At 44.2% G+C, this 144,179-nt stretch overlaps 1 long non-coding RNA gene across 4 annotated transcripts; it reads left to right on the top strand.

Annotated features, from left to right (window-relative positions):
- Window positions 1-57,925: 57,925 nt before the first annotated feature.
- On the top strand, window positions 57,926-133,639 carry LOC144141366 (uncharacterized). Of its 4 annotated transcripts, XR_013316555.1 has the most exons (6): window positions 57,926-58,001; window positions 59,242-59,327; window positions 115,353-115,492; window positions 115,565-115,635; window positions 118,484-118,576; window positions 133,456-133,639. It is a non-coding gene; the product is annotated as an uncharacterized LOC144141366 (long non-coding RNA). The 4 variants fall into 4 exon arrangements; XR_013316553.1 differs by lacking the exons at window positions 57,926-58,001; window positions 59,242-59,327 and adding an exon at window positions 71,356-71,492; XR_013316554.1 differs by lacking the exons at window positions 57,926-58,001; window positions 59,242-59,327 and adding an exon at window positions 71,356-71,496.
- Window positions 133,640-144,179: the final 10,540 nt, after the last annotated feature.

The raw sequence follows: 144,179 nt of genomic DNA, 5'->3' as shown, positions 1-144,179 counted from the left end.
CATCGTGAATCCCCCCCCCCCCGGGCCAACGACCCCAAGCCGGCACTCTTGAAAATGTGAGAAGTTTGAGCAAGAGAAGGAGTACATAAATAGGACGGTAACTGAAAACATCCCCTTCCCAGAGGAGCGAAAGAGGGCTGCCTCTTTCCCCCTGGGTAGGTACGCCGACGCAGCTCGCCGGGGGGCGGAGCGGCGTGTGATGTCCACAGGGACCCAATTCAGCGAGTCTGACCTGGTCCCTCCACAGCCCCTCACTGGGTTGCCTCACGCAACCCAACCCGGCACCACGCCGCTTGCTGAGGCAGCAGCGGGTGTGGTGCAAACCACTTCGGTAGGGACTGGTGCCGCTCTCGCCTCTGCCGCCCCGTCCTCCAGTGTGTTGGAGGGTGGCGAGGGGATGGACACCGCCAGCCCCGCACCGGCTTCCAACGCCACCGCACAGCTCGTGCCACCTCTGTGCTCCGGACGCCCTCGGCGGTGGCGGCTTTAATGAAGGGCTCCCGAAAGGGGGCCAAGTCCGGGGGGCCAGGTCCGACGGGCACCCCTCGGACGTCTGATGACCAGATGGATGTCCACCCGTTCCTGCCTGCAACGTAGCGCAAGGAGCGGGCACCGACTTCCAAGCCTACACAAAGGCCTAAAAAGCCCAATCCCAGGGTAACAGCCACAAAAGACGACACATGAACAGATACACACACACACACACACACACACACACTCCAGTCTTTCTTCAATATAAATAATGAAAACCGACATCATTCAATGTAACTGTAGAGGTCTTATCAACAATCTAGATGATGTGTACGAGATACTTCATTCACATCAGCCAAGTCTCATGTGTCTTCAGAAAACACAGCTAAATAGTAAACGCACTAACTTCTTCAATAGCAAATTGGTATTTCGAAAAAACAGGCACTCTTGCACTTATTCTTCAGGTGGTGTGGCCATAGTAGCCCGAAAATTCTTAGCGTGCCGCACCATCAACCTAAACACCATGGTGAAAGCTGTAGCGATTCGAACAATTATTCTTGAAAGGGTACTAACGGTATGCTCCCTCTACATCCCTCCGATTATCAACTATCGAAAAGTGATGTTGAGGCTTTGATAGAATAGCTACCTGAACCGTAGTAATTCTTAGGCGACATCAATGAAACTAATTCAATCTGGGGATCTTCCCACACAGATTCCTGGGGTCGCCTGACTGAAAAATTTCTAAAATTATTGGGAGCATGCCTTTTTAACAAAAACCAAGCTACATATTATAACAAACAGCAAAACAGTTATTCACATTTTGGATTGGCTTTGGCTCTGTAGTTCTTTTCCCATTTTTTGAGTGGCATGTGGACACAAACTTATATAGCAGTGACCACTTCCCCACCAAATTGACTTACATTGTCAAGCTACAAACACTTGCCCCTCTCATAAAAGGTTCTGTGAGGAAAGAGCCAACTGGAGTACATTCACAGAAACATTTAAACTACACCACACATCCATAAAATACCTTCACGCAGAAGAGGCCACCGAACTGCTCACGGCGCACATTCTCTACGCCCACGACAAGTCTATTCCCCAGTCCTCCAGTGCCCCACGCAATCCAAGGAGGCCCTGTTGGAACGAGGACTGCACGCGAGCGCGAGTGGCCCAAAACAAGACTTGGGGTGTCCTTCGCCGGTTGCCCATGTCTGATAACCTTGTATCCTTCAAACGGGCAGAAGCACTCGTGAAGCGCGTGCGCCTTGATACTCAAAAAGAGAGACGGCATGCCTTCCTCACATTCATAAACTCCTACACAGACACAAGCAAAATATGGAAACGTTTATGTATAAACTCAACGGACAACAGACACACAGCCTGCCCCTGGTGACCACAACAGGGGAAACACTCAAACATCAGGCCAACACACTTGCACAACACTTCCCACATGCGTCCCGCTCTGTACACTACACAAACACGTTCATCAAATACAAAACATCTAGTGAAAAGAAGGCTTTGTGGATATTAATATTTCAAAGACCTTCTATGAGTGCCCCTTTCAACTTCATGAGCTGAAGCGGCCTCTCAGTACTTGGAAGCCTTCAGCTCCAGGTGGAGACAACATTACATACACCATCATACAACACTTACACGCAGACACACTCGAAACACTTTTGCACCTCTTCAACAAAATATTGCTTTGGGGGCACCTTCCAGGGTCTTGGAGAGAGGCCATCGTAGTGGCTTTTCTTAAAGAGAGAAAGGATCCGTCTACCCCTGCTAGTTATCGTCTCATCGCCCTAACAAGCTGCCTGTGCAAGCTGCTAGAGAATATGACCAAAAGAAGGCTGGTTTACTTTCTAGAGTACAATGGCCTTCTCGAGAGCTGCCAGGAAGCCTTCCAGGCGGGGCGATGCACAAATGATCAACTGGTTTCTCTACAGGCCTAAATTAAGGATACATTCATGCATAAGCAATACTGCACGAGAGTTTTTACATATTAAAAAGGCGAATGATATGGCATGGCGCTATGGCATTCCTAAAGAACTAAAATCTTTTGGTATCTCAGGTAATATGCTCAATACTCTTTCTAGTTACATGTCCTCACGAACATTCTATGTCAGAGTTATGTCAGCACTATCAAACGTTCACGTGCAGGAAAATGGTGTGCCTCAAGCTGGCGTTTTGAGCTGCACCTTGTTTATAGTAAAGGTGAACTCTCTACGAAAGGCACTGCCGCTAACCATCTCCTGCTTGATGTGTGTAGAGGACGTTCAAGTATCTTCCAAATTATGTAACATATTTATTTGTGAACGTCAGGTCCATCTTGGGGTAAACAAACTTTCTCGCTGGGCAGATGAAAATGGATTTAAACTTAATTCTTCTAAAAGTACCTGCGTTGTATTCTCAAAAAAGCGGGGCTTCCTGCCCGATCCCGATGTAAAACTCAAGGGTAATTCAATTGCAGTAAAAAATAACAGAAGTTTTTGGGTGTGGTGTTTGACGAGAAACTCACGTGCATACCCCACATAACACGCCTCAAACAGAATTGCCTAAAAAATGAATATTCTAAGAAGTGTTGTGTATGGGTCAGCCACAAAAAACAGCTCTTAAAATGCTAGACCCAGCTCTTCACTTGCTGCTTCGCCTGTCTTGTGGGGCTTTCCGTGCTAGTGCTGCCCACAGACTTTATGCAGAGTGCAACAAATGGTGCTTAGCGTACCAGCGAACATATGTTGACCTTCTATATGCCTCCAAAATCTCATCAGTGAATAACCATTCCTTTAAACCGGTTTTTAGTGATACATCCACAACTAAACTTGTTTAAACCGTCCTTCAACTTCTGCTCCTTTTTCGCAGAGACTGAGGGAGGAGGTGACTGTAATGAGGTCCCCTTCCTATATACATGTATATCATCTCACACTGATCTTTTAGCACCATGGCATCTCCAACCTTTGTCATGTGACTTGTCTTTCGTTCAGTACAATAGGAAGAGGACACCACGAACTGGGATTTTGCCGCATTTCCTGTATCTGCAGGACAAAAAGAGGGATAAAGAGTTTTTCAATGATGCATGTAAAAGGTTCAATGCAGTGCCTTGTGCTGCGCATGGACCCAATTTTAAAGCATGTAGAACCATGAATGTAAAGACAAGTATATTTACGGCAGAGGCGTACTGCATTTTTGTGATTATGAGTCACATAGTTGAACATCATATTTCTAAATCCATTATCTATACAGATTCGCTGAGCATCATCCGTGAATTATCATCTGGAAAGTCATCGAAAAACCGTGTCGTTATTCTTGTCCCGAAATCATTTGTGCTAGCGTATTCGTCAAACCTTGAGGTGACTATGTTGGATGCCAGGCAACTCCGGCATTGGCGGAAATGAACTGGCGGATGAAATGGCCGCCAGTGCTGCACTCCGAAACACAGTACACATAACAACAGTACATTACACAGACCTCAAGCCAAACATTAGACAACAACTCCGTAAACCATGGCAATCACATTAGACCGAACAGACAGATAACAAACTACACGTAATAAAACCTCACTTGGGACAATACACTAGCGACTCACACAACTGGCCCATTGAAGTTAACTTAGCTAGGTTACAAATAGGCCATGCACATGTAACGCACTCGCACCTACTCAAGGGATCTCCAAGGCCTCCGTGTAGCAGGTGTGGGAAGGGCCTATCAGTGATACACATCCTGATGGAATCCAAGGCACTCAACATTAAACGACGCAAACACTTCAGAGAACTCTACAGACAGCATATTCCATTACATCCCTTATACTTTTTAGGAGACGATGCCAAGTTTTCTGTTCTGCGCACCGTCAAGTTTCTTTCATAAGTTAAATTCTTGCAGCTAATCTAAGTCCACCCTTAGCTTTCCCCTAGTCCAATACACCAGCCACCTTAATGATCTTTTAATTACTCTGGGTCTTCATCCTGGCCCTTTACACCAGCCATGCTCATAGTGTTTATTTGATTTTATTCGTGTTCCCACTGACCAACTACTTTCTTAGAGCTCTTCTCCGTAGCTGGCCTTGCGCAATTAACCTTCAAACATCATCATCATGAAATATCTGGACACTTGAATGCTCGCTTTTCTACCCAATCGCAACGCACCCACTGCAGCCTGGATGGAATACGCGTCTTAGGGATAAGCTACAGAACGCCTCACCCACTGACCCTCCACAGCGGCATATTCTACAAAGGTCAAGATTGAACTCTTTAGTTTTCAAAATATTGTGAAGCGGGCAGATTACTGTTTAATTTTTTTTCATTTCTGGCAAACTACAACTGGGTATGTACAACGCAACAGAAACGGCGACTTTTGTTCTTCCCCTTAAGGCGTGATGAAGTCGCAGTGTTTTATAAAAAAGGGGGATATTCAGCCCTACTCTTTGGACCATTCTTTTCCGGCTGTGCGAAGACCATGCATTCTTCTGAGACACTCCACAACGGACAGTAAAAGTACTTACAAATTTTGTAATTCAGAATTCTGTTTGTGAGCATAGACAGAGACAGGTTACATTAGGTGTTTTCTTCTGATTGGCTGGTCAAGTGAAAATGGGTTATAATAAATTATGACGCGCAACCTTCTCTCTTTCCGATAACTCTTTTTATGAGATCTGGTACTTAGAGTTTAGGTGCTCCAAAGATCATCTGTGCCCTTTCTCTACGTATTTGAAGTGTTGCGTGCCTTCCGCGTGATTATTGATTTTATTACCATAGACCTCTCACTAAATTGTAGCTGAATATAGAGAGCTCATAGAGTGCACCTAGAAAGCGCATAAATGTAGGACAACGAAAAACAATTGGTAAGAGAACAGGGGTAAATCTTCCGGCTTCTCTAGTGAAGTAGTTGGTTCAAATCCTATTTTTTGGCACGTGTGAGTTTTAGTGTGGTGAACTTTGGTGACCTATACCGCGGCTTGGCATCACTGGCGTCGATATCCGCGTAACAAAGTTTGCAAATGAGGAGCGGAAGGCAGAAAGAACAGTGAGAACATTTACTAGCAAAAAGTGTGAAGCAAGGGCAGAATGCACTTCTCACTACCTCCCCCTCCCACTTTCGCCATGCGTCACCGCCAAGCTGAAATCTGCCTTTCACCATTTGCAAGACGCTCCTCCGCTCGTGGGTGCGATGACGCGCTGTGAGAAAAATGCAGCGTAGATTGCGCCGCTGTTTGTTTGCTGACAACGCGTTAACTTCTTTACGCGCAGCAAATACGCGCTTTGAGCGAAACGACTTGAGCTAGGGCTGCACAACAATTTCTCCCAAGGTTTTGTAGCAATCTTCGTTGCCTTTTTTACTTACTGTTTACAGAGGTGAGATTTTCTTTGGCCGAAGAAGAACTAAAACGTTTTTGGAGGGCCAGGCACTCAATGTTATGTCTGCAATAACCCAACTGTATTTCGATTGTTACATTATAACCTTAAAGCACTGCTAACGTACGAACTATTACCGATTCGTAATTCAAACAATTTAAGAACACCAATTTCCAATGTCTGGTTGTGCTGGTTGGGGCTGGTTCTTTTATGACTTTTTTAGATTTGGGTTGCGTAGCTAGGGTGTGCAAGTAAAAAATAGTTACAAACTCGTAAGTAATAGAATCTAGAATAGAATAGAATAGAATCTCGCTCAATCCTTGCATGACAACATTTTTTATGAGAAATCAATAAAGCATATTGCTTGGACGAAGTTGCATGCTTACTTTTGAAACCAGAAATAACTAACTAGGCGTCCTAACAAATATTGGTATTTGGCTGTTTTTCCAAGACTGAACAGAAAGTATAGAACATTTCATTAAAGGTAAGCTACTATTGCGAAATGTATAGTTTTTATACAAAATGCCCCGTTACCCCACTATTTACCGCTAAACCACTCAGGTCTGAAAAGAGAAGCGGTAAATTGAACAGCGTTCCCATATGCATTCGAGTACAAATGTTTCTTTTGAGACTAAATTGCTCTGTTGTTATAAAACGTGTAAATAAAGATTACATAAAATATGTTGTGCTATGCATGTGCATTGGGAACGTAATGCCGCAGAAGATGCTTGTACTACTGAAACTGTTGCGCCCAATTTGATAAAATATTCGGCTTTTTTGAAGCAAACGTAAAGGTAATTTGAAAGTTGCAACGGAAAAAGTACACTCGGGTAGTGTTCGCTTTACAAGTGTCAAATGGCCTTAAAAACGCACAGTTCACATGCAAAATAAACTTACCTCCCGCAGGCTTACAGAGGGAAATTCCGCTGTTGGCGGTTCCAATGGTCGCTTTCTACCTGTGCTTGTACAACTTGCATGTAAAAAACAAAGTATACAAATGCTAAATTTTGGAGTCATTATGAATCAAAGATTGATGTCAGCTATTATTACTATCAAAACAAAATCCCCAGCACTTTGATAATACGACGACAACGTCAAATGCAAAAAATGTGAAAATAAATAAATCTGCCTATAGCTAACAAAAACCTTCAGAAAAGGCGGCCTCTTGCTCTGAAGATTATTTCCAGTTCCTTTAAACTTATGTGCTAAATTTGAGAAAAATATAAAGGAAAAAAATTCTGGCTTCCCTCTCTCGGTATAAAGCTCTGAGCTTCAGTTTTTCTTCACGGACCCTAAAAGGTCTGAAAAAAAGGGGTAAATATCAATCGAGTCAATAATTGGTTCTGACGCACGGTATATTTATATGCATTTTTGAAAATGTTATGAAAGAAAGCTCGATGCGCAAATATTTTTTCATACCGGGTGAACTGCTGAGCGCGTTCATCGTAAAAATATCCAGAGCAACAAAGCTCGACATTAGTCTGTAAACATTTAAGGTTGCGGATAAAAAAAATATTCCATCCAGTATCGTTTTAAATTCCTCAACGGGCTGTATTTGGCATTTATTGCGGAGATATGCCAAATGGACCACATGAAAGGGCAAGAGGGGCTGCAAGAAAGTGGAAATGGTTATATAGATATTCAATTTCTTAAAAAAAAAGAAATAAGAAAAGTGGAATAAAAATTGATAGTGTGGTCCTGAATAGAGAATGTTGCTGCCTATAACTGAAGCGAACCACTAGAGATATACGACGCAATGAAAGATACCAACTTGTTTATCATCAGAAAAGGGCACCAAGCCATTGTTGGTCTGAGCACTTGCCGCGAGTTAGGCATTTTCACGGCAACCGTCGATGAGATAGGACGAAGCGGAGCAGTGACACACGAAACAATTTCCGCACCTTTTTCGAGGCACCGTTTGCGTACAAATAAAGTACAAAATGGTTCTTCGGCCAGAAGCTGTTCCAGTCGTGCAACTAGCGAGGAGAGTGCCACTGGCTTTGAAGGAACCACTATGAAACGAACTCGCCCGCATTCAAAAAGCAGCCATCATCCTAAAAGTAGAAGACCAAACTAACAGGGTGAGTCCACTTGTTGTTGTACGTAAAAAGAACGGTCGCTCAGCGTATGCATGAACCCACAGGAAGTGAACAAAAATTTATTGCGCGAGTTCTACCCTATGCCCATCTGCGAAGACATCGAAAGTGAGTTGTCAGAGGCCCATGTCGTTTCGTGTGTAGATGCAAGCACCAGATTGTATAAGCTACCACTTGATCAAGCTACATCGCACATCTGCGTGCTTGCAACACTGTTCGGGCGTCATCGCTTTTAAAGGTTACCATTCGGAATGGCATCGACCAGGGAAGTATTCAGAAAACGCTGTCCGAAATTTTTATCGGTTTGGTGTCGAAATCTTTGAAGGTACTTGAACTACGCGCGTACATCATGTTGGTGGTGGGTGCTGACAGAGCTCAACACGACAAACCTTTGTGGGCCGCTCTAGAAAGGGCACAGAAAGAAGGGCTGACCTTTAACCCAGAAACATGTGTCTTTGGTGTGATTGAAATAACGTTTCTGGGTGGCGTGATCAACACAGATCGTGTGCTTCCCAAACCAGACCTGATCAAAAGCATGCGAGCTATGCCCGCTTAGGAAGACAATATTGCAGTACGGATAATGATGGGAGTCATAAAATATTTCCGCAAGTGCATACCCCTATAGGCGACAACACAGATTAGTTGTGGAGCCTCGTCAAAAACGATATTGTTTTCGAGTGAATTGCAGCTCGCACGCGAGCGGGAAGTGGAATACGAGGCGTTAAAGTCTGCCCCGCTCCTGGCTTCATTTGACCAGAGAAAAAGGCAAACCTGACAGCGGACGCCTCTGCAATCGGCATAGGTGCGTCTTTATTGCAAAAGCACGGCAGTGACTGGGGCCAAATCATATATGCAACGCGGACGGTAACTGATAGCAAAACGCGACTTTCTTAAATCGAAAAAGAAACGTTTGGCATTGTCTTCAACCAGTTTACATACGGCCGCAGAATTCTTTTCGAGACCAGCAACCGGTGATTGCTGGCCATTACGAAATAAATATCGGCGAGGTGCCACAAGGCCACAGCGTTTCTTTGTGCTCTTGCTCAAGTTAGATGCTGATTTTCAGTTCGTTCCTGGCAAAGACCTGCTCCTGGCTGTGTTTCTCTAACGCGCGTCTGCCCACATTTTGGAACCGCCAAGAGCTGAAGACTTCGAAGTAGACGCAGTTCAGGTCGTCTCCGAAATAGTAAGCACACCAACAAAGCGACGTCTTCAAGTTGAAACAATGGCGGATCTTTATCTAAGTTTGGTGATGCAGCAGTATCGAATGTCGGCCTATTGAAGGGGAATGGCGCCCGTTTGTTGCTGAGCTATCTATTGTCGAAGAAAAATTTCCAAAAGGATGCTAAGTTGCCATACCTCTAACCATCTCTGATTTAAAAATTGCCAGTTAAGAGCGCGTGGATTAGTTTTCTCCCCTGGCCTTGGCGGCAGCATAGATTCGATTATTCGTTCATGCAACGAATGCCCCAAATATACGTATCAGCACAAGTCCGAATCACTTGTTCTTCGGCCAGAAACCAGTATGCCGTGGTGCAGAGCAGGCATCGATAAATTTTCTTTTGTTGGTGACGCATATTTAGAAGTTGCGGCGCACACTACAACTTTCCTGAGATGGAAAAGGTAGCTATCATGACAGCACGTGGGGTAGTAGAGAAAACGTCCTCTATCTTCGCACGCCATGGGATCCCTGCACAAGTATGCACAGACAATGGGGCTAAATTGGTGTCGAAATAATTTGAGACTTCGGAAAACGGTATGACTTTGAGCACATCACTTCAAGCCCGCTATTCCCTCGGTCCAAAATGTTAGCAGAAAAGAGGTGCAGGTAGTCAAGCACATCATAAAAAAGACTACTGAATCACGTGACCATTTTTGGCTAGGTCTGTGGTAGGTATCGGGTATCTGCATTAGGATGGCCACTCAGCCGCAGTATTACAGGGACAGGAACTGCGCACCAACGTCCCGGAACTCAGAGCTGAGCTCGGAAGCGCGATTGCAAAGCACGAGCAGCATTACAAGTGCAAGCCACTGCCACTACTGCAGCAAGGAGACACAGTGCGCATGGGGGACGACGATAGGTCACGCAAGGCGGGAGTACACCAGGAAGTTGCTCCTCGACCCCACATCATCAAGACTAGACTGAGGATGGACGGCTGCAGAGGCGGAACAGAGAGCACCTGCTTCGAACCCAGGAAGACTTCCACGCTATGCTTGATGACGGGAAAAGCCAGGGCGCCGAGGTTGACAAAGTGCAAGTCGTGAGCCAGGACGCTCAGGTACAAGGTTCTAATCAACGCTGTCTCGCCGTAGGGACCCTGCAAGCCAAGGAGCCTGGAGTGCCTGAGTTGCACAATCAAATGCAGGAAACGGCGGGAATATCTGGAACCACAACGGAAGTACGGCTGCCAAACGAGCCCCTTGTCTGGTTAACTTTATTCATCAAATATCGTTCCGTTCGTTTGGTATGTACGTTTAAATGCGTTACTCCGCATCCACAATATTCATATATGCTTGTCTGGGTAATTTCATCTATCAAATATTGTTCTTTTCGTCCACATCCACAATATCTATATATACTTGTCTGGTCGAGCCCCGCAGTTCAATCCGCCAGTTTAGTGAACCAAACAGGTTGCGATATGACGAAAGGTTCTGTCTAAACTTTTCACTTCAGTTGCGAATTTTTTTGTTTACTGCTTTGTTTTGGAGATATATCGTACTTAGTTGTCGCGGTCCGCAAGCTAATAATTAGCCACATTGACACACCCTCTCCCTTTCCTTGCTGCCCATTCGGCTATATAAGCAAGCCCAATAAAGCTGCGCGCATCAGCTTTAGCTCGGCCACTTCATGGGTCGTCTTACTCCCAACAACATATAATGCACGAAGGACAAATTGACCGGTGATCCTGCATTTTATGTAACGGTGTTTAGGGAAACAGGCACCCTCGCCAATACGTTTTTGTGGGTTGTAGAGAAGTAATATATTATTTCCAAACGAATGCTTGCGTTTTGCATGTTCGCACGACTGAATTAAAATACACTGTAAATAAGGATTCAAGAATGATACTGGTCAAATGATTAGAAACGTTATCCAGTTCTGTGCAACCTACTTTGCAAGAGCCAACTCCTTAGGAAAAGTAGGATGTGCATTTCGGTACTACCGAATTAAGTACTTCAGTACTTCAGTGCGCACCTGTCGCCTTCCTTCGACGCGCGCTCTTATCGCTTCGGCGGCGGCGTCCTCGCCTTCCTCCACCTGGTGCGGCACGCGTCCTGAGCGCTTCTCCGTTCACTCCTCGCCTATTGCTCCCCGCCTTCGGGCACTGCTCCAAGTTGGGCGCATGTAGAAAGGGGGCGTAGTTTGACCCCTAGCTCTCAAGGTCAAAACTGGTCACCCCGCTAAGACTGGCCGAGGTAGCGTACTGTAGCTTTAGATACAAAAGATCGCGGTTGGTAGCTTTAAACCCCGGTGGTAGTTTATTTCGCACATTTTACAAGTTTCAGTAGTTCAGTTGCTTGTGCTTTTTTTCTAAACAATGACAAAACAAACTCTTTATTTTGCTGGCGTCCTTGTGGGCAGTAACATGCAGAACAACATCAAGCACAGATGACTGATTCTTAAAAAAATTCAAAAATATGGTTTCTCTCTTCTCGCTTGACAACGACTGTACAGGTAGATTTGACATCAACCGCACTAGATATGTTTCCATTTGGGCAAGCACTTTGTAAAATATTTTTTTTTTCAGCACTTAAGCGTTTTGGTGTTTGTCTTCCCTTTAGTGCGCAGTCAGATACTTTGTACATGTTGCATAAATCAATGAGTTTATTATCAAGGTTGAACCAAGAGGCAGAAAATATTCATTGATTAAGAGGTGCCAAAGTCTACCTTCAAGCCAAAAGACACACTGCCTTCATAACTTGGCTTTCGTTGGACTGTGCGCCCCCTACATCTTTGTCTTTGCATACTCTTGGTTACGACTGTTTCTTAGCTGAATAGCTGGAAGTAAAATAGTAACCCTAAAGCCCGAGCCACTGGCACATAGGATCTGGCAAATTACTTTAGTGCGGGTCGATCTATCAACGATCAGCTCGTTGCATTAGAGTTGTATGTAAAAGATGCTCTCCTCCACAAACAATATTGTATCACAGTATTCATTCATCACGAAAAAGCGTACGATACCGCGTGGTGGTATGGCATCCTAAGCGACCTGAAGTCCTTCGGATTGTAGGGTAACATGCTAAACACACTTGCCAGCTACTTCTCTGAAAGAACGCTTCGTGTTAGGGTTCGAAGTGCACTCTCAAGGGTTCATGTGGTGGAAATTGGGGTGCCGCAAGGCGGAGTTTTGAGTTGCATTCTGTTTAGTGTGAAAATGAATTTATTCAGAAAGGCATTGCAACAATTACATTTCTGCTCAATTTAGGTAGACGACGTGCAAATATGCTTTAAGTCTTGTAACCTGTATATCTGCAAACGCGAAGTCCAGCTTGGTGTAAACAAGCTAGCTGTATGGGCACATAGCAACGGTTTTAATTTTATTCCTGTGAAGTTTACTTGTGCTTTGTTTTCGAAAAGACGTGGCCTTTGGCCGGATCCAGACATCAAACGCACTGAAGCCTCGATTCCAGTTAGAATTGAACACAAGTTTTAGGTGTAATCCTTAACTAGACGCTCACATTTATTACACATATAAAACAACCTAAACAGAAATGCCTAAAGGCAACGAATGTACTGAAGGTTCTCACACTCTACATATGTTGCTGACAAACAACTTCTTTTACGTGTTTTATTAGCCTCATAGGTTCACGATTGGACTATGGAAGTGTTGTTTATGGGTCAGCAAGTAAAACATCCCTCCAAAGGCTGGACCCAGTGCATCATCTGGCGCTACTGCTGGCATGAGTCGACTTCCACACTAGCCCGGTCGAAAGCCTTATGTGGAAAGTAATAAGAAAAACCTACCACGTCAGCAAGCCTATACAGATGTCTTTATGGCTATTAAAATGTCATCCATGCTTCACCATCTTTTTAAATCAGTTTTTATGAAACATCCATTACTGAACTCCTCCTAAATCGACCAGTGTTTTCTGCGCCATTCTCCTACACAGTTGGAGGGAAGCGCTAGAGCTTGTTGTCTCCTTTTTAAACACTATCCAAATTTCTGTAACAGACTTTAGAGCACCATGGCATCGTCGCCCTGTATCATGCGGCACATCTTTCACACATATAGATACAAACCGAGCTCCAACATGTGCAAATCTGCACCACTTCTTCTATTTGCAGCAGAAGTATCAGTGTTCTGAATTTTATACGGATGCCTCTAAAACTGCCACCTGTGTCCAGCGCCGGGCGTGGGAGAGACCCTTATGTCACTAGAACGCTGTATAGTGATATTAGAATCTTTACAGCAGAGGCTTGTGGTGTACTTCTTGTTTAATTATATACTTTAAAGCCACATCCCACAATTCATTATCTATACAGAATCTCTCACTGTTGTGCGGGCATTGTCAACAAAGTCTTGCAAAGATCACGTTGTAAATCTGATCGTCAAGGGTATTATCTCCGTGTATGTCCAGAAACTTGAACTGGTCCTTCGCTTGGTCAATGGCCACTCTGGTCCTCTGCTGGGTCCCTGGCCACTGCTGCTACTCTCTTGAATACACTAGACATGACCACATTACGCTACACCGACGTGAAGCCACACATTAGAAAACTTAGCAAAACATGGCAAACATGGCAAATATCTCTCGGCGCGAGTGCTTCTCGAACAGTCGAATTGCATCTACAACACTTTATATTATACAGGTTTATTCGAGGCTGGTGACGTTAGTTCGCGACACTCTCTCTATTAATGGAGATAACACGTGCGGTATTAAGAATAGAACATGCGTTTTACTGGGCTGACGGATAACACAGATAACACAGCCCAGCGCAGCCCGCCAGCAAAAACAAAACATAAACAAAAAATGAAAAACATGGTTCATGGGAATATTTCAAAAAACATATATTTCATTGACCAGAAACATTCTCTGCTGTTTGAAAATTATGAATATTAGTTAAACTTCTTATTGTCCAAAGCCTGCCACATAGTCTTATAGATATGTCAGTTGCACGCCACAAAATTGTAATGAACCTGAGAGGAAAACTTTCTTCGCTTACTATTGTTTATTTGCCTGACAAGCAATAGCGCCTTTTATTTATAAACTGTTTTAGTGTCTTTCTCTCTCTTTTAGGCAAAACAACAAAAACGCCCTTTTTCCAGCCCAGAAACCTTTTTGGTTGTGTGTCTATACCCCGAACTATGTCATACTTTCATTCCTCGCAGGAAACCTTTTCGTTTCGGTTTCATTTCATTTCATTTCAGGTTGGCTTGGCAGCTGTACCGCAATGCAGTATGCTTACCCGTTCATCCCAACCATGCAGGCGTTCCTTGTAGCCGTCGTTGGCATGCTGCTCAATCGACTGGCAGTCGCTTCCGTGGACCAGTCACCGAATTTCACCTTCCTGAAGAGAAATGCCAAAGCAGGCACTGGCACGCTCTCCTCCGTCCCACTCCGACGCTGTTGCCAGTGCCGTGGGTGGACTACTGTTCCCCCACTCCACACTAAACAGTCCCATCTAAGTCTACATCATTACTAGGAGACCTACATATCGCGGATGGCCACTGGCGGCCCTTTGTGGGCTTCCCAGCTGTACAGCAACGCAATGTGCTTACCCAGTCCTCCCAGCAATGCCGGTTAGTAAGCATAGCAGCCTTTACTAGAAAAATGAAGTATTAATTTTGTAGTGCAGCTGCCAAGCCCATAGTTCGTTGTCGCTATCATTGGCGGGTGTTTTTATGCTGGTCATTCTGGGCTACTGCTGTAATCGGGAGAATTTAGTACTGATCCTGGACTTTAAATGACAGAAGTCCTCACGGAACTTCAGAAAATTAGCGGTGGTCAAACCAAGCTGATATCTGAAGTAAAATTACTAAAGAAGCAGCTCATAACAACCGACCAAACATTGTCAGATCTAGGCAAGCGCATGAGTGAACCAGAACGTCACTACTAGAGACTTTTGCATTTGCGAGCTGACATCCCGAAAATTTAGGCAGACACCACCATAACCACCTACAATAATTATTGTCTGAACTAGAAAATAGGCTGGGTGACGCAGAAAACTATTCCAGCCGCAATACCCTTATCTTGTATATTCTCCCAGATCCTAACCCAAATGAAGGCCACTGTGAAACAGAACAAAATATCATAAATCACTGTCTTCAGCACCTGAAAAAAAAATAGCGCCGAATGAAATAAATCGCGCACATTGTCTCGCACGCCGTAAAAACGATCGCTGCCGCCCAATAAATGTCAGGTTCCCATTTTTCAAAACCAAAGAAAAAGTCCTGCAAATGCCCTTAAATAGAAAAGAACCAACTTCGGTATTAGCGAAAATGTTTTCCTCTCCGTTCATAATGCCCGCCGTCATATAGTTGCTTTTGCCCGGCAAAAGCACGCACATTTTAGGTAAATTTTAAAACTTGCGCATGGGCTCTAAACGCCAAGTGTTTGACCAGACATCGCAATAAGTATAAGCAACTGCAAAGAGATCAACGTGCCCAAAGAGTAAACGGCACCGCCCCCGAATTTAATGGCGAAATGTTCCGTCTTTTGCTTTTATCTTCACAAATATACGCAGCCTCATTCTTAAGAGTCGTCTAGTGTCTAATATTGTGGCGTCTTCCAACAGTTATACTTTGAGTACTTTCAGATCTCTCCGGTTCTCAGTTGTTCCACACCCACCGCAAAAGCGGCCCCCTCCGCAGTGTGCTATTCGCTCTTCCCCTGGAAATATCCTGTTGTATGGTGAATGTTAGGTCGGTTATTAAAATTTTATGGCTACTTTGCCGTGCCTCACCTCAGAGAGTAGTACTTGGAGTGTGTAATAGGCCCCCAAACACCAATCCAAGTTTCTCACGCGAACAAAACAATATGCTGACCACACTCACGTGCATCCACCATAACGGCCACATTTTAATTCTTAGTGACTACAATTTTCTTTAAATTATTCGGCATGACCCAACACTCTCGTCGGCATCGCATGTCGAAACAAAAAAAATTGACGGACACTTGCCTGAATTTCAACCTAACTCAACTTGTGCCCGAGCCCCCGCGCGTTGCAGGAGGTTGTTCTAACATCCTCGATTTAATAGTACCCCACTATCCTCACTGCTTGCCGTATATCTATTACCTACCCATTACTAGCGATCGCAGAGTAATGCACGAAGAAATTTAAATGCGGAGCATTTCTTAGGCTCACCTGGTCCTCCGTCGTTGATGGCGGCGCCGTCCACACACTCACTCCGCAGGTGCGCGTCTCTCCCCCGTACCCTCCTCGCTCTCAGCAACAGCTGCGGTGGTGCGGGGGAGCGCGTCTGCGCGCACATGCGCCGTAGCTATCCCGTACCCTCCTCGCTCTCACCAACAGCTGCGGCGGTGCGGGAGGAGCACGTCTGCGCGGGCATGTGCCGTAGCTACCCCGTGCTCTTCGTCGCTCTCAACAACAGCTGCGGCGGTGCGGCAGGGAGCGCGCGTGTGTGCGCGCATCCGCAGTAGTTACCCCGTGCGCGAACTTCACGAACTTCACTTTAACATATTACCCATGGTACAACATTATATTACATAGACAAGTCTGTTACCTAAGAACAAAGCCGCGTAAATTATATTAAATATATTTGGAGTGTTTTTCTTTTATTTTTTAACACTATGTACTTTCACACGTGTATTTTCAAATATGAAAGGCGTGTGCGACCAAGTGTTTCTGCAGAAAATTTTGTTGTCGCGCACATCTAATTAGAAACATGATTTTTATATTCAAAATACCCAGTAGCTAAGTAATTTTTGCGAGATGTTCGGCATACAACAATCTGTACAGAAAGGATGGTCAAGATGTCGAAATGCCGTGTGGGTAAAATTGCGCTAGATAGTGCTGGGGATAGGTAATACGGAAAACGCTTTTATAAATCCCTTGTCGCTGAAGGTTGCGTAGAAGCTGTTCTCATACTGAGGCCATTCTCTTTTTGTTCGAACGTGCAATCCGGTGGTCAAAGCAACGCTAAGCAGGTTTTATTGCGGGAACTTGGCATTCCTCCCACTGCTGCTGCAGCTGGCGCACCTTGAGAGTTTGACCCATAGGGGCCGCACTAACACAATGAATGTTATTTCCACCGTGGGCCCTTCTCAATTTGCTGTTCTACAAAAAATGCCAGGCAGTGGTGAATTTAAAATACGCAGGGTGTAAAATGTCTGTTACGCTTCACGGTTTAAACAATAGAAAACCTGCAAAGGGGTGCTGGGTTGGAGCAAGGCCACAGCCTAGAAAAACAAGCGTGCAAACGCCTTCCTAACCGGAACAGCTATACGTTGCGATCCGGTGTATGCAAAGCGGGCAAGAAAAATTGTGTGCCAGCTATTCCTAGTCAAGGCAATCATACCGATACTGCCTTCTCGCACTCGATGTCAATTGCCCTATTTTGCCAATCGCACTTCAGGCGACACATTAAGAATTCAGGAAAAAAATGTGGCTACGTCAACGTACTAGATATTTAACTTGGTAGCGTGCTCTTCGAAAGCTCGATTATTTCCCTCATTATTGGGGTGGTGCTTGCATACGTCCCTTTTCCACCCGACTGCAAGTGCAGTCACAGGTGCAGTGCCTGTACGGCCGACCGGAGTATGATGAATACAACTTGTTGAAGTGTACAAATTTTTCAAGCATAAGGTCTTTTTTTCATATTTCAACCATATATTCTCATTATTTATGGTAGCGTCATCCTTTTATGGGGCGAAACATTTAAAAGGTGTTATTTAGTGATTATACCATATCTTAAGTTTGGGCAAATGGCTTAAATTCTGACATGTCACTAAACCATACAAATGCGTGGAACGAGAAGGAAATAAAGCATTCACTGTGTATCTACAGAAATGTTCAATGCTCTTGGCAGTAATTGAGAAAATTTCATTAGCAGCTCCAGAGAAGACAATTCCAATAGGTAAAAGGCAAAAACAAAGCTGTTCATAAAACTAATTTTTAGCAAAGACAGCACTCAAGGTGCTGTGTTTGCTCAGAAATAAAAAAACAACAGAAATAGCATGTTCCCCTGCCTATTCTTGTATTTTTAAAGCCAATTTAAAACCACTCACCATATCAAGAGCCAGACGTCATTCAATTTACGCCATTAGCCAAAAGCCTGTAATCACTCAGTCCACACACAGGAAGGACAGGGTACCTGTAATCCAAAAAAAAAGGGTGCATGTTTTGAAGGTTGACGGAAATTTCTCGGCTTTAAAATTTCCTTGGGACATACAAACACTGGCTACGGAACTGAAATAGGCAAGAACAATAAAACAGCAATTATGTTTGACGCCACTGGTCAAAAGTAGAATAGCTAATTATGCCAAGACTCCAAATTCTGCTCCTGGCTGCTGTGGATGGAAAGAGTTGTCCGTTAGCAGTACAGTAGGGTATATCAATCGCGTGCAATAGCTTTTCAGCGTCCTCGTACAACTAGGCGAAAAATAAAATGAAGAAAGCTGAAACAAAACACTCCAGCTGTGGTTTACCATCATATTTTAGAATTTTGGCTATCTGCATTGTCATTCTTAAAAAGAATGATGTATGTTGTTGCATAACGGCGAACGTTAAAAATTATACCTGGTGTCTGCTATCTATTCAACATCCGTAGGTAAATAGTTTTCTTATACCTTTCGTGACTGCCTAAAGAATATCACTCGAAGATTCCAGGTGTGCCCATTCTTTCGGTGGGTGATTTCCTTTTCCCCAATAATAATTCATTACACATATTTCCTTCTTCTCACCCGTCTATGGTGAAGGAAACAATTTGTAGGTATGACGCAGCATGCTTCATCTTTTTCACATGATTTTCTTGGCGTAATCCCCCGGTATAAGATCACCATTACGCAGCTGGCAGGCCTCTATGAGCAGGACTTACGTTCAGCATTTTATTAATGCACGAAGTGCAATATTCCGAAAATGTTTCGAAGCCATGAGAGGTTACAACGAACCAACTCATCGGCGATGAAAAATAAACTGGGTTCATTTCTAAACTTATTACTGCAAATATCTTGAACAAATCAACATATAAAAAACCAGGATATTAAAATATAGCGCCAATTTTTGTCTGTTCATCAATTTTGTTTTTATCCTAATATCCCCTCCAACAATCGCCTTGGAAATCGGCTCGTTAACATGAAAAAATAAATTCATATCATTAGGCAGTCGTTAGGTGCTTCATGGCAGCCTGTATATAAAAAAAGGACATTGAAGATTTTTTGTTTGTTAAAGGCTGCAAGTTCAAGGTTATTTTCTACTGGTTTCTCTAACACGTTAAAAACAAATTCCTGACAGTGTGAATAAACCTGCAAACTCACAACTAGTTAGCGACTGTAATCAGTTGGGCGTAAAGTTTAACACCTTTCTAGTCTGCGTACCAAGAAACAATTTTCCTAGGTCACCCTCGCATTTCGGATAAGCACCATACTCAGAACTTCTACAATTTAATTATACCTGCATGAACAATATTATCTTTAAAATTACGAAAACTAACAAAAAAATTCAGATGCCAAAATTAAAACATTATTTCAGGGTCGACGAAATAACCTCCCCCTGAAAACCAAAAATAATTACCATTACTTGAGAGGTTGATATACTTGCAGTCATATGAGCAAGGCATACTTTCCGGACACTGAAAAACAGTTTTCGCAGTACGCAATCCCAGAGTAGCTTATAATTATTATAAGTACAGACATACATCACTTACTCGTAATTTTTTAAAACCCAGGAGTAATAGGCCTTGTATATTCTTTTCAGCATTCTCGTTTTCTTGAGTCCAAAATCTTTGCAGTTGCTCAGCGTGCGTTGGCAAAAAATTCTCTTAACGAAATCCATCTTGTTTGATTGGCCAACCAACTGCAGGAAAACTCAGTATTAGTACCTTAGTATTAGTGTTTGGATTTTGAAAACGCGTTTTTCAAAGCTAAGCGTTAACACTACTTCCCTCATACTAGGCCCCATTTACTGCTCCCTAATACAGGGCTCAATCAGTGCGTTCTTACGCAAGGTGAGCGATTTGTCATAGCCATTGATTGGACCTTACCCGCCTGCCGTGTTCTCGCGGGCGTGCTGCAAAAATGTATTGTTGAACTCTTGCTGTTTTCAGTTTAAAAATGACGTGCTTACTGGTAGTTATTTTGCAATTGTTCAATTTGAAGCTTAGTGTGTGATCTATTATAAAATTAGTAATAACTATGGTGTTGCAAAACTTTTAACTCATCCAAACACTTTACCATCTCGGAGTCAAACGTGGCACATAAAACAACCCATTACAATTGCAGTAATTTAAATGAACCATTGAAGTGAGCATTTGCGATAATTATTTCCTTCCTGTTCACCATTGCTTCCTATAATATCCTACCTATGTCGCGCCCTTCAGATCACTAATGACCATTCCGCGAACATTCAATTAAAAAATAAAACAGCCAAAATTATCCAAACAAAAAATACATCTGTTTAAATAGTTCCCTTGCTGACTATCAAACTGCTGAATTGTAAAATAAGTGCTTCAGGCCGTCAGTTTGCATCAGAAGCGGATAAAAGAGATCCCAGGAAAGTCATTTTCACTATTCCAACTGGATTTCAAAAAACTGGAATCATACCCTCTTTTAACAACTAATAGAGTTAATTTGCCACGGTCTAGGTCTGCATTGAATATTTTCTTCACGGGTTGGAGTCATACGTTCGTCTGCATTTTTCGGTTTTTTTCACTCCTGTCATGCTTCCCTTGTAGTTTCCTTTACGACGTGTGAAATACACAGTCATTCCATGTAACTATGTAAATTTTTGTGGTGGTGGTGTGAGTGCGAATTTGCGTGTATATTTAAAATGCTTTTGCAAAATAAATGGCCAAGATATTCTGCTGTACCACTTAGGGCGCATAATAAAGTATTACATTTCATGATTTCCTGTATCCCCGTCTTGTTTTTGCCTCTATACGTTATTTAAAGACCGTTTTTTTGTTTTGGCTTTGGATGTCTGCAAACATTGGAAAGCTACTTGCAGTATCTTATTAATTGCCAGCAAAACGCTTCAATAAAATGTGGGCTACAAATAATTTTTTTCTGTCGGACAGTGCTAATTTTCTTGACAACTCTGCACTAAATTTACACTTGTCCACGAAGTAATAGCAAACTTGACCTTCCTCACTAATTATTTTTGAATGTGTACATGCTTCTATATTTCATTCTCTATATTTATAGCCAATCTACAATATATTTTATCGATAAATAAAAAGTTTTTTCTTGACAACAAGCCACTGTAAGCCGAAGGTTGTCAGCGCAATCTTTAATGTAGAAACAATGCCTGCTTCAAGTCTAAAAACTAATTACCATATTAAGCAGCCCTGTTTTCACCTTGCGAGACTGTTTTGCAAAATAGACTCCGCTTCTACTTTCCAGTAGACTTCATAGTTACCAGACTTGCCTAATAACCGTCGATTCATTGCGAAAGTTGATGTAATCTTGCAAAATGTATACAAAAAAGTTGGCTGTAGCACGAAAAACATACTTGTGCGGTTTGGCATTCTACAACAAAATGGATCAGTGCTTGAAGAAGCGAAAGTTACCACATTGCACTGAACAACACAATAGCCTTGACTCCTATACAAATCAATAAAGAATAAACGTAAGGCTCCAGACTTCACCTTAGCTTGAAACCACAAAAAAAACAGTAAAAAAAAGAACAATTGCAAGTTTCGAAAATGTTCCAGGCATTTTTTTACTTGAGAAACACCGGCCGCCATTGTTGGAACACAGGAACGCCCACGTGTTAAGATTCCGGCACACACTAAACATCCCGAGGTAGTCAAAATTCAGAGCCTACCACAGCGGTCGGCTCATCACCACGGTTTAGCGTAGGCGCACAAACCCTGTAATCAATCAATCAATCAATCAATCAATCAATCAATCAATCAATCAATCAATCAATCAATCAACCAACCAATCAAACATTCTATCAATCAGTCAGATCACTTGACAAAAGTTCAAAACATTTCTTAGCCTCATTCATCAAGGACGAGTGCATGTTGTTTTTAGCGTTCAGAATTACACGATAGGAACAAATCTGTGAGTTTATAATTACTGCCGCTTACTTAGTATATTAATCACGCTTTTTTATATTTGATACAACGGGAACCAGTTATTTTTGTATAATAAGACAATATCAGCCATTGCAGAAGTATGCTAAATGTTCAGCACAGGTCAATATAGATTTGTGGAACAAAATATGCGTGAGCCGTGTTACTAAAAATAACATGTTGTAACAGGCGCACTCATGTGCGGTTTGCTATGTGAAAAACACGTTAAAATATTTATAATTACAAGAAAAAAATTATCGGAACTTTGATAAAATCTGCATGCCAATTGAACCTTCTCTTACAATGAACATGGGGCGGCGAAATAAATTTGGCGTGTGCCACTCTCATACGAATTGAGGTGTATATTGCGGATTGTATAGCCTAGTATTTACCAGGTTTTTATAAACATATATTTTGCCCATATAAAAACCTACGATGGTTCAATAAGTTGTACAGCATAAAGAAGCCCAAAAATTTGAGGGAATCTTAACCTTGTATAAAACTCCTTTCTGTACGATGTTGATCAGAGTGTTCACGATAGTCAGCGCAACGAGCGAATGCCTGCGAATAATTTGACCAGTAAAAAAGCAAACATAACCGAAGGATATAAATATTTTTGAAAACCAATCATCCCATTTGGAACGACAGCCAATGACGAAATTATAGGCAAAAATACGAAATACCTAATTAAAAAATTCACACAATCAGGGAATGTCAAAATTCGTGGATGTCCTGTTGTGATAAAATCCGTGTAAGTCCTGTTGTGAACACCCAGAATAAAGGTTATTGCCTGCGCAGTGTGCCAAGACTTTTAACAAAAAAGTCGATGACTAGAAAACTTTGAAAACAGCCCTTCTACCTTGCCAATTTCGCTCCAATTTCTCTTGAGAACCATGAGAGTTTTATGAAGCCGGGCAGAGAATTTACGGCGAAATATATCAGGTCGTACACAAACCATCCTGAGGATGGAGCGGCAGACATCCCTAGTGGAAACACAGACGAAACACCTGAGCGTAAGGATTGTGGTATTGATTGCACAAATAAGAACGCTTTTCATTTAAACGAAATCTAAAATGCCCGTAAAGAAGAAGATACGCTTTCCGGTGCGTTGTGTAAAACAGCCATATTTCAGGACGTTTTAATGCAATCCTACGAAAAATAGCACCGAATTCGCGCTGGAGACTACCACAATAAAGCAGACCCTTGACATGCCCTTGAAGCATTACGACCCTTAACCCAATGCTTTCACAGAAGCCCAGTCGTCGTCACTGCAATGGCAACATACAGCCAGCCGGAGGCTATCCGCGCCATCTTAAACAAAGAACTGCAAGAACTTTGGCCAAAAACAGCGCCACCCAACGTCACTTTATTCGCCATTATTTTGTTGGGAACTTCGGCAAGCACTGGAAACACCTCTGACGACGGAAGAATCCTATGACCTTCACGTCATGGCCGACACGAATGCTCTAAGTCGCGCGCGACCACATTTGCCAGGGGGCTCCGTACCATCGTTTTCTGTCACCGACCTGACCACCTGCGGAACAGTACGCTGCCCCAAGGGAGACCGCCATTCGTACAGCACCCAATTATCATCCGCTGGGCTACTGTTCTGCATATTCCTGCCACATCTACAGTCGCTGTACAAACAAAAGGTTCGGACTGCGATGCTTTCTTGTCGTAGCATAACGCCTGTTTCGTAAAAAAACATCTGAATTTTGTGGAATACCCACTGGTGACGACCCTACGTACGCAGTGGTTATACAGTTCGATGTCACGCAATTCATACAAGTACGTAAGTCAAGACAGCAACCCTGACTGTGCCCGTGAGATGTTTTCAAGCCTATAAGGAGGATTTGTAAAATGGAAGGCTCTTCAGGTAATTCACATTTCGACGCATACGCCCAAGAAGAAATGTACACAGACAGAAGTGAAGTAGGCTTGGGTGTTGATACTGCGACAAGAGCAGAGCGTATGCATAACATATTTGGTCCCTCATACCTCGGCTTAACGAAAGGAGAAAAATTATTTTCTACCTTAGAAAAAAGTAGCTCTGTCTAATAGATCTCAGTTCTAATTTTCTTTCAAAGTCCATTTTGGCCCTTTAGGAAGGCATCAGAGAAATATGCACTCAATTACCTTGGAAATCTGAAGAACATACCGGACCTCGTGGACCGACGGAGCTTCGGAATAAAGAATTCGTAATCAAGGTTTACAAACACACGAGAAAACATTGGGACGTGGGCAGAAAATCACGTGACTTAGTTGGTTGGCGTACCTTAGGGTTGTGAAGAAAACACCGTGTTCTGTTGGCATCTTGACGTGAAGGAACGTAACCACCCCCCTCAGTACCTGTCCCGAATAGCGTGTCATCATCGATAAACTAGAAGGACGCATTATCACTGTGCCAACGGTTTTTATGTGAAGAGGGCTGCTGCTCCATGCACAAGGGGTGCTAGTTTCGCAACTGTACACCAGTGTGACAAAAATGTACTTTCTTGTCATCAACGCGGGGCTTCACGAGTGACCATATACAAACCCTGCGGCCGTTTATTCTTGCCAGGCAAGATCAAGTCAAATTACTACAGTCTCCAGATACATCATACATAAGCTACTACGTCCGGTGGTATCCCTGAAGTGCCAAAAGTTCTAAAGGTTCTATCTAGTCCAATTCTCTACGTCACAAGCCAAGAGCAGATAAATTGCTCCTGCCACTGACTATATAATGACCTAAGCCGAGGCCACTGCTCTTCTAATGCAGGCGGCAGAAGTAGGATTAAAAAGTTTATTACCCATCCCTGACCGACGTGTCGGAATTGCTATGTACGAGGTTGTTCCAGATTGTTGCTCCCGCACGTCATTGTGATGTTGGTGGATCGCACTTACGTACATTTTTCGCATTAGGCCTTATTTCGCCAGCAGATAGACTTTTTATTGTTTGGACTACTGCTTTCTTTTAGCATCATGCAGATGCAGCCCTGAAGGGGTAGTGCCGTAAACCGCTTGGTCTGTTTTTGTATTTTTATTTTTACTAACGTCTTGCAGCACTTGGGTGTGTTATCTGTGTTTGAAGCAAATCGCGTTGTTATTTTTTCTCGTATGACGCAAAGGCTATAAAATTTGACAGGAACAGTATTTTGCCCCGCTCAAGTAAAACTAAAATGTTTTTTTAGATCCCCACTGTTATTTATAAATATGGATGGTCGCGGAGAGAACAATGTGTAAAAATACATTCTCGCCTGACGAACGCCTAACCAATTGATTCGCCGATGCTGCACTGTGCGAGTCGCTTTTTTTACGGTTTTGTAGCCGCTGGTGTTTATTGTTTGTTGCAGAGCGCAATTTCTTTATTTAAACCTTGTTTTCAGAGAAGGGTATTAATATGAATATATATAACGAATTAGGTTCATGACAAATTTTTCAAGATGTACCAAACTGTTTCTGTAGCAGGAGTGGTAATCCAGAATAATAAGTCAATTTTGACCACAATGTAAACCATTGTAGAAACAAAAATAAAACAATCAAGCTGGTAAATCGTGTGCCTCGTCGGCCCATTACATGAAGCAAAACGCCTATCGCTTACGTGAAACGTGCAACCTTCGCTTTTTACTATTTCAAATAACTTCTTCCTTCTGTACTTGAAACTCTACTCTTCCCATTATTTCTTTCACATAAGCATTAGACATCTACCGTGCATCTGGGTTTGTTGTTCGTTTCATTGTTTCATCCCATTGGAGAAATATTTCTTGAGCAAATATTTGCAAAGTTTTTTATGGCGCGTTTTGATATGTGCGAAACTTTGAACCAACAGGCAATCGCATCAGCGAAATGGCAGAAGAATTAGCCGTATTTTATCTTGACAAAAAACACTCAAGGTGGTGTTTTTCGAAAGTTTTAAATTTTTTTTACTGGTAACTGTCAAACCGAACGAGATAAAATTAGTGTTGCGATGACAGTTTTTCAAATGTTTTGTTTTTTGTTTGCAGGGAAAAATACTTATTCAGCCATTTGAAACTTGCAGAAATGTGTACTACAGCCAGTTACTGGAAAGCCGCAGCTTTTACTTTTCAAACCTTCACGTTGTTTTTTACCACAATGGGTGTTTTGAACTCCTTGTTGATCTACGTCACTGGCCTAAGCAGAGGGTGTTCTAAAACACGTGCCATTACACTGAACATATTTTAGCTCACTATCTACACGCTGATATACAAAATGAACACAATATGGTCTTTTTTTAGTTTGCGGTGTTTTCAAGTTACAAAGTACGAGGAGTAACTTTGAACACAGAAATTAGGATGCTAAACTGGGCCTTCTTTTGGAGGAATTGTAAAAATACAGATAGAATATAAAATTCCAACCACACTTTGAGCTAAGCACAATGACTGCTCTCTTGATTGGCATGTCCAAGAATGTCGGTTCCAAGAATGTATGACACGACAGCGACTTTTTTTGAGGGGTCAAGAATCTTAGAACTTCACTTAAAAACCAGCAAATAGAGCGACACTTTTCGGCAAATAAAGGCGTTGATAAAAACACAAAGACAATGAGAACACAGTCAAGTTTTTGTAAAGAAAACGATACAAAATGTTTGGCTTATCTGTAGAAAAAAAACGTCCTTCCACAAAGTTTTCAATATGTTTTTTTTATAGAGCACATTCGCAGAAAAACTGAAATTGACTGTAAAATATTGGTTGCAAGAAGTATACAGGGACCTACAAACTCGTATAATGTTATTATACGAATTGGGAAGATAGAAACACTGCCACTAAGAATGTTGTTAACGGTGATGTGTAAGATTTTCTTCTGTCACATCCTTCAGAAAACTATGATGTTAGCGGTTCTATAGTTATAAGGGATATACATATAGTTAGCTGTATTAATCAGACCTGAAATTTCTAGTTGCAACTACGAAAATAAAAAGTCAAGGTTTTTAAAGTGGGTGATTTCTTCATTACGTGTGACCAAAAACGTGCGGGCTAACTCGAAAAACACTGCAGTCTTTTCAGTTCTCCGAAAATCCTTGAAAACAAGGGGTTCAACAAACACACACATTCCCAGAGGCTGAGCTGAATACAGGTATTTTATGTATACTCAAAAGCTTCCCAGGGACATAAACGTCAAAATATCACGGATTTTGTTTTTATATTAGTTTCATTTGACCGATGAAAACCATCTCTCAACTGCAAAAAAAATTATGTATATTTTAGCCGCTTTTCGAAAAAAGCATCCATTGGAACATATATAAGTAAGCTCAACGCAAGGTGCAAATACACAATTAAACTGTATAATCTTCTTTTCACTATCCTTAGGTCTACCAATGAGACAGTGTGAGGCGTAATGTCTTGGTAAGGACATCTAAATGTATCCCGTTTTTTTAGCCGAAAATAGAGGAAAGAATAACTTTTGATTGTAACATAATGAAAATAATTATAGTCGGAGCCATCCCTCTCTTGAATTTAAGAGGGCGCAGCGCAGCAAGTTCTTTTCGTTCTATATTATTGCATTGTGAAACCTAGCTCTTATAAAGCCGATCATTATAAACCTCCTCAGAAAAGCTGTGACGTATAATTTGACAAAATCACGACCATGAAAAAGACATTTCGTTAAAAACGTCTCTCAGGACGGAACCACACGTTTAAGTTGCTTGGCGTATAAAGAACTGTGTCGCACGAATTATTCATGTATTTCCATCTCTTGGGGAAAAACAACCGCTAATAAACCTTGCCAAAAAAATTTTATGCCCCATGAGAAATTTTTAATATGTATTTATCAAAGTCGGTACGCTGGATTTATTAGGTGTACTGGTCTTTTTCGCTCATACCTTTAAATCATTTTATTTGCTATATTGAACATTGGAAAATAAAAGCATCAACACGTCAGTGTACAGTACTTCCTTCAGGAATAATAACGAAAATATAAAACACACGCTCCAACTATTCTAATAACAAAAACATATATTTCTGGAAATGTAATTCGTAATGTAGGCGTAAATATTATTAGGCACACAGCTTTTCTCATGCAGAAGTATTTTCGTATGGCTCCTGTATTTTGTTGGTGCCCTGCCGCCGGTAGGCTATCCTCCACGGTAGCTGGCAGTAGTACTGAAATAAAAAGAACGTCGTGCACGTAGTCTACCGCTCCGCTGCATTTTTGAAATATTGAGCTTCATGACCTGCTGTGTTCATAAGACAAATATTTGAAATTTTATCAGTTCATAATAATACAATAATGTAAATATATTCTAACACGCCTTGTGCCACATCGGCGCTCGAAGTCAACCTCAATTGTATTTATCAGCATTTTCTATTTAACCGATAAATTATGATCGGGTAATTAAAGTTTTCTCTTCTGAGTAACATGTGAACTGTCTTCTTGTGCAATAAGTGTTACCAGGTTATACTGAGTACCGGTTGCCTGAACATCACCTCCGTACGAAAGCCAGCTATTATACAGAATATAGCAGCAGGTTCATAGATGTCGCTAATGTCACTATCCAAATAATCAAAGTGCGCAAACTCTCCATGTCTGTACAACTGCTGAAACTTTTTTTTTCATTGTTAATTTCATTTCAATGTTTCTCATTCAGGCACGTCTATGTGGACATTCAGCTCAACTGTTTGCAGGAGAAGGTATTCATGATGCGTAGATTGTTCCGATTGGCAAACTCCACTAGTAAATCCCCCGTCTTATTTCTACAAATCAAAACATAGTAACCACCTGACCTGTCTCCAAGCCTTCTTCTTGCCTATTTTAGCATTGAATTGAAGTCTCCTATACCTAAGGTGTACTGTGCTTTTACTTTATCTATTGCCGATTCCACATCTTTATAAAAGCGTTCAAATAGCTGGTCGTCGTGAATTGATGTAGCCGCGTAGCCCTGTAGCAACCTGGATTTGTACCATTTATTGGGCGCAATTACAATGACGGCTATCCTTTTGTTAATGCTTTTATATTCGTCATTTCAGTACCCCTATTCAAAAACTAGCCAACATGTGAGACACTTTCTTCAACACAATCATAAGCGAAACTTCCTGTTCGCACCGGAGATCAGCTAGTAAACAGAAATGAGGCTGTTTATGGGGTTGGCCAACCCCTCCTGAAGCGGAGCCTGGCAACATTTTTGTTCCCGTTTCGGTCTTTATGCCACTCGGCAAGCTTAAAAGGTCTCTGCGTTTTTTTTTATTTTCCGCGTTCCCAAACGAACACAATTCGCAGCTATTCAATTATGTACCCAACGTGCTTCCTTGTGGCCTCCCATCAGTGTATCTGTTGCTCTCCATCCGAGCCCACCGTGGGCCCCACCATATCATTCAACATTTTCCAAATTGTCTGATGACTACAATCAAAATACTAAATTATTCACAATACAGTTTCGCAAGCAACGTGAGTATTTGAGGCGAAGAATCGTTGTAGGTCGGTAAATCCAAGGAGGACTCAAAAGGCTCTGTAGGCTCAGCAGAAAGAGCGAATGAAGCATTCTGAAAGGACAATAGTACAGCCTATCCCCAAAAAGTCGAAGAATTTCAGTAGCACCACTAAAGACTTTTTAATAGGACACTAACAGCCCGCTCTTAACCTTCGCACTCCGAGGGAGTAGATTTTTCTATTCGGTGAGTGGCGTGGATTGTGCGGGCCATATAAGGGTGCTAACCTGCTATGACCGGCAAAAGAAGCAGTCTTGGGCTTTGGAGGTACTGCAGGACACACCAAGAACACTTATATTACAGTGTGGAAACAAAATATTTTTACAATTCGCACAATTTTTATACATCTCCCTGGTTTGGGCATCTCACAAGAAAACATTTTTGCATAAAAAGTTTGCTTTTCTGAACATTTTCCTATTGAAGGTATTGTCGGAGTTATAGATTTGTTGAATTACGTCCCGTTAGTATCACCCCTACCCAGGTTTTTGCAATGAAAAGCCGCTCTGTCCCCGACTGCCCTTTCGCAGCTGTGACCATTTATTAAATTTTTATTTTTTTCCTTTATTTGGCCTAATGGCCACGAGGCATTTCATAGGGCGGGATAAACACTGCATGAAAAGCAAAGTTCTGAAACAGCGTCGGAAATGCGACAATAGAAAGGGCACCCAGACATCGCGCTGCGTGCTTCTATCGTAAACAAACTAAGAGAAATCAAGAAGAACAGGTGTACGAAGAAACTGCAGAATGCAACGCTCCCGAAAGAACGAACAAGCAAACAAAACAATCAGTAAACCACGGTCCTTAAAAATAAATGCAAGCACTACAAATATGCAACAGTTTATTATAATATTGTTCAAGTATCAAGTGTGTTTTTAAGAAAACTGACCCAAGAATTCATTTGTGTGTTTCTGCCTCAAAGTCATTTGGTAGGCGGTCGAAACAGTATTTTCAGGGAGGCTTTATTAAGGTTAAAGCCATACAAGAAAATTATTCCTTCCTACCAGATACGTGGACCTGATTATGGGGGGTTGACTGCTGTTTTTGAGGAAAGAGGAAATTCAAGGCAGATAATATAGTCGAGTGTGACCTCGACTACAACTGCTCGATTTGAGCAGTCGAGTACGTCGAGTGTGCGGTCGGTTATAGTAGAAAGAGCGAAGCATGCACATACGCAAAAGGATGACATGTTTCGAAACATGCAAGCCCTACTGTTTGTTTTCCATCAGTGATGCTGGTTTTATATCAGTAGTTTGATATTTCAAAGGCTGCAGCACGATTGTGGATGATTCTGTTTTATAGGAGAGCTATTGCCGAGATGTACCAGATCGATGAGGCGTGTAGTAGCTTTGGCCCGGAGGATGTCGGATATGCAAGATTAGGTGGCCTGCGTATCTCTGATTTCGGCGCAGAATAGTGGGCACGTGCCAAGCGTATTGCTGTGTTTTATTGTGAGTACCTTATGATTATGACGGTTTCAAGTAGGCACGTATATACCTATGTCAAACGGTTTATGGTATATTGTGTGAGTTCATATGTATCAAAGATATCTGATGATATGCTTACGAGAGCCTGGCATGCATTAAACCTATTAGGGCTGATCTGCTTGATTCGTTTTTAACAGCATAAAACAATGGCTTCTGTAATCGTCTGTTACTTACTTCATTAGTGGAACAAATCGCGTTGTAGATGCCGCAGCAATCTGCCAAAAATTGGTCTCGTATTCGCGCTGGAAGGAAGGTCAGTGGTATTGATTGAAAGCAAGACGGGAGAGGCCTGCACTATGGTGACTGCCGATGTTACCTGAGAAAAGGGAGAGTCAGGAAATTCAGAGGACGTGCTTGGTACTGCTCATTCCAGGAAATTAACAATCGAAACTGTTATTGGTCCGGAAATTCAATATAAATATGTTTTCAAGCCACTGATTGTGCGGGACATGGGCAAATACCACTTAGAAGTCGAAGAATGTTGCGTAAATTTGTACGTGATCATTCGTGTATGGAAGATGTCCCGACTGTATCCTACGAGATAAGTATAATAAGAAAAGCTCTGTGATACAACGCTCGTGCAACTAGAAACAGGTAATTGATTTTAAGCGGGTAAATAATTAGTTAGTAATATACGCAGCAGAAGATTGACCAGGACGATGGTTAGTAAATTCAGACTGAGTTTAAGTGATTTCTAACGATCACAAGGCTTATAAAACAAAGTGTTTTAATATTGGAGAATTTTTCCAATCTGGCTGAACTTCGCCAAAACTTATTTATCGCTGCAAGACCGTGTGTAATTTTGGCCTTTACGAGGAAGCGATTTATGAATAATTTTATGCTTTTTTCATCGCTACCTGCCGGCGAAATACTTTTATATGGTTTATAACTTTATTTATTTCGCAAGAATTTTTTTCACAGTGGGCATTGTGGTCACCGATCGGTGTGGTAATTTGGTGAACTGAAGTTTATTACAGCCAAAAACATTGATGTGAAGGTGTTGCTAGAAGCTGTCACACTATTCTCCGTTTCTCCATTGTTTGAATGTCGATTGAACAAAAAAGCAATTCAAGGAATAATTTGGTTTCCTGGCACATTCGTTTGTGCCATGATGCAAATAACCGCAAAATGTATATTGGGATGAATAAAATGTCCGGAAAGATAGTGGCACGGTAATAGAGTCTTTTATTTGTTCTTGTGAAATACTTGGGAAGTCTCAACATGAAGAGTTTCTATGTGGTCGATGGTTAGAGTTTCCGAAGAATATTGGTTCGATAGCGCTGTTCAGCCACACCTGTGAAGGTTCATTCTTTTCTTCAGACAGATAGGTTATGATGATATGCTGTCTCAAACGGGCAAGCAATACTCTTCCTCTTCGCCTACCATGTCGACCACGTCGACAGACTGCTATGTTAGAATAGAAAGAAAAAATGTTTGCAGCTGACATCCTCAATTACCCAAGTTTCGGTTATTACACGCTATCTGCTGTGGAGCTCGCTTTAGAGTTTTTCACTTTCTAATTTATAGCGCGTACTTCAGTGAGATGCACGCTAATATCAGGAAAAGAGATCGGTTGTTGAAGAAGCAGGTACAACATGTATTTATCTTAACTGAGGCTGGTGGGATGACTATTCGCTTGGAGCTCGTAGCTGACTGCTCTTAGAGATGGTGGTGTGTTCGATAACACCTCGAACGCAGCATCGGGAAGAAACCACTTTCTAGTAACAAGCAGCTTGTCAAGGCTGCGCTTAAACGGGCACTCTCGGGGTGTAACATATTAAAGCAGTTTGGAGCTTGCGAAGTGCTTACCAGGGGCAAAATTTGTTACTGCAAAACATGTTCGTTTTTGTTTACGCGCTTGAGTCCATATGTTCTCGTTTGTCTTGAATTTACTAAGTTTTGCCATTAGAGGGCGTTTTTTGATTCAAAGAATGCCTCCAAGCAGTGTCACACGCCCAATTCGACTGGCGCTCAAAGTTAAGCCAATACGTTTGTTCCACAGGTGTAGTACTTTGTTCTCTAAGTCGTTTCAAGGTTCATTAACGTAATCGTCAATGCCACAAAAAACGTTTACTGGCATCTCACGGTTGCTGGTTTCAATTTTCGCTGCTTTTAAGTAGTATTGCCATTGTCTTGTCGGCTGATTATTGCAGCAGCAGTTGAGGTGATTGGTTTTTTTGGGTGACATTTGAGGTAGTATAACGCATAACAAAGATAGAATGTTTTCTTGGCGGTTTGGCTTGGTTATTCGGGTCAATTTCTATACAAATTGCCACTTGAGCAGACTCCACCTGTTTGATGACTTCTGGGATCGGTTGAAGTTCAACCGTACAGAGTGTTGCGGGACAGACATCAATGTCGCCTAATAATTACAAAAAGTGTTTCAATAACTGAAAGCAAACGCATTACAGGCAAACAACAACACCCCGCGACACTTCGTCTTCGTGCCACGACACCGCTACTGCAAATATATCATCAATTCCTAATTGCTTTGCTTGAGATAGGGAACACAGCTGGCAGTTCATTATTATTGTAACATTTTGGGACTAGGAATGTATTGCTCCGAGCTGTTGGTGGTTCCTTGCGGTTGATAGATTGGGGAATCTGGCCCCTTCATGGCTTACGTCCAAGAGGGTCAAATTTGTCAGGCAAAGGGCCGGGCTCATGCTAGAAACTGATGGATGGTGGCCATTTTCTTGGAGAGGGTAAGTGCTGCGTGGATCACTTTCGTACAGGTTAGGCCTTACGGACGGCCTGGGGCGTTGAAGCAAGGGCCCAGATGTCAAGCAATCGGGTACGTCCGCACATAGATAATTAAAAGAATTGTGAACATTGCGGGCTTCGCGGTATCGTTCGCTCAACCTCTCCCATATCCACTGAGACAAACAACTTATTACTGACGATTATAACAGCCGGCAGTGGCGCAATACTGAAACATAAATTTCAAATTGTCGTGTTCGCACACGTTTACTGACAACTTTGCTTCGTCATTTGGCTGGAAACAATGCCTGCGCAATTTTATATCAAAATATCAAGCATACGTTCCCCCAGAAATCATTCAAATAATACTTGCATAGACTATCTGGCATTGCCGTCGATGTTGTGTTTGTCGTGGTATCCCGAACTCTCTCCTCAACCCATTTGTGATCCCTTTTTGTGCACACCAGGCGAACGGAAACTCACTGCTTCCCAGAATTGGAGCACCACATTATAAACTACTATCTGCCAATCCCACGCCCTTCCTCCGGAATGAACGCACAGGTTAAGTCGCTGTGTGGTTACCATTTCTTGCCTGTTCAATCCCAGTTGGGCCATCGGTAGGCTGCGTTTATTGTGCTCTGCCAGAAAACAGGAAGGCGAGAAAGAACGACAACGCACCCTGCCTGTCAGCGTATGTACGTTTAACAATGCCCCCTTTTTTATTATCTCAGTACCCTTAAGTATTCCAAGATCTTGTGCAGAAATTTTTATGTTGGTGTTTGCTTAGTTCTAAGTCTACAGCTAATTTTTTAACGAATGGAGAATGGTTTTGATACCGAAACTGACAAATCAAAAAAGACCAAGTTTATATAAAACTCTTTTGGCATGGTTTAGTCTGACATGTAAACTATTATTCAGAGAGAACTTGTAAGGCTTCTTTCTCCTAAACATTCCTTTGTGTTTCATTTGGGGACACATTACCCCACAAACGTCTCTGTTGAATACTTTGGCGGGCTTTATGTTCTGCAAAGATTAGGTACGTGCCCGTAATTTTGTAGATGTTATTTCTAGTACAAAAAGTAATAACGTAGGCAGCATGTTCGAATAAGGGGGCTCATTCAAGTCCAGGCAAAAATCCGACGAATGCGAAATCTTCGTTACAATCTGTACACTGTAAGGGTTTCAACTGAAGACCATGTAGAAGTGAAGGTATCGGAGAGTGCTGAAAAGCCCGTGGCACAAACCGACAGGGCCAGGTTCTCAAATTAGCCACCGTAGACAACCCCGCTCCCGCTGTCAGATTGCATCATGAAAACATCTACCCATGCAAGGACAGCTCAGCGTGCTAACTACAGAAACACTCTGTGCGTCTTCGAGCCGTTGAAACTGATCTCACCACCGTTCGCATAGGCGCCCTTCTCTGTCAGCAGTACAGGAGAGAGAGCGCGAAGGGCGCGAAGGCGTTGATACTCCCGCCGGCTTAAGGCACTGGGCCCAAGACATGGTCAATCTTGATCTCAAAGAAACTACGTCTGAGTGGAGGCCACTGGGTAGCAAGCAGTGAGTGGCCCGTGGCGTTACATTTCACAGTGTTTTAATTGCCACCATGGGTGCTCGGCAGCCATATTTGTAAACATATGCACAACACCATGGCAATGCCATCAATATAATTCATCCTTTTGTATTTTCTACAATCGGTATAGAGTTTTGCGTCCTTTTGTATATACACGCCGTTATACATTGCTCGGAACTTGTGCAATTTCATATTCTTCCTTTAGATGAGCAAAGGTTTTTAATTGTTACTGTATTTTTTCGTTCATCAGTCTAATATTGTACCGGATACACCCTTAGAGAAATGCCCCCCATAAGTAATGCTTTCGAGCTGTAGGATTCAATGAATCAAATGATATCAATTGAACTTCGAGAACTATTCTGAACAGCCGCTGCGAGAACCTTCACTGCAAGGTAATAGTGTTATGGGAGTCTATCGTCTATTTGGCACAACTGGGATCGGTAGCCCAAGATGTCCACGTGAGGTTGCCCATCCCGATTTTTGGTGTAGTTTGATGCTGCGTGCCACTTCAACGATGGCAACAGAAGTACATCAAATATTTTGAGGAAAGCAGGAATGATATCTAGCCACCACATAGCGTACGTAACAAGTTGTACCCACATACCAGTACCATGATGCAGAACGGTAAGACAAGACATCAAACAATGGGTAAGACAAGACATCTCAGCCAGCAAGTAAGGGCAGCAGCAAAGCCACAAGGAGTTCTTGGAAGCTAGTGAGAGTCCAAGCTATGAAACAGTTGAATTTTACTTTTGCTGGGATGACGATCTTGCTTTTACATGTGTCGAAAATATTTATTCTTGTTTTTCTCCAAACAAGTTTTCACTCTCTTTTTGCAGAAGCTGCTATAGCTTGCAAATGTAGAAGTCATGCTCAGTGAATCTTCGCACGCTCAATTCTTTTTTACTGTACTGTGCAATGAAATAGAATTATAAAAAGCGAACGTTAAGTTATTATGTAATCTATATTTATTTCAAGAAATACAGACGAATATATCTCGTTTTTTTTGGTATTTTTAATATAACTTGATTCTGAACTTTATACTTGCGAGGATCCTATTTATTAGCAAGGTAGGGTTACTTGGCTGCGTCTGCGCTGAAACATTTTTTAGTTCCTGCAATAAAATCGCTTGTTGTGGATGTTTCAGCAAAAACCATGTTTACAAACTTTGTTGCCAATTACAAGCTTCAATGTATTTTTTTTCACTATTTTCATGTTTCGGCTAATATATACTGCGGTCCATTATAGAATCAATGTGAAGTAAAAATGTAGTAATTAAAAAGAATATTAGAAAGATTGTCACGTACCTTCCGGCGGCCTGACAACGGGCGGCCCACTGGAGAGGTGCAGTAGGCAGGGGTCGGCATCTGGTTTGACAGGTTTTGACAAGCGTTTTGGTGTCGGTCTCGCGCCATGACAAATGCAGTAAATCTTCACGAATGGTCGATGTTGTGTTGATTTACGTAAAAGGACATATGTGTAAATTTGCACGACATACTTTCTAAGATTATCAATTAAATTCGGGGTATGCCGGTTTGTTGATACACTGTTAAACGTTCTGGTTAGTTCATTGTTCTCCTGGTAGTGCGGTGGCGAGCCAATATTTTTAGCCACTTTTTCCTTCAGTGGATCCAACGACTACTTTTTCGAGCAGCTACAGCCAGTTGCGCGTGGAATACCTGTTCTGTCTTTCTGCCAGCCACTAAAGCCTTGCGAATAGCCAACCATAGTGATATAGAGTGTTAGTCTTACACCGTGCGACCACGGTTTATTGCTACGTGGTGCTCCACCCTGCACAGGCCCTACTATGGCACTATGTTTTTTTGGCAGGTTATTACTCTAACGACCATTAAAGACACTATCCTCCGGCGCTTGTGTTCTCCTTACCCGGCACGCGATCTAAGTTTTTACAAACATTCCGTGGGCTTTTTTTTCTTCCGCGTTTTTTGAAGCATTGGCTTGAGAAAACTTGGCTCAGGTGGTTCAGTAAATCACGCATAGACAGCAATTACAAAATATTAGCACTGTATACTGGGTACTTTTGCTGGCATGAGCGACAAAAGAAAAATACTTTGGCAGATTTGGTTCCAACAAGCGTCCTAGCAACAAAATATATCTTGGCTACTTTGAGCGCTCACTTCTGAAATGTATGGTCCGTCACATAAACAAGCGTCTCCGGAACTTCTTCAACAATACCTGCTGAATTTATGTTGTCATAGCGGTCCAAAGACCCCGCCATGCTTAACAAAGCACCCGGCTCTTTTTTGGAGTCAGTATTAGTAGAAGTGCTATGCGACTTTAGGATGACAGGGTGGATTTCTATAGAAGGCAAGCGTGGCCGGGACGGCTAAAGTTAGATGGGCGTATAAGATCAAGACGTTGGGGGGAAAATGGTAGCAGATTGCACAGGACCTGGATAATGGGAGATCGAAGTGAATTGATTGATTGTGGGGTTTAACGCGCCGACGCAACGCAGGCGATGAGGCGCGCCGTAGTGGAGGGCTCCGGATTAATTTTGACCACCTGGGGATCTTTATCGTGCGTCGAAATCTCGTACACACGGGCGTTTTTGCTTTTCGCCTCCATCAGAAAAGCGGCCCCCGCGGCCGGGAATCGATCCCGCGACCTTGTGCTCAGCAAGATCGAAGTGAAATGCGTTTGACCTGTAGTGGACATAGACAGGCTGAAGATGAATTGTTGCGTCTGGTATATGAAAACTAATAAGTCAACACTTTCTATGCCCTCAAGTGAAATTAGTATAGTTTCCCACCCGCGCATCGTCTGGCACAAATTTTGGCAAGTGATAAATTACTTGAGTCGCGTTGTGCACCACTTTTTAAAGTCATTTGTATCCTTGCCCACGCGGGTATGGTCAAACAGAACCAGTACTCTGGAAATAGACACGCCGTACCCATGCGGAATCTGGTCAGTTCATGATGGTTGTTTGTACTGCACCAGAAATCTAGTGTGATGAAGGGTATTTACTAACTTTTATTTCTGTTGCTAAAGTGACAACCGACACAAAGATTTGTGACCTTTCCTAATATTTTGGGAAATTTTGTCAGCCTGAATTAATAGGTTTATGGGCACATATTGCCGCGAACCATACATTGGGTTTGTTTATTTGTGTTTTGCTTTTACCGCCCGGCTGCGCCGGTCTGCGTTATCTCTGCGCCAAGGGAAGCGCGTGTTTCATTCTTTCTTTCTGTGCCGCATGTGTTATCTGTTGTGATAGGGAGAGCATTCCGATTTAACGTGAACAGCCCAGAATAATCTTCTTGGGTCTACTATGTTCTCGATGCGAATCGACGTTTTGAGAACCACGCGCGCCGAAAGATAAAAAGCCTGCAGTGCGGACGCCGGGGCATTCGATTCGACGACACTCGCCTGTGCAAGTCACTTTGTTGACCGCTGCTTCGCCGCCTCTGTATTCTTTTGAGTTGTTAGGGGAGCAAAAGTTCGCTCCAATAAACGTGTTTCTCATTCAAGACAACTGCATCGTCCTTGTCTTCGTGACATCTGGTAGAGGTGCTGGGTACGCACCCTTCATGCCCACTACAACCTCGGGAAGCCGCCAAGCCAGTCTAATAAGAGCCAGGCCCCGCCTGCAAGATTTACCACCCGAGTTCGGTTTGATGCCAGAAGGGCCCAAGAAAAGGAAACGCTGCAACCAACACCATGGTCGTGATCTTCGTTGAGGAGATGAAGCAATTATTTCGCCGCGCGGACCCCGAAATGACAGAAGAAAAGAAGTTAAAATTCTTGATGCGCGGTGTGAAGGAGGAGCTGTTTGCTGGACTTGTGCGCAACCCGCCCAAAACCATCGCTGAATTCGTGACCGAAGCCAGCACGATTGAGAAGGCTCTCGAAGTGCGTCTAAGCAGTATGACGGGAACTTTGTTGGCGCGGCCAGTGCGAACTACATCGACAACATGCGGATTCCGGCTGATAGCCTGCGCGAGACCATCCGCGCAGTAGTGAGAGAGGAGCTGCGGAAACTTTTCTCGACGACGCCGCAACCCCAAGTCGCTTGCCTAACTGACGTGATCCGGGAAGAAGTTCAAAACGCTTTGGGAACTTCTGTGGCATCCGAAGTACACTGCGAGCCTCAAGCTATGACGTACTCCGCAGCTGTTCACCGACCCCGCCCTGCTCCAACACGTCGTCAAGAGGCACGTCGTCCAGAGGCCCCGCCCTACCGCCGCCCACTGTCGCCCGCCCGACCCCCGGTAGTACAAACCCAGACGCCGAGGAAGACTGACGTATGGAGAACACCGGATAATCGTCCTCTGTGCTACCACTGCGGAGAGGCCGACCACATCTACCGTCTCCCATACAAGAGACTCGGACTACGTGGTTTCTCCGTCGACACACCACGCCCTCGACCCGGCCAGCACCCATCTGAGATTGAAGAATACCTTTCGAACACCAGCCGTGGACCAGCCCGTTTCAACCGTTTGCCGTCGCCCTACCCGTACAAGTCGCCTGACCGCCGTAGCAGTGCTGACTTCGCACGTGGAAGGTTTCCCAGCCCACGCGGGGGAAACTAAAGGCGGCAACTTCTGGAGGTGTAGTAGCTCTACGGCGAAAAACTGGAAACCCTCCAACGACGCAAGGACGCGCTGCAGACAGTGATTCACGACATGCCCTCATCCCGACGACCCGGCCTAACCCTGACGAGACTCCCGAACACGACGACAGCTAAACCTCGCGACGCGTACCCGACCTGACCGAGACATCCGTTGAGAAGACGACGACAACGACGATGCACAGCGCCCGACCATCAACACGTACAAGCAGAGATACGACGCCCCGACAAACCCGGAACTCGAGGAAGACTGCATCTGACGTCAAGGTGTCCATCGACGGCTTTGACGTAGTCGCCCTCGGAGACACGGGAGCTGACTATTCGGTAATCAGCGGACCATTTGCGTCTAAACTGAAGAAAGTTATGACCAGATGGGATGGTCCGCACATACGCAGAGCAGGAGGCCACCTCGTGACGCCAAGTGGAACGTGCACATCGCGCGTCACCATAGACGGCACAACGTACCCTGCGGCGTTCGTCGTTCTGCCTAACTGCTCCCGCGACGTGATTCTCGGAATGGACTTTTTGACGGACAACGGCGCAATAATTGATCTGCAGACCAAGTCGATAACATTTTCCTCCGATCTCTCCACGACGCCGCAGCCGAACCCCGATCACCGTGCTGCTGTCAGGATCACCGACGATCACATCACCCTGCCACCATCACCCTGTCACATCACTTTGAACCAACAGGCAATCGCATCAGCGAAATGGCAGAAGAATTAGCCGTATTTTATCTTGACAAAAAACACTCAAGGCGGTGTTTGTCGAAAGTTTTAAATTTTTCTTACTGGTAACTGTCAAACCGAATGAGATAAAATTAGTGTGGCGATTACAGTTTTTCAAATGTTTTGTTTTTTGTTTGCAGGAAAAAAATACTTATCAGCCATTTGAAACTTGCAGAAATGTTTACTACAGCCAGTTACTGGAAAGCCACAGTTTTTAAGTTTCAAACCTGCACGTTGTTTTTTACCACAATGGGTGTTTCGAACTCCTTGTTCATCTACGTCACTGGCCTAATCACAGGGTGTTCTAAATCACGTGCCATTACACTGAACATATTTTAGCTCACTATCTACACGCTGATGTACAAAATGAATACAATATGGTCTTTTTTTAGTTTGCGGTATTTTCAAGTTACAAAGTACGAGGAGTAACTTTGAACACAGAAATTAGGACGCTAAACTGGGCCTTCTTTTTGAGAAATTGTAAGAATACAGATAGAAATAAAATTCCAACCACACTTTGAGCTAAGTACAGTGACCGCAGTCTTGATTGACATGTCCAAGAATGTTGGTTTAAAAAGATAAGGACCTTTAGAAAAGTAAATCATGATTAATGTATGACCCGACAGCGACTTTTTTTGAGGGGTCAAGAATCTTAGAAGGTCACCTAAAAACCAGAAAATAGAGCGACATTTTTCGGCAAATAAAGGCGTTCATATAAACACATGGACAATGAGAACACAGTCAAGTTTTTGTAAAGAAAACGATACAAAATGTTTGGCTTATCTGTAAAAAAAAAACGTCCTTCCACAAAGTTTTCAATATGTTTTTTTTAATAGAGCACATTCGCAGAAAAACTGAAATTGACTGTAAAAGATTGGTTGCAAGAAGTATACAGGGACCTACAAACTCGTATAATGTTATTATACGAATTGGGAAGATAGAAACACTCCCACTAAGAATGTTGTGAACGGTGATGTGTAAGATTTTCTTCTGTCAAATCCTTCAGAAAACTATTATGTTAGCGGTTCTATAGTTATAAGGGATATACATATAGTTAGCTGTTTTAATCAGACCTGAAATTTCTAGTTGCAACTACGAAAATAAAAAGTCAAGGTTTTTAATGTGGGTGATTTCTTCATTACGTGTGACCAAAAACGTACGGGCTAACTCGAAAAACACTGCAGTCTTTTCAGTTCTCCGAAAATCCTTGAAAACAAGGGGTTCAACAAACACACACATTCCCAGAGGCTGAGCTGAATACAGGTATTTTACGTATACTCAAAAGCTTCCCAGGGACATACACGTGAAAATATCACAGATTTTGTTTTTATATTAGTTTCATTTGACCGACGAAAATCATCTCTCAACTGCAAAAAAAAATTTATATAAATTTGAACCGCTTTTGAATAAAGCATCCATTGGAACATATCTAAGTAAGCTCAACGCAATGTGCAAATACACAATTAAACTGTATAATCTTCTTTTCACTATCCTTAGGTCTACCAATGAGACAGTGTGAGGCGTAATATCTCGGTAAGGACATCTAACTGTATCCTGTTTTTTTAGCCGAAAGTAGAGGAAAGAATAACTTTTGATTGTAACATAATGAAAATAATTATAGTCGGAGCCATCCCTCTTGAATTTAACAGGGCGCAGCGCAGCAAGTTCTTTTCGTTCTATATTATTGCAATGTGAAACCTAGCTCCTATAATTCCGATAATTATAAACCTCTCCAGAAAAGCTGTGACGTATAATTTGACAAAATCACGACCATGAAAAAGACATTTCGTTAAAAACGTCTCTCAGGACGGAACCACACGTTTAAGTTGCTTGGCGTCTAAAGAACTGTGTCGCACGAATTAATCATGTATTTCCATCTCTTGGGGAAAAACAACCGCTAATAAACCTTGCCAAAAAAATTTTATGCCCTATGACAAATTTTTAATATGTATTTAGCAAAGTCGGTACGCTGGATTTATTAGGTGTACTGGACTTTTTTGCTCATACCTCCAAATCATTTTATTTGCTATATTGAACATTGGAAAATAAAAGCATCAACACGTCAGTGTACAGTACTTTCTTCAGGATTGATAACGAAAATATAAAACACACGCTCCAACTATTCTAATAACAAAAACATATATTTCTGGAAATGTAATTCGTAATGTAGGCGTAAATATTATTAGGCACACAGCTTTTCTCATGCAGAAGTATTGTCGTATGGCTCCTGTATTTTGTTGGTGCCCTGTCGCCGGTACGCTATCCACCACGGTAGCTGGCAGTGCTACTGAAATAAAAAGAACGTCGTGCACGTAGCCTACCGTTCCGCTGCATTATTGAAATATTGAGCTTCATGACCTGGTGTGTCCATAAGACAAATATTTGAAATTTTATCAGTTCATAATAATACAATGATGTAAATATATTCTAACACGCCTTGTGCCACATCGGCGCTCGAAGTCAACCTCAATTGTATTTATCAGCATTTTCCATTTAACCGATAAATTATGATCGGGTAATTAAAGTTTTCTCTTCTGAGTAACATGTGAACTGTCTTCTTGTGCAATGAGTGTTACCAGGTTATACTGAGTACCGGTTGCCTGAACATCACCTCCGTACGAAAGCCAGCTGTTATACGGAATATAGCAGCAGGTTCATAGACGTTGCTAATGTCACTATCCAAGTAATCAAATTGCGCAAACTCTCCATGTCTGTACAACTGCTGAAACTTTTTTTTCATTTTTCATTTTTATTTTTAGGCTTCTCATTCAGGCACGTCTATGTGGACATTCAGCTCAACTGTTTTCAGGGGAAGGTATTCATCATGCGTATATTTTTCCGAGTTGCAAACTCCACTAGTAAGTCCCCCGTCTTATTTCTACAATTCAAAACGTAGTTACCACCAGACCTGTCTCCAAGCCTTCTTCTTGCCTATTTTAGCATTGAATTGAAGTCTCCTATACCTACGGTGTACTGTGCTTTTACCTTATCTATTGCCAATTCCACATCTTTATAAAAGCGTTCAAATAGCTGGTCGTCGTAAATTGATGTAGCCGCGTAGCCCTGTAGCAACCTGGATTTGTACCATTTATTGGGCGTAATTACAATGATGGCTACCCTTTTGTTAATGCTTTTAAATTCGTCATTTCAGTACCCCTATTCAAAAAACTAGCCAACACGTGAGACACTTTCTTCAACGCAATCATAAGCGAAACTTTTTGTTCGCACCGGAGATCAGCTAGTCAACAGAAATGAGGCCCGTTTATGGGGTTGGCGAACCCCTCCTGAAGCTGAGCCTGGCAAAATTTCTGTTCCCGTTTCGGTCTTTATGCCACTCGGCAAGCTTAAAAGGCCTCCGCAATTTTTTTTTATTTTCCGCGTTACCAAACGAACACAATTCGCAGCTATTCAATTCTTCGCCAACGTGCTCTCTTGTGGTCTCCCATCGGTGTATCTGTTGCTCTCCATCTGAGCCCACCGTGGGCCCCACCATATATTTCAACATTTCCCGAATTGTCTGATGACTACAATCCAAATACTAAATTAACCAAAATACAGTTTCGCAAGCAACGTGAGAATGTCTGGCGAAGAATCGTTGTAGGTCGATATATCCAAGGAAGACTCAAAAGGCTCTGTAGGCTCAGCAGAAAGAGCGAATGAAGCATTCTGAAAGGACAATAGTACAGCCTATCCCCAAAAAGTCGAAGAATTTCAGTAGCACAACTAAAGACGTTTTAATAGAACACTAACAGCCTGCTCTTAACCTTCGCACTCTGAGGAAGTAGAATGTTCTATTTGGTCAGTGGCGTAGATTGTGCGTGCCATATAAGGGTGCTAACCTGCTATGACCGGCAAAAAAAGCAGTCTTGGGCTGTGGAGGTATTGCAGGACACACCAAGAACACTCATATTACAGTGTGGAAACAAAATATTTTTACAATTTGCATAATTTTTAAACATCTCCCTGGTTTGGGCATCCCACAAAAAAAGTATTGCATAAAAATTTCGCTTTTCTGAACATTTTCTTATGGAAGGTATTGTCGGAGTTTTAGATTTGATTAATTACGTCCTATTAGTATCACCCCTACCCCGGTTTTCGCAATGAAAAGCCGCTGTGTCCACGACCGCCCGTTCTCAGCTGCGACCATTATAAATTTTTATTTTTTTTCTTCATTTGGCCCTAATGCCCCGAGGCATTTCATGAGGCGAGTTAAACACTGCATGAAAAGCACAGTTCTGAAACAGCGTCAGAAACGAGACGATAGAACGGGCACCCAGACATCGCGCTGCGTGCTCTTTATTGTAAACAAACTAAGAGAAATCAAGAACAGGTGTACGAACAAACTGCAGAATGCAACGCTCCCGAAAGAACAAGCAAACAAAACAATCAGTAAACCACGTTCCTTAAAAATAAATGCAAGCACTACAAATATGCAACAGTTTATTATAATATTATTCAAGTATCAAGTGTGTTTTTAAGAAAACTGACCCAAGAATTCATTTGTAAGTTTCTGCCTCAAAGTCATTTGGTAGGCTGTCGAAACAGTATTTTCGGGGAGGCTTTATTACGGTTAAAGAAATACAATAAAAATAATCCTTCCTAGCAGATACGTGGACCTGATTATTGGGGGTTGACTGCTGTTTTTGAGGAAAGAGGAAATTCAAGGCAGATAATATAGTCGAGTGTGACCTCGACTACAACTGCTCGGTTTGAGCAGTCGAGTATGCCGAGTGTGCGCTCGGTTATAGTAGAAACAGCGAAGCATGCACACACGCAAAAAGGATGACATGTTTTGAGACATGCAAGCCATCGTGTTTGCTTTCCATATGCTGGTTTTAGATGAGTAGTTTGATATTTCAAAGGCTGCAGCACGATTGTGGATGGTTCTGTTTTATAGGAGAGCTATTGCTGAGATGTACCAGATCGATAAAGCGTGTAGTAGCTTTGGCCCGGCGGATGTCGTATATGGAATATTAGGTGGCCTGCGTATCTTTGATTTCGGCGCAGAATAGTTTGCACGTGCCAAGCGTATTGCTGTGTTTTATTGTATCTTATGATTATGACGGTTTCAAGTAGGCACGTAGATACCTATGTCAAACGGTTTATGGTATTTTGTGTGAGTTCATATGTATCAAAGATATATGATGATGTGCTTACGAGAGCCTGGCATGCATTAAACCTATTAGGGCTGATCTGCTTGAATCGTTTATAATAGCATAAAACGATAGCTTCTGCAATCTTCTGTTACTTAATTCATTAGTGGAACAAATAGCGTTGTAGATGCCGCAGAAATCTGCCAAAAATTGGTCTCGTACTCGCGCTGGAAGGAAGGTCAGTGATATTGATTGAAAGCAAGACGGGAGAGGCCTGCACCATGGTGACTGCCGATGTAACCTGAGAAACGGGTGAGTCAGGCAATTCAGAGGATGTGCTTGGTACGGGTCATTCGAGGAAATTAACAATCGAAACTGTTATTTGTCCGCAAATTCAATAGTAAATAGGTATTCAAGCCACTGATTGTGCGGGACATGGGCAAACACCACTTCGAAGTCGAAGAATTTTGCGTCAATTTGTACGTGATCATTCGTGTATGGAAGATGTCTCGAGTGTATTCTATGAGATAAGTGTCATATAAGAAAACCTCTCTGATACAACGCTAGTGCAACTAGAAACAGGTAATTGATTTTAAGCGGGTAAAAAAATTAGTTTGTAATATACGTATCAGAAGATTGACCAGGACGATGGTTAGTAAATTCAGACTGGGTTTACATGATTTCTATCGGTCACAAGGCTTATATAACGTAGTGTTGTGATATTGAAGAATTTTTACAATCTGGCTGAACTTCGCCAAAACTTATTGATCGCTGCAAGAACGTGTGTAATTTTGGTCTTTACAAGGAAGTGATTTATGAGTAATTTTATGTTTTTTTCATCGCTACCTGCTGGCGAAATACTTTTATATGGTTTATTACTTTATTTATATCGCAGGATATATTTTGACAGTGGGCATTGTGGTCACCGATCGGTGTGGTACTTTGGCGAACTGAAGTTTATAAAAGCCGAACACATTGATGTGAAGGTGTTGCTAGAAACTGTCATACTATTCTCCGTTTAAGATGTTAGTATTGTTGAATGTAAAGAAGATGGTTTTCTCAATATTTCATTCTTTGTTCATAGGTGTCTTTTTAAATGCGAAGCTTCTCTAATTATGTATGTGTGTGGGTGTGTGTGCGTGCTTGTGCGTGGGTGCATGCGTGCGTGCGTGCGTGCACGCGCGCTAGCGTGTGCGTGAGTGTGTGTGTGTGTGCGCGCGCGCGCGCTCACTCACGCTGTTGCCTAACAGCTGCGGGTGACTAGGTCACCTTCAGTGGGTCGCTCACCGCTTTTTCTGCTAGTGGGGCTGAACGCTTCAGTGTTGGAACATAAAATTAGGATTTTAAACTTGAAAAAAGATAGTGTTCGTCGTCTGATATCTGGATGCGTGGAGATCATGTGAAAAAAACAAAACTTTGAATGAAAAATTGATCACATGTAAATTAAAGAAACTATCTCTGCGCGCTTTCAGTTCCATTATCTATTCATTAGTGGTGAGCTGTACTAATGTGCAGGTTTAAGGTATCAATAAGGCTTGACTGGCGATAACAGATTTATTTAGGTAGACGTCCCAAGCGTTGCCTAAACCACGGATTTTTTTGTGTTTACAAAAATGCTTCGTATATTTGTTTTTTGTTAAATTGAGCATCCTCTTTTTGTTAATTTTCTATTTGGTGCTAACCGAGCAAACCGAGTATGACAGCCACTGCCGAAAGTTTCGTAAGAGTGACAGTTCCGGTTGCATGCGTCAAAGTTGGCTACTGGGTGATCGGTGATTAGTTTCTGCGCGAGGAGCTTTTTTTTTATACGCAAGAAAACGCCTATAAGATGTAAGCTGGGGTCGCTGAAACGAAGGAGCAAATTCATATTTTTTGTTTTTTGGTTGAGATGTTAACAACGGATCTAGGGTGTTCCCGCCCATTGTTTGGATGTAGAGTGAACAAAAAAGCAATTCAAGGAATTGTTTGGTTTCCTGGCACATTCGTTTTTGCCATGATGCAAATAACCGCAAAATGTATTTTGGGATGAATAAAATGTCGGAAAAGATAGTGGCACGGTAATAAAGTCTTTTATTTGTTCTTGTGAAGTACTTGGGAAGTCTCAACATAAAGAGTTTCAATGTGGTCGAAGGTTAGAGTTTCCGAAGACTATTGTTTTCATAGCGCTGTTCAGGCACACCTGTGAAGGTTCATCCTTTTCGTCAGACAGAAAGGTTATGATTATATGCTGTCTCAAACCGGCATGCAATACTCTTCCTCTTCGCCTCCATGTCGACCACGTCGACAGACTGCTATGTTAGGAGAGAAAGGAAAAATGTTTGCAGCTGACATCCTCAATTACACAAGTTTCGGGTAATACACGACATCTGCTGTGGAGCTCGCTTTAGAGTTTTACACTTTCTTATTTATAGCGCGTATTTCAGTGACATACACGCTAATATCAGGAAAAGAGATCGGTTGTTGAAGAAGCAGGCACAACATCTATTTATCTTAACTGAGGCTGGTGAGATGACTATTCGCTTGGAGCTCGTAGCTGACTGCTCTTAGAGATGGTGGTGTGTTCGATAACACCTCGAACGCAGCGTCGGGAAGAAACCACTTTCTAGAAACAAGCAGCTTGTCAAGGCTGCGCTTAAACGGGCACTCTCGGGGTTGAACATATTAAAGCAGTTTGGAGCTTACGAAGTGCTTACCAGGGGCAAAATTTGTTACTGCAAAACATGTTCGTTTTCGTTTACGCGCTTGAGTCCACATGTTCTCGTTTGTCTTGAATTTACTAAGTTTTGCCATTAGAGGGCGTTTTTTGATTCAAAGAAGGCCTCCAAGCAGTGTCACACGCCCAATTCGACTGGCGCTCAAAGTTAAGCCAATACGTTTGTTCCACAGGTGTAGTACTTTGTTCCCCAAGTCGTTTCAAGGTTCATTAACGTAATCGTCAATGCCACAAAAAACGTTTACTGGCATCTCACGGTTGCTGGTTTCAATTTTCGCTGCTTTTAAGTAGTATTGCCATTGTCTTGTCGGCTGAATATTGCTGCAGCAGTTGAGGTGATTGGTTTTTTTGGGTGACATTTAGGTAGTATAACGCATAACAAAGAAAGAATGTTTTCTTGGCGGTTTGGCTTGGTTATTCGGGTCAATTTCTATACAAATTGCCACTTCAGCAGACTCCACCTGTTTGATGACTTCTGGGATAGGTTGAAGTTCAAGCGTACAGAGGGTTGCGGGACAGAGATCAATGTCGCCCAATAATTACAAAAAGTGTTTCAACAACTGAAAACAAACGCAAACAACAACACCCCGCGACACTTCGTGTTCGTGCCACGACACCGCTACTGCAAATATATCAGCAATTCCTAATTGCTTTGCTTGAGGTAGGGAACACAGCTGGCAGTTCATTATTATTGTAACATTTTGGGACTAGGAATGTATTGCTCCGAGCAGTTGGTGGTTCCTTGCGGTTGATAGAGTGGGGAATCTGGCCCCTTCTTGGCTTACGTCCGAGAGGGTCAAATTTGTCAGGCAGTGGGCCGGGCTCATGCTAGAAACTGATGGATGGTGGCCATTTTCTTGGAGAGGGTAAGTGCTGCGTGGATCACTTTCGTACAGGTTAGGCCTTACGGACGGCCTGGGGCGTTGAAGCAAGGGCCGAGATGTCAAGCAATCAGGTACGTCCACACATAGATAATTGAAAGAATTGTGAACATTGTGGGCTTCGCGGTATCGTTCGCTCAACCTCTCTCATATCAACTAAGAGAAACAACTTATTACTGACGATTATAACAGCCGCCAGTGGCGCATTACTGAAACATAAATTTCAAATTGTCGTGTTCGCACACGTTTACTGACAACTTTGCTTCATCATTTGGCTGGAAACAATGCCTACGCAATTTTATATCAAAATAGCAAGCATGCGCTCCGCCAGAAATCATTCAAATAATACTTGCATAGACTATTTGGCATTGCCGTCGATGTTGTGTTTGTCGTGGTATCCCGAACTCTCTCCTCAACCCATTTGTGATCCCTTTTTGTGCACACCAGGAGAACGGAGACTCACTGCTTCCCAGAAGTGGAGCACCACATTATAAACTACTATCTGCCAATCCCACGCCCTCCCTCCGGAATGAACGCACAGGTTAAGTCGCTGTGTGGTTACCATTTCTTGCCTGTTCAAGCCCAGTTGGGCCATCGGTAGGCTGTGTTTATTGTGCTCTGCCAAAAAACAGGAAGGCGAGAAAGAACGACAACGCACCCGGCCTGTCAGCGTATGTACGTTTAAAATGCCCCCTTTTTTATTATCTCAGTACCCTAAAGTATTCCAAGATCTTGTGCAGAAATTTTTCTGTTGGTGTTTGCTTAGTTCTACGTCTACAGCTAATTTTTTAACGAATGGAGAAAGGTTTTGATACCGAAACTGACAAATCAAAAAAGACCAAGTTTATAAAAACTCTTTTGGCATGGTTTAGTCTGACATGTAAACTATTATTCAGAGAGAACTTGTAAGGCTTCTTTCTTCTAAACATTCCTTTGTGTTTCATTTGGGGACACATTACCCCACAAACGTATCTGTTGAATACTTTGGCGGGCTTTATGTTCCGCAAAGATTAGGTACGTGCCCGTAATTTTGTAGATGTTATTTTTAGTACAAAAAGTAATAACGTAGGCAGCATGTTCGAATAAAGGGGCTGATTCAAGTCCAGGCAAAAATCCGACGATTGCGAAATCTTCGTTACAACCTGTACACTGTAAGGGCTTCAACTGAAGACCATGTAGAAGTGAAGATATCGGAGAGTGCTGAAAAGCCTGTGGCACAAACCGACAGGGCCAGGTTCTCGAATTAGCCACACGTAGACAACTCCGCGCCCGCTGTCAGATTGCATCACGAAAACATCTACCCTTGCAAGGACAGCTCAGCGTGCTAACTACAGAAACACTCTGTGCGCCTTCGAGCCGTTGAAACTGATCTCACCACCCTTCGCATAGGCGCCCTTCTCTGTCAGCAGGTACAGGAGAGAGAGCGCGAAGGCGTTGCTACTCCCGCCGGCTTAAGGCACTGGGCCCAAGGCATGGTCAATCTTGATCTCAAAGAATCTATGTCTGAGTGGAGGCCGCTGGGTAGCAAGCAGTGAGGGACCCGTGGCGTTACATTTCACACTGTTTTAATTGCCACCATGGGTGCTCGGCAGCCATAATTTGTAAACATATGCAAAACACCATGACAATGCCATCAATATAATTCATCCTTTTGTATTTTCTACAATCGGTATAGAGTTTTGCGTCCTTTTGTATATACACGCCGTTATACATTGCTCGGAACTTGTGCAATTTGATATTCTTCCTTTAGATGAGCAAAGGTTTTTAATTGTTACTGTATTTTTTTGTTCTTCAGTCTAATATTGTACCGGATACACCCTTTAAGAAATGCCCCCCATAAGTAATGCTTTCGAGCTGTAGTATTCAATGAATCAAATAAAATCAATTGAACTTCGAGAACTATTCTGAACAGCCGCTGCGAGAACCTTCACTGCAAGGTAATACTGTTATGGGAGTCTATCGTCTATTTGGCAGAGCTGGGATCGGTAGCCCAAGATGTCCACGTGAGGTTGCCCATCCCGATTTTTGGTGTAGTTCGATGCTGCGTGCCACTTCAACGATGGCAACAGAAGTACAGCAAATATTTTGAGGAAAGCAGGAATGATATCTAGCCACCACATAGCGTACGTAACAAGTTGTACCCACATACCAGTACCATGATGCAGAACGGTAAGACAAGACATCAAACAATGGGTAAGACAAGACATCTCAGCCAGCAAGTAAGGGCAGCAGCAAAGCCACAAAGAGTTCTTGGAAGCTAGTGAGAGTCCAAGCTATGAAACAGTTGAATTTTACTTTTGCTGGGATGACGATCTTGCTTTTACATGTGTCGAAAATATTTATTCTTGTTTTTCTCCAAACAAGTTTTCACTCTCTTTTTGCAGAAGCTGTTATAACTTGCAAATGTAGAAGTCATGCTCAGTGAATCTTCGCACGCTCAATTCTTTTCTACTGGACTGTGCAATGAAATAGAATTATAAAAAGCGAACGTTAAGTTATTATGTAATCATTATTTATTTCAAGAAATACAGACGAATATATCTCGTTTTTTTGGTATTTTTAATACAACTTGATTCTGAACTTTATACTTGCGAGGATCCTATTTATTAGCAAGGTAGAGTTACTTGGCTGCGTCTGCGCTGAAACATTTTGTAGTTCCTGCAATAAAATCGCTTGTTGTGGATGTTTCAGCAAAAACCACGTTTACAAACTTTGTTGCCAATTACAAGCTTCAATGTATTTTTTTCACTATTTTCATGTTTCGGCTAATATATACTGCGGTCCATTATAGAATCAATGTGAAGTAAAAATGTAGTAATTAAAAAGAATATTAGAAAGATTGCCACGTACCTTCCGGCGGCCTGACAACGGGCGGCACACTGGAGAGGTGCAGTAGGCAGGGGTCGGCATCTGGTTTGACAGGTTTTGACAAGCGTTTTGGTGTCGGTCTCGCGCCATGACAAATGCAGTAAATCTTCACGAATGGTCGATGTTGTGTTGATTTACGTAAAAGGACATATGTGTAAATTTGCACGACATACTTTCTAAGATTATAAATAAATTCGGGGTATGCCGGTTTGTTGATACACTGTTAAACGTTCTGGTTAGTTCATTGTTCTCCTGGTAGTGCGGTGGCGAGCCAATATTTTTAGCCACTTTTTCCTCCAGCGGATCCAACGACTACTTTTTCGAGCAGCTACAGCCAGTTGCGCGTGGAATACCTGTTCTGTCTTTCTGCCAGCCACTAAAGCCTTGCGAATGGCCAACCATATTGATATAGAGTGTTAGTCTTACACCGTGCGGCCACGGTTTATTGCTACGTGGTGCTCCACCCTGCACAGGCCCTACTATGGCACTATGTTTTCTTGGCAGGTCATTACTCTAACGACCATTAAAGACACTATCCTCTGGCGCTTGTGTTCTCCTTACCTGGCACGCGATCTAAGTTTTTACAAACATTCCGTGGGCTTTTTTTTCTTCCGCGTTTTCTCAAGCATTGGCTTGAGAAAACTTGGCTCAGGTGGTTCAGTAAATCATGCATAGACAGCAATTACAAAATATTAGCACTGTATGCTGGGTGCTTTTGCTGGCATGAGCGACAAAACAAAAATACTTTGGCAGATTTGGTTCCAACAAGCGTCCTAGCAACAAAATATATCTTGGCTACTTTGATCGCTCATTTCTGAAATTTATGGTAAGCGTCACATAAACAAGCGTCTCCGGAAATTCTTCAACAATACCTGCTGAATTTATGTTGTCATAGCTGTCCAAAGACCCCGCCATGCTTAACAATGCACCCGGCTCTTTTTTGGAGTCAGTATTAGTAGAAGTGCTATGCGACTTTAGGATGACAGGGTGGATTTCTATAGAAGGCAAGCGTGGCCGGGACGGCTAAAGTTAGATGGGCGTATAAGATCAAGACGTTGGGGGGAAAATGGTAGCAGATTGCACAGGACCTGGATAATGGGAGATCGAAGTGAATTGATTGAGTGTGGGGTTTAACGCGCCGACGCAACGCAGGCGATGAGGCGCGCCGTAGTGGAGGCCTCCGGATTTATTTTGACCAACTGGGGATCTTTATCGTGCGTCGAAATCTCGTACACACGGGCGTTTTTGCTTTTCGCCTCCATCAGAAAAGCGGCCGCCGCGGCCGGGAATCGAACCCGCGACCTTGTGCTCAGCAAGATCGAAGTGAAATGCGTTTGACCAGTAGTGGACATAGACAGGCTGAAGATGAATTGTTGCGTCTGGTATATGAAAACTAATAAGTCAACACTTTTTATGCCCTCAAGTGAAATTAGTATAGTTTCCCACCCGCGCATCGTCTGGCACGAATTTTGGCAAGTGATAAATTACTTGAGTCGCGTTGTGCACCACTTTTTAAAGTCATTTGTATCCTTGCCCACGCGGGTATGGTCAAACAAAACCAGTACTCTGGAAATAGACACGCCGTACCCATACGGAATGTGGTCAATTCATGATGGTTGTTTGTACTGCATCAGAAATCTAGTGTGATTAAGTGTATTAACTAACATTTATTTCTGTTGCTAAAGTGACAACCGACACAAAGATTTTTGACCTTTCCTAATATTTTGGGAAATTTTGTCAGCCTGGATTTATAGGTTTATGGGCACATATTGCCGCGAACCATGCATTGGGTTTGTTTATTTGTGTTTTGCTTTTACCGCCCGGCTGTGCCGGTCTGCGTTATCTCTGCGCCAAGAAAAGCGCGTGTTCCATTCTTTCTTTCTGTGCCGCATGTGTTATCTGTTGTGATAGGGAGAGCATTTCGATTTAACGTGAACAGCCCAGAATAATCTTCTTGGATCTACTATGTTCTCGATGCGAATCGACGTTTTGAGAACCACGCGCGCCAAAAGATAAAAAGCCTGCAGTGCGGACGCCGGCGCATTCGATTCGACGACACTCGCCTGTGCAAGTCACTTTGTTGACCGCTGCTTCGCCGCCTCTGTATTCTTTTGAGTTGTTAGGGGAGCACAAGTTCGCTCCAATAAACGTGTTTCTCATTCAAGACAACTGCATCGTCCTTGTCTTCTTGACATCTAGTGGAGGTGCTGGGTACGCACCCTTCATGCCCACTACAACCTCGGGAAGCCGCCAAGCCAGTCCAACAAGAGCCAGCCCCCGCCTGCAAGATTTACCACCCGAGTTCGGTTTGATGCCAGAAGGGCCCAAGAAAAGGAACGCTGCAACCAACACCGTGGTGCAAGAAACAACGTCGCCAATCGTCCTGCAGCAGCCCCGGGAACCGCCATCGTTCCGGGGAGCCCCCGCTGAATTCCCCGAAGAATAGTTGGAGAAGCTGGAGCGCGTCCGCATCTTCAACAGGTGGGACGACGAAGAAACTTTCCGGCATGTCTTCTTTTACTTAGAAGATGCTGCTCGAACTTGGTTCGAGAACCATGAGAGTTCTTTGACCGACTGGACTCACTTCAAAAGGGAGTTCCTTAAGACATTCACTACCGTTGTGAGAAAAGAGCGAGCTTCGCTTTTGCTTGAAACTCGGACACAACACCCCAACGAAGGGGTCGTGATCTTCGTTGAGGAGATGAAGCAATATTTCGCCGCGCGGACCCCGAAATGACAGAAGAAAAGAAGTTACGCTTCTTGATGCGCGGTGTGAAGGAGGAGCTGCTTGCTGGACTTGTGCGCAACCCGCCCAAAACCATCGCTGAATTCGTGACCGAAGCCAGCACGATTGAGAAGGCTCTCGAAGTGCGTGCTAAGCAGTATGACCGGAACTTTGTTGGCGCGGCCAGCGTGAACTACATCGACAACATGCGGATTCCGGCTGATAGCCTACGTGAGACCATGCGCGCAGTAGTGAGAGAGGAGCTGCGGAAACTTTTCCCGACGACGCCGCAACCCCAAGTCGCTTGCCTAACTGACGTGATCCGGGAAGAAGTTCAAAACGCTTTGGGAACTTCTGTGGCATCCGAAGTACACTGCGAGCCTCGAGCTATGACGTACTCCGCAGCTGTTCACCGACCCCGCCCTGCTCCAACACGTCGTCAAGAGGCACGTCGTCCAGAGGCCCCGCCCTACCGCCGCCCACTGTCGCCCGCCCGACCCCCGGTAGTACAAACCCAGACGCCGAGGAAGACTGACGTATGGCGAACACCGGATAATCGTCCTCTGTGCTACCACTGCGGAGAGGCCGACCACATCTACCGTCTCCCATACAAGAGACTCGGACTACGTGGTTTCTCCGTCGATGCACCACGCCCCGACCCGGCCAGCACCCATCTGAGATTGAAGAATACCTTTCGAACACCAGCCGTGGACCATCCCGTTTCAACCGTTCGCCGTCGCCCTACCCGTACAAGTCGCCTGACCGCCGTAGCAGTGCTGACTTCGCACATGGAAGGTCTCCCAGCCTACGCGGGGGAAACTAAAGGCGGCAACTTCTGGAGGTGAAGTAGCTCTACGGCGAAAAACTGGAAACCCTCCAACGACGCAAGGACGCGCTGCAGACAGTGATTCACGACATGCCCTCATCCCGACGACCCGACCTAACCCTGACGAGACTCCCGAACACGACGACAGCTACACCTCGCGACGCGTACCCGACCTGACCGAGACGTCCGTTGAGAGACGACGACAACGACGATGCACAGTGCCCGACCATGAACACGTACAAGCAGAGATACGACGCCCCGACAAACCCGGAACTCGAGGAAGACTGCATCTGACGTCAAGGTGTCCATCGACGGCTTTGACGTAGTCGGCCTCGTAGACACGGGAGCTGACTATTCGGTAATGAGCGGACCATTTGCGTCTAAACTGAAGAAAGTTATGACCAGATGGGACGGTCCGCACATACGCACAGCAGGAGGCCACCTTGTGACGCCAAGTGGAACGTGCACATCGCGCGTCACCATAGACGGCACAACGTACCCTGCGGCGTTCGTCGTTCTGCCTAACTGCTCCCGCGACGTGATTCTCGGAATGGACTTTTTGGCGGACAACGGCGCAATAATTGATCTGCAGACCAAGTCGATAACATTTTTCTCCGATCACTCCACGACGCCCCAGCCGGACCCCGATCACCGTGCTGCTGTCAGGATCGCCGACGATCACATCACCCTGCCACATTAACTCTGTCCCATCACGTTGAACCAACAGGCAATCGCATCAGCGAAATGGCAGAAGAATTAGCCGTATTTTATCTTGACAAAAAACACTCAAGGCGGTGTTTTTCGAAAGTTTTAAATTTTTCTTACTGGTAACTGTCAAACCGAACGAGATAAAATTAGTGTGGCGATTACAGTTTTTCAAATGTTTTGTTTTTTGTTTGTAGGGAAAAATACTTATCAGCCATTTGAAACTTGCAGAAATGTTTACTACAGCCAGTTACTGGAAAGCCACAGCTTTTACTTTTCAAACCTGCACGTTGTTTTTTACCACAATGGGTGTTTTGAACTCCTTGTTCATCTACGTCACTGGCCTAAGCAGAGGGTGTTCTAAATCGCGTGCCATTACACTGAACATATTTTAGCTCACTATCTACACGCTGATGTACATAATGAACACAATATGGTCTTTTTTTAGTTTGCGGTATTTTCAAGTTACAAAGTACGAGGAGTAACTTTGAACACAGAAATTAGGACGCTAAACTGGGCCTTCTTTTTGAGGAATTGTAAGAATACAGATAGAACTAAAATTCCAACCACACTTTGAGCTAAGTACAGTGACCGCAGTCTTGATTGACATGTCCAAGAATGTTGGTTTAAAAAGATAAGGACCTTTAGAAAAGTGAATCATGATTAATGTATGACCCGACAGCGACTTTTTTTGAGGGGTCAAGAATCTTAGAAGGTCACTTAAAAACCAGCAAATAGAGCGACATTTTTCGGCAAATAAAGGCGTTGATATAAACACATGGACAATGAGAACACAGTCAAGTTTTTGTAAAGAAAACGATACAAATGTTTGGCTTATCTGTAGAAAAAAAAACGTCCTTCCACAAAGTTTTCAATATGTTTTTTTAATAGAGCACATTCGCAGAAAAACTGAAATTGACTGTAAAAGATTGGTTGCAGGAAGTATACAGGGACCTACAAACTCGTATAATGCTATTATACGAATTGGGAAGATAGAAACACTCCCACTAAGAATGTTGTGAATGGTGATGTGTAAGATTTTCTTCTGTCACATCCTTCAGAAAACTATGATGTTAGCGGTTCTATAGTTATAAGGGATATACATATAGTTAGCTGTTTTAATCAGACCTGAAATTTCTAGTTGCAACTACGAAAATAAAAAGTCACGGTTTTTAGAGTGGGTGATTCTTTCATTACGTGTGACCAAAAACATACGGGCTAACTCGAAAAGCACTGCAGTCTTTTTAGTTCTCAGAAAATCCTTGAAAACAAGGGGTTTAACAAACACACACATTCCCAGAGGCTGAGCTGAATACCGGTATTTTATGTATACTCAAAAGCTTCTCAGGGACATACAGGTCAAAATATCACGGATTTTGTTTTTATATTAGTTTCATTTGACCGACGAAAATCATCTCTCAACTGCAAAAAAAAAATTATGTAAATTTTAACCGCTTTTCGAATAAAGCATCCATTGGAACATATATAAGTAAGCTCAAAGCAAGGTGCAAATACACAATTAAACTGTATAATCTTCTTTTCACTATCCTTAGGTCTACCAATGAGACAGTGTGAGGCGTAATGTCTCGGTAAGGACATCTAACTGTATCCCATTTTTTTAGGCGAAAGTAGAGGAAAGAATAACTTTTGATTGTAACATAATGAAAATAATTATAGTCGGAGCCGTCCCTCTTGAATTTAACAGGGCGCAGCGCAGCAAGTTCTTTTCGTTCTATATTATTGCAATGTGAAACCTAGCTCTTATAAATCCGATAATTATAAACCTCTCCAGAAAAGCTGTGACGTATAATTTGAAAAAATCACGACCATGAAAAAGACATTTCGTTAAAAACGTCTCTCAGGACGGAACCACACGTGTAAGTTGCTTGGCGTCTAAAGAACTGTGTCGCACGAATTAATCATGTATTTCCATCTCTTGGAGAAAAAACAACCGCTAATAAACCTTGCCAAAAAAATTTTATGCCCTATGACAAATTTTTAATATGTATTTAGCAAAGTCGGTACGCTGGATTTATTAGGTGTACTGGTCTTTTTTGCTCATACCTCCAAATCATTTTATTTGCTATATTGAACATTGGAAAATAAAAGCATCAACACGTCAGTGTACAGTACTTCCTTCAGGATTGATAACGAAAATATAAAACACACGCTCCAACTATTTTAATAACAAAAACATATATTTCTGGAAATGTAATTCGTAATGTAGGCGTAAATATTATTAGGCACACAGCTTTTCTCATGCAGAAGTATTGTCGTATGGCTCCTGTATTTTGTTGGTGCCCTGTCGCCGGTAGGCTATCCACCACGGTAGCTGGCAGTGCTACTGAAATAAAAAGAACGTCGTGCACGTAGTCTACCGTTCCGCTGCATTTTTGAAATATTGAGCTTCATGACCTGCTGTGTTCATAGGACAAATATTTGAAATTTCTTCAGTTCCTAATAAAAGAATAATGTAAATATATTCTAACACGCCTTGTGCCACATCGGCGCTCGAAGTCAACCTCAATTGTATTTATCAGCATTTTCCATTTAACCGATAAATTAAGATCGGGTAATTAAAGTTTTCTCTTCTGAGTAACATGTGAACTGTCTTCTTGTGCAATGAGTGTTACCAGGTTATACTGAGTACCGGTTACCTGAACATCACCTCCGTACGAAAGCCAGCTATTATACGGAATATAGCAGCAGGTTCATAGACGTTGCTAATGTCACTATCCAAGTAATCAAAGTGCGCAAACTCTCCATGTCTGTACAACTGCTGAAACTTTTTTTTCATTTTTCATTTTTATTTTTATGCTTCTTATTCAGGCACGTCTATGTGGACATTCAACTCAACTGTTTGCAGGAGAAGGTATTCATGATGCGTATATTGTTCCGATTTGCAAACTTCACTAGTAAGTCCCCCGTCTTATTTCTACAATTCAAAACATAGTTACCAAGCCTTGTCTCCAAGCCTTCTTCTTGCCTATTTTAGCATTGAATTGAAGTCTCCTATACCTACGGTGTACTGTGCTTTTACCTTATCTATTGCCAATTCCACATCTTTATAAAAGCGTTCAAATAGCTGGTCGTCGTAAATTGATGTAGCCGCGTAGCCCTGTAGCAACCTGGATTTGTACCATTTATTGGGCGTAATTACAATGATGGCTACCCTTTTGTTAATGCTTTTATATTCGTCATTTCAGTACCCCTATTCAAAAAACTAGCCAACACGTGAGACACTTTCTTCAACGCAATCATAAGCGAAACTTTTTGTTCGCACCGGAGATCAGCTAGTCAACAGAAATGAGGCCCGTTTATGGGGTTGGCGAACCCCTCCTGAAGCTGAGCCTGGCAAAATTTCTGTTCCCGTTTCGGTCTTTATGCCACTCGGCAAGCTTAAAAGGCCTCCGCAATTTTTTTTATTTTCCGCGTTACCAAACGAACACAATTCGCAGCTATTCAATTCTTCGCCAACGTGCTCTCTTGTGGTCTCCCATCGGTGTGTCTGTTGCTCTCCATCTGAGCCCACCGTGGGCCCCACCATATATTTCAACATTTCCCGAATTGTCTGATGACTACAATCCAAATACTAAATTATCCAAAATACAGTTTCGCAAGCAACGTGAGAATGACTGGCGAAGAATCGTTGTAGGTCGATATATCCAAGGAAGACTCAAAAGGCTCTGTAGGCTCAGCAGAAAGAGCGAATGAAGCATTCTGAAAGGACAATAGTACAGCCTATCCCCAAAAAGTCGAAGAATTTCAGTAGCACAACTAAAGACGTTTTAATAGAACACTAACAGCCTGCTCTTAACCTTCGCACTCTGAGGAAGTAGAATGTTCTATTTGGTCAGTGGCGTAGATTGTGCGTGCCATATAAGGGTGCTAACCTGCTATGACCGGCAAAAAAAGCAGTCTTGGGCTGTGGAGGTATTGCAGGACACACCAAGAACACTCATATTACAGTGTGGAAACGAAATATTTTTACAATTTGCATAATTTTTAAACATCTCCCTGGTTTGGGCATCCCACAAAAAAAGTATTGCATAAAAATTTCGCTTTTCAGAACATTTTCTTATGGAAGGTATTGTCGGAGTTTTAGATTTGTTTAATTACGTCCTATTAGTATCACCCCTACCCCGGTTTTCGCAATGAAAAGCCGCTGTGTCCACGACCGCCCGTTCTCAGCTGCGACCATTATAAATTTTTATTTTTTCTTCTTTATTTGGCCCTAATGCCCCGAGGCATTTCATGAGGCGAGGTAAACACTGCATGAAAAGCAAAGTTCTGAAACAGCGTCAGAAACGAGACGATAGAAAGGGCACCCAGACATCGCGCTGCGTGCTCTTTATCGTAAACAAACTAAGAGAAATCAAGAACAGGTGTACGAACAAACTGCAGAATGCAACGCTCCCGAAAGAACAAGCAAACAAAACAATCAGTAAACCACGTTCCTTAAAAATAAATGCAAGCACTACAAATATGCAACGGTTTATTATAATATTGTTCAAGTATCAAGTGTGTTTTTAAGAAAACTGACCCAAGAATTCATTTGTAAGTTTCTGCCTCAAAGTCATTTGGTAGGCTGTCGAAACAGTATTTTCGGGTAGGCTTTATTACGGTTAAAGAAATACAATAAAAATAATCCTTCCTAGCAGATACGTGGACCTGATTATGGGGGGTTGACTGCTGTTTTTGAGGAAAGAGGAAATTCAAGGCAGATAATATAGTCGAGTGTGACCTCGACTACAACTGGTCGATTTGAGCAGTCGAGTATGTCGAGTGTGCGCTCGGTTATAGTAGAAACAGCGAAGCATGCACACACGCAAAAAGGATGACATGTTTTGAGACATGCAAGCCATCGTGTTTGCTTTCCATATGCTGGTTTTAGATGAGTAATTTGATATTTCAAAGGCTGCAGCACGATTGTGGATGGTTCTGTTTTATAGGAGAGCTATTGCTGAGATGTACCAGATCGATAAAGCGTGTAGTAGCTTTGGCCCGGCGGATGTCGTATATGGAATATTAGGTGGCCTGCGTATCTTTGATTTCGGCGCAGAATAGTTTGCACGTGCCAAGCGTATTGCTGTGTTTTATTGTGAGTATCTTATGATTATGACGGTTTCAAGTAGGCACGTAGAGACCTATGTCAAACGGTTTATGGTATTTTGTGTGAGTTCATATGTATCAAAGATATCTGATGATGTGCTTACGAGAGCCTGGCATGCATTAAACCTATTAGGGCTGATCTGCTTGAATCGTTTATAATAGCATAAAACGGTAGCTTCTGTAATCTTCTGTTACATAATTCATTAGTGGAACAAATAGCGTTGTAGATGCCGCCGCAATCTGCCAAAAATTGGTCTCGTACTCGATTGATTGTGGGGTTTAACGTGCCGACGCAACGCAGGCGATGAGGCGCGCCGTAGTGGAGGGCTCCGGAATAATTTTGACCACCTGGGGATCTTTATCGTGCGCCGAAATCTCGTACACACGGGCGTTTTTGCTTTTCGCCTCCATCAGAAAAGCGGCCGCCGCGGCCTGGATTCGAACACGCGACCTCGTGCTCAGCAGCGCAACGCCTTAGCCACTGAGCCACCGCGGCGGGTTGGTCTCGTACTCGCTCTGGAAGGAAGGTCAGTGATATTGATTGAAAGCAAGACGGGAGAGGCCTGCACCATGGTGACTGCCGATGTAACCTGAGAAACGGGTGAGTCAGGAAATTCAGAGGATGTGCTTGGTACGGGTCATTCGAGGAAATTAACAATCGAAACTGTTATTGGTCCGCAAATTCAATAGTAAATAGGTTTTCAAGCCACTGATTGTGCGGGACATGGGCAAACACCACTTCGAAGTCGAAGAATTTTGCGTCAATTTGTACGTGAGCATTCGTGTATGGAAGATGTCCCGAGTGTATTCTATGAGATAAGTGTCATATAAGAAAACCTCTCTGATACAACGCTAGTGCAACTAGAAACAGGTAATTGATTTTAACTGGGTAAAAAAATTAGTTTGTAATATACGTATCAGAAGATTGACCAGGACGATAGTTAGTAAATTCAGACTGGGTTTACATGATTTCTATCGATCACAAGGCTTATATAACGTAGTGTTCTGATATTGGAGAATTTTTCCAATCTGGCTGAACTTCGCCAAAACTTATTGATCGCTGCAAGACCGTGTGTAATTTTGGCCTTTACAAGGAAGTGATTTATGAATAATTTTATGGTTTTTTCATCGCTACCTGCTGGCGAAATACTTTTATATGGTTTATTACTTTATTTATATCGCAGGATATATTTTGACAGTGGGCATTGTGGTCACCGATCGGTGTGGTACTTTGGCGAACTGAAGTTTATAAAAGCCGAACACATTGATGTGAAGGTGTTGCTAGAAGCTGTCATACTATTCTCCATTTAAGATGTTGGTATTGTTGAATGTAAAGAAGATGGTTTCCTCAATATTTCATTCTTTGTTCATAGGTGTCTTTTTAAATACGAAGCTTCTCTAATTATGTATGTGTGTGGGTGGGTGTGCGTGCTTGTGCGTGGGTGCATGCGTGCGTGCGTGCGTGCACGTGCGCTAGCTTGTGCGTGAGTGTGTGTGTGTGTGTGCGCGCGCGCTCACTCACGCTGTTGCCTAACAGCTGCGGGTGACCAGGTCACCTTCAGTGGGTCGCTCACCGCTTTTCTGCTAGTAGGGCTGAACGCTTCAGTGTTGGAAAATAAAATTAGGATTTTAAACTTGAAAAAAGATAGTGTTCGTCGTCTGATATCTGGATGCGTGAAGATCATGTGAAAAAAAACGAAACTTTGAATGAAAAATTGATCACATGTAAATTGAAGAAACTATCTCTGCGCGCTTTCAGTTTCATATGTATTCATTACTGGTGAGCTGTACTAATGTGCAGGTTTAAGGTATCAATAAGGCTTGACTGGATATAACAGATTTATTTAGGTACACGTCCCAAGCGTTGCCTAAACCGCGGATTTTTTTTGTGTTTACAAAAATGCTTCGTATATTTGTTTTTTGTTAAATTGAGCATCCTCTTTTTGTTAATTTTCTATTTGGTGCTAACCGAGCAAACCGAGTATGACTGCCACTGCCGAAAGTTTCGTAAGAGTGACAGTTCCGGTTGCATGCGTTAAAGTTGGCTATTGGGTGATCGGTGATTAGTTTCTGCGCGAGGAGCTTTTTTTTATACGCAAGGAAACGCCTATAAGATGTAAGCTGGGGTCGCTGAAACGAAGGAGCAAATTCATATTTTTTGTTTTTTGGTTGAGATGTTAACAACGGATCTAGGGTGTTCCCGCCCATTGTTTGAATGTCGATTGAACAAAAAAGCAATTCAAGAAATTGTTTGGTTTCCTGGCATATTCGTTTGTGCCATGATGCAAATAACCGCAAAATGTATCTTGGGATGAATAAAATGTCGGAAAAGATAGTTGCACGGTAATAAAGTCTTTTATTTGTTCTTGTGAAATACTTGGGAAGTCTCAACATAAAGAGTTTAAATGCGGTCGATGGTTAGAGTTTCCGAAGACTATTGTTTTCATAGCGCTGGTCAGGCACACCTGTGAAGGTTCATCCTTTTCGTCAGACAGAAAGGTTATGATTATATGCTGTCTCAAACCGGCAAGCAATACTCTTCCTCTTCGCCTATCATGTCGACCACGTCGACAGACTGCTATGTTAGGATACAAAGGAAAAATGTTTGCAGCTGACATCCTCAATTAACCAAGTTTCGGGTAATACACGACATCTGCTGTGGAGCTCCCTTTAGAGTTTTACACTTTCTTATTTATAGCGCGTATTTCAGTGAGATACACGCTAATATCAGGAAAAGAGATCGGTTGTTGAAGAAGCAGGCACAACATCTATTTATCTTAACTGAGGCTGGTGAGATGACTATTCGCTTGGAGCTCGTAGCTGACTGCTCTTAGAGATGGTGGTGTGTTCGATAACACCTCGAACGCAGCGTCGGGAAGAAACCACTTGCTAGTAACAAGCAGCTTGTCAAGGCTGCGCTTAAACGGGCACTCTCGGGGTTGAACATATTAAAGCAGTTTGGAGCGAGCGAAGTGCTTACCAGGGGCAAAATTTGTTACTGCAAAACATATTCGTTTTCGCTTACGTGCATGAGTCCATATGTTCTCGTTTGTCTTGAATTTACCAAGTTTTGCTATTAGAGGGCGTTTTTTTATTCAAAGAATGCCTCCAAGCAGTGTCACGAGCCCAATTCGACTGGCACTTAAGGTTAAGCCAATACGTTTGTTCCACAGGTGTAGTACTTTCTCCCCTAAGTCGCTTCAAAGTTCTTTAACGTAATCGTCAATGCCACAAAAAACGTTTAATTGCATCTCACGGTTGCTGGTTTCAATGTTCGCTGCTTTTAGGTAGTAGTGCCATTGTCTTGTTGGATAAATATTGCTGCAGCAGTTGAGGTGATTGGTTTTTTTGGGTGACATTTAGGTAGTATAACGCATAACAAAGAAAGAATGTTTTCTTGGCGGTTTGGCTTGGTTATTCGGGTCAATTTCTATACAAATTGCCGCTTGAGCAGACTCCACCTGTTTGATGATTGCTGGGATAGGTTGAAGTTCAACACTACAGAGCATTGCGGGGCAGACATCAATGTCGCCCAATAATTACAAGTGTTACAACAACTGAAAGCAAACGCATTACAGGCAAACAACAACACCCCGCGACACTTCGTCTTCGTGGCACGACACCGCTACGGCAAATAATTGATCACTTCCTAATTGCTTTGCTTGAGATAGGGAACACATCTGGCAGTTCATAATTATTGTAATATTTTGGGACTAGGAATGGATTGCTCCGAGCAGTGGGTGGTTCCTTGCGGTTGATTCAGCTGGGAATCTGGCCCCTTCATGGCTTACGTCCGAGAGGGTGAAATGTGACAGGCAGTGGTCCGGGTCCATGCTAGAAGCCGATGGATGGTGGCCATTTTCTTGGAGAGGGTAAGTGGTGGATGGAGCACTTTCGTACAGGTTAGGCCTTAGGGACGGCCTGGGGCGTTGAAGCAAGGGCCCAGATGTCAAGCAATCAGGTACGTCCACACATAGATAATTAGAAGAATTGTGAACTTTGTGGGCTTGGCGGTATTGTTCGCTCAACCTCTCCCATATCCACTAAAAGAAACAACTTATTACTGACGTATATAACAGCAGGCAGTGGCGCATTGCTGAAACATAAATTTCAAATTGTAGTGTTCGCATACGTTTACCGACAACTTTGCTTCATCATTTGGCTGGAAACGATGCCTACTCAGTTTTACATCAAAATAGCAAGCATACCTTCCCCTAGACATCATTCAAAGGATAATTGCATAGACTGTCTGACGTTGCCGTCGATATTGTGTTTGTCGTGGTATCCCGAACTCTCTCCTCCATCTATTTGTGCTCTCTTTTTGTGCAAACCAAGACAACGGAGACTCACTGCTTCCCAGAAGTGGAGCACCACATTAAAAACTACTATCTGCCAATCCCACGCCCTCCCTCCGGAATGAACGCACAGGTTAGGTCGCTGTGTGATTACCATTTCTTGCCTGTTCAAGCCCAGTTGGGCCATCGGTAGGCTGCACTTATTGTTCTATGCCAAAACACAGGCAGGCGAGAAAGAACGACAACGCGCCCGGGCCTGTCAACGTATGTACGTTTAAAAATGCCCCCTTTGCTATTATCTCAGTACCCCAAAGCATTCCAAGATCTTGTGCAGAAATATTTATGTTGGTTTTTGCTTAGTTTTAAGTCTACAGCTAATTCTCTAACGAATGGCGAAAGGTTTTGATACCGAAACTGACCAATCAAAAAACACCAAGTTTATATAAAACTCTTTTGGCATGGTTTAGTCTGACATGTAAACTATTATTCAGAGAGAACTTGCAAGGCTTCTTTCTTCTAAACATTCCTTTGTGTTTCGTTAGGGGAGACATTACCCCACAAACGTCTCTGTTGAATACTTTGGCGGGCTTTATGCTCCGCAAAGAATAGGTACGAGCCCGTATTTTTTTAGATGTTATTTTTAGTACAAAAAGTAATAACGTAGGCCGCACGTTCGAATAAGGGGGCTCATTCAAGTACAGGCAAAAATCCGACTAATGCGAAATCTTCGTGACAATCTGTACACTGTGAGCGCTTCAACTGAAGGCCATGTAGAAGTGAAGGTATCGGAGAGTGCTGAAAAGCCTGAGGCACAAACCGACAGGGACAGGTTCTCAAATTAGCCGCCGTAAACAACGCCCCACCCGCTGTCAGATTGCATCAAGAAAACATCTACCCATGCGAGGACAGCTCAGCGTGCTAACTACAGAAACTCTGTGCGCCTTCAAGCCATTGAAACTGATCTCACCGCCCTTCGCATAGGCGCCCTTCTCTGTCAGCAGGTACAGGAAAGAGAGCGCGAAGGGCGCGAAGGCGTTGCCTCTCACGCCGGCTTAAGGCGCTGGGCACAAGGCATGGTCAATCTTGATCTCAAAGAAACTACGTCTGAGTGGACGCGGCTGGGTCGCGAGCAGTGAGTGACCCGTGGCGTTACATTTCACACTGTTTTAATTGCCACCATGGGTGCTCGGCAGCCATAATTCGTAAACATATGCACAACACCATGGCAATGCCATCATATCTAATTCATCCTTTTGTATTTTCTACAATCGGTATAGAGTTTTGCTTCCTTTTGTATGTACACGCCGTTATACATTGCTCTGAACTTGTGCAATTTGTATTCTTCCTTTAGATAAGCAGATGTTTTTAATGGTTACTGTATTTTTTTGTTCTTCAGCCTAATAATGTAGCGGATACACACTTTAACAAATGCCCCCCATAAGTAATGCTTTCAAACTGTAGGATTCAATGAATCAAACGAAATCAATTGAACTTGGAGAACAATTGTGAAGAGCCGCTGCGAGAACCTTCACTGCAAGGTAGTAGTGGTATAGGAGTCTATCGTCTGTTTGGCACAACTGGGATCGGTAGCCCAAGATGTCCACGTGAGCTTGCCCATCCCGATTTTTGGTGTAGTTGATGCTGCGTGCCACTTCAACGATGGCAACAGAAGTACAGCAAATATTTTGAGGAAAGCAGGCATAATATCTGGCCACCACATAGCGTACGTAACAAGTTGTACCCACATACCAGTACCATGATGCAGAACGGTAAGACAAGACATCAAACAATGGGTAAGACAAGACATCTAAGCAAGCAAGTAAGGGCAGCAGCAAAGCCACAAAGAGTTCGTGAAAGCTAGTGAGAGTCCAAGCTAAGACACAGTTGAATTTTACTTTTCCTGGGATGACGATCTTGCTTTTACATGTGTCGAAAATACTTTTTCTTGTCTTTCTCCAAACAAGTTTTTACTCTCTTTTTGCAGAAGCTGTTATAACTTGCAAATGTAGAAGTCATGCTAAGTGAATCTTCGCACGCCCAATGCTTTTCTAGTGAACTGTGCAATGAAATAGAATTAAAAAAGTGATCGTTAAGTTTTTATGGAATCATTATTTATTTCAAGAAATATAGACGAATATATTTCGTTTTATTTTTTTGGTATTGTTAATATAACTTGATTCTGAACTATATAATTGCGAGGATCCTATTTATTAGCAATGTAGAGTTACTTGGCTGCGTCTGCGCTGAAACATTTTATAGTTCTTGCAAGAAAATCGCTTGTTGTTGATGTTTCAGCAAAATTCACGTTTACAAACTTTTTTGCCAATTACAAGCTTCAATGTAATTTTTTTCACTAATTTTATGTTTCGGTTATTATAAACTGCGGTCCGTTATAGAATCTATGTGAAGTAAAAATGTGGTAATTAAAAAGAACATTAGAAAGATTGCGACGTACCTTCCGGCGACCTGACAATGGGCGGCCCACTGGAGAGGTGCTGTAGGCAGGAAGTCGGCATTTAGTGTGACAGAATTTGACAAGCGTTTGGTTTACGGTTTTAAAAGGTAGGAAAAGCTTCGGTTGCACGAATGCTCCTCTTGAGGAGGACGTGGTACATGGCTTAACTGATTTCGGTATGCATGTTTATATGCGGAACGCCCCTGGCATTATCGGCCGTTGATGTCGGTCTCGCGCATTGACAAATGCAGTAAATCTTCACGAATGGTTGGTGTTGTGATGATTTACGCAAAAGAACATATGTCTAAATTTGCACGACATACTTTCTAAGATTATAAATTAGATTCGGGGTATGCCGGTGTGTTCATACACTGTTGAACGTTCTGGTTAGTTCATTGTTCCCCTGGTAGTGCGGTGGCGAGCTTATATTTTTAGCCCCTTTTTTCTTCAGCGGATCCAACGACTACTTTTTCGAGCAGCTACAGCCTGTTGCGCGTGGAAAACCTGTTCGGTCTTTCTGCCAGCCACTAGAGCCTTGCAAATAGCCAACCATAGCGATATAGATTGTTAGTCTTAGACCGTGCGGCCACGGTTTATTGCTACGTGGTGCTCCACCCTGCAAAGGCCCTACTTTGGCACTAATTGTTTTTGCAGTTCATCACTCCAACGACCGTTAAAGACACTATCCTCCGGCGCTTCTGTTCTCCTTACCCGGCATGCGATCTAAGTTTTTACAAACATTCCGTGGGCTTTTTTTCTTCACGCGTTTTCTCAAGCATTAACTTGAGAAAACCTGGCTCACGTGGTTCAGTAAATCATGCATAGACAGCCATAAATAATGTTAGAACTGCATGCTGGGTGCTTTTGCTGGCATGAGCGACAAAACAAAAATACTTTGGGAGATTTGGTTCCAACAAGCGTCCTAGCAACAAAATATATCTTGGCTACTTTGGGCGCTCAAATCTGAAATGTATGGTAAGCGTCACATAAACAAGAGTCTCCGGAACTTCTTCAACAATATCTGCTGAATTTATGTTTTCATAGCTGTCCAAAGACCCCGCCATGCTTAACAAAGCACCTGGCTCTTTTTTGCAGTCAGTATTAGTAGAAGTGCTCTGCGACTTTAGGATGAGACGGTGGATTTCTATAGAAGGCAAGCGTGGCTGGGACGGCATAAAGTTAGATCGGCGTATAAGCTCAAGACGTTGGGGGAAAGGCGGTAGCAGTTTGCACAGGACCTGGATAATGGGATATCGAAGTGAAATGCGTTTGACCAGTAGTGGACATAGACAGGCTGAAGATGAATTGTTCCGTCTGGTATATGAAAACTAATAAGTCAACACTTTTTATGCCCTCAAGTGAAATTAGTATAGTTTCCCACCCGCGCATCGCCTGGCACGAATTTTGGCAAGTGATAAATTACTTGAGTCGTGTTGTGCACCACTTTTTAAAGTCATTTGTATTCTTGCCCACGCGGGTATGGTCAAACAGAACCAGTACTCTGGAAATAGACACGACGTACCCATACGGAATGATGGCAATTTTGGCAAGTGATAAATTACTTGAGTCGTGTTGTGCACCACTTTTTAAAGTCATTTTTATTCTTGCCCACGCGGGTATGGTCCAACAGATCCAGTACTCTAGAAATAGACACGCCGTACCCATATGTACCCATGATGGTTGTTTGTACTGCATCAGAAATCTACTGTGATGAAGTGTATTTACTAACTTTTATTTTTGTTGCGAAAGTGACAACCGACACAAAGATTTGTGACCTTTCTTAATATTTTGAGAAATTTTGTCAGCCTGGATTAATAGGTTCATGGGCACATATAGTTGCAAAATTATGATTAAATTTGTAAAAACGGGAGAAATATTAAGTGTATTGCAAGTACTGTAGTATATATCTCATTATTATAGCTTTGTGCTGGACGATTATAGCGTCAGCTCTCGACAGTTGCTTGTTAAAGAACTTTTAACGCGGCGTATACTCGCCCTAACAAGTGAAACCAAAAAACGTTACTTATATGTAGCAACGTCCAAATAAAGAACGTTTCACAGCCAGAAAGCTTCGTTTGTTTTTATATAGATGAATTTTCATTCCTAGATTGTGTCGCGCTGCTGTGATCGAAGTACAATGAGATATTGTGTGGAGCGAGCAACAGAATTGCATAGGCCGTCAGCCGCGACCGACTACAAGAACTGTGTAGTTGGGATCTGAGAGAGCCTATTTTTGACAGGGTTATTTAAAACAAAGGAGTTATTTACAATGTTTTACCAACTGTAAATGTAAAACTTGAAAAAAGGCTCCTTGGAATACTTCGTGAAATAAATACTGCTGTAAAATACAGGCCTTGAAGTGTCTTTGGTATTATTCTAATATTGTAAATATACAAATAACATTTTGCTCCTGGTTAGCTTGATTTCGCCACTGTTCAAAACAAGATGTGCTGGCTCACATAGAATTACTCGTTGCTCCAAATACACACTTTTGTTTTAAGGTGCTGAAACAGGCAACAACCTTTTTATCACTTTAATTTATAGCAGATATAATTATGCCATTTTATATACCCACAGTTTGGCTCGCTCTCGAATTGAGGAACTGCCACCTGCTGTAACGCTAGCGACTACATATACTTTGCTCCGCAAATAAACGAGAGCGCGTTAGCCATTTTCAGACAAATGTCCGAAACAGTCTCCCTTTTTAATTCTGCGCCCTTGTGGATTGTTGCTTTTCGTTTCAACATTGATACAACGCCTAACATTCTGTATTTTCTTGGCGTAATCTTTTTCTGATGAATAAATGCCCAAAAAATTGGCAGTGTGCTTTCTAGAAATAAGAACGGGGTATTTCCCATCTAAGCAAGCCAAATGTTTCGGAAGCGAATTTTTAAATAAAATATAATATTTCAAATTCTCAAAGCGAAAGCAATGAACGGCATCGTTCCTGTTCAGGAACGTTACTGAAACAATTCACCTAATATACCTGGCCAAAAACCAGCTGCTAGTGATATATGTAGGCCATTCATTGTTCTCCCCAACAGACTTCCTTCCCTTTTGTCTCTGTGCACCAATGCAAAACGAATGCTTCTGCCTGGTTGTGTAGGACTATGGCGTTCAGTACACTACAATATGCCCTCCTAGCTGGTTATGTTTTTCTTGCGGAGTGCCAGGGCCTTTTTAATTTTTTAGGCTTTAGAACCTACAATGTGAGAATGGTAGGTGAGTGTGCTGGTCTCAACCTATTTCCCTGCTATTTATGGACTCCTAATATTTAGGATATCCTTCCATTGTGTGCACGATCACACAAAATCATGCCTTGTTAGTTACAAAGCATAAGATAAACATCATATATTTTATGTTCATAAATTCTAGTGTCGCCATGCGTATCTTCAAAGCAACGTATTTTAATATTTTCAATAACTTTCATTAAGAAATGTCTCAAGCAAAATTTTTGTCGAAATGATTGTTCGGCTTGATTCAAATTAGCTGTTTTGAAAATATTGCATTAAAATTAGTTATGTTCCAAAGCTGCACAATATGGAAGACGCCACAACGAGTTGCCTAAAGCGTTGCATAGATATCTTGCAGCATTCGAATTTAAGCTAGGCAAATTAGAAAATTCCACGAGGGAGAAACACTGGACAAGACTATTTCTGTCGTTGTATGTGGTTTACGCTACGAAAAATGCGCGTGTAAATAATTTGTGCAAAAAATGCGTGTGGAATGAATATGTTGTGTTTTCGAGGCCGAAGAAGTTTCATACTGACTACGGTGGATTAGAGCTTGACGCGACTCTAAACACAAAGATGCAGGGTCGTAGTTAGCGATAGAAAAGGGTGTCTTACAAACTTTTTGTGCGTATTTGCTCTAAACTAGTAAATAAAAATTGCAAGCTACTTATTCTGAACCTCGCATTAAAACAGTAGAGTTCCAAAAAGAAACGGAGCGGTTGTAAAGCTAGGAGCAGATGCTCTAAGGTATTGGTCCGCTGAAACTGAACAGAACAAACGACAGCGATCGAATGCTTTTTTACTTGCAGCTTTGAACAAAAAAATATGAAATGCGCCTCTGTAGCTTGAACGTATAAGTGTATAGGATGCTGCTAGCACCGAACCGAGACACAAGCACAGCACGCTTTTTGTGGTCGTAGCGTAGCGAACGGTGTTGGGCTGGGCTTATCCCTTGCTATGTCCTTTCAGCGACATTCGGAAGCCAGTAAAATTGGTGGACTTACAGCGCGGGCTTACCAGACCTTGCTACGTGCCAACTTCATGACCTTCCTTGGTGTTCCTGCAAGACACCCGATTCCGTGGGTTTCTCTTCAAATGCTGTCCGCGGCTTCTGCTCGTGCCGAGGCCACTCTGTCGGCTGCCAATGTGCAGTCTGACAAAGAGGAGTGGGGCCGCTGCCGTGACATTGGGAGAGAAGCATTCAGAAGGGGTGTGGCTGTAATCCAATCGCTGCTGTAGGATCTATGTACACCAACCGTACAGATCCACTCGCACATGCGGGTTGTCAAAAGCAAGCACCTTGGAATCCCTCGGGAAGTGCAGCCACGGCACAATCGATTTGGCGAAGTGAATGTCGATTAGTAAATTAGCTATGAGTACAACGAATTTATTATAGAGATCCGTGGGCACATTCAGTTTGTCAAACCATCAGCAATTCTTTCGAACGTTGCTGCTCAGATTACCTTAGCGCCAAGTGGTTACTTACTCATCATGTGGCCTAAAAAATGTTGAACCAAATGGTTACAGCGCGAAAACAGGGCAGGGTGAAATCGGGATGAAAATGCCATATCAGAGTCAGTTCAGATTTTCATGAATACATAGCCTCACAGCTGCGGGCGTATTTGATCGTCCAGATCATCTAGCGGACACTGTGGCAGATTCCCTCGCGTAGGTGCGCTTTTTGGCCACTACACCAGCCTCTCTAAGGGCCTCGTGACCATGTGCGCAGATGAGGCTGAATATAACCCGCCCAGTTTCTTCATTTGTATGGTTGCCACGTCGCTGCCGGTCGTGGCGTTTTACTGCTTAGAGTGCACTTGTTGGAACACGATACATTACCCTACAATCCTGGTGGCTACAGCGATCCTTTCTCTGACCATGGAAGAGACAGAGGCACCGGACATCACTGTCATGGTTCATGTTTCGCGAGTTCATCGTGGAACGCTTCGTGGTCTCCTTTTATTCCGGCCGCCATTCGAGTTTAATGGCCTCAAGCTCAACAATTGCCCCCTCAATTAAAGTGAGGTATACGGCAAGATGCCCTTCAACATAATCTCAATGACCAGAAATATGGAGACGTTGTGTGAATTACAGAATTCAGCACGTATCAGTACTGAAGAACTCGTCAAACAAGCTGTCAGTGGGCACGGTGTGCGTTAAATGTTCTTGTCGCTTTAGGCGCTTCGGAAGTGACGACGTAGAAAACGCTGGTGCTGCAGCTCATATACGTCGTCTGAAGCATGGGCTAGTAGAAAGATATACACCCTACAAAGCCGGGACCAACAACACATGTGTGCACAAAGAACCTAGGTTCCGACGAGTCAACCCCACCTTTTGAAGTGTTGATAAATCAGCATTTTTTGGGGAATCGTGAGTAACGGTTATTCATTTACGTAAATTGGAGATGGCTGCAATAGGCAGGAGAGACGGACCTTGTACTGCTGATCTTCCCATCACTATTTCTGGGGATGTTTTACGTTGAAATCAATCAAAGGCTTTCAGCTGCTTTTTCGAAATTTACCAGTGAAGCAAGTATCAAATTGTTAGTGAAAGAACATTTCTGCTCAAAACTTAGATAATAAAATTATTAAAGCTGAAACTCTTGCTGTGGGCAAAGCATTCTTGTTTTTGATTGATATGATCGGCGTCCGTAGTAGTTGGCCGCCATCTCCCATTACTAACAAACTGAACTCTCGGGCCTCTGTTCCCAGTTGATGTAGATCACCTGTTCAAGGTTGCAGTCAGAAGAGCGATACAACAGAGGGCGTTAAGAATCTTTGGGTCTGGACAGGCCGCCTTTCGAATACGTCTCAGGCAACATTGTACGCGTGCACCCTCTGTGGCGAGGGAAGATTAGCTGTAGTTCTAGAGCTCTGACACATAACGTACGACATTATAGGGTTAGGCGAAGTAGGAAGGACAGGAAAAGGCTTCATGAAGCTCATTAGCACGCATTTTGAGCGCCACACTACACCTCAAGAGAATAGACATCACGGGGTGTAGTTTTTATTCCGAAGAGAAATACAAGGAAACGTGAAGAAGTTTCTTTAGCATTAGGAAGAGGGTCGAGGCAGTTGTGATAAGGCTATACCGGTGATACATAATAAATGTAGTACAGGCCTATGCGCGAATAACCAACTATGAAGGCGACGATGTATACCACTTCTATGAGGACTCCAAATAAGCAATGAATAAGGGAACATCACAGTTCATGGTTGTGAGTGGAGACTTCCCGCAAAAGTCGGTAAAAAAGAAACATGAATACTGTCAGTCAGAAGCTTCGGTACAGACAAACGCAACTGCGTGAGGAGACAAACTGGTTGGAATTGCCGAGAGAAATATCCCGAGGTTCATAAACACCCTAGTTTACTAAAGAAAGTTATGGAAATGAATGTGAAAAGTCCCGATGGTACACAAAAACGAAATCAAATCCATTTTAACTGACAACCCCGGAATTGTGCAACACCTAGAGGTACTAGGCAAGATTCAGAGCAGCGTTCATTGGATGGTTAGATGCAAACTAAAGATGAATCACAAAAGATAATGTATGGAACTCGTGAAAACTTTAACACCTACATAAACATGTCAGGGCCAGATTGCTGTAGTTTAAAATTACTCTTCAACACAAATTTGGGCGGCTTAAAAACCAAAAATAGGTGCGTTTAGACTGGTGAAATTACAACCTATCATAGGCGATCAATTAATCAGCAGCAGCTGTTTAAGAAGCTCATCGGGGGGAACTGAAAAAGAAAGAAAACGAAGCAACAATTTCCAGACGTAAAAACCTCAAAGTGTAAGGTATGGCAGGTCAGACTGAGTTACCCCAGCTGTCAAAACTCGTTACCAGAGTTAGCTAAAAATCATGCGTGCTCCTCACAAGAAATTGGTACAGAAAACGCCGGAAATAGAGAGAAGCTTGAAAGCAACTAAGAGAATGGCAGCCATCGGCAAAAATAGGATGTACTCAGTCAGAGACAAACAGGTTAACAATACACACAACGTTGGTGATATACTAAATTTAGTCGAATAATTATACACTCTTCTGAATGCCAGCGACGCTAGACCAGGGGAAATAATTGAGGGTAAAAGCTCAACTTCGCGGTGTCCCACTAGTAACTAAATGGGTGGTATGAAAGGCAACCAAAGCCAGGAAAATAGAAAATGCGGCAGCTGACGAGGGCATGACCATTGATTAATGAAGGAGGAAGGAGATATTGCACGGGAAGAGATTGCTGAAGTATTCATGAAATGATTTAGTACTCAGGAAGTAACCGTAGCCTCGATAAACGCAGATATTTACCTGATTCAATAAAATGGAAATCCCAAGGAAGTCAAGAAGGAGACCCACAAACCTACTCACTGTTGTTCAAAGATGTTTATCAAGGTTACAATTAGTCGTATAGGCAAAAGCCTGGATTTCTAAAAAGCCGGGCAGAAGGTTGGGTGTAGGAGAGTATACTCAGCGATGGATCCCATGCATGTTGTATTTCAAGTTAGAGGAAAATCCACAGCATACACTGTCCCCGTTTACATGGAATATATAGGCTATGAGAAAACATTTCATTCTATAGTCACTGCAGCCTGCAGCCGTGCTACAAGCACTAAAAGAGGAGGGAATAGAAGAGACCTACACCCAACTTCTAGAAACATATATAAGGAATGCACGGAAAGGATAAACCCTCCACAAGCAAAGCCAAAAATACCCGATCCGAAAGTGAGTAAGACAGGGAGATACCATCTCGACAAAACTATCTAGAGCTTATCTGGAGTGGGTGTTTAAAAAGCTTGATTGGGAAAAAAGCACTAATGATAAACGGGAATTTTAAAGCAATTGGAGGTTTGCTTACGATGTAGTCTTGCTGAGTGAGACTTCAGACCACCAGCAAACAATGCTTGAGGAACTACAGTCACAAAGCACGGCAATGAGAATAACAATAAATATGCAGGAATAAATCTGTAGTAATAAGGAATGAGCATACCAATTTGCATCCGCTTCAGCCTAGGATACGAAACGCTAGAAGTGAAAGAATGTACCTCCCTTAGACATATTTTTAGGGCTGAACCCAAGGAGGAGAGAAAAATTCGATGCACAAGGTCTATGGGGTTGGGGGCACTCGACCTGTACTCCCTGATAATGAAAAGTAAACTACCTTTTTAATTGAAAAGAAAAATCTACAAGTGCATTGTTCTATTTATGACATACACAGCTAAACCTTGGCGTTTTATTAAAAAATAAGAAAGCAAAATTAATTTGGCTTGACAGGCCACGCAACGAATAATGTTAGGAGTAACACTCAACAACAGAAAATGGGCGGCCTGGATAAGAGATTAGCTAAAGTAGAAGATACCTTAGTGTTAATAAAAAAGGAAATGAACTTGGGCTGTCCCAGTAGTGATATAGAGAGGCGAACCGGCCACTGGTCGCCTACTACAGTAAGGAAGTTGATACCCAGAAATGGATCTAGAAGAAGTAGAAAGCCAATAATACGACGGAGAGATGAAATAAAAAATTCGGTGGTAAACTGTTGACTCGAGCAGCTCAGGACAGGAGCAGGTGGAGGCCAAGGGAATGGGTCTTTGCCATCAGAGAAAGTGAGTTAGCGGGTGATGATGACAACGTATCGGCATGCACGGCGTAGTTAAGCGGATTGCAGCCCAATAGCCCCTCACACAGACTTGTCACTACATATGCAAGTTCATTTTTTTGTTTTATGTTAATATTTCTTGCCCCGCTAGTGTAAGTTTTATTCCTCAGAAACTGCTATCCCAGATTTATGGAATACAGGTGACCAGTAGTTTGCATTGCACACTCATACCAAATTCATTTTACTGGTAATTTATTGTGTGATGGCATCAACATTCAAATCAAAAGGAACTTAAGGACCGGTAATGATAGTATCAATGCTGTAAGCGCTTCTGCTACTTATAATTCTTAATGCTGGCCACTCTGTGCATGTTTTTTCTTCAGTAAGATTTATTAAACGGACAGTGAAGTGAATTTATCAGGCTCCTGTTTTTGCTTGCACTGTGCATACTCCATCAAATAAACACAGTTTTCTTCGTTTATTTAGTAGATAAAACAGTATTATTTTATAAAGACAGAAAAAAGAAATGCTACCATGCGCGGTCTGCGGCGGCCGCACACTGTAACGCAGTGACGCCCTTCAACAGTGCTGCGTGAATCGAAGATATTCTGTATCACAATTCAAACAGGTTTCGGTCTCGAATATGTGAAACCACACTTTGAATCCGATGTTATTTTTGGCTAGGAATTTTAAATTTGCCACCAATCCGAATACTGCGCTTCTACAACGTTGGCAGCTGTAGAAATTGGTTAGATTAGTCGAAAAGCACGGCTTGGAATCGTAACGATCACATGCCAACACAAGCGCAGTGGATAACCACCCTCCTTCGCCCGCGTCACCAAAGACGCCCAATTGCGATGCGTCATTTCCCACCACCCTTTTGGAGTTTGGCTTGCTCGTGCACGTATCATAACGGGCATGTTCTCTTCGCATTATGTAAAGGGTCGGCTGATTCTGTACTTCAACCTCAAGCAGTCAGTGCTCATGGCAACACCACACCAACTAGAAATCGCCAGCGCGTCACTGTCGGTCTGCACGCGCTTTGCGCACTCGCTGGCGGAGAAATTAGCGTTCCCGACTAAATATGCTAAATACAACGTAGAAAACATTGCCACAAAATACAAATTGCAACTTTAGAAGCATGCGGCATCCGGAATATGAACTTGCGAATTGAAAATATTATACCTAGTGCTCTAAACCACTCGGCCACAAGCCAGCACTTCCTGGGTTCGGCATTGGTATAGCCTGTTTATATTTTATTTTTTTTCAGTATTCCAATCAGATTCGGTGACAACTTCTTGAGTATTGTTTGTGAAGTAAGCCTTCCCAAAATTTCCACAAATATCTGTAACGAAGCCAGTACTTAGGCAGAACGGCATGCGCAGACGTGTGGCTGTGCTGCTGACCACTCTTCTAGCTCAGCAAGCACAAAAAGTGCTCCTCCCACCTTGGTTTTACACTGTACAATAGAAAGTTTCGGTTTGTTTTATTTTCTAATAAATATATTACTTCGCTGGCTCTTCTCCCACTTCCAATTTGCCTTACATTCTTCTGCGAGCATTCCAGTCAGCGCAGCGTCGCATGTGCGCTTGCGTGAAGCGACTTGGCGATTGATACAGTTTACAAACCAACAAAATCATGCGCATTCTTTCACGCACAAACGGGGCGTGGCTTAGTTTCACCTCAGTCGACAAATTGCGACGACCCGCCGTCGGCCCGCCGAAAGATTCTTTTAGGATGTCGGCGATCCCTGCGGCAGCACAGCCAAGCCATTTTGTTTTGACGTTTTGCAAAACGTAATCGAGAATCTGCCAAGACCATGCAGAAAACAGGACAGCATTTTCGAAATACTTTTTTTACTAAATAAAGCTGGGTGAATTCGGCGATACTGGTCGAAACATAGCTAAGAAACTCAATGCTACAATTTCTGCTAATGCTTTTCTGTGTTTACAAATCCTGCTGTCGTTTTAAGGTATGTTGTAGCGGAGATACAGATAGAAGCTGGCTCGCTGTAACTTTTATGTTCTAAGCAAACAGTACACAACGCCGTCCGAGTCTATCCTTAATTTTACGGCGAATATTTTTATTTAGAAAGAGCCCCTTCTCTGAAGCTTTTATAGCTAATTTAGGTGGCCAGGGTTTACTCTCAGAACGCTTCGAAAACATGTTTCTGCAAACTAAAAGTTGGTCGGCCGGTACCTGTGTATCTGCCTATCGAATCTGGTTTATTAACGACGAAGAAGAAAAAACACAACGACATTGACACACAGCCTAAAACAATAGGTTTCCATTCATACAGAACCAATAGAATTTTAAGGTAAGGTAATGGGTTTCAATTTTTGAGAAGCTTCCACTAATGGTGGAGGGATGTCGGAACAGGATAGCAAGCGGGCCCTCTGCCTTAGTGGGAGACACGACTGATGCATCATAATCTTAATTAGGACCCCACTAGGTCAACTACAGGAAGAAGGCCCGTCTCATCAACCTCTAACCACTGCGGCCCCGAGACACTCTAGTTCAATGTTTGACACCGAATTTTTCAATTGCCTCCCTCTATAGCGTAGTTGGCCTTAATTCTTTTTTCCCATCCTCGGTGCCCACTCTGTCACAGTGCGAGTCCACCGATTTTGATTTCGTCTAATTTTCTGGCCAGCTCAAATCGATTTTTTATTTATTTGAACGATTATGTCGTGTACTCCAGCTTGTTCGCTTATTGAAGAAGCCATTTCCTGTGTATAAGTGATATTCCCATCTTTATTTGTTCCATGTCCGGTTGACCCAAGCTTAGATTGATGTCAAGTTGTTTGTAAGGCGCCAAGTTTACGGTCGATATGTCATCAGCTCACATTTACTTCCGCGCTTGCCCCTGAAAGTTCACCATGACTGGCAGTACCGTATCATTTTATCTCCCAAACTGGAACACGTTGGCACGAGTTAGAAACCGCGATCAATGTGATGCCAACCCACGCGCTGTGTTCCTTGAGTGCGCTATGTCCCTAGAGTGCGACGATAGCTCAACGGAAAGACCCCTGTTTCACAAAGCGAGGAAAGCAGGATAGATTCCACCGCAAGACGTGTTTTCAGTAGTTTCCCATTGGCTGCCCAAGTAATTGTTTTCCGCCGCTGCTATCCCCTACGCCTCGGGCCTTTGCGGTTGCAAAATGCTTAGGTTGCTTGTTTCCCGGCATAAAGGGCAGCGGCTCGGTTCCGGCGACACCCCGAACGAGGGGTTTTCATTGAGGTTCGGTGTTTTTTGGCGCGACGGACAGATTTGTGTCAGCCTCAACGAATCTGCGGTTGGAAGTCGAAAACAACATAGAATATGTTTCTACGAAATGTATGATGTGCCACGCCTTGTAAACAAGCTTAAGTTTTCCTGTAAATACAATAACCTTCGTTAACCTCTTTTTTAGTGGGATGTTTATCATCGTCCAGGACGTGTGCATGATCAAACCAGGGCATATCTTTTGATTCTGTGTTGTGCACCGCGAGTGTTCCCTGTCATTGCGAATGTCTGCATGCATTGGTTATCTACAAACCACCTTTTGTATGCCAGAAAATATATTGTAAAAGCTCGGATATGAACCAATAAAAGAGTTGGAGATCATTGCAGTGCATACAACCCATCAAAATCGCCCTAAATTGTTGGAACCCATGTCGAACCTAAGACACGCATCTTGAAGTGCTGAGGTGCCCTGCCTGACACGAGAACCTACAACAAGGGGAACTACACAGAAAAAGACGAGGTGAGGCGCAAACAATCAATTGTTTATTAACATATGGAGGGGGGCGGTTATATATGATGGACATAAAAAAACACACAAAAAATTCTAAAACCCGACACGTGACATTATATCTATTCCTCACTTAGGAAACCTATTTTACGCATCGAAAGCGGGATTGAAGGTGTGCCAACGCGATCATCCTCCACTTCTCACAACATTGCAAATGCTTCGAATATTTTGCGGCAATATTGTCCTTGGAGCGAAACAAGATGGTTGTCCCTTCAAAATTGAGCGAACAACTTCTAACGCTACTATTAACGCTACTCTTAACGCAACTCTTAAAATTTCCATTTACCGTTCTTTTTACCGCGCAAGCTTGGTGATATTCGCGTAATCTGTCATTGAGAGAGCGGCCTGATTGCCCCACGTAACACCTACCACAGGAGCGAAGGATCTTGTATAGAATGCCCTCTGCGCAGTTGACAAACTGGTGTGGCAATCAGGCCGCTGTCTCAACTCTGAGGAACACCTTTACACAGAGGGAAAAAACCTTATTTATCGGCACTTGTCTTAAAGCAATCTGATAATTCTAGCATATGCGCATTGGACTTTTGATTTAGTATGTCACAAATTTCAGATGCGTAATTTTCTCTTTCTCTAAAAGTCCATCGTAACGATTGCTCTTGGCAACGAGCTTAACTTTCTTTAGCTTAAACGCGAATCATCCGCTCATCACCGAGTAGTCTGGTTCCGTGGTTGTAAGGCCGAAGACATAAAGCTGTCGATGGACAACTGGACGTCGGACACCGCCTTCCCCGAGTTGCGGGTGGGTCGGGGTGTCGTATATCGACTTGTGCGTGATGACGATTGAGCACTATGCGTCATTGTTATCGTCTTCTCAGCAACCGGCTTGGTCATGTCGGGTATGCGTAGCGCCGGATGGCTCTCGTCGTGACATAAGGATTCGATCGGGTAGTCGGGCTGAGAGCATGTCGTGAATCACTTTGTTCGATGCCTCCTTGAGTCCTTGGCTGGTTTTCGTAGTTCCGCCACTGTGCAACTTCACCTACAGACGTTGCTCCTTTTAGTTTCCCCCGCGTGCTGTGGGGGACTTTTAACGTGCGAACTCAGCATTGATACGGCAGTTCGGCGTCTGGTATACGTCGGGCGACGGCGAACGGTTGTAACAGGCTGGTCCATTGCTGGTGTTGGACAGGTATTCTTCGATCTAAGGTAGGCGCTGGCAGTGTTGGGGGCGTGGTGCATTGACGGAAAACCCTCAAAAACCGAGCCCCTTGTAAGGGCCGCGACGGTAGATGTGGTCGGCATGTCCGCAGTGGCAGGACAGTGGACGATTACCGGGCATTCCCCGCACGTCGGTCTTTTTTGGGGGATTCCACCACAGGTGTTCGGGCCGGTGAAAGGTGACGATGTGACGGAGCCTCGGGACGATAGGGCGCTGGTGGGTGAGAGCAACGAAGAGCAGCCACGTAGGCTATGGCTTGCGGCTCGCGGGGCTCTTCTGGCCTCGTTGAAGTTCCCAGCGCTTGCTGCACTTCTTCTCTAATGACTTCGGTAAGGGAAGCTACGTGTGGTAGCGGCGGCGTTAGGACAAGTTTCCGCAGTTCTCCCTAACTATTGTGCGGGTAGTCTCACGTAGGCTATCTGTGGGAACCCGAATGCTGTCGACGCAGTTCGAATTGGCCGTGCCAACCAAGGTGCGGTCATACTGCTTAGCCCGCATTTCGAGGACTTTATCAGTGGTGCTGGTTTCGGTCACAAATTCTTCGACGGTTTTGGGAGGGTTGTGGAAGAGTCATCAGCCAGTTCCTCCTGTACAACGCGAATTAGGAAGGGTAACTTCTTTTCTTCCAGCATGCAAGAGTCAGCACGCCTGAAAAGCCTCTCCATCTCTCCGACGAACGCCACAACGCTTTCGTTCGGGTGTTGCGTCCGCATTTCCAGCGAGACTTCAGCCAGCTCTTTTCGCACAACCGTGGTGAACACAGTAACAAAATCCCTTCTGAAGTCGTTCCAAGATTTTTGCAAGCCCTCGTGGTTTTCAACCTGATCCTTGCCGAATCTTCAAGGTAGAAAAACACTTCCCTGAGTGTCACCGCGTCATACCATCGGTTAAACAGCCTCAACCGTTCCACTTGCTCTAACCAGTCTTCAGTATCTTCCGAAGGTGACCCATGGAATGGGCGGGCTCCCTGGGTTGTTGAAGAAAAAGAAAAGGATTGAATGTGCTGGTCATGGTGCCTGCGGGGAAGATTGTGTGTGGTTTCTCACGAGGTCTTCTTTCTTCACGTTATCTGGAAACGGTTCAAAATCTCTGGCTGAAGAACTTGCAGTCCGCAACTGGCATGAGTTGTGCTCCCTTATCGGTTTGGCGAGTACTTCGGGTTCTTGTAGAAAGCACCTCACAAGATGTCACGCTGACAAAGGCGACGTAGCTGTCTTAAAGGAAAATTAAGTTTATTGGGGCGAACGTCTGCTCCTCTAACAGCTCAAAGAATACACATTTAGGGAAGCAGCTGTCAACAAAGTTATGTGTGTTGCTGACACCGGCGAATCTAATACCAGAGCGTCTGCTCTGCGGGAATTTTTTTTTGGCGCGAATGTTTCTAGAACCGTCGAAATACATCCAGAGCACTGTGAATCAAAGAATACTATTTAAGCTGTTCAACGTTAGTTCGAAACTCTCTTCATATCAATAGAGATTACACGCGGGGTATAAAAAAAAAGAACCTGCCCTTCACTTGGTACACAGATAACACAGACCGGCGCACCCGGGTGGTAAAAACAAAACACAAATAAATCAAATCAATGCTTGGTATGCGGTAATTTTATAAAAAATCAGCCACGTTTCAGGAACAGAAGAAGGTATTAGGGAGTTGTTTAGTGGGCATATTTTGTGTTACCGACGACCTCAAGTAATCAGGGAGCACGTGGTGGGATGTTTAACCCACACAGAAATATCACTGAAGGTGCAGGAAATGTACATCATTAACCAACGATTCACAGTCGTTGTGAATAACCTAAACAAGGGATACAAGATTGCGATACTACAAATGTATACGCTCTTATACAGCAACCACGATAATGTCGTACATGGTTTTACGAGGCGTTGAATCAGCCATGGAGAAGAGAATGACATAGTTCACGATTGTGATGAGACACTTAAACAGCAACGTACGCGAGTCGTAGACAGGAGAACTACCAGTAGAAATAGTTTGAATAGCCAGACGGAAAAGTCTAGAAGATAGACTGGTTTTATTTGCCGACAGAAAGAACCTATGACTAATAAACCAATTGTTCTGTACAGAAAATTACAAAAATTCAGTAAGGAAAAGTCGAAACGGTGTGACAAAAATCATAATTGACGTTATTTTACGTTGCCGCCCAGGTATCGAGCATGACGCGGAGGGGATAGGCAATATTTCGAGCAGCGTTCATGGGTCGGCTAGTTGCAAATTATGGCAGGATTTCAAAACAGAGGAAAAAAAACTTGGGAAACAGAAACATACCAAGTATGGAGTCAGCCAGAGGCCCGACATACCTTTATAAGAAACATTGTAAAGAAATTCGCCCTTCTAAGCGTGGGGAAGGAAGGCGGGGGTGATAGGCAAACTTGTCTATCTTTCTACTCTGCTCCTCCTGCTACTCCTTCAAAAAGAAGTAGGATGGAAAAGAACTGTTGCTGCCAGTTAGAGAGTGTCTTCTCAAAAGACTTGTGTTTCGTGATTTACCCATCCAATCACCTTTTCACTTTGTTATAGCATATTATAAGACAAGCTTCCGAAACCTAATTTAACGAACCAGGACGCTAGTTAGGCAGAACGCAGACGTCCTAAGGGTGGCGCACACATCCCCAATGGGTGCCTCAAAATACATTCCAATGATCAGAAAAATATAACGTGACTGAGCTCACCTCATGGAGACTAAAGTTTCCTAAAGCACAACACTAAACCCACTTTTAGCAATATTTTAGCTCACATCCTTGAGAAGGTGACTGCTAACAAATTGCCTTAAGTGACCAAACGATCTTATTCTTAGAAAGCATTGACGGGGCCGCTGTGGGATATTTTTATATGCTACAAATGACAAACAAGTTCACCGCTGCAATTTACAGCGCCATACGTGTGTAAGGAGAGAACTAAAACATACGCAGGCCTAATTTGAGGGCCTTAATGTTCACGGTGATAAAAAATTGCAGAGACAAGACTGATTTCATGAACAACATAAATACGAAGCATGATAAAATATATTATACGAAAAACGTAGCCTTCTCGGCTGCTACAAGTGGTCCATATAAGAAAACACGAGCTTTGGTATGAAACTATAAGGTAAATATTCAAAGCATTCTTTGGTATTCAGCATATCTGGCCTAATTGCTATTGTGGTTCATGTTTCATACCTTTTATTGAGAAAAAACAAAATTTTTAATGCAACAAAATTGTATTTACTTTTTAGGGTCGCCTTAAACTACAAACATTCTTTAGGCAGTTTGTTACTACTTGAACTCACCAAACCGGATCGCGAACCGGGTCAAGCTTCTGAACAGGTTGACCATTAGGTTGGGGCTGTGTTTTGATCGAACCGAAACTTAACCAGAACGTAATAAATTCTCCAAAACCCAAACCGCAACCAAGCCAGTATTTTCTTTCAGTTCGACACACTGATAAATACATGCACACTGTATATGACACACTGATGTCATCGTCATCATCATCATCAGCCTATCCACGCCCACTGCACGGCAAAGGCCTCTCCCATTATTCTACAATAAACTCGTTCCTGTGCCAACTGTAACCAATTTATACCCGCAAACTTCTGGATCTCATCTGCCCATCTAACTTTCTGCCGCCCCCTGCAACGCTTGCCTTCTCTAGGGATCCACTCTGTTACCCTTAATGACCAGCGGTTATCTTGCCTTCGCATTTCATGCCCTGCCCACGTCCATTTCTTTTTCTTAATCTCTACTAATATGTCCTGAACATGTGTTTGTTCCCTGACCCACTCCGCTCTCTTCTTGTCCCTTATTGTTACACCTATCAGTTTTCGCTCCATTGTACGCTGAGTCGTTCTAAATTTAAGTTGAACCCTCTTAGTGAGTCTCCAGGTTTCTGCCCCGTAGGTGAGTACCGGTAAAGTGCAGCTGTTATACACTTTCTTCTTCAGTGACAATGGTAGGCTTCTATTCATTATCTGAGAATGTCGGCCATATGCACCCCACCCCATTGTTATCCTTCCAATTATCTCTGCCTCGTGGTTGGGTTCTGGGGTCACAACTTGGCCTAAGTAGATATATTCGCTTACCACTTCCACTGCCTCACCACCTATCTCAAACCGCTGTGCTGTCCCGAGGTTATTGATCATTACTTTAGTTTTCTGCATTTTAATTTTCAGGCCCACGGTTGTACTTTGTTCGTCCAGTGCGGAAAGCAGGCTTTGCAATTCGTCCCCCGAGTTACTTAACAAGGCAAAGTCATCAGCAAATCTCAGGTTACTGAGGTATTTTCCAATCCAAAGTTCTGAATACTTCTTGTAAACATGCTGCGAATAACATTGCTGAGATTGTGTCTTTTTGTCTGATACCCTTCCTGATAGGTATTTTACTGGTCTCATGTAGGATGATGGTAGCTGTGGACCTATTGTAGATATCCTCTAGTATTCTTACATAATGCTCATAAACCCCCTGGTATTGTAATGCCTGAATGACTGCTAGGGTTTCGAGCGAGTCAAATGCTTTCTCATAATCTATGAAGGCGATATATAGGGGTTCAGTATACTCAGCGCACTTCTCTATCACCTGATTGATCGTTTGAATATGGTCCATTGTTGAATAACCTTTACGGAATCCTTCTTGTTCTTTGGGTTGACTGAAATATAATGTTGCAGAAATTCTGTTAGCGATTACCTTGGTAAGCACCTTGTAGACGACTGACAGTAAACTAATCGGCCTGTAATTTAGGAAGTGCTTCATGTCGCCTTTCTGATGAATTAAGATGATGTTCGCGCTCTTCCAAGATTCCGATACACTTGCGGTCATTAGGCATTGCATATACAGGTTTGCCAGTTTTTCAAGTACAATTTATCCGCCATCCTTCAAGAGGTCTGCTTGTATCTGATCCTCACCAGGTGCTTTGCCCCCTTTCATTTCTTTCAAAGCCTTCCTTACTTCTTCGGTCGTTACTGGAGGGTTGTCTATCTAGTCTGAACTACTGTTTCGATCGGCATTATCCTGGATGTCCCGGCTACTGTACAGGTCCCGATAGAACTCCTCGGCCACTGTGACTATTTTATCCATATTTCTGATGACATTGCCTTGCTTATCCTAAAGTGCATACATCTAATTTTTCCCCGCGCCAAGATGCCTCTTCAATGCTTTCAGGCCACCTCCTTTCTTTACAGCGTATTTGATCCTCTCCATATTATACTTCCGTATGTCAGCTGTCTTACGCCTTTTGATTAACTTCGAAAGCTTCGATAGTTCTATTCTGTCAGCTGCGGTGGAGATTCTCATGGTTTGCCGTTTCCTAATTAGATCTTTCGTCTCCTGTGAAAGTTTACCAGTACCCTGTCTAGCCTTAGTGCACCTGACTTCTACTGCACACTCCGTGATAATGAGTGTAAGATTGTCGCTGGATTCCTGTGTCGTGAGCTCAGCTTCATCTTTAAGAGCTTATGTATATACGTGCATAGCGAGGGCCTCTGTTCTGGCAGTCTTGGTGTCATAGGGAGCTTACGAGGGTTCAACGCTGGTTGACCACTCTCGAAATGTCGTACACACTCGAGTCACGGCCCGGGGGTAAAAAGAAGGTCTCCTTCAACCCCCCTAGCCCGAATGGCGATGGCCACCACCTCCAAGCGCAGAAAACAAAAATGCCTTAACATAAATACCCCAGAAAGTGGAGGGGAAAAATAGCCCCGCTGTTAGCGTAGTGGTCATCACACCAGACCGGTATTCAGGAGGTACTGGGTTCGGATCCCACCAAGTGGACATTTTTTCCACTTCCTTTCTTTCCATATTGTTTATCTGTTTCAATTACCTACCACATCCTCTCCTTTTGTTTCCGAGGTGTTCTTGACTGCCAACCTTTATTTCTGTCTTATACCAACGAGATTCTCATTGCCTATTAGGATTTAATATATATATATATATATATATATAAATATATATATATATATATATATATATATATATATATATATATATATATATATATATATATATATATATATATATATATATATATATATATATATATAGTATAAGTAAAGAGTCGAATACACAGCAACAATAACAAACAAGGTTTAATTACGTAGCGGCAAAGGGACTTGCCTTCGTCAGAGTAAAGTTACATGATTTTGCTGTCGCGAACATTTCGAACACATTTCTTTTACAGGTTTGAAGAAAACTGTGAGAAGGAGCGGAAAATGTTTCGGAAATGGAGAGTGTGCATACAGTCGGGCTACGCCTATGTTCCAAAACAACAAACAAACAAACAAACAAAAAAAGGGGGGGAGCGAGAGAGAGAAAAAGGGGTCGTGTTAACAATGCAGCGTTCAAGGTTGCACCATGACGGGTCAACGTATGCCGCGCGGGCTGAAAGTTCAGACAATGGGGGAAACTGGACAACCGCGGTTTGAAAAGAAAGGGAAGAGTATACAGTAAGGTATTCACTGGCTGGGGAGACTGGTTGGGGCGGAAGCGAAGATGGGCGTGCCCCCCGCGGATAAAGGGAATAGATAGGGGGCACAAAAGAGCATTTCACATAAGCTAGCAACAGAACAGGAAATAGGTAGGGTCACAAAAGGTTAAACATGAATAGATCACAAAGAGTTAAACATTCTGAAGTGGTGGCGGGAACGAGGCCTATTTCCCCAGGACAAATGGCATTGTTGAGCCGCATTAGTCTAATAAAGCTGCTGTATTAGGAGCGTTTCAGCGAATTCTGATGGAAAACTCGAGGGTAGGAATGATGAACATAGTTATAGAAATTATGAAGCCGCTAATTTTAATCGAGGGATAAGCACGTTAGTTTTCCGTAACTTTCAATAATTCCAAGTGTGGCTGACCCAAACTCATAAATGAGATAAAGTGAACAACCCGGGGCACCCCATTGTTTCTGGCATTGGCACTGTTACCGAAAACCTCTCGCGCTATGTGGATAATCTCATTTGCGACATTCCGCCCAGCTTTCCCTCCATCATTAAGGATACCAATGACTTTCTCTCAGACATCTTAAAAATTGAAATTCCTGATAACTGCCTTCTAGTCACCGTTGATGTTGCGTCACTGTATACTAACATCCCCCATGAAGATGGCATCGCCGCTGTATCCCTTGCGTATGAGCAGTCATCGTGCAACAAACCTATCGATTCTTCTGCTCTCCAAACATTCCTTAGGCTTATTCTTGAACTTAACAATTTTGAGTTCGACGGAGTTCATTACGTGCAAGTTAGCGGAACGTCAATGGGAACTCGAATCGGACCTAACTACGCTAATATCTTTATGGCTCACCTCGAATCAAACTTTCTTCACACCCAAAATTTAAAGCCAATGTACTATAAAAGGTATCTTGACGACATATTCATGATCTGGCAACACGGTAAGGCGGAGCTCCTCACCTTCATTGAGGCATTTATCCTAGCCCATCCTAGTATTTCCCTTGCTCATTCCTATTCGGAACACGGTGTAAACGTTCTGGACGTCACCATTACTAGCTTCCAAGGTCGGCTTCAAACTAAACTGTATAGAAAACCGACAGACACACGGCAGTATTTGCACTTCCCAAGTAGCCATGTCAGACACTGCAAGACAGCAATACCTTACAGCCAAGCCCACCGATTTAGGAGAATTTGCTCAAACCAAGCCGACTTTGACTCAAACTGTCGAGAACTCAATACCACCCTCCTGCATAAAAAATACCCAGAAAAAGTTATCGACAACGCTATTGTGCGAGCCAACCAATTGGACCGTAACGAAATCTGTAAGAAAAAAGCCCCGAACGGGAACTCGCAAACTAACTTAGTTTTAACCCACTCATCCTTCGCTCCAAGAGTGTCAACCGTGCTAAAAAAACATCACAATATCCTAATGCAAAGTGACCGCTTAAAAAGCATATTCCCCGAACCACCACGCGTTGTCTACCGGCGTAATAAGAATTTAGGTGACTTTCTTACTAACTCTCGTATCAACCGACCGGCAACTACTGGCTGCATGCCCTGCAATAAACCCCGATGTAAAGTATGCCCACACATGACCACTACACAGCGCGCCACCAGCACGGCTTCAGACTACTACGTAAATATAAAAGGTAACTAACTGTGACTCCGCTAATGTCGTATATTTTCTAGAGTGCACTGTTTGTAGGCAACAATATATCGGCCAAACTGAAACGCACTTCCGAATACGGTTAAATATTCACCACTGTCATGCAAAAAGCTGCCCTTACTTGCTCCTGTGAAGACATGTGAACAGTACCGAGCATGCATTTGAACATCTCAAAGCAACGATTTTAGAATCCGCTTTCAAAACGCACCACGACCGCGAGGTTCGGGAGTCTTATCTCATTTATAAGTTTAGGTCAGCCACACTTGGAATTAATGAAAGTTACGGAAAACTAACGTGCTTATCCCTCAATTAAAATTAGCGGCTTCAATTTTTATGACTATGTTCATTATTCCTATCCTCGAGTTTTCCATCAGAATTTGCAGAAACTGTCCTAATACAGCAGCTTTATTAGCCTAATGCGGCTCACCAATGCCATTTGTCCTGGGGAAGGAGGCCTCGTTCCCACAACCACTTAGGAATGTTTAACTCTTTGTGATCTATTCATGTTTAACATTTTGTGACCCTACCTATTTCCTGTTCAGTTGCTAGCTTCTGTGAAATGCTCTTTTGTGCCCCCTATCTATTCTCTTAATCCGCGGGGGGCACACCCATCTTCGCTTCCACCCCAACCATTCTCCCCAGCCACTGAATACCTGACTGTATACTCTTCCCTTTCTTTTCCAACCGCAGTTGTCCAGTTTCCCCCTTTGTCTGAACTTGCAGCCCGCGCGGCATACGTTGACCCGTCATGGTGCAACCTTGAACGCTGCATTGTTAACACGACCCTTTTTTCTCTCTCGCGCACCCCCCCCCTATTTTTTTTTTTGTTTGTTTGTTGTTTTTGTAACATAGGCGTATCCCGACTGTATGCACACTCTCCATTTCCGAAACATTTTCCGCTCCTTCTCACAGTTTTCTGCAAACCTATATAAGAAATGTGTTCGAAATGTTTGCGAGAGCGAAATCATGTAACTTTAGTCTGATGAAGGCAAGTCCCGTTGCCGCTACGTAAATAAAGCTTGTTTGTTATTGTTCTTGCTGTGTATCCGACTCTTTACTTATACTATTTCTGCGCGCTTTGTGAGTTTATCTTTCTCTAGACATATATATATATATATATATATGTGTGTGTGTGTGTGTGTGTGTGTGTGTGTGTGTGCGTGTTTAGCATTACATATAGATTTATACTTATATCCAATTATTGCTATGAAGGAGAGGGGTCATTGAAATGCACGTATATAGATAAACCATTAGTGAAGATCTCAAGAAAAGGCACATATGAAAGCGTTTTCTGATTATATATATTTCATTTCTGGAATGAAACAAAGTACTTGAATGAGAATTCACTTTCGGGTTGGACATGCTACACGCACAGCGAGGGCGCCAGTTCCGGCCATCTTGGTCTCATACGTAGCTCAGAAGATTTCAGGTATGGTTTGCAGCTGGTTAAATGGTTAAGCAAAAGGTTCATTTCACCATTAGCAGTCGGACTGGAGCCGACAACCACAGCAAAGGGTAGAAAACAATTACTCAAACGTATATACCCAGGAAAGGGATGGGAAGCACAGCCTCCCTTGTGGACTGACTGGTATGGAAGACGGGAAGTCTTAATGTGACGGTTTCGTGTAACACCCGGAAGGCGTGTTTTTCTCCCGTGTACAACGTTTAAAGAAAAACTTAGACGAAGTAATAAAGAAAAAAAAAACAAAATTGTTATAATTTCGTCATTCTCCTTCCCACCTATGACGTGCATGATGCCAGCACTTAGTTCGTCTCTCTCTCTCGCTCTCTCTCTCTCTCTCACCCTGTATTAATATAAATATAGATATATATATATATATATATATATATATATATATATATATATATATATATATATATATATATATATATATATATATATATATATATATATATATATATATATATATATATATATATATATATATATATATATATATATATATATATATATATATATATATATATATATATATATATATATATATATATAACAGTACAGGGATTGGCAGCTGAATAGTATATAAATTAGAGTCACCATGAAAAACATAACAATATTTATTACGACGTTTCGGCTGGGTTCCAGCCTTTTTCAAGTGAAGTACAAGGGTCGAATACAGGATATACGTAGGCTTGTAGGGAGCGCTGTGATCACGTGGACACATGATTTCAGAAGTGTACAAGACGGAAGTACAGCAAGAAACAAGTGGAAAGAAACGTAATGTACAACTGGGTGCGCAGGTAAACCATCTCAATATACAATGCGGCGAACAGCAAAAGCGAGGCACTTAGGAAGCGTGTTTCCTTCAGCCACCGCCCACCCACGCACAGCTATATTAGGAAAAGTAAAAAAATAAAGAAGGGGTACTGGGCATCTCACTCCAAAGGAGCGGAAACAACCTGCCGCTAAAGGGGGAAGCGTAGAATCGACAATTTGTCATCCAAACACTGGGGAATGAAAGATTACGCCTTCGTCGGCTTCTGCCATTTTGCGTTCCCCAGGAAAACGGCAAGTTTTAGATGCGGAGCATCTCTGGCTAGAGGGGATGTCACCTGTCCGTGCCCCGTCCACAGAGCCTCTGGTGATGATTGTGGCAGGATGCCCCAAAAGACTGGCCAACCAAAACATCCATCACGAGATTGCTTTGCGTTGAACCACCGTCGTGACCTTCCCGTAGGCGAACCGCTGTGGAAGAGAAAAAGAAGACAAATGTGCGAAGAGGAGGGTGCGTTTGTTGCTCTCAGCCGGTGCACCAGCGTCAACAACCTTTACCTCACCAACGATTAGATGCGACGCATCTCTTCCTCGAGGGCTTATAACTTGTCTGTGCCCCGTCCTTAGCGTGTCTGATGATGATTGAGGCAGGATGCTCCTAGGGTTTGGCCAACCAAAGAATCCATCACAAGATAGCTTCGCGTTCAACCACCGTCGTCATGTTCCCGTAGCGGAACCGCTTAAGAAGAAGAAGGAGATAAAGACAAAGCTGTGAATAGGAGGGCGTGTACGTTGCTAATTCATCACGACGTAGCTTCGCGTTCAACCACCATCGTCATCTTCCCATACGGGAACCGCAGAAGAAGTAGAAGAAAACAAAGCAGCGAAGAGGAGAGCATGAAAGTTTCTCTCTGCCGGCGCACCAACGTCAACAACCTTCACCTCACCAACGCTGATGGAGACTACCGATTCAAACACACAGACGACAACATCGACAAGACCATGATGGACGAGTTTCGGCGCCTTGAGAACCATCGCCTACTCACCGTCACACAACAGTACTTGCGTGCCTTTGCCTTCGGTGTAGAACTGGACGCGGAATTCCCTCTGACCCGCCTCGGTGGCTCAGTGGCTAAGGCGTTGCGCTGCTGAGCACGAGGTCGCGGGTTTCATTCCCGGCTGCAACGGACGCTTTTCTGATGGAGGCGACAAGCAAAAACGCCCGTGTGTACAAGATTTCGGTGCACGATAAAGATCCCCAGGTGGTGAAAATTATTCCGGAGCCCTCCACTACGGCGCGCCTCATCGCCTGCGTTGCGTCGGCGCGTTAAACCCAACAATCAATCAATCAATTTCCTGTGGCGCTACTAAACACCAGATCACGCAACATAACGGCAACACAAGGGAATCACACGGAACCCCCATGTTTTATTCGCATCATCATAAGGGTTCCCCACGTGAAGTGGGTTCTTTTTTCACTTATCACGGCATCAACAAAAAATACGAACATACGTCAATTGGTGCTGTAAAATCTCAAAAATCACCCGAGCAGAACTGGCTCTAAAAGCTGCAAGCTTGACTTGTGTCCTTACCGAGTCCCTCATGCCGTCTCTTTCAGTTCTCGTATATATATATATATATATATATATGTAGCGAATCAGAATAGGAAATGAGGGGCTCGTTGAAAATAACACAGAAATAAGGGTTGGCAGTCGAGAAAACCTCAGAAAGCAAAGGGGAGGATGTGGTAGATCATTGAAACAGAATAAGAATTTGGAAAGAAAGAAAGAAAGTGAAGAAAAAATGCCCGCCAGGTGGGATCCGAACCCACGACCTCCAGAATACCGGTCTGGTGCGATAACCACTACGCTACCGGCGGGGCGATTTTCCCATTCACTTTCTGGGGTATTTATGTTAGGTATGTTTGTTTCCTGTGCTTGGGGGTGGTAGCCAGCGCCATTCGGACTAATCGGGGTGAAGGGGACCTTCTTTTTAACCCCCGGGTCGTGACTCGAGTGTCTACGACATGTCCAGAGTGGTCGACCAGCTTTGAACCCTCTTAAGCTCCCTTTGGCAACAAGACTGCCAGAACAGAGGCCCTCGCTATGCATGTAGCGAATCAGAATAGGAAATGAGGGGCTCGTTGAAAATAACACAGAAATAAGGGTTGGCAGTCGAGAAAACCTCAGAAAGCAAAGGGGAGGATGTGGTAGATCATTGAAACAGAATAAGAATTTGGAAAGAAAGAAAGAAAGTGAAGAAAAAATGCCCGCCAGGTGGGATCCGAACCCACGACCTCCAGAATACCGGTCTGGTGCGATAACCACTACGCTACCGGCGGGGCGATTTTCCCATTCACTTTCTGGGGTATTTATGTTAGGTATGTTTGTTTCCTGTGCTTGGGGGTGGTAGCCAGCGCCATTCGGACTAATCGGGGTGAAGGGGACCTTCTTTTTAACCCCCGGGTCGTGACTCGAGTGTCTACGACATGTCCAGAGTGGTCGACCAGCTTTGAACCCTCTTAAGCTCCCTTTGGCAACAAGACTGCCAGAACAGAGGCCCTCGCTATGCATGTAGCGAATCAGAATAGGAAATGAGGGGCTCGTTGAAAATAACACAGAAATAAGGGTTGGCAGTCGAGAAAACCTCAGAAAGCAAAGGGGAGGATGTGGTAGATCATTGAAACAGAATAAGAATTTGGAAAGAAAGAAAGAAAGTGAAGAAAAAATGCCCGCCAGGTGGGATCCGAACCCACGACCTCCAGAATACCGGTCTGGTGCGATAACCACTACGCTACCGGCGGGGCGATTTTCCCATTCACTTTCTGGGGTATTTATGTTAGGTATGTTTGTTTCCTGTGCTTGGGGGTGGTAGCCAGCGCCATTCGGACTAATCGGGGTGAAGGGGACCTTCTTTTTAACCCCCGGGTCGTGACTCGAGTGTCTACGACATGTCCAGAGTGGTCGACCAGCTTTGAACCCTCTTAAGCTCCCTTTGGCAACAAGACTGCCAGAACAGAGGCCCTCGCTATGCATGTAGCGAATCAGAATAGGAAATGAGGGGCTCGTTGAAAATAACACAGAAATAAGGGTTGGCAGTCGAGAAAACCTCAGAAAGCAAAGGGGAGGATGTGGTAGATCATTGAAACAGAATAAGAATTTGGAAAGAAAGAAAGAAAGTGAAGAAAAAATGCCCGCCAGGTGGGATCCGAACCCACGACCTCCAGAATACCGGTCTGGTGCGATAACCACTACGCTACCGGCGGGGCGATTTTCCCATTCACTTTCTGGGGTATTTATGTTAGGTATGTTTGTTTCCTGTGCTTGGGGGTGGTAGCCAGCGCCATTCGGACTAATCGGGGTGAAGGGGACCTTCTTTTTAACCCCCGGGTCGTGACTCGAGTGTCTACGACATGTCCAGAGTGGTCGACCAGCTTTGAACCCTCTTAAGCTCCCTTTGGCAACAAGACTGCCAGAACAGAGGCCCTCGCTATGCATGTAGCGAATCAGAATAGGAAATGAGGGGCTCGTTGAAAATAACACAGAAATAAGGGTTGGCAGTCGAGAAAACCTCAGAAAGCAAAGGGGAGGATGTGGTAGATCATTGAAACAGAATAAGAATTTGGAAAGAAAGAAAGAAAGTGAAGAAAAAATGAAGGTCCCCTTCACCCCGATTAGTCCGAATGGCGCTGGCTACCACCCCCAAGCACAGGAAACAAACATACCTAACATAAATACCCCAGAAAGTGAATGGGAAAATCGCCCCGCCGGTAGCGTAGTGGTTATCGCACCAGACCGGTATTCTGGAGGTCGTGGGTTCGGATCCCACCTGGCGGGCATTTTTTCTTCACTTTCTTTCTTTCTTTCCAAATTCTTATTCTGTTTCAATGATCTACCACATCCTCCCCTTTGCTTTCTGAGGTTTTCTCGACTGCCAACCCTTATTTCTGTGTTATATATATATATATATATATATATATATATATATATATATATATATATATATATATATATATATATATATATATATTTATATATATATATATATTTATATATATATATTTATTGACAGACCACCGCTGGCATAGGCGATTACGTTTTCGCACCCGCTTTGTTTTTGGACAAGGACGGCATCCAAGCCTATATAACTGGCGTCCGTGTGTATTTTCGTTTCGGCGTTTTCGTCGAAATGAGCGAGCACGGGCGGGCTTTGTAGGTGTTTCTGCAGCTCGCAGAATGCCTTTTCTGGGTCGTCTTCCCAGCTGAAAGGTGTGCTATCTTTCGTCAAGCGCGTGAGCGGCTCTGCAATGCGAGCGAAGTTTGCTACGAAGCGCCGGTAGCATGCGCACAGTCCAAGAAATCTGCGCACACCCTTCTTATCATTCGGCGTTGGGAAGATCGCTATAGCTGAAGTTTTTACTGGGTCAGGCAGGACTCCCGCGGCGTTGACGACATGGCCCAAAAGCTTCAGTTCCTCGTACGCGAAGCGGCACTTTCAGGCTTCAGCGTTAACCCCGACGTACGGATGGCCTCGAGTACCGACTGCAACCGTGCGAGGTTTTCGTCGAAAGTCCGGGAGAATACCACAGCGTCGTCGAGGTATACGAGGCAGGTGTGCCACTTCAGGACAGCTAGCACAGTGTCCATGACTCTTTGGAACGTTGCTGGTGCCGTGCATAGCCCAAACGGCATCACCTTGAACTCGTACAGGCCGTCCGGGGTTATGAATGCCGCTTTCTCTCGATCTCTCTCGTCCACTTCAATTTGCCAGTAGCCTGTCTTCAGATCCATCGATGAGAAGTACCTCGCATGGCAGAGGTGGTCGAGGGCGTCGTCGATTCGTGGCAGGGGGTACACGTCCTTTTTGGTGATCTTGTTCAATCGCCGGTAGTCAACGCAGAACGTCAGTGTGCCGTCTTTTTTCTTCACGAGTACGACCGGCGCAGCCCACGGACTTTTTGATGGCTGTATAATGTCGTCGTTGAGCATGTCTTCGACTTGAGTACGGATGACTTCGCGCTCGTGTGAAGAGACGCGGTACGGTGACTGTCGGGTAGGTCGGGCTCCATCCTCGGTTATTATCCGGTGCTTCGCCAGGGGTGTTTGACGTAACTTTGAGTTCGACGAAAAACACTCGCTGTAGCGACGCAGCAAAGCCAATAACTTGTTCCTTTCTTTTTGCGGTAGCGCCGGACTCACGTCGAAAGGATGCGGAAGCTTGAAGGTATCGTCGGGTCGTTCAAAGTCGGCGACTGCTATCACGTCACTCGCTTGTTGCGTTTCTTCGACAAACGCAATTGCAGCGCCCTTGTTTAAATGCGGGTAGTCCACGGTAAAATTGGTGACCAAAACGTGGGATTTGCGCTGCTTAAACCGTGCAATGCCTCTTGCGACAGACACACCGCGATCAAGAAGCAACCTTTGCTCACTCTCCACGATAGCGTCGACGTCGGGAGCAGCACCTTCACAGTAGACGGTGATCATCAAGCTTGAGCGGGGTGGCAGGGTGACGTGATCATCGGTGATCCCTACAGCTGCACGGTGTTCGGGGTTCGATTTCGGCGTCATGGAGTGGTCGGAAGAAAAAGTTTTGGACTTCGTCTGCAGCTCGATTATTGCGCCGTTGTCCGTCAAAAAGTCCATTCCGAGAATTACATCGCGGGAGCAGTTGGGCAAAACGACGAACACCGCAGGGTACGTCGTGCCGTCTATGGTGACGCGCGATGTGCACGTTCCACTTGGCACCATTAGGTGGCCTCCTGCTGTGCGTATGAGTAGACCGTCCCATCTGGTCATAACTTTCTTCAGCTTACACGCAAATGGTCCGCTCATTACGGAGTAGTCGGCTCCCGTGTCTACGAGGGCGACTACATCAAAGCCGTCGATGGACACCTTGACGTCGGATGCCGCCTTCCTCGAGTTCCGGGTGCGTCGGGGCGTCGCATCTCGGCTTGTGCGTGTTGATGGTCGGGTTCTGTGTGTCGTCGTTGTCGACGTCTTCTCAGCGGACGTCGGGTCGTCGGGATGAGGGTATGTCGTGAATCACTGTCTCCGGCGCGTCCTTGCGTCGTTGGAGGGTTTCCGGTTTTTCGCCGTAGAGCAACTTCACCTCCAGAAGTAGCTGCTTTTATTCTGAGGGAGCAGCGCAAACTAGACAGGACAAAGGGTAGGACACAACACGAGCGCTTACTAACAACTGAAGTTTTTATTAGAAAATGGAAGAACATATAAAGAAGCCTGCGTACTAACACACCGTGACATAGGCCATGCGCACAACACTCTTGCACACACTGATAGTTGTAGCTCATGCGCGGTCAAGGTAATCAACTTCACAATCCAGCAAGCGCACTAGGGGGAACTAATGCAGTCATCACCATTCTTTTTGATAAAGAAGGCTTCGGATATCTCTCTTGTGCGCGCGTCTTTGTGTGAAAACAAAAAACTTGTCCCGTGAAGTTTCGGATAGCATCCATGCTTAGAACAATGTGACGAGAGCTGGGAAGAAGGCTTGCCCTTTACATCGGAAGGCTTGCCCTTTACATCGGAAGGCCTGCCCTTTACAGCGTTGCGATGTTCCCGCAGACGTTCATTGATGCATCTCCCCGTCTGTCCAATGTATATCTTATCGCACGACAAGGGAATGCAGTACACGACGTTACTTCTGCACTCAACAAACTGTGATCGGTGATTTACGCCACACCGCTTCTGCACAGCCTTACTTTTTTTTCGCCTTCTTGTCAATTGCGGGACAAAAATTTTCTAGCTTATTTTTGGCGGAGAAACCAACGACAGCATTAAATCTACCGGCTATTTTTTAACCCTGTGCGAAAGAGCGTGAATGTACGGAATAACCGCAAACCGATGGGGCTTTTCCTTTGCCTGAGTGCACCTTTCAGAATTCTTAAGTTTTGAAAGCACCTTCCTAGCAGCACAATCAATAAAATGATCCGTGAAAACCAGCCTGCCTTAGTCTATTAACCTGGGACGCAAAACTGGCGGCCATATTGTGAACACGTGACTTCGTTGTGGACGAGTTCAAGCTGTTTACAGCTATTCCCAATTTTACCACCTTGGAGTGGCAAGAAGTAAAACATAATAGAGGTTTTTTTGACCTAGGCAGGTAAGTCCAACACACGTGGTTATCCTGGAACAAGACTGACAAGTCTAAAAAGTGAATAACGCCTTCTTTGGAACACTCAGTGGTGAAGGCCAACCCATCACCGTTATCTTCAAACGCACACATGATACGAGACAGTTTTTGCCTAAAGTTACATTGGACAGACGGGGAGATGCATAAATGAACGTCTGCGGCAACATCGCAATGCTGTAAAGAGCAAGCCTTCCGATGTAAAGGGCAAGCCTTCCGATGTAAAGGGCAAGCCTTCTTCCTAGTTCTCGTCACATTGTTCTAAGCATGGATGCTATCCGAAACTTAACGGGACAAGTATTTTGCTTACACACAAAGACGTGCGCACAAGGGAGATATCCGAAGCCTTTTTTATCAAAAAGAACGGTGATGACTGCATTAGTTCCCCCTCGGTGTGCTTGCTGGATTGTGAAGTTGATTACCTTGACCGCGCAAGAGCTACAACTATCAGTGTGTGCAAGAGTGTTGTGCGCATGGCCTATGTCACGGTGGGTTAGTACGCAGGCTTCTTTATATGTTCTTCTATTTTCTAATAAAAACTTCAGTTATTAGTAGGCGCTCGTGTTGTGTCCAACCCTTTGTCCTGTCTAGTTTGCGCTGCTCCCTCAGAATGAATGTATACCAACTGGCCCAGTTCTCTACCTAGCTGCTTTTAGTTTCCCCCCGTGGGCTGGGAGACCTTCCACGGGCGAAGTCAGCATTGCTACGGCGGTTCGGCGATTAGTATGGGAAGGGCGAGGGCGAACGGTTGAAACGCGCTGGGCCACGGCTGGTTTTAGATAGATACTCGTCGATCTCACGTGGTCGTTGGCCAGGGAGAGGGCGAGGTGCGTCGACGGAGAAACCACGAAGTCCGAGTCTCTTGTATGGGCAACGACGGTAGATGTCGGCTTCTCCGCAGTGGTAGCACAGAGGACGGTTATCGGTAGTTCGCCATACATCCGTCTTCCTCGGCGTCTGGTTTCGGGATACCGGGGGTCGGGCGGGTGACAGTGGGCGGCGGTACGTCGGGTCCTCTTGACGGCGTGTTGGAGCAGGGCGGGGTCGCAAACAGCCACGGAGTATGTCATAGCTTGTGGCTCTCGGGGTACCTCGGATGGCGTAGAAGTTCCCAGCGCTTGTTTCACTTCTCTAATAACGTCGGTGAGGGAAGCGACTTGGGGCTGCGGCGGCGTTGGGAGAAGTTTCCGCAGCTCCTCTCTCACTATTGCGCGGATAGCCTCGCGTAGGCTGTCGGCCGGGATCCGCGTGCTGCCAAAGTCGTTCGCAATGGCCGCGCCAACAAAGTTGCGGTCATACTGCTTAGCACGCATTTCGAGGGCGTTCTCAATAGTGCTGGCTTCGGTCACGAATTCGGCGATGGTTTTTGGCGAATGTCGGAGAAGTCCACCAAACAGATCGTCCTTCACTCCGCGCATTAAGAAGCGCAACTTTTTTTTTCTGTCATTTCGGGGTCCGCGTGGCGAAATAGCTGCTCCATCTCCTCAACGAAGATCACGACTCCTTCGTTGGGGTGTTGCGGGCGCGTTTCCAACAAAAGGGCGGCTCTTTCCGCACGACGGTAGTGAAGGTCTTAGTGAACTTGCTTTTGAACTAAGCACAGTTTGTCAAGGAGCTCTCGTGGTTCTCAAACCAAGTGCGAGCCGAATCTTCAAAGTACAAGAAAACATGCCGGAACGTTTCTGCGTCGTCCCACCTGTTGAATTTCCGGGCGCGTTCCAGTTTCTCCAACCATTCTTCTGGGTCTTCTGCGGGGGCTCCTCGGAACGATGGCGGTTCCCGTGGCTGCTGCAGAACGACGGGAGGATTGGCTTGGTTGGCCATGGTGCTGGTTGCGACATCTTTCTTCTTCGCTTTCTCCGGTAGTAGACCGAACTCGGGTGGTAAATCTTGCCGGGGGAGGCTGGCTCTTGTTGGACTGGCTTGGCGGCTTCCAGAGGTTGTAGTGGGCATGAAGCGTGCGTACCCCGCACTTCCACCTGATGTCACGAAGCCAAGGACGACGCAGTTGTTTGGAAAAGAGACAAGTTTATTGGAGCGAACTTGTGCTCCCCTATCAACTAAAAAGAATACAGAGGCGGCGAAGCAGCGGTCAACAAACTGACGTACGTGCGTCGGCGAGCGTCGCAGAATCGAATACCACGGCGTCTGCTGTGCAGGCTTTTATCTTTCGGCGCGATAGTTTCTGGAACCCTGGATTCACATCCAGAACATTGTAGATCAAAGAAAATTATTCTGGGCTAGCGGCGTTAGGGCGAAACACTCTGCTTACCTGAATGAGATAGCCGGGCGGCATAAAAATAAAGAATGGAACACGCGCTTCGCATGGGACACAGATAACAGAGCCGAGCGCGGCCGGGCATTTAAAACAAACAATAACTAAACCCGTACATGGTTCGCGGCAATATAGTCTTGAAAGATAAAAACTCACACAGAGCGCGAAAAAATAATGTTAGTAGAGACAGAGAAGCACGATAAATATGATTACTGACGTTTCAGGAAGAGGACTTCCCCGCACGGAGCACCTTGAGTAATCTTGGTGACCGTATTGGCGATACCGCGGACCCCGAGCCCCCAACATAAGCTGTGACCTACCGTGGTGATGTGTTTTTAGGGTGAAGGGTAGAAACCTCTAACGGTGGCCTTTGGAGCCTTGGTCAATCTCCGGCCGATGGGCTCCCTGACTGTCTACGAGGCAGGGAGCTCCGGGACCTCTTTGACTACCAGGGTGAGGTAAAAGAAGAAAGTACCACTGTGTCCCTGCTTTTATACTATGCGGTATGGTATTTTCTAAACCCCCCAACCGTGATCGGCCCCGAAAAAGGGCCGCACCGAAGTATCGTTTCCTCCATTGCCATCTTTGACATTTCCTGAACCAGATCATTACTCTCGATTTCTTTTCATGGAGTCCCTCAATCCAACCCACCCTCTAGCATCTGAGTCAAACTTCTTGATGGCCAAATATCTTGAAGCCATAATAGGAAAATCGTAACAGTGCAAAAAACAAAGGTCTGGTGAACTCCTAATCGAAATAAATGACAAGCAGCAGTCTGCAAAGCTTCTAGCTCAGACTAGACTGGCTGATCTCGACATCAGGGTCACAGCCCATCGGCGCCTCAACAGCTCGCAGGGTGTGATATACGAAACAGATCTCCTGAACGAAACGGATGCGTATCTCCTAGCCGGCTTGAAGTATCAGGGCGTCACTGCCGTGAGACGCATCACTATCCGCAGAGACGACAAGGAGATTCCCACCAAGCACATTATTTTGACTTTTGACCGCGCAGTTCTTCCACAACACATGCATGCAGGTTTTATCCGTTGCTCCATCCGTCCGTACATCCCGAATCCGCGGCGCTGTTTTAAGTGCCAGCGGTACGGGCATGGTATAAACTCTTGTCGTGGCCAAACGACATGTGCAAAATGCGCGGCGCACGAGCATCCGACTGACAACTGTCCATCCTACACCCTCTGTTGTGTAAACTGGGGCGGGCCGCATGCAGCGTACTCCCGCAAGTGTGAAAAATTCCAACTGAAAAAAAAAAGATAATCACCATAAAAGTAACTGAGAACATCACCTTCCCAGAGGCGCGGAAGAGGTTCGCCTCTTTCCCCCTGGGGAGGTACGCCGACGCGGCTCGCCGGGGAGCGGCGGAGCGGCGTCTGATGTCCGTAGGGACCCAGTTCAGCGAGTCTGACCTGGTCCCTGTGCCACCCCCTGTGGTGCTTCAGGCATCCCAATCTGTTGCCACGCCGCTTGCTAAGGCAGCAGCGGTTGTGGTGACAACCCCTTCTGTAGAGACCGGTGCCGCTGCCGCCTCATACCTCCCCGTCCTCCAGTGCGTTGGAGGGTGCCGACCGGATGGACACCGGGGGCCCCGCATCGGCTCCCACCGCCACCGCACCTCCCGTGCCACCTCTGGTGCCCCGGACGCCCTCGGCGGTGGCGGCTCAAACGAAGGGCTCCCGAAAGGGGACGAAGTCCGGTGGCTCTGGTCCGCCAGGCACCCTTGTGGCATCCGACGAGGAGATGGATGTCACGCCGTTCCTGCCTGCAACGCAGCGCAAGGAGCGGCCTCCGATGTCAAAGCCGACCGAAAAGCCTAAAACTCTTAGAATAACAGCCCCGAAAGACGACACATGTACAAACACACACACACACTCCAGTTATTCTTAAATTTAAATAATGCGAACAGAAAACATCATCCAATGGAACTGCAGAGGCCTCCTTAAAAATCTTGACGATATGTATGAGATTCTGCATGCCAGTCAGCCAAGTATCTTGTGTCTCCAGGAAACCCACCACAATTCTAAACAAACAAATTTCTTAAGTAGGTACATGGTATTCAGAAAGGACAGGTTGGCTGCACACACTCTTCAGGAGGTGTGGCAATTGTGGCCCTGAAACCCTTAGCCTGCCACCCTGTCACTCTGAACACTGTCCTTGAAGCTGTAGCAATCCGTACGATAATATTGTCATGGTACAACAATTCATGAGGGCCAGCAGGAGAGAGAAAAAGAGGGTTATTTTGGGAAACTTGTTCCTGATGCCTGGTAGCAGTCGCACCAAGAACACGCGCTCACAAAGGGGCACGTTCTCGTCTTCTTCGCGGCTTAGGCGGTGATGATCATGCTTGTGATTTCCATGAAGAGGATGAGGATAATGGAGACACGCCAGAATGGCGCACACCGGCTTTAGACGATTGGGTCTGCTCTGTTGCTGGTTACACACGTACACTATCCCCCTCCCGGAATAGCATCGTCCCGATGCTGAAGATCACTGTCAACAGGGTCTGAAGCCAGAATGGTCGTGAAGTCGGCTTTGCGCGAAACATACGGTTTCAAACGCACTACAGGAACAGTCACTGGTCGAGATCGACTACGCCCGCCAACACCAGAATTCTCGTGTACCACATCGTAAGTTGCTTCGCTAAGTTGACGAAGCACCTTGTACGGCCCGAAATATTTGCGCAGAAGCTTTTTCGATAAACCCCGACGTCGAACGGGTATCCAAACCCAAATGAGGTCACCCGGTGCAAATGCCGCGTGACGGCGGCAAAGGTCGTAACGGGAGGCGTCCAGGTGCTGGTGTTCGGTGATGCGAAGGCGGGCAAGCTGCCGGGCTTCCTGAGCGCGTTGTATGAAATGCTGGGAAGAGATGTCATATTCGTCGGTGATGTCGTGAAGTCGCATGGCGTCGAACGTTGTGGTAGCTTCTCTACCGTAGAGGAGGGTGAACGGTGTCCTTCGAGTCGTTTTCTGCTGGGCCGTATTGTACGCAAAGGTCATGTAGGGCAGAACTGCATCCCAGGTCCGGTGTTCAACATCAGCGTACATGCTGAGCATGTCGGCGATGGTTTTGTATTGAGCCGTTCCATCAAACCGTTCGTCTGAGGGTTTGTACGCACTGCCTTTTCGTTGAGACGTGCCGCTGAGGGTGAGTACTTCGTGCCGAAGTTTCGCGGTAAATGCGGTTCCACGGTCCGTAATAACAACTTTGGGAGCCCCATGTCGGAGAACTATCCTTGTGAGGAAAAACTAAACCACTTCAAGCGCGGTGGCCTTTGGAAGAGCTTTTCTTTCGGCGTACTTAGTCAACTAGTCAGTGGCGACTGCTATTCACCTGTTTCCCGCTGTAGAGGTGGGAAAGGGGCCCAGCAGGTCCATTCCCACTTGCTGGAACGGCACTTGCGGAATTTGAATTGGTTGGAGAAATCCGGCTGGTCTGCCGGGCTGCGCCTTGCGTCTGTGGCAGTCGCGACAAGTTCGGACGTACTGCCTCACGTTCGCCGAGAGCTTCGGCCAGTGATACGCCTTCTTGATTCTTGCAAGCGTGCGTGCGTAACCAAGGTGGCCAGCGGACGGCTCATCATGACAAGCCTGCAAAATGTCGTTTTGTAAGGGTTACTGAACGACGAGGAGGTGACGCCGGCCATGCGGGGCAAAGTTTCGTTTATATAGCACGCCGCTGCTAAGGCAGAATGTTGGCAGACCTCTAATAAAAGACTTAGGTGGCCTGTTGGCCTTGCCTTGCAAGAAGTCGTTCACTGGTAGCAGTTCTTGGTCTTCCTGCTGCTGTTCCGAATTTGTGGCCGCACTGAGCACTCCAGTCAATGGTACATCGTCGACGTCATCGTCATCAGCGGGCGCGTTACCCACCGGCGCTCTCGAGAGGCAGTCGGCGTCTGAATGTCGCTTACCAGATTTGTAGACGACGGTCATATCAAACTCTTGGAGTCTGAGGCTCCAGCGTGCCAAGCGGCCAGACGGGTTTCTCAGGTTTGTAAGCCAGCAAAGCGAGTTATGGTCGCTTACAACTTTGAATGCACGGCCATACCAGTACGGTCGAAATTTTAGGACGGCCCAGACAACCGCTAACCACTCCTTTTCGGTGGCCAAGAAATTACTTTCGGCCCGTGACAGCGTTCGGCTTGCGTAGGGAATGGCTCGTTCGGCACCATCTTGCCATTGGACGAGGACAGCGCCTAGCCCCACTATGCGGGCTTCAGTGTGCACCATAGTGGCGGCCTCCTCGTCGAAGTGGCCTAAAACAGGTGGGATCTGCAGGCAACGCCGTAGCTGCTCGAAAGCTTCTTGCTCTTCAGCGGACCAGACAAAAGTGACGTCATTGCGAGTAACGCGCGTGAGAGGTGCTGTAATGTGGGCGAAATTGGCAATGAATCGCCCATAGTATGAGCAAAGGCCCAGGAAACGCCGGACGGACTTTTTGTCAGTAGGTGTTTCGAAATAAGAAACAGCTGAAAGCTTGTCAGGGTCGGCGCGAATTCCAGCGCTGCTAACAACGCGGCCGAGAAAGCGCAGCTCCTCATAGCCGAAATGACACTTTTCCGGCTTGAGTGTGAGCGAAGCGGATCGTATGGCCTGGAGGACGGATGACAGTCGCTCTAGGTGTTCCTCGAATGTATTTGAGAATACGACGACATCATCTAGGTAAATAAGGCACGTTTGCCACTTCAGGCCAGATAAAACAGTGTCCATCATACGCAGAAAATTTGCGGGTGCGGAGCACAAGCCAAAAGAAAGAACCTTAAACTCGTAAAGCCCATCAGGAGTTACGAAGGTGGTCTTCTCACGATCACGCTCGTCGACCTCTATCTGACAATAATCGCTCTTCAAATCCATGGACGAAAAGTAATGAGCGTGCCGCAGGCGGTAAAGGGAGTCATCTATCCGAGGCAACGGATATACGTCCGTTTTCATCACCTGATTGAGTTTGCGATAGTGGACGCAGAATCGCAAGGTGCCATCTTTTTTTTCACCAGAACGACTGGCGACGCCCAGGGGCTTCTCGAAGGCTGAATGACGTCATCAGCGAGCATATCTTGCACCTGCCGCCGTATCGCGTCGCGCTCTTTTGGCGACACGCGGTAGAGATGTTGGTAAACGGAGCGCTCAGATTCGTCCGTGATGATGCGGTGTTTTGTGAGCGGAGAGAAAAGTGGGTGTATTTTGGGAAACTTGTGCCTGATGCCTGGTAGCAGTCGCACCAAGAACATGCGCTCACGAAGGGGCACGTTCTCGTCTTCTTCGCGGCTTACGCGGTGATGATCATGCTTGTGATTTCCATGATGATGATGAGGATGATGGAGACACGCCAGAATGGCGCACACCGGCTCTGGACGATTGGCGTCTGCGCTGCGTTGCTGTTTAAACACGTAACCATATTTAATAGGGTGGTAACGGTATGCTCCATTTACATTCCAACTGATCATGCACTTTCGAGCTCTGATTTCGAGGCGCTGGTAGACCAGCTGCCCGAACCATACATCCTAACAGGCGCCCTTAATGCGCAAAACTCTCTTTGGGGCTCCTCCAGAACGGATGCCCGAGGTCGCCTGATAGAGAAGTTTCTTACATCCTCCGGAGCATGCCTTTTCAACAAAAACAGCCTACATACCATAACTTAGGACACAATACATACTCGCATCTTGACTTGGCTATTGATTCCGCAGTTCTCTTTCCATGTCTTGAGTGGGGTGTGGGCCCAGACCCATATGGTAGTGACGATTTCGTCACTTCATTTACGTATATAGGCCCGAGCAGTCTATCTTCCCGTAAAAAGGTTAATGAATCAAAAGCCAACTGGAGCACATTCACACAAACATCTCAACTACACCACACATCCATAAAACACATACACATGGAGGAAGCCGCCCGACTCATCACGGCGCGCATCCTCGACGCCGCCGAAAAGTCAATTCCACAGGCCTCCAGTGAGTCCCGCACCCCAAGGAGGCGCTGGTGGAACGAGGACTTGCAGGCCGGCGCGAGAGGCCCAGAACAAGGCGTGGGGTGTCCTTCGCTTTTACCCCACGTCAGATAACCTCAGTTCCTTTACACGGGCAAAGGCTTTTGTGAAGCGAGTGCATCGTGAGGCGAAAAGGTAAAGTTGGTGCAGTTTCCTCACTTCCATCAACTCATACACTGACAAACACAAAGTCTCGACACGAATACGAAAACTAAAAGGACAACAGACACACAGCCTACCCTGGTTAGTACAACAGGGGACACACTGGAAGACCAGGCTATTACTCTTGCACAACACTTCGAACACGTGTCCAGTTAAGCACACTACACAAACACTTTCATGAAACGCAAAACATCTGCGGAGGAGAAGCCACTGCGTGATAGCAACAAGTCGCCCACTTCTTACAAATCTTCTTTTTCAATTTATGAACTGAAGGCTGCTTTCACCACATGTAAACCTTCAGCTCCAGGTGCAGATAAGATTACTTACACAATGATACAATTCTTACACTCAGACACCTTTGAAACACTTCTATACCTGTGCTACAAAATATGGCTATCGGGGCAAATTCCACGCTTTTGGAGGGAGGCCATAGTAGTGGCTTTCCTAAAGGGAGGGAAGGACCCTTCCTCTCCTGCCAGTTATCGTCCCATTGCCCTGACAAGCTGCCTGTGTAAGCTCTTTGAGAATATGATAAACAGAAGACTCGAGTACTTCTTTGAGAACAATGGTCTTCTCGAGAGCTGCCAGGCAGGCTTCAGGGCGGAGTGATGTACCAACGATCAACTTGTTGCATTAGAGGCGTATATAAAAGATGCTTTCCTCCATAAGCAGTACTGTATGACAGTATTCTTTGATCTTGAAAAGGCGTATGATACTGCTTGGAGGTATGGTATCCTCATCGATCTGAAGTCCTTTGGCATAACAGGTAACATGAACACGCTTTCCAGTTACATGTCCAAAAAGACGTTTTGCGTGCGACTTGGAACTACACTCTCTAGGGCGCATGTTCAGGAAAATGGAGTGCCACAAGGTGGAGTTTTAAGTAGCACCCTTTTTATTGTAAAAATGAATTTCCTCAGGAAGTCATTGCCACCGTCGATTTCCTGCTCAATTTATGTAGACGACGTCCAATTATCCTTTCAGTCTTGTAACCTGTCTGTCTGCGAGCGCCAAGTCCAGCTTGGTGTTAACAAGCTAGCTGGTCGGGCAGATAGCAACGGTGTTAAATTTAATCCAGAGAAGTGCACTGGTGTTTTGTTGTCCAAGAGGCGTGGCATCCCGCCATATCTGGGCATTCAACTCAATGGTGTCTCGATTGCTGTCAAAAAGGAACACAAGTTTTTGGGTATAATCTTTGACAAAAAGCTCAGATTCATCCCACACATAAAACAACTAAGACATAAATGCTTAAAAACAATGAATATCCTGAATTTTCTGCCGTACATTTCTTTTGGTGCGGACAAACAACTTCTTTTACGTGCTTTTATCAGCTTGATTGGTTCACGATTGGACTATGGCAGCGTTGTCTATGGGTCAGCCACTAAAACATCCCTCAGAATGCTGCACCCTTTGTTCATCTAGGGCTTCGCTTGTCGTGTGGTGCCTTTCGGACTAGTCCAGTCGAAAGTCTGTATGTAGAGTGCAACGAATAGAGCCTAGAACGTCAGCGAGCATAAACAGACCTGCTTTATGCTTTTAAAATCTCATGAATGCCCCACCATCCTTTTACACCACTTTTTATGATACATTCATATCTCAACTTCTTACTAATCGTCCATCAGTCTCTGCTCCCTTTGCTTTCAGAGTAAGAGAACAAGCGTCACAACTTGATGTCATGTTCTCAGACACCATCAAAACCTCCGCTACTGAACTTCTAGTGCCGTGGCAGCTTCGCCAGATATCATGTGATGTAACTTTTACAAGTGTCAAAGAAACAGAGTGCCTAGAAGCGCGATCATGCAACATTACTTGTCCCTGCAGCACAAATACAAGTGTGCTAGATTTTTACATGGATGCTTCAAAAACAGCCACAACTGTTTTCTGTGCTGCGCATGGCGGCAGCTTTAATGTCTGTAGAAATATGGATAGAAATACAAGTATCTTTACGGCAGAGGCCTATGGCATACTTCGTGTAGTTTAACATATTGTTCTAAATCGAATTCCGAAATCTGTAATTTTTACTGATTCTTTAAGTGTTGTGCGTACATTATCCCCACAGAAGTCTAAAAACCATGTGGTCAATGCTCTCATTCACACTATTATGTCTGTGTATGCATTAAACCTTGAAGTGACCGTGTGCTGGGTGCCACGGCACTCTGGAATTTCTGGTAACGAGACCGCAGACCGAATGTCAACCGCTGCTTCTCTTACAAATACAGTTGACATAACAACAATACCCTACACCGACCTCAAATCACACATCAGACAACACCTTCGCACAACATGGCCGGCACACTGGAATCAACAGACTGACAACAAACTACACGTTATAAAGACAATATTGGGAGCATACACCACTGACACACACAACAGGCACAAGGAAGTTACCCTGGCTCGATTACGGATAGGCCACACGCATGCAAGACATTCCCACCGGCTCACGGGATCTCCAAGACCCCTGTGTAGCAGGTGTGGAGAGGGCGCATCCGTAGCCCACATACTCAAACACTGCAAGGCACTTGACACAACACGACAGAAACACTTCAGAAAACTCTACAGACAACATATCCCACTATCCATCGCTGTTTCTAGGTGACGATGCCATGGTTTCTGTGAAACGCGTGTTTAAGTATTTGTCAGACGTTAAGTTTTCAAACCTCATTTCCTATCACGCATAATCAAATCTGGCCCTACACAGCAGCCATCATCATTATCTTTAACTGATTTTACTATGTTCGGTTGACACGTTTTTTTCCTACCTTTTGTCGTAACTACTTCACTTCAATAAATAACCTTTTTTCTGGCGCTCATTGCCTTTAGTCGGCCTTGCGCCATAAAAACCCAATCATCATCATCAGGAAGAGGACTTCCTTTATTCAGAACTGAAGTAAGGAAGTCCTCTTTCTGAAACGTGAGTAATCTTATGTCTATTTTCTAGGTCTTTCTCGTGTGTCTCTGTCTCTACTATCCATATATATATATATATATATATATATATATATATATATATAAATATAAATATATATATATATATATATATATATATATATATATTTATATATATTTATATATATAGTCGTAAAGTAGAGTCCTTAGTTGCTGCAGGAATACGCACAAAGTAGAAGTACGCTCTTCGGAGACTTTATTTCCCACGTTTCCACCTGAGACAGGTCTTCCTCAGGACGTCCTCAGGTCGAAACGTTGGAAATAAAGTCTCCGAAGAGCGTACTTCTACATTGTATATATAAATATATATATATATATATATACATATATATATATATATATATATATATATATATATACATATATATATATATATATATATATATATATATATATATATATATGTATATATATATATATATATATATATATATGTATATATATATATATATATATATATATATATATTTATATATATATTTTTTTTATATTTATATCGCGAATCAGAATAGGAAATGAGGGTCTCGTTGAAAATAATTGAGAAAATAAGGGTTGGCAGTCAAGAAAACCTCGGAAAGCAAAGTGGAGGATGTCGTAGGTCATTGAAGCAGATAAAAAATTTTGAAAGAAAGAAAGTGGAGAAAAAATGCCCGCCAGGTGGGATCTGAACCCACGAATTCCAGAATACCGGTCTGGTGCGATAACCACTATGCTACCGGCGGGGCAATTTTCCCCTCCCCTTTCTGTGGTATTTATGTCAATGTACTTTTTTTCCTGTGCTTCGGGGTGGTAGCCAGCGCCACTCCGACTTCTCGGGGTGAAGAGGACCTTCTTTTTTTTAACCCCTCTCTGTGACTCGAGTGTCTACGACATCTCGAGAGTGGTCAACCAGCGTTGAACCCTCTTAAGCTCCCTATGGCACTAAGACTGCCAGAACAGAGGATCCCGCTATGCATGTAGCGAATCAGAATAGGAAATGAGAGTCTCGTTGAAAATAAGACAGAAATAAAGGGTTGGAAGTCAAGAAAACCTCGGAAAGCAAAGGGGAAGATACAGTAGGTCATTGAAGCAGATAAATAATTTGAAAAGAAAGAAAGTGGAGAAAAAATGCCCGCAAGGTGGGATCGGAACCCACGACCTCCAGAATACCTCCAGAAAATCGCCCCGCCGGTATTGTAGTGGTTACCGCACCACACCAGCATTACATGAATAGCGTGAAGCGCACACGAAGAGCGTGACCCACATAGAGTGAAGAGGTGAGCGGGGCTGTCTCCGAGTGGCGGCAACCCATACCTGAGTCAGGCTGTTAACATGTCGGGTGAATGCAAGCGAGTGTTTCCCCAGCTATTTTCTCGAACCGGTCTTGCTTAATTCTCGCCATTCGACTTTAAACAAACGGTCCGAATGCGTAGTAGGGTCATTTATTTTGTTCCTAGGCATTGGTCAAAGGCGTGGAGGCGACAGTGCGTGTAGAACGACACTCGCACGTTAGAATTAGCAGCGTCGTCTACAACGGAGCGCCGAAAAACTCGTGTGTTGCAAAGATCACAACTGCACATCTCGGGAAAAAATTAATCAATGACCATGCAAATTTTCTTGTGCAAAACCGTGCAAAGTTCCTTGTGCAATCTTTTCGTGATTGCGCTTTGACCCAGAATTAGCGGGTAGTAGTTTTTTGAGCTCACAAACACAACCTCCCACTCCGGCTACGTCATTTGCAGCCTTTCCTGGAAAGAAAATCTCGTTGCGTTCCGTGACACCCGCGCTACCCTATAAAGGTTGCCACAACTTTTGTTTCTCATTCGCCCTCCATTGTGAGGCGTTCGCACGCCAGGTACCGCTCTTCACGGCACCGAATCACGGAGACCACAGCCTCATGCCAGGCGTCATAAAATTGGAGCAGAAGTTGCTGACGCCCGGCAAGAATTTAAAACAGCCAGAGCTCACTTCCGTTTTTGCTCTCGAATTATAGTTTTGCTTCTCTGAATACACTATGTTTTTACTCCTTGAAGTTGCGGCGCAAAGAAAGCGCAACTGCTTTAGTTTTTCTGGGCTGTACGCTTATATTGAAATACTGCTGCTAATAAAATTATTCGCCGTCCCGCTTACTTCGTTATAATCTCTGATTACTGTATATATATATATATATATATATATATATATATATGTATATATATATATATATATATATATATATATTTATATATATATATATATATATATATATATATATATATATATATATATATATATATGCCTTATAAATGAGGCCATTTTTCAAACGCTGTTGCAAACGGCGACGCATTTGTTAATTTGACAGGTAGTGCGAGGACTTCAGCTTAATCGGGCGATTCAACCAGCCAATCCCAGCAGGGCATTCAATCCCACATCTTCCGCTGCGAGAATAATTTTCTTCATATGGAAATATAAATGCGCACAGAGGAGAGTCGATAAGAACAGAATACAAAAAAAACCTGCAGATAGGCAGCAATATCTCAAAGCTGTCATCTGCACCACCGCAACCCGAGTATTCCTTATTCACGGGCCCGCTATATAAGAGACAGTGTTGCTGCCCCAGACACTTCGAAGCAAGCTCTTAAATCATGTTCATTGTACTAGCGATACAATCCTCGCACGCACCCGCAGCCAATGACTCTATTTGCAAAAAGACAAACCATAACCCAAGGAGATGTTCAACCTTAAAAAGAGCTAAATAAACGGGTCGAAGGAACCTTGACATAACGTTTGCCAGTAAAACCTGAACATAAACAAAATACTCGACAGATACTTCGGCAGGCGAGAACTGAGCAAATTGGCTTTTAAAAATCTTCCCAGCCGCTTGATACACCGTATACAATTCTGCTAGAATACTAACGACTACCTTGGAGATACCAAAACCTAGAGGACATCGAAAAGAAAATGCCGACCATGCGGATAGGCTCGGTGTTTCTTACGCAAACAAATGGCAACAGCCATTGTGGCCTAAAGAAGAAACTCTCATTTCAGACATCTTATGTACGCGCAACCTTACTGCGACTGTTGTAATGTAGTTTGCCTGAGTGTACAGTATTTAATACGTTGATCAGGAGGTCACGCCATTCCTCATGCCCGTTAAGAATCACCGTGCACATGTTCGTTTGCCCCCGTTTGCCCCCGATCCTGCCCACGTCACGACACCTAACCTCCGGAACCACACAATCGTTGCACCTCAAACTTGCACCATTACAGTGTAATTTTCTAGTACAACAGAACACGAAGAGCGCAAATCGTGCGCCATTCTTCTGCTCAATTAGTGGAGGCTGGAATAAACGTTAGTCTGGACATCTTGTCGCCTATACTTGGTTACCGCGATATATTGATCTTTTTATCTCGGTATTTTAGTTAGACGGTGGTCACAACTACCAAATATAAATGCTCTCTCTCGCGTTCTTCCCAAGATTGCATTCGCTCTACCTCCAAAGTGCAGTGAGGTTATGGGGCTTGACCTTTACCCTTGCCCGTGGTAATGGTCATGTGTGATCTCTGAGGTCGCACTGCTACGCTTGGGATAAGGGCTGGTAACGTATCGAAACGTTGACAAATAAACAGTGTTCTTTAAAGCGCGTGCCCCTTTTATTATAAACACACATACATATATCAAAACGTAAAATGCAGCGCACACCTCAAAAAAACAAAAACAAAAAGGGTTACTACCGTTTCCACTGGAGGACCAGTATTTCGCAAAAGAGAGGATGTGATAGGTCATAGAGAAGACAAAGAATTTGGAAACAAAGAAAAAAAGTGGAGAAAAAATGCCCGATGGGTGGGATCGGAACCCACCACCTCCAGAATACTAGTCTGGTGCGAAGCCCACTACGCTACCGGTGGGGCTATTTTCCCGTCCACTTTCGCGGATATTATAATGTTAAGGTAGTTTTTGTTTCCTGCGCTTGGAGGTGGTAGCCAGCACCACTCGGACTACTCGGGGTGAAGGGGACCTTCTTTTTAAACCCCGGGCCGTGACTCCAGCGTCTACGACATGTCGAGAGTGTTCGACCAGCGTTGAACCCTCTTAAGCTCCCTAAGGCAACAAGACTGCCAGAACAGAGGCCCTCGCTATGCATGTAGCGAATCAGAATTGGAAATTAGGGGCTCGTTGGAATAAGACAGAAATAAGGGTTGGCAGTCAAGACAACCTCGGAAAGCCAAGGGGAGGATGTGATAGGTCGGAGAAACAGATAAAGATTTTGGAAAGAAGGAAAGAAAGGGGAGAAAACCTACCACTTCCTCCCATTTGCTTTACGACGTGCCTGAGGTCTGTGTGGGTACCTGAGTGCCTTTTTCCAACAGATTATCGCTGTTAATTTGAAATAACCCTGGAGATCGTAAAAAGAATAGGTAGCAAACATTTACGATCTGTTTTCTGAAATGTACACTCCAATATTTCATTCTAGTTTATGACCACCGATAAAAGGATCTGGACCTACAACACGACTAGTTATCAGGAGCCATTTCTGTGCAAGTGGGACAGGACACTAAATGTAACCATGCAATCAATACGAATTAGGCGGACGGAACATGTAAGAAAAAGATGGTAAGCTCGGTGATACTTTATTGGGCAGAATTCTTCGGAAACAAGTTGTTTATTGAAATATCTTTTGGCTAGGAAATCCGAAATATTAACCGGAACTTTTTTTCCGCGACGTCAACCGGATACCATGAATCTCGCGAAAGAAGGTAAGCCAGTCATTTGTTTTGTTTTAAATACTGTTGGTGCAAATCCGACAAAAACAGACCCGGAATGATATGGCACGTAAAAATTGATTTTTATTATGCGTATTGCTGCTTCTAGCTGCGTGTTTTTTTTCGAAAACCTGAAATTTCGACTATTGCGTTATTGGAAATGTCATTGAGCATTCGCGGAAACTTTCAATCCAGTATTTTGTAGTAAATGGCACTGAAAGCATTCACGATTCCCCATTTTCTGGCGCCGAAGTGTTACATATCCTGTCTCTACAACAAGTAGAAAACAGGACGTTCTGTTTGTGGACCATATTCACTATTGCATTGAGGCGTTTACATATGTGTGACGTAGTAACAAAACAAGAAAATAAAATAAAGAAATGTAATTATTTTGCGGTTTGACAGCGACAAACGAAGTTCAATGGTTCTACAAAAACGCCTCCTCTTAGCGCAAAAACAAAATGCATTGCAAATATTTATTGGCAATGAGTAGGCACCTTTATTGTCATCTATTCCGAAAATGAGTAGCATAAAAACCTGTGGGTGACGCCAGTTTGGAAATAAATGCGCTTCCAAACTACCGAACATGCAGCTCAATGCAAGGTATTTGCCCAGCAAATAGCAATAATAATTGACTAGGAGTATATGCCCATTTGTTACCTGCTGTCAACCAAAACTTTTTTTACCAGAAATATACCACCGTAAATATATAGCTAACAAATGTGCTCTCCCTACTACTATTCCTTGTAATCTGAAGAAAAAAAACGCAGTTTTTGACAGAATTGTCCCCACATCAAGCAAGATCACGTGAATTCGCCGTCAAACATCAGTCAAAATACTATGCTGGCTTGGCTTCATATGTTTCCTATTAGGAGTAAAAAAGGTTGAATTGTCTTCCAAAACCTCTTTTTGAGAAGGCGCATTTATCTATCATTGGAGTGAACAGCAGTAGATTCCAAATATTGATAAAAAAAATATTAAGAGCACGTGGCTGTGTTTTAACAAGTGCGTATTTGGTAAATATTTTTGAGTGAATCTTACAGAGAAACATGCATTTACAAAATTGAAGGGTTTTTTGTCGGAAGAAATTGCAGCTGATTGCTTTGAAACAAGATAGCGGTAGTTTACATCTAATGCTCAACTGAACATATGGGAAATATTGAACCATGATACTAAAGCCTATCATAAATTGCGAGTGGCAATTCTGCTGGGTAACAATTGAAACACGAGTGACAACCAGCGCGGTATTTTTGAAATTATCTCTGGCCTCCTCTAGTTTCATCACCGTAATAACGGCCGCACGCTGGGTCACAGGCGGCCTATTAGGGATTGACACCCAAGCAGGTACTCGAATCAGCTCTTCTACAAGAAGCACGGGAAACAGCAAAAAATCTCCTTGTGTGCGGATTTAAAAATCGGTGAACTTAGGAAAATGTCTGCATTTCTTTTTACAGAAGTACGCCTTCAATTTACCTGAGGTTCGTGACGCCATAGGTAGCTGCTTTTCCAGCCCCATCATCGTACATCGTAGGAAGAAGTAGTGCATTGAACTTGCGTTTCGAATCACGTCCCTACTTTGCCAGTACAACAATTCACTGTCGCTTAGAGTCCGCCGTCAGCAGACACACAGAATTTCAGCACTTCTACTCTACTGCCTCTTCGCCTGGATTCCACAGCCTTTAAAAGGCTCTCCATGGGCACCACCAAGGAATACAGTAGTGCGAGTCACATTAAAATTCTGGACGTTAAATATTCGTATTTGCCTGTAATGAAAGACTGCCACATAACTACTTAAATATCAATATTCCGCAGATTACACGAGCATTTACATAACACATCTTTGTGTCACCACACGTAAAGACATTATTATCAAATAATGATATTTACTGGTTGCGTTTTAGAAGTAAGTTAGCAATATCATTTAAATCTATCTAAGTTCGATTTTAGTCTTCAGCATTATTCATGCTGTGTACACACTTTAAAAGTTTGGGCCTCAGCGTTTGACGCTGCCTATATCAAACGCCTTCGCATTCTATGCGATCGAAATTTTTCTTTACTGCTGATCAGAAATGTACCATTAGGATAGTATTTTGCTACACTACCACTGTTGTTAAGCAGACTCGAGATTCATTGTTATCATTTTGCTTCTCTCCACATTCAATCCGGATAAGACGTCAACAATCTTCAACTGTAATTTTATAACCTATCGACGTGTATTACGAGTGGCCACACACGAGTTAACGATCCTGGAACCTATCGTTTTTTTCCGAGGTGCAACGTGCAAGCAAGGTAGCTTCAGCTGCTTCACCGATGGCGACAGTTACGAGACTCCAGAGGCTGATACAACGGCGTGACGCTATTCGGTGCCACGTGCTGCTAGTTGAATGTAGTGTCTATCTTTTTTCTTTTTCAGTGTCCTTCGTGCTTGTTTTCTTCTTTTCGTTACGCACTCTTCTGATTGTTTTCGTTGTGTCGTTCTTGACCAACAGCGGTCATTACTTGCTGACATAACTCTTTTATTCTTCAGGGTAATATACTACATGGGGATAGCATACTTGGCTAAGAACACAAGGTTCTAAGGGCGAGTATTTACTAACGTTTATAAAGGTCTTTCGGCCACTTCAAATTACCAATTGACTCTACAAAATGCCTTGCTCAGCTTATTGTACACAATATGACACACCTGCTACCGCAGGTGCTTCGTCTCACTAGGCTCTATCCTACGCTGTGGTTCACTTCAGCTTAAAATATTTACCTCAGCCCGCACAATTCGTCTTCTCGCCTTCAATAAAAACTACATTACTTTGAAAAAAAAGCCACCACTCCTTTTCACTTTTCTCAGGTTCTTTATCAACTTTCAAAGAAAAGCTGGCATACGCAGATCAAGAATATACATGTGGTATATTTCTTATTACGCCTGCAACCGATCCTTTTGGTAAGTTGTAGAATTTTTTGCGAATTTATTTTACGGTTTTTATGTGTTTGTATTCATTACTATTATACACAATAAATGTGGAAGAAGATAAAGAACACATTAGGTGACAACACACCCTACTTCACATCAACCAATTCATTTCTGGTGAACACACTCTTTATCTACCTAGGCTACCACTGAAAAACTTCCTGTCCTACGTTCACTAGCGGTTCCAATTTATACCTACACAGCCAGGTTGAAGACGTCAATAATAGGCATTGTAACCATGTAATGGGCGGAGGAAGTGCGCAATATTCTTTCGACTTTCCTAATAATATTGAGAAGGGGTATCACCCTGGCTACCGAAAGCCAATAAAGTCTCTGCTGTATTTTCCGCACCTGTCCTCTGTTTCTTCCTTTTTTGTGGCCACCTAAAATTGCGCAGTTTGTTAAGTTATGTGGGTAAAAGCAAAGTAAAGCATCATACAACCGGCTTAACCGGGTGACGTGAACCATTTCGTAACCCAGATAACCGTTCTTGAATGTGGGCGCTATAGTTTTAAAGACAGTTTTCACTAGTAATATTTCTTTTACAACTCAATATGCGCCCGGTAATAGGAAACAAATTGATTATACGCTCAGGGTGTCCAAAAAGTGCCCAATGGGGGAACCATTGCCATTTTGAAAACCTAGCAGCGCTAGAGACATTGTGGCACTTCTGCTCAGGCGTTTTGGGATGCTAGCTCGCACATTACTCGGTGTGCGGACCGTTTTCTCAAGGTGGCTGATATTTGTTGGTGTGAGGTCCACCCAAACTTAAGGTGTGAATCACCCCGAAGAGATTAGACGCACTAAATCTATCAACATCTGCGGGACGTGCTCACAATACTGGCACGTTCCCTCTGGAGTTGAGCTCGGCAGCTTTCTTGCTCTGAGTTGCGCGAAACTGTCGGTAGTGCTTAGCTCTCCCCGCAACATTCTGAGAGAATGTTGCGGAAAACAAACCATCAGTTTACTAACCGTGAAACACCAATAAAAACGTTCAGCATTGCTACAGAGCTTTACACCGAACTGATTAGTCAACGATGATATATTAAGGTTCGTCTTTTTTCATCCCTGTTTTTTTTCTTCGCGGCATAAAACGGCGATCTTCAGCGGACGTTGTAGGCAAAGCTTTACCTTCAGAATGTGCCAAAAAACAATTTTTTTGGTTTTAAAACGGGTGCTGTCACAGAGCACTCTATTTTCAAGAAATGTCCAACTTTGTTTTAAACCACTTCTGCAGAGTAAATAAGAAACAAAGAAACAAATATCTTGAAAAAATGTCTTCCTCAAAATTTCAATGCAAAAGGTAAGTCGCTGTTGAAAACAAGAGTTTGCGCCTTGCCACCATCCTTAACCCGCGCTTTAGATCCGGGCTACTGCACGAAATACATTAAGTAATACGTGGCGGCTCTCTAAACCGGGAAAACGTTCAAGGCGTAATAAGAACATCGTATCTGGATATCGAATCAGCTAGTTTGTCAGTAAACGGGGACATTTCATAGCAGAAAGCTGTGGTTTAGGAAAAATGTTTCATCGCAGGGGTATCCTTACCAGTTGAATCAACTGGAGACATCTATTCCCTTATGTTTCCGTCGTATGTCATTCAAAAAAATGCTTTTGGGAAGTATCGGCTTAGCGATATATTACAAATGCCTAAACAAAATTTTTAAACCCAAAAGAAATGACTTCCTTATAAAACCTTCATTTAGGCTCCTCGGTACAGAAAAGCCACAATTTTAAAGAAAATACCTACATTTTGCATCACAATTATTCCTAGGTTTTCTGATTCGGTGGTGAGCTTGTTAAGTTCCGGTTACATTATAGCATCGACAGCTTAAAAACGACCGCTAGCCTTGTCTGCACAGCGTCGACGCCACTTCAAATGCCCATGTTAACTTGTGGGAATCAGTGCAGGACAGGTGCCCCACAGCCAGAAAAAAACATAGTTTTGAGAAATGTGTTAAGTGAAATACAGGCAGTGTGACTGTCAACTCGTAGCGCACAAAAAAGAAAATGGGAAAGAGAAAGAAGGCACCGAAGTAGTGGAACTCCCGAGTTTCTGGTCGGTTGTAGAAAATCCCGCACGCTTACGGGGCTCATTCGTCGGTTGTAGCTGCCCCTTGGCGTCCGGCAAGAGGTAGTCTACTGCGGCAGGCGGCATCATGGCGCCGAGCATTGTAGTCAGATGCCTTCTCAAGGCAAACCCGAACGCAGGTATTAGCACATGTTTCTTGACCGCTGTGTTGAAGGTAAAAAAAGAAAGGGGAGAATTTAGTCTCTCGTATTATGTTCAACGTCTCTGTGGTAAGACATTAGATCGGCGATCATTTTGTTCAGGCATTCAGTTATTCCGTCCTTTTGGGGCTTCTATTCCCCTTTTTTTGTGATTCGTGTTGTAATAGCGTAAAACGTATGGAATAAATGCTGCAGTTAGGTTGTTTCGCTGTTCGTAGTTTATGCTTCAGGGCAACCCCTCATAGCTCAAAACTGATAAAAAATTCGGTGACCCTTTGTGCAGCCCCCTTGAAAAGAGCAGTGGTCTCTACACAGTGCGTCAAGTAATATGTTGCCATGACATTCCACTTGCTACCTGCTTGTTGCAGATATAATGTTACCACAAGTTCTTTTTGTGTCTGTTGAAATGGAGTAGAGATTAAGGTTATTGGGTGGTAAAGTGGCGTAGCTGTCGTCGCTGCCGTTTTGAGCCTCTTGTAGCCATGGCAGCTCTAGATGCAATGCGAGGCATAGGCTGTAGCGCGGGCGTTTAATGCTGTCATTATCACCCACGCGCGTTATAGGGAGCCGAGTGAATCCGTACCTCACAACGGGAAACCTACCCCTTCTCGTTCCTCATAAAAGGTGCAAAGTTGCGCATCTGTGGCGGGGGAGCTGTGTCACACACCTTTACAAGCGCGGGTAGGAACTTACACTAACCATAGCTGCATATCGGGTCTTGTCCAATATCTGCCATCGCGGTAGCGTATTTCCAAAATCGTCGCCACACAGCGCCACAGCTGATGCTGCAAAAGGTTGATTGACGTCATCATAGGTGGTGCCCCGAACGTAACGCGATCTGAACATATAAAATCATCAATAATAATGGGAACAGCCCGTAAAATTAGGTTAAGAAAGAAATCTTAAGAAAGAGTTATTGGGTAAGAAGCAGTTCCTAGAGACCATTGTAGACACGCTGATGCTCGAAACTGGGCTGTCTGCGCTAGCACAAAGAAGTCTACCTCGAAGACGCCAAATCCGAACGGCGGGTACCCCTCGGCAGGAGCTCAATAGAATAGCGCGCGCAATGAACACACATATATCCCGTGGGGGCGTTGTACTGAACAGGGTTTGGAAACAGACATTTGGGTTATTGCTGCTGTTGACCGCCGAAAACAAGAGAAGAGAGACGAAGTTGGAGTGTCCGCTGGACAGGCTGGGGTGTGTCTCTTTTCTACATACACTTTCCGTGCTACTTAAATCTTTGCGTTGTTACATGAAAATAGAGGCCTCGATTTTTCCAATTTTACGCCTCGTGCGAAAGTGTCCAAATTGCTGGTCATAGTTGTATGCTTTTAGGATTTGTAGAGAAGACGGGCGGGATGGAGAGGAAATATTTCATTCCCGTTTTGACATGAAAGTGATTTGCGAGGGCCGATAGTATGATGCTAATGCGTGGAAGTTTTCTTGGAGGACCTTTGCCGTGTGACGTTGTGTCATTCTAGGAGATCAGTCACAACGCACAACTTGGTGTTTTGGCAGAGCTTTGTGCCTCGACGTGACGACTTTATCTGAGTTTTATACTAGTTGGTGTGCGGTTGCGCGATAGGCACTATGTGTGCTAATATTTCCTTTGCGATTTGCGGGACGATGGTATCGTTGCACTTTTGGAATGACAGGATACTTTCACAGTGACGGCCGCACGCGTGCTGTAAATTAAACAGCCGGAACAGCGCGCGGTGCTCTGTGAACATGTTTATTGACCTGGTACATACGCTATGCGTAACTCAGTTACGGCTAGTAAATAGGAAGGCATTCCTTGAGTGGCTGGATATTTTCTACTCTTTTGACAGAACGCGGGTAGCGCAAGTGAGTAACCTTTCGCCGCCGCTGGGCATTTGGCCGAAGACTGTATCCAAGCTTAGTGTATTATCGCCTGTTTTCGCTTCCGGTACAAAATCGGTGTTTTGAGGCCGCACCATTTATAGCGACGTGTGAATGGCCTCGAGGGCAGATTTTATCCTTGCCAAGTATTCGTTTAATTTTCCGGCGAACAAGACAATGTTGTACAAGTATATGATTTAGGTGTGAATGGTGTCGTGACTCTTTGAAAGGTTGCTATTGCCATTCACAGCGCCAACTTCATCACGTGGAACATTAACAATCCTCTCACGATTGCATTGTCCTTTCTGGGTCTCCCCTCTCTCCCTTTTTACGAGGCGGGGTACTCACATTTATCGAAGAGAAGTACTTCCCGCAACTGAAGCGGTTCAGGACGTCATCGTATTTTATGAAATGCTAGACTTCCTTGTTGCGTTTTTATACACTCGTTGCTAGTTAGGGGAAGACCTAAGTGTGCCGTCCTTCTTTTGCTAGGCCACCTCGGGCAACTGAAGGACGTTTCGAGTGCGGAATGTTGTTGGGCGTGCCCTCTAGATGTGTTCTGGTGGCTTTGCGTTCTTGTTAAGACAGCTTGAATAGTGACTGTTATGTTGGACGGACCTAACTTCGTTCAAGATTTGCGCCTTCACAAATGCCATTGTTCTATTTTTCGAGAAAAAGTATCCCTGTAGCGGCTTCGCAAAGCCGTTATCTTCTCCTTGTTTGGGTTAGCGCATCACTGAAATTAAAGAGTAAGCGCAATGAGACGAGTCTGGACATCATTTCCAATTCGGCAATGGTTATAATACCAGCGGCTTTCTAAAAATGTTCGAAGAACGCATTTATTGCAGCTTGTACAGCATGCTGACACTTTTTAGTAAAATTTGTTTTCACCACTTGCGATTATCAATCGCCCAAAGCGCAAATAGCATTTTGAAAGAAAGACACCGCCTTCAAAAAGCAAGCTCTGGTCGTTTGCCGAAGAGCCGTTTGTTTGAGAAACAGACACGTGACAGTAAACATTGATAATGATCATTGCGTGCGTAGGAATGTGGAAGTCGCCACCCTATCTTCTCCGCGGAATATGTGGTTACGCCGCTGTTGTGCCACATGGGCCAATAGCAGAAACCAATTCCTACCCCCACAGAGCAGTCTTCTCAGAGGTCATGTTCCGCAAGAATTCACTAGAAATACGCCACGTGATCAGTTGAGGACTACGAAGAACGCAACGCGGCAGGTAGTGCCTGTAAAGGAGACACCTGATGTTTACATCGCAACTGGCGAGAATACATAAGGTGCCTCGGGTATAGCGGAGAAATTGAACATCCAAAACTGTAGTCTATTTTGTTGGCGTCGATGCAAATAATCCGCCAGCAACTTCACAGTTTGCTCACGTGTGTATTATTCTCATACGTATTGCTGCCGCTGGATTCGTGTGTGTTAAATGTTGTCCTCAAAGTTTGGTGTGTCAAGGCGTTTTATCGCTGCATTGGCGTGTTAACGATGGATTGCCGCACGTCGGGAGACGCCAATGCTAAAACGGGTATCAGGTTAACAAGACATATTGGGGCTTCATCTTCAGTGCATCGGTGTGTCGCCACAAGTTTTGCAGTATATATTTTCAAGGAACTTCAATTCCCGTGCTGTGACTTCATTCTCCATTACACTGGCTCGGAGTGCTTCCACGAGCCAAACGAGCGGCGCTTCGGTTGGTAGAAATTCTGTAGAAACGAGCCAACGCTGAACAACTGATATGTGCTTGGTCTTGGCTGGTGGAGACAAATATTGGTCATCTTACTAAGATGCTCGCCGAGCAAGGCGCATGGTGCATGCGCAAAACACATCACACAGAGAGTTGTTTTTGGCGGCAGTGATCATGGCTCTTGCCGGCTAAGTGGTGGCATAGCAGAGGAGGACTGTGTGCTTCTCAAACGTATTCCGCATTGTGGCGTTTTTAACCTCCTGGGGTCGGAGGATACCGTGACTGTGGTCTCTCTGTGGCTCATCGGTGATACCTCATCTGGATTTGTCGGTGGCGCATATGTACGTTGTGTTTGTGGCAATTCTCCCAATATAATATATGAGTTTAGCCATTGGCATGTTGCGTCTTTGAGAAAATTTCCGCAGTTTATCAAGTCTTGAAGCACTGATATCGCGTCGAAAATTTAACCGACACACACGAAGTAAAATGATAAGTGGACGAGCTTATTGCATTTAGCGCAGGTCGGGTGTCTTCTACTTTATTGCGTCCTCTGCGGGAAATTCTCCTGCATTTCATTACGAGCAGAGAAATATTCCTTTCATTTTCTTCAAAACAGTTTTGATCCGCTAGTTGAGGTGTTTCTCGCGTGTTTACAGGAAACGCTCTTCCGGGTCCTTTCTCCCGATGGTATGGAAGGACTTCAAGAACTTACTCTTCAACAGAAGTGAGCTTTCGTTGTTTTTGGACCAGATGAAAACGCTTGTTTGTTTCTTTTTTCCTGGAAGATCTTGAAACTACGGTCGCCATTCAGATTTTCCAGCTGCTTTTCTGTGTCTTTACCAGGCCATCTCCACAACGGTGGTGGTACCAGCCTTCGGCTAACCTTGCGCGAAGCGTCTTCTTAGACAATAGTGTTAGCGGCAACCATCATGTTTTGAGTATTGATTTCAGGGCCACAACATAAGGTGGAGCAAAGTTGATATGTGTTCGCTGAAAGGTATCCGTAGTATGATTCGCCATGTAACACTTCTCGTGCTACGCTACTCCTTTGCACATTTGCTGAACCCGCTGATAAGGTGTATTGCACAATATGTGTCAGGCGCTGGTCGGCACATGGCCGTGCCTCACGGCCTTGGTGATCAGGCAGATTTATCATTGAAGCTTAAACGGGGAGGCAATAGTCGTCATCTGCCAGACAAAAAGCTGTTCTAGGGGAACATCTCTATTTTGATGGAGGTTGCTGTTGTCATCTTCATCGTGGTCCACAAGCTTCAGAACGCCTCGCAGCTTGAACATCCCTCCAAACTTCCTCGATTGCGTCGGCGTGCCACAGCTCGGGTGCGCCGTGAAAGCGCCCATTTCAGCTCTGTGTGTCCAGCGAATGAGGTGCAAAGGCTGCCCCATGTTAGCAGCCGCGACATGACCAGTGAATACACCGCTCCCCTTCCCAGATCCCTGGCGCGTATCCAGTGGCTGTCGACGTTATCTTTGTGGCGTCGGTGGCATCACTATTCTGGACTTGGCTTCAACCAGCCCACCATTGTCATCGGTGGCGGCAAGGAATTCACGGTTCGTTATCTCATCTCATCTTTATTCCAGCCGTCCATTGCTTATGGCCACCATCCGGGCTGTCGTCTTTGGTGCGTGGGCTTTAGGACAAGGCGGAAGAAGTAGACGTCACGCATAGGGCCAGATACGAGCCAAGAGGAAGAAGAAGCTGTGTGTCACAAGGGACCGGCGTCGGCGCTGTCATGGCCATCGGCACTATTAACAACATACAAAGGTTCCCTATCAACGAGCGATCGCCGCAGTTCCCCTGCCACCACAACAATACTCCAGAAAGTTTTGCATTTGCTTTCTTATTTTATGGCCAGTCTTTTTTTACTCACACTAGTTGGTGTATAAAACTGGTATTCCTTCTTATCAGTAACTTGTACAATATTCTAAACTGTTTTAGAAGCTTTTGTAACATTCAGCTCATTGAAAAAAATCAAGATTCTTAGAAAAGGTACATGCTGAAACAAAATGCTCGATACAACCGGCTAGTTATTCTAATTTTTTTTTGCTCCAATTGCTCGGATACAATTGCCACAAATCTAATTTCACTATTGTGTCAAACCACTCGAAAAAACAAGGGAGAAGGTTTTTATAGTTATACAACAATAGACGTGCAATACAGTTAATTGCTTACGCGGTCGCAAGCGGTTTGTCGTCTCTCGACACTTTCTGTAAATATTGCCACGAAGCCAGGAACGATGCAGTTGTTTTAGAAAAGAAAAAAGTTTATTGGAGCGAACTTGTGCTCCCCTAACAACTCAAAAGAATACAGGTGGCGAAACAGCGGTCAACAAAGTGACGTGCCTCAGGGAACGTCGCAGAATCGAATACGCCGGCGTCGGCTGTGCAGGCTTTTTAGCGCGTCGTTCTCGAACCGTCGATTCGAATCGAGAACATTGTAGATCCAAGACGATTATTCCGGGCTGTTCACGTTAGATCGGAATGCTGTCCCTATCAGAGCAGATAACACATGCGGCACAGAAAGAAAGAATGGAACACGCGCTTCCCTTGGCACAGAGATAAAACAGACCGGCGCCACCGGGCGGTAAAAGCAAAACACAAATAAACAAACCCCTTGCATGGTTCGCTGCAATATACACCCGTCACAGGGGCCCATATTATTTACTACAAAGCTACTTCTCGTAGGCATTATTAAAAACTACTGAACAAAGATCTCAACAAGTGTTATCCTTTCAGGTGTTATTGAATAGTGGCTCACTCAAAATTTTTGTGTACTACCAAAATTAACTTCACCATGTTAATATATAATTTACTCTTCAGCTCTTCTTGAAAGAACGCATATGTAAATCATTGCTTATGGATATTTGTGTGTTTCTTGTACCACCTCCCGCGTCGATGCAAGTAGTGATAACAAAGAATTGAGCCCCAGGCGGCATAGAAAGTGTGTCGCTTCATGGCACGCCCGGCCAGCATTGAGGTTCTCTCAGCCACTGATCATACATGGAATAGCCAACATTTGGCCACCAGCGCTTCGGTATTTCTCAGGCCACCCGTATTCAGACCCACAACAGCAGGTATCTGGCTGCGAAATATTCAGTTTACTTTTGACTTGGGACGTTCAGGAAGAGAACGGCCGAAGTACGGCTTGAGAGCCTCCGTTTTTCCTTCGGGATGCGGTGTTCAGCGAAAGCTCAGCAAGCGACCCGCTACAGAATAATGGTATTCCTGCGGTAGCAGTTGGTGTTCGAAAGGTGACAAGCTGGAGTGCGGCTGCCACGCATTCGCCCTTCCAACGGATAACGGGCGTGTCCGGCGGCAGAATATTCGTTTTCGACAGGCAACCTGGGTTATAAAGGAGACCAGCTGACGTACAGCCCCGGAGTGTAGGTTTTTCATTTGGTTAGCGGTCTTCGACCGAATTAGGGCAACCGAACAGGTCGCAGCATATTTGACAACCGGTGTTCAGGTAGAGACCAGCCGACGTAAGGAATCAGGTTATGCGTCATTCTTTCGGCAAGCGGCGTACAGCCGAATAACGGCTTGCATGTGGGTGCCGGAACTCATGCACTATTGTTTTGGAGGAGTCCGGCTGGTGTAGGAACGGTTTTTCAATGAAAGAAAAAGAAAAGCCATTAGGGAGCCGAACGACACTGACGCGCTTTTTATCCGCTCGGTGTTTCTACAATTTAAACGAATCAACTTCGTTTCAGACACATCTGTGAGTAGTTCTAGGTGAACGGGCAAGGGGCAAGGACTTACTGAACATTATCAGGCAACCATTAGGCCAGCGGAATATCATTTATTGCCACGATAGAGTATGCCACACAGACGGATGAGCTAAGCCTCGCCAGTCATAGCCGCTACCGCGCCTCGCCTGCCGGCGGCGACGACGCATTAGTTCGAGTCTGTTCGCCCCCTAAATAAATGCAAAGCATTGAAGACGTCGACCCGGCATTGAAGCATTGAAGACGTCGACCCGACAAAGCATTGAAGACGTCGACCCAAAATGGCGGTGTTCACCGAAAATACCTGCCCCTAAAGGGTGTCCAGCAACCGGGCACCGCGTAGGAGCTCAGCCGGAGCCATGTCAAGGAATCCCCACCAAAGCAAGGCAAGGGTGAACAAAAGCGCTCGTTTTGGGCTATTCTTCTGACAGTAATACTGTGAAACACAACGTGTCACTATTATGTTGGTAACTAACGCAGAAGAGGCTAAGCTCGTGCACTTGTAGGCTCAACTTTGTGCCCTGCACTTTGTTAATTAATCAGATTTTATGACACTCCATTTAAAAAGTGTGACTTTTAATTTGCGTTAACAACAGAGCCTTGTCAATGAAGAAGCCTGCATGGTAATTTAGTTGCGGTGTTTGAAGGTGAGCTTAGCTACTCTTATGATATGACTTGGGTCACACATAATCGCCAGCATCCTAGCAAACAAGAATTTCATTAGGTTGTTCTTGCTCAACTCAGCTTGTTGAGTCCACGATCGATTTGCCTCTAGCAATAGATAAGCTTAAAGTATTTGACTGTATTTTCTTGGACTGCAGAAAAGCATTTGACGGTGCTCCTAATGACCATCTTGTTAGTACATGGCGGGCTATAAACTCAATAAATCGGTTTTTGCATGGAGGAGCCCAGTATTTCTAAGACAGCAGTCGTTCACTTTTAAGGGTTGTTTGTTCGATTATATTTCCCATCACCTCAGGAATTCCGCAAGGCTCAGTTGCGGGCCCTCTTTTCATTCTTTTATATTTAAGTGATATTACTATTGACCTCAAAACTTTGTTTAAAATTTTGGCGAATGACTGTGACAGTTGACAGCAATACAGCGAATGAACTTGATTCCGAATACCTGCAGCATGATTCGAATTTAAAACCATCCTCGTTTGCTGATTCAGAAAAGTCGTTGAATGCTAAAAAGGCGTGCGCTAACGTTTACAAGAAAACGTTTTTTTTTTTTTCAATTGAATACGTCTACCGTAAATTACTCTGCTTTAGGAATGGCTGGTGAATATCAATAACTATTACTTTAACGAGTAGTTAGAGGTGAACTAGGCACGCTCACAACATAAATGTTACGGCGGCCCGTGTTTTTTGCCTTTCTGAGGCAAAATTTCAACAAACCTTTATATAACCGAAAAAAACAACCGTATTTCACACTTCTGTTCCCAATGATGGATTACGCTTGTGTTTCCTTGGATCCCTACACCAAAGAGCTGGTTGATATGCTAGGAAAGATACAGAATAGGGCAATGCGGTTTGTTTTACGTAATTGGGACCGTCTACTTAGCACGAGGGAAAGTAAAAGTAACCCTAAATGATAAGGCGCCAAAGATCACAGACAAACCCGTAGGTTAAAATTTTTAGTAATATCTCTCATTCCAAAACTGGAATAGAAGGGGAGAAGTATATGCTAGCGCCTTTCTACATATTCAAAAGTAGGACGGCAATCCTAAAGCAAATTATTACTTTCCTTTAGAGGTGACGCCTTGCGCGAATCATTTTGTCTGAGAGGGTAATCATCTTCTACGTATGATTGTATCCGCTGTTTATAATCAGGATTGTTACCGCGCTTTGTAGAAATATTTTGTTATTTGGTCTCAAAATTGGGGCGCACTTTTAAGAGCACAGGGTAAGGCCAAATTTTGGAAAAATTACTTTTTGTTTTTGTTAGCAATTAGGGAAGTTCAATCCCTTGTTCACATTTTCCATATTCACACTTCCCTTAAAATGTCTTATTTCTCGCTGAAGCGCAGTTTTCCCGTAAGCAAGTAGTAAGTGCCCACATCCTCTTAAGAATGTTCTGAGGCTTTATTGTCATTTTTTTCATAAAAAAACTTCCAGTTTTAGATCAAAATGCTTTTCTGGAACCAGCCGTATTAAGAAATTGCTTAGCAACCATTGCATAGCTGATTTTTCAGCGAGGGCAATCCAAAGACCCTGTTGCACGTTTTTTCCACATTTGCCCTTTGAAGCTGCGCAGAAGAAAACATCCTTTTTGGGCTTCACAATTTAATGATTCCAACATTGGGTGTTGTTCTTTCATTAAATGATGAAGCAACGCATGAGCCAGTATTTCGAAATCATTCAGACCAAAACATGGGCGCAACGCCACCATCAAGTGGCTTAAAGAGGTTGACCACAAGCAAAATACTTTGTGAACAGATCTGTGCGATGGTGCACAAAATAGTCAAGGAAGGACACATGACCGGGTGAAAAGCAAAAAAATGACTTTTACAGCGATTAGGAAGCTGGTGCTTTTAAAATAAATGGCTCCAGTGGTGTTTCTGGCAAAAAAAGTATTGTTTTTCACTTCTTTTTTTACTTTAAACTCAATTATCTCAAAACAATGTTTTTTCTTACCTAGGTACAATAATTTCTTATATCTTCCAAGACAACAAGTTGATATTTTTCCCCTGTCATCTACCTAACTTGTCACACCTGCTGTACTAGAATTGAAAATATGCACGTAACAGTTTTTTGGTACACAACTTTTAATACTAAAATAATGCTAAAATTTAGGTACTAACGGACAAAAAATTATAAAAAACTGAATTTTTTAGGAATGTTCATATTTTTAGTACAGTTAAAAGAGCACAAAATTTGAAAGAAAATGATATATATGTTATGTAGATACCCCAATTATATGCTGAAAAAAGTGTACCTCAAAACGGCCAAAAATGCATGGGAAGTATAGGGCTTACCCTGTGCCCTTAAGTATGTCCCTGCTGTAATACATCGAAAGGCGAAGCAGGTATCAAATAAAGAAATAAATAAATAAATAAGTAAATAAATAAAAAAAGTAAATAAAAATAAAATCAATAAATATGACAACGAATCGAATAAACTTGCGATACCGCAAGTTTGCCTCTGAGGTGATGAGAGCCTTACGCATTCAAACTCAACCAACGAAATATTTACCGTTTTATTTGTTGCAGTCTGCAAGGTTTACTGCATGAATACTACCACGGCTGATTTATTGGTTTGAAACCAATTATGAAACTCCAGTCTCCTAGCTCCAGCTGTATCCAGAGGGATAAAACTGCAGCCATCAGAAGCAGGGTGTCATTTGCAACATCTCAAAAAGTTTTCTAACGTAATACGACATTATAGGAAAATTAGGTTCTTGTGGACAATTAAGTGGGGTGCACGTAACTCATGAAAACGTGAGAAATACATTGAAAATGAAAATATTTGTAAATCTCTTATAGGACCAGCCCTGTGAAAGATCATCAGAAAGGTTGATCGAGTAGAAAATTTCTTTGCAAGAAAAATTGCCAAAAACTGGTCATACTTTTTGTGTTAAGGAAGTCACGTTGAATGCTCCTGAGTGTTTTGTAGAGTACCAAAACGCTTCGAAAAGGCATTCGCGCCAGTTTTATAGACAACTAAACTGCTGAAGCAACTATTGTGAAAATATTTGATTTATTCAGATCAGGGAAGTGTTCAGAAACATTCTCGTAAAGGAAATTGGCTAAAAGCGGAACTTCCACCTTCGTGAAATTCTACCCACTAAAATATGCGCCTGCCGCCCCACCGTCCCCGTTCATTACAGGTAAGCCACCTGGCAGAATGTATCGGGGCCTGGACAATGCAATTATTCCAGCTCTGCCAAAAATTAGATTTTCTGCACCTGACTGTAAAAAAGGCCTAGCAAATATTGAATGACCTCTTGTAAGCACTTTAAAATAAACAGTTTCCTGTCAAGTGACGTTGATAATAAGGAACGGTGCGCTGAAAGCTGCACGGCTGGTGGCACACGGGATCACTTTGATGTGGGTACATTGGAGCAAAATTATGTGTTTGGGCTGCTGCACAGCGCGACTGAGTCATGTACTTGCGCTGCATGCAGCGGTCGTCCACTGGGCTCAGTCGCGTCAACGTACTGTGGCTGAACTCCGATGCCCGCTGCATTGCCGAACTTGCGGCAGCTTTAGTCCGGTTGGAGTCGGACGACCGCATCTCCACGGTTCTCAGGTGGCCGTACTTAGGCCGCACACAAATGGCTTTGGAATGGCCGGAACCCTACGGCTGCAATCTGGCCCTATGAACGTAAGCCGGTCAACTGGCCGATGGACACCGGCCTTTGGATAGCGATGGAAGTTCGGCCGTATACGGCCAAAAGGACCACATTTGGACACGGGCCGATTATGTCTGCCGGAAAAGGACCGGACGGAAAATCTCTGGCTGAAGTACACCGGCTTTAGTTAGGCGGAACTGTCCTATGCTGCCTGGGGAGCATTAGGTCTTGTTTTCGCCGTAAAAAAGGATAATAGCAAAAAATGTTTAGCTAATTACACGTTGTCAGCATTGATTACAAGAGTCAAATTCGCTGGGTTGAGTTGTCTGTCATTTTATGTAACGAGTACTTTGTATGCACTTGAGTTATTCTTGTGTCAGACATTTACTACATCTCCGCATGGTGGGCAGGAAAGGGTTCTTCACAATGCTCGATCATGCATTGCTACACATAATGACATCATATCAAACAGTTTATAGTCTATCTGAGAACGTTGTCATTCATTTGCAGCTTCTTCGAAACACTTAAAATAATTTCTACTATGCTGCCTACTATTTAACGCTTTATAAACATCAATTTACAATCAACGTTAGGCATCTCTTTTTCCATTCAGTACTTTCATGGAAAAAATGTTGATTGTGATGCAAAGCTTGCTTTTCAAGAAACAAAGCGTTGATATTTCTTTTATTTTATAATCAATCCTTTTTACGGCTTGTCTTTTATACTAGGCTGTTGATCCCAGAGCCAACTTCATTAAGTGCCCTTGAAACCGTGAGATCGTTTGTTCTGCGCTTCAATATTTCTAAAACATTGCACAGAGAAACCTTTTTTTGTTTACTAGCTTTTTGTGTTTTTCAAATTACTTACTAGCTTGTTGAGGACAAAATATTGTGTTGTCCCTGTTTCTTCCTCTCACAAGGTAGACCAATAATGGGCTTCAATATATTGAAAAACAGAACATTTGGTTCTATGCTTTTTGTGTTAAAGCTTATCTTTCAATTAACCAAATGTTTCGTTTCAGAACGCAGTCCACCTTTGTGTGAGCTTCGAGTGAGGGGACCCATGACACGAAGCAAGCCAAGCTGGGAATGCTTGAAGAAATATATATTTATTTGTAAACCAAAGAAAGTCATGATTGTTTACGACGAAAGGTGCAGACGCGGGAAAATTCTTGAAAAGTACGAATAAAAAACCTGTTGTGTGAATTGCCTTCTCCTTTACGAAACGTTTCTTAGAAATTTTACACTGCCGTGATATATTTGTTAATGGGCATTTATAGCTCGAGCAGCTGAAAGAAATTGTTTGAGCTTGGGGAGCCGCCTCTGATCACTAACTTGTTAATAAGTACAAATATCAAGCACTTATGCAACAACTTCTGCTTGAACGGTAAGTAATAAATGTTGAAAATATGTACTCTCGGAAGAAGTATTTGCAAATTGATTTCAGTCGCTCAGAAATAACATGCGGCCGAACGCAAGCCAGCATCAGTAAGGTGTGCGCTTGAAAACCCGGACCGGGTAAATGTGGTGCGCATGTGCTTGCACAGCTTACCGTCTAGGAGTGAACCTAGACAGGCATTAGAGTTCTGTTAGGATACTAGAAAGTCGACCAAAAGTGCATGATCTATTTCCCAAGAAATGGCGCTGGCGGTTAGACCGAAGATGGACAGCGAGGAGCAGCGCAGAAAATTGACATCAGATATCGTACAAGAAGCATACCTGGAAGTCGAATTTTTTTGAAGCTCATTGATATTTCATGCAGAAAAAGCATCTCTGCCTAGTGGGTGCTGACCAAAATAATCACACTGTAGTATAGGCAACCTGACTAAACAAGTATAAACCAAACCTAAAATGCATTACCATGCTCCAGGGAACACATGCATACAAAATAGCTATTTTACATTTAAAATCTCAAAATAAGACCACGATGAAATAGTAGCGGTCACAATAAAACGTTACTAAAATACCAAAAATTAAAATGAAACCCTTAGTTTCACGGCAGTTAATCAAGAAAAAAGGAGTAAAGACGTTAAAGCAGACGCCGGAAGGTTTACACAGATGTAGTTCCTTATGTGCTACCATCGACTGTCAAGTGGAGTTTATGAGAATAAAGTTAGGGAGCTTGGGGGAGGTACATTGGAGTACTGGAGTTCTAGCGCGCGTCTTTCTTTAGGAAATATCTATGTTCGTCTTAACGTGCAGATTAAGGCCTTGCAAAATACCTAGTGTCGCCTTGTATGAAATTGCTACCAGAAGTCACCACATGGGCGAAATCAGCCTCGTAAATAAACTTTGCCCCGCCGGCAGCAGCACTGCTCGATCGTCTTGCGAATACAATTCGCCTTGTCCACACACTCGTTCACAACGTCCCAGCGTTAGGTGAAAAAAAAAAACTAACCACTTCACCTAAACAATATTTCAGTGAAAGTAATGTTTGTACTTACCCAGGTCATAACAGCTGACCGGTACATGCGAATGAAAGCATAAAACACCAGTTTAACCACACAGTTTTGTGTTTGATCAAGTTGCTGTGGAGGACACTACGGGCGGACATAAATCTTTTTTTACGATGATAGCTTAGGTGGTTTACTGCAAGCCCAATTTTGTGGCTATTAACCGTACACTGTAACGGAGCCCACGACGATTTAGGCTGTCCTAAACAAAGTGTTTCGTGAAGCGAACAGGTTCAACATATTCAACCTGTTTACACATGGTATCAGTAAATAGTCGGAGAGGTGGCAAGACCTATCAAAAAGATGTTCGCTAATTTTTTTGCAAAGGAATTTACCTTCATCAGGGTAACGTATAAACCATTAGGCTTTCAATTGCGAATAGGTTTATGTTGTTACAAGACGTCACCATATAGGAGAAAAAAAAGACGCTGAAAGGGACGCGCCTGGAGTTCGGCCCTTTGCTTGAACGGCGCTTGGTCAGTCATACTGTGCCTTCTGTAATAACCGAAATACCGCGTATCATTGGTGGAGGTAGCTGTTTCGGAACTGTCCTGCTCTACCCACCCCTTCAGTGGCAGACTGATACATGGACATTGCTGCATCACAGGTCCTGATCAAGATCTTCGAAGCGGGCGTCATCTACAAGGCCCCACATTGGCACCGCCTTCTGCACCCACCGCGCCGCTACGCCACTTTTCATCATGAGCCACCATCGAGACCCAGATTTCTTTTACGGCTCCAGCGATGGTGACGTGGAGTACTGGGGTCAGTCTCTACTGGCGTGTGAGTGCCTACAATTGTTGGGATCCCACCCTTATGCTGGCTAACCTTTCGTTCCACCTGAAAGGTGCAGCGGAGACGTGGTACCAAACCAACAGAGTATCAATTCCTAGTTGGGACAGCTGCAAGGCAGAGATGATTAGGCTCTTTAGCAATTCATCTGCTCCCCAGCTCAATGCCAAAAATGAGCTTGCGTCGCGAAAGCAGATGTCAACAGAGCCGTACATAGCCTACATCCTAGATGTACTGTCGCTTTGCCAAAAAGTTGAAGACCACATGTCCCACCAGCATAAAGTTTACCACACTTTAAAAGGCATAGCAAATGATGCCTTACATTTGCTCGTGTGCATAGACTGCTCCACTGTGAGCTCAATTCTGAAAGAGTGCAAGCTCTTCAAACAAACGAAAAGCCGTCGAATAGCTCAAAAATTCAAGTGCCTTCCCAATACCACTACAACGTGTTCATGTGAGGCCCTATTTCACCACCACGCCAACCTGCCGCAGAAACCAGTGAGACACGCTGACCCGTATCTTTCAACGCGAGATAGAGGCAGTGACTCTGATCACCACCCAACACACCATCACTGACGTCATCTGCCGACACTCTCCGTCATACAAGCAGTTGTGTGCGACAAATTGCTTGCGTGGGCTTGAAGCCAGCCTGCCACATGAGCCACCCTGTTGGTCGGCACTTTCTCGCCAACTGCCGCTTCCTGCAACTATTTTGTGCCAGCTCAGTCGTCCCTGACCCCCTTCTGCCAAAAGTGTTGGCCACGGTCTTAGAGAAACCAGGCGCAACGAAGAGCACACGATGACCGTCCCACATGCTTTAACTGCAGGCGTGTTTTTCATGTTGCCTGATATTGCCAGAGCCTCTGGCTTTCTTCCCTTCGAAACACTTCGAACGACCACGTCCCGCAGTCTGCGATGAACCGCACTTCTACCAGCTACCAGCAACGCAATGCCACATATTCCGTCTACTCCGCCGCACGACTTGACCGTTCCCCGTCACCCCAGAGCCGACCGTCTCGCTCTCCACAGCCACGCCGCTCTATCTCACCGACCAACTACGGACGCCTGGAATCGGAAAACTAGCGAGTGCAGCTCCCTGACAGCATAATGCCTTTCAGCCCCGACCGAAAATCTTTTTCTGCTGCCGACGAGGGACAATTTGCTTGACGTGAAAGTTGATGGCGTGCCTGTTCAGGCATTCATTGATAAAGGGGTGCGCATTTCCGTTAAGAGTGCCAATCAATGAACCTGCTTGCAAAAATTCTTCACACCTGCCCTTTCGCATGTTCAAGTTGTTAACGGTGGAACACCGGCAATTGCTGGTGTGTGCACCATCCGCTTAACCATCGCTGGCAATGATACAATTGTTATTTTCTCTGTTTCGAAAAAATGTCCCCACGACGTGATCCTTGGCCACGATTTCTTGACGGAGCATCCAGCACTCATCGCTAGCTTTACAGACCTTCTTCATCTTGTGTGGCCGACTGCTGCCGATTCCTCGCCGCCGCGCCTGTGCTCGTGCAAACACATTCGCTTACCGAGTCAAGCTGCCACTTATGCCCCCTCAGTACGTCTACCGCCATCCCCAACGGCAATTACCTTGCTACTTCAATCGTGTACGTTATATTCACGCGAAATGTTGCACTGCCACACACTGTAGTCACTATCAAACAAAACCGCGTGTGCTTGCCTCTTTTCAACTTTGCGCTCCATACTCAAATACTTCAAGAAGGTATAACCGCCGCTGCTCTGAACCACGTAGCGGCAGGTTAAAATTTCGGCATTGGCATTAGACCGTGACCCAATTCAAGAACATGTATCTAACCATCGCCCAACCTCGCCACGTATATGTGCGCCCCTGATTAGCCCGGACCTATCTCAAGCTCAAGAAAGCAAACTGCGCTGCCTTTTGTCACCATTTGAAGAGACTTTCAACTTGGGTGACAGACCTTTGGTGCAAAGCACAACTGTGATGCACCGTATCTATACGGAAGAGTCCAGGCCTATCCATCGCCGGCCCTACCGTGTTTCTCATTTCGAACAAGGAGTCCCCCAGAAAGAGGTTGACAAAATGCTATGAAATGACATCATTCAACTGTCTTTTACTCCATCGGCTTACCCCGTCTTGTTGGGAAAAAAGAAAGACCGCACATGGCGTTTCTGTGTTGACTTCCACCACTTCAACTGGGTTATGAAGAATGATGTCTACTCTCTACCCAGGATCGCCGTTGACCTAGAAAAGACCACTTTCATCACTCCCGATGGCCTATATCGGTTCAAGGTTATACCGTTCGGTTTGTGCAACGCACCAGCCACCTTAGAGCACATGAGGGGCTCTCTCCTGCGCCGATTTAAATGGTCCACTTGCTTATGCTACCTCGATGATGTCATCATTTTTTCTCCCTCATTTTCTCCCTCATTTCTCTCATTTTCTCCCTCCAGCACGTGCGTGAAATTCTGGCTCTTTTCCGTCAGGCCAACTTGCTCCTTAATTCAGCAAAAAGCCGCTTCACGAGGCGTGAAGTAACCATTTTGGGCTCCTTCGTCGAAGCTCAAGGAGTTGAGTCTCATCCAGATAAGATCAAAGCAGCTAAGGTCTTCCCTGTGCCCCGCTCATCGAAAGACGTCCGCAGTTTGTTGGCCGCTGCTCTTATTTCTCCCGTTTTATAATAGGCTTTGCTGATATCACCCGTCCTCTAACTGATCTATATAAAAAGGACACCATCTTTGCGTAGGGCTCTGAACAGGCCAAAGCCTTTACCACACAGGTGGATCTCCTCGCCATATCGCCCATTTTAGCCCACTTCAATGTGTCCCCACCCACCGAAATCCGGACTGACGCTATCGGAAATGGCATTGCAGCCATACTGGTTCAGCGCAAATCCGGCAAGGATTGCGTGATCGCCTCCGACAGCCGCCTCCTATCTGCATCAGAAAAAAACTATTTCATCCAAGAACGGGAGTGTCTCGCTCTTGCGTGGGCTGTGGGCACATTTTGTCCATACCTCTAAAGCCGACCGTTTTTCATTTTGACGGATTATCACGCGCTCTGTTGGTTAGCATCACTGAAAGATCCAACCGGCCGCCTCGGGCGCTCGACGTTCTACCTCCACCAGTATGCTTATTCAATCGCCTAAGATAGGGCCACCTGCACCAGGACGCTAACTGCCTGTCACGTTGCCACATCGAACCTCCTGAGCCTACGTGTTCCGACGCATTTCCTATCCTTCTAGCGATTTCCTCTTTGTTACAACTTGGTAAAGAGCAGCGCCAGGAAGAAAGTTTGCGCCAGACCTTTGAACGCCTGAGTAAATCCCCTTCTGACGCATCAGTACAATTCTTCAAACTCAAGGGCGGTGTGCTCTGTCATAACAATGCTCGCCTGCAAGGTCCCGAGCTGCTCCTTGTTGTGCCTCACTACCTTCCTTTCGACGTCCTGGATCAACTTCACGACGATACAACAGCTGGTCATTTAGGAGTTTCGAGAACATACGATTGCGTCAAACGGCGTTTCTTCTGGACAGAGCTTTACCACTCCATTCACCGTTACGTCAGTGCATGCGAAAAGCGCCAACGTCCGAAAGCACCAACCGCGCCGGCCCCCGGCCCTCTTCAGCCACTGCACATACCACTCGAACCACTTTTCCGCGTTGGCTTAGACCTGCTTTGTTTGTTTCCAAATTCTGCAGCCAAATATTGTTGGATTGCAGTGGCTATGCGACACCTTACGCAATAACACGGACCCTTCCAACCAGCTGCGCTACCGATGTCGCAGATTTCCTCCTTTACGAGGTTATCCTCCATGGTGCTCGTCGTCAGCGATTGACTGAACGCAGACAAAACTTTCTGTCGCGAGGCGTCGACGACATCCTTGAGTCCTACGCAACCACACAAATTTACGACTTCGTACCGTCAGCATACCAACGGTCTTACAGAGCGACCTAAGAGAACTGTAACAGGTATGCTTTCCATGTAGGTTTCGGATGATCATCGTGACTGGGACAATACTTTACCTTTCATTACATTCGCATACAAGTCGTTCTGCCGTGATACCACCGAATTTTCTCCTTTTTACCTCCTCTTCTGCCGCCAGGCGGTCTTGCCCCTGGACACTTTACTAGAGCAAACACGCCGCCTTCTGGTTACGCCCAAGATGCCATTGCCTTGGCTGAATTTGCCCGCAGCATAGCGCGCACCAGGATTACATCATCCCCCGATTCTCAAAGGTCCTGTTACGATCGACGCCACAGCACTCGCCACTTTGAGCACAGTTTCCTAGTGCTGCTCTGGTGTCCTGCACGCCAAGTAGGGTGTTTTGAGAAGAGGGAAAAGGAAGAAGATGCTCGGAGAGACGCGCATGGAGTTTAGCCCCTTGCTTGAACAGCGCTTGGTCAGTCATACTGTGCCTTCTATAAATACCAGACTTCAGCATTTCATTGTATTGAATAAGACGTGGCTCCCCTTGCTTCTATTGTGAACCTAAAGTATATTTTGTGTTCCTCCTTTATCTTCGAGGTTTGTACGCGGAGGCACACTTACAGCCACTGCTCCAGAATTGTTTTTTTTTCATTTTTTCTGCAGCTTTCTTTTGTTCCCACACATTCTTCAAACTATCTGTCAGCTTTGAGTCCTAAAATAGCTGTCTTCAGAAATTTTGCTGTTAGTGACACGTGCTAATTTCTGTAATTTCTTTCAGTAATTCCCTAACCAGCCGCTCATTTCCAAACCCTATTATCATGCAAAAGCTTAGCGAGGGCCTCGGTTCTGGCAGCCTTGATGCCAACGTAGCATAAGAGGGTTTCCCGCCATTTACCCACTTATGACAGGCTGTAGACGTTCACGTCACGCCCCGCGGGTTGAAAAGCAGGTCCCCTTCTCCCCGTGTAGTCTGAGTGGCGCTGGCTACCACCCTCAAGCGTCAGGTACAGTTGTAGTAAATATAAATACGCCAGAAATTGAAGGAGAACACAGTCGCCCAGATAGCCGATTTGGTAAGGCATTCGAGATCTAATAGAAAGGCGTGGGTTCGGTCCTCACTCTTGGCACGTGTTTTTCTTTCTTTCTTTCTCACGTAATTAGGAAGAAAAATAATGTAACGTCACTAACGGTAAAAAATGGTCTAACCATCCCCCTATGCATTCTTTGGCGTTTTACACTGCCGGCATCTCTTTGTAGTCCGAGTGGCGCTGGCTACCACCCGCAAGCGCAGGAAACAAAAACACGTGAACATAAATACCCCAGAAAGTGGAGGCTAAAGTAGCCCCGCCGGTAGCGTAGTGGTTATCGCACAAGACCGGTATTCTGGAGGTCGTGGGTTCGGATCCCACCCGGCGGGCATTTTTTCTCCACTTTCTTATTTTCCAAATTCTTCATCTTGACGTACTACATCCTCCCCTTTGCTTTCCGAGGTTGTCTTGACAGCCAATTCTTATTTCTGTCTTATTTTCAACGAGCCCCTCATTTCCTATATATATAAATATATATATATATATATCAAAATTGCAGTCCTTATTGCCAGTGCTGTTTGGCGTTTTAACAGTGTTTTATAATGCCGAATGAGGTATGATTGCCTTTTTTTTATGCAGGAATAAATAATGGCAAATTCAAGTCGAGAAAAAATGCGCCGTTCACTGGCAATAAGGACTGCAACTTTGCTTATGTGTCCTTACGGAATCCCTCGTCCCGTACGTCTCTGTTCTACAATATATATATATATATATATATATATATATATATATATATTGTAAGAGGCCTTCAAGGAGACGTCGCTGACTGATGGAGCGGAGGAGACAAACGCCATTTATTTGGCGAACGCGCAGCCAAGCAGCCCTAGCCTCAGGGATGATAATGATCATGTACAGGTGACGAAGATGAAGCATTACTGAAAAGGATGACAGGTGATGATGATTACACAGAAGATTGAAATCAGCGAAATATTGTGCCGCGGAGAACTACAGTGCTTACACTAATTGCCCCCCCTCGAGGAAGGCGGCCGCCCGGCCGCTGGCATTTAGGAAGTGCGAGAGTGGAACTTTTTGAGACGGGAGACATGCACAATTTCGGTTCCCCGACAGCGACGGTCCGTGCTGGGAGACACAGGGGTGACCCGATAGTTGACTGGCGACGTCTGCTCCAGAACGGTATAAGGGCCGATGAATCGCCGAAGAAACTTTTCGCATAGCCCAGGCACACGAACGGGAGTCCAGAGTAGAACCTGGTCTCCTGGGCGGTACTGGATACACCGGTGAGAGGCGTCGTACTGGAGCTTGCGGTCCTGCTGGCAGGCTTGCGTGTTTTCACGGGCAATACGGCGGCAGTGGCGAAGGCGAGAGATGAATTCGTCAGACCCGGGGACAGATACCGTCGCAGGTGCCGAGAACAGACACGTGTCTATGACGAAGGAGGGATCACGGCCATAAACAAGGAAAAATGGAGCGTACCCAGTTGTTCGTTGGCGTGCCGTATTATACGCAAACGTTACGAATGGAAGGATGGCGTCCCAGTTAGTATGGCTTGGTCCGATATACATGGAGATCATATCCGAAAGTGTACGATGGAAGCGTTCCGTGAGGCCGTTGGTTTGGGGGTGATATGAGGACGTCGTTTTGTGGATGGTATTCGATGCACGAAGCAGGTCTGCAGTGACGCTTGAAAGAAATGTTTTCCCACGGTCACTTAGTAGAACCCGGAGGGCGCCATGGCGTAAGATCACGTTATGCAAGATAAATTCGGCGACTTCTTGGGAGCAGCCAGAGCGAACAGGGGCCGTCTCTGCATAACGCGTCAAATGGTCAACTGCGGTCACGATCCAACGGTAGCCGGATGAGGTAGATGGTAAAGGGCCGTATAGATCAATACCCACCACGTCAAAAGGTTCCGCCGGACAAGGAATGGGTTGTAGAAGTCCAGCAGACGCAGTTGTAGGGCGTTTGCGATGCTGACACAATGCACAGGAGCTGACATACTTAGCGACGCACCTTGACATGCCAGGCCAGAAGAAGCGAGCTCGGATCCTATCAAACGTTTTTTGAAAGCCGAGGTGGCCAGCAGCTGGGTCATCGTGGAAGGCTTCTAAAATCTTTGGCTGCAAAGCCCGAGGAGCTACAGGCACCCATTTTTCTCCAGCAGGGTGATGGTTGACGCGGCAGAGCACACCGTTGCGGAGCGTGTACTTTGCAAGTTGGCGTCGTAAACGGCTGTTAGGAGGCTGCGTCACCCCAGACAGTCGGTCAGTTATGGTTCGGCAGTGCGGGTCGGCCTGCTGAAAAGACACCAGCTCGGAGCACCCAAAGGATGGTGCAGGGTCGATGGGAGCCAAGGATGTAGCTCGTGCAGCGGAGGAAACATCGCCAGCGGTGTTTGATGTCGACCCGAGGGGACATCGTGACAAGGCATCCGCATCAAGGTGTTTCTTGCCCTATTTGTACTGTACAGTGTAGTCGTATTCCTGTAATCGCAAAATCCACCGTCCGAACCGGCCGGAAAGGTTCTTCAGCGTCGATAACCAGCACAAGGCGTGATGATCGGTCACTACGGTGAAGTGGCGGCCGTATAAGTAGGGACGGAATTTTTGTACCGACCAGACGACAGCTAGGCATTCTTGTTCAGTAATGGTGTAATTCTTCTCTGCGGAACTGAGAGTGCGACTGGCATAGGCCACAACACGCTCTCTAGATTGGTTATCGCGCTGGAGAATAACAGCACCAATTCCGTACCCGCTTGCATCCGTATGTAATAAGGTTGGTTTGGTGTCGTCGAAATGGGTCAAGACGGGGTCCGAGGTAAGCGCGTCTTTTAATGCTTGAAATGATTTTTCGCAGTCCTCAGACCATACGAAAGGCGTGCCAGAACGAAGAAGCTGGTTTAGCGGAGACGCGAGGGTGGCGAAGTTGCGCACGAAACGTCGAAAGTAGGAAGCCAGGCCAAGAAAGCTACGGAGCGTCTTCTGTTGCTGCGGGCGTGGGAAGCTCATGACTGCGCTAATCTTCTCAGGGTCGGGCCGGACACCTTCTTTGCTCACGACATGGCCAAGGACCTTGATGGCTTTGCTGGCAAAATGACATTTTTTTTGTGTTGAGCTGTAGGCCGGCGGTAGCGAGACAGGTCAGCACTTCATCTAGCCGCTGCAGGTGCTGAGAGAAGGTGGACGAGAAGACAACGATGTCGTCCAGATAGCACAAACAGGTCTTCCACTTTAGGCCACGTAGAACAGTGTCCATGAGTCGCTCAAAGGTGGCGGGCGCATTACACAACCCGAACGGCATAACGTTAAACTCGTATAAGCCGTCGGGGGTACAGAACGCTGTTTTCTCCTTATCGGCCTCGTACATTGGTATCTGCCAATACCCTGAACGTAAATCCAGGCTTGAAAAATATTCAGCTCCTTGCAAACAATCCAAAGCATCGTCAATCCTTGGCATCGGGTAGACATCTTTCCTGGTAATTTTGTTGAGGGCTCGATAATCCACGCAAAAGCGAACTGACCCATCCTTCTTTCTAAC

This window comes from Haemaphysalis longicornis, unplaced genomic scaffold, assembly GCF_048455015.1.
Source record: "Haemaphysalis longicornis isolate Haplotype H1 unplaced genomic scaffold, Haemaphysalis longicornis Haplotype H1 scaffold_6, whole genome shotgun sequence".
Classification (NCBI taxonomy): domain Eukaryota; kingdom Metazoa; phylum Arthropoda; class Arachnida; order Ixodida; family Ixodidae; genus Haemaphysalis; species Haemaphysalis longicornis.
This window is presented reverse-complemented; position numbering and strand designations above follow the sequence as displayed.